At 50.0% G+C, this 143,125-nt stretch overlaps 1 protein-coding gene across 1 annotated transcript; it reads right to left on the reverse strand.

Annotated features, from left to right (window-relative positions):
* Positions 1-16,727: 16,727 nt before the first annotated feature.
* FAM222A (family with sequence similarity 222 member A) lies at positions 16,728-95,280 on the reverse strand. The gene is made up of 3 exons (XM_043978559.1): positions 95,149-95,280; positions 47,407-47,533; positions 16,728-19,618 (listed from the first exon to the last, which is right to left on the reverse strand). Exons 2-3 carry the CDS (start codon positions 47,486-47,488, stop codon positions 18,273-18,275), a joined length of 1,428 nt encoding a protein of 475 aa, XP_043834494.1. The 5' UTR covers positions 47,489-47,533; positions 95,149-95,280; the 3' UTR covers positions 16,728-18,272.
* Positions 95,281-143,125: the final 47,845 nt, after the last annotated feature.

Genomic DNA, 143,125 nt, shown 5'->3' on the forward strand with positions numbered 1-143,125 from the left:
ATCTTCCTTTTTCTAAGCCCAGTGTTCTATCCACGGTGCCACCTAGCTGCTCAAGTCTGTCTTTATGTGTCTAAATTTATTTGTGAATGTATATACCTGGGTTTGCAATATATATGTGTTTATGTGTATATCTCTATCTCTATCTGTCTCTCAATAGTGTGTATGGTTAGGTGGGAGGTGATTAACATCCATCCTGGGGCCTTGCCTGGGCTTCTCAGGAGTCTGATTCCTCCCTTTCCCACATGTGGGTGACTCCATCAACCCCCTCTTCAGATCCCACCTCCTAGGGCTCCCCAGGGCCATTTCTGATTGTTAAGGTTACCAAGTGGCTGAATCTTCTAGATTTTCTTGGGGTCTGCTCTTGGGGCCTTATTTTCCAATGTAGATCCCAGGGAAATGACTTTGGCTAGACCTGTGTCTAAAATCTCCCCAAGGCATAGATTGGGGGGGGGCGGAGGGAGGGTAGGTGGAGACTGTAAATGGTCCTATTATCCTAATTAGTATAGAAGAGTAACATCAGGCATTTCCTTGATGAGAACCTCATCATCAAAAGGGAAAAACTAAGCAGATGAAGAATGTCCATTGTTAAGATTATAGTGTGCATTTGGAAGGACAAACCACAGAACTTGTCTATCAATCTATGTATTGTGGACCAGTGATGGTGCAGATGGAGAATGAGCAATGGAAAGAAAAGGAAACTAGGCTGGATTGCTTTGGGGAAACTGTAGTGCTCCTAGTGACTCTTTGCTTCCTAAAGCCAAGGCCTATTTTTAAAAATTGAGTTTTTATTGTTATCCTTAGTTTTTATATCACCTTCATTTACAAGTATATCCTGCTTTACTCTTGCCTCTGTCCCTTGTAACAAAGAAAAACAATAATAGAAGACTTTGTGTGTGTGTGTGTGTGTGTGTGTGTGTGTGTGAGGCAGTTGGGGTTAAGTGATTTGCCCAAGGTCACACAGCTACTAAGTGTCAAGTGTCTGAGGCCGGATTTGAACTCAGGTCCTCCTGACTCCAGTACCAGTGCTTCATGCACTGTGCCACCTAGCTGCCCCAATAGAAGACTTTAATATGATGATATACATACTACCCAAACAGCATAGCTAAATTCCTGCAATAAGGAAGAAGGTTAAATTAGGTTCCTTGAGTTTTTCTTAGTCCTATGATCTTAAGACAAATAATAATAATATGAATTTAAAATAGATATGTCATACATTAAAGGCTTTTACAACAGGAAAAAAAACAACAAAGGAAAACAACAGGAAAAAGAAAAGCAGTCCAGCAAACCCCATAAACCAACAAACAACAAGCATTTATTAAGCACCTACTGTATACCAGGCACTATGATTAGTGCTTCCCATACAAAGAAAGGCAAACAATCTGTGCCCTCACACTCTAATGGGGAAGACAACATGTAAACAATTAGGTACAAGCAATAAATGGAAAGGATAAATTGGGGGTAGTCAACAGAAGGGAGGCACTCCATTTGGTGGTGGGGGGGGGCAGGAAAGATTGAATTGAGTCTTGAAGGGAGCCAGGAAGAAGAGTATTCCAGGCATGGACAGCCACTGAAGAGGCCTGGACCTTGTGTTAGGAACAATGAAGAGGCCGGTGTCCCTGGATTATAGATTACATGGAAGGGGGAGTAAAGGGTTTGGATTATGAGGGTCTTGGAAAGACTTTTGAAAGATATCTACAGATCCTGGTGATAATGTGGAGCCCATGTGGTTTTTGAATAGGCAGGTGACATGAGCTTTACAAAGATGACTTTGACGTTGAAAGGGGAGTGTTGGACTGAAGTGGGGAGAAGCTCGAGGGGCACAGATTAATCAAAGTCCAAAGGGATTACATTGCAAGGGACCACATGGGGGGTGATGGGGACCTAGCTATGTGAGGGGAGAGAAGGGGTCATCCGTGAGGGATGCCATGTAGAAACAAGACTTACCAACAGATTGGATGGGTATGGGAAGGGGAGAGAGGGGAGTCAAGGATGGCACCCAGTTTTCAAGCCTGTCTGACTAGGAAAATGGTGTGCCCTCAACAGGAATAGGGAAATTCAGAAGAGGATAAAGTTTTAGGGGAATTGTAATGGGTTCAGCTTTGGCCATGTTGAATTTGAGATGAACTGCCTTGGTAGAGGGAATTTACTTATCTGGAGCACCCTAAACTGATAAAACCTCAAATTTTTTTTTTTTTTTTTGCGGGGCAAAGGGGGTTAAGTGACTTGCCCAGGGTCACACAGCTAGTAAGTGTCAAGTGTCTGAGGCTGGATTTGAACTCAGGTACTCCTGAATCCAGGGCCGGTGCTTCATCCACTGCACCACCTAGCTGCCCCATAAACCACAAATTTTATAACAAAAAAAAACCCCTAAACCTGATGAGTTTGATACAGTAGACGCAAAAACCAGGAAAACCCAGGTTCCAGTACTGTCTTTGATGGGTCCTGGCCATGTGACCTTGGGCAAGTCACTTCTCATGACCTCTCTTGCCCCAGGCAACTCTTCAAGGCTTGAAGTATCAGAACCCTCACCATTATGTATTGATAGAGGGAGTTTTCTTTCTGGTAGTGCCCTCACACCAATGAAATCACAAATCTGCAACACCCCCTCCTCCAAACTTGCTAACTCAGTGCTAAACTTTACTATTTCTTTACTGATAAAGAATGAACAGCATTTTATTGTCGTTAAGAACATTGGCTTAGAGGTCTTGCTTCTAACATTTACTCTCTATGTCACCTTTGACAAATTACAACATTCTTGGGTCTCGTTTGTCAAATAAGTGTGAGTGTGTGTATGTGTGTGGAGGTTGGACCACATGATCTCTGAAGTCCCTTCCAGCTCTGGATCCTCTATCCTAGGGAAATGACCTTGGTGCCTCCTTTAAATTTCAGTAGCCATAGGGCAAAGCTCTATTCACCTAACCTTAGTTCCAGCTCTGTCAATAGATGTAAGCTGGTGTCTAACCACCAAGTGATTTGAGAAATGGGTGTTCAGGGTCTTTGGAGAGGACCTGAGCCTGACCTTTTTTGTGGGGGTGGGGAGAGAAGGCAGGTGGGGACCTGAAGAAATGGGGAGGAAAGACAGTTTCTTTAGAAGGAGGCTGACTCCCTCACCTGACACTTCTCCAGTTGAAGGGGGCAAACAGAGAGACTGGCAGCTTCCATTCACAGCTTCCCTGCTTTGATCATGCCCTTACCTTTATTTAAGCAGATTGTGTGTGTGTGTGTGTGTATTTAATAATGATAAAGCTGTCGTATGTCATATTTGACAGGAGGGCTTTTTCTCCCCCCTCTCCCCCAACTTTAAAGCACAAGAGGGGAGTAATTAGTGTTACCCAAGTCAAAAAACAAAAGGAGTACATCAGAAGAGACAGCCTTAAGAAACTCTCAGATCCTAATTGAACAATTGCCTCTTATGGCCGTGAATAACGCATTATTACCACTCCTGTTATTATTAGCTGTTATTATTGTTTTAGATGAATGCCTGAGATTTTTTTTATCAAAAGCAATTTTAAACCAAGCTGCTAATCTCCCCCAAATGCTTTCCCCCACATTCAGAGAGTCATAATGTCTCCTCTCCTCTAAAAAACCATTCTGTGCCTGTTGCCGAGATAATAAGTGGGATTCTAATCATTTCTGTTGTTCTGTTCTCCGGGTTAAATGCCTGAGGTCTTCTCTCCCCCTTTCATTTGATTCTTCTTCCTTGGATTATTATTATGATTATTTTTGACTTCCCGGTGTTGCAAATTGTACTCAATAGACAAAATCTGGCTTTTTTCCTCCCCCTTCTCCCCGCCTCCTTAAAAAAAAAATATATAGCCAAGTCTTTGGGGGCAAACTAGAAAAAAAAATCCTTTGTTCAAACAAGCTCTAAATCAGGGAAGACAAAGGAGGAATAGCAGAGCTGGAGGAGGAGAGGTGGGGTCTTGGGGTAGATGGAGAGCTGGGTTGCTCAGCTGGAAGCTGGTTGAGGAATCAGAAATAGACTCAAGGGTCAGAGATGGAAGGGACTTCAGTCCATGGAATGTCAGGGCTGGGAGGGGTCTTAGAACAGGGGATGGGGGGAAGGAGTGGGGCTAGAACAGGGGATATCAGGGCTGGGAGGGCCCTTAGAACAGGGGATGTCAGGGTTGGGAGGGGCCTTAGAACAGGAGATGTCAGGGCTGGGAGGGGCCTTAGAACAGGGAATGTCAGGGCTGAAAGAGATCTTAGGATATAAAATGCCAAAGGTAGAATCAACCTTAGAATGGAGGATGATAGGAGCAGCTAGGTGGCACAGTGGATAGAGCTCCAGCCCTGGATTCAGGAGGACCTGAGTTCAAATCCAGCCTCAGACACTTGACACTTACTAGCTGTGTGACTCTGGGCAAGTCACTTAACCCCAATAGACACACACACACACACACACACACACACACACAAGAATGGAGGATGATGTTAGTACTGGATAAAACCTTTCAGATTCTCTGGCCCAGGAGTTCTTAACCTTGTGTTATGGATCTCTTTGGCAGGGGTCCTTGGGTGCCAGTTTAAGAAGTCCTGATCTAGGCCAATTGATTTATTTCACAGATGAGGAAACCGGTCTGGAGAGAAGCCCCTTCCTTTCAGGCTGTTGGAGGAACAAGAAACCTTCTGACCTGGGGAGAAGGGAATCAGCACTTGGGCATAGGACAGCAGCCATGAGAGCCAGGCTCCTGCTGAGTGTCTAAGGACCGCAAGGTTTGATTGATACAGGGGCTACCCTTCTAGAATGAGAGGCACGGAAGAATAATCCTAGGTTCTAGAGATGGGACCTGAGAAGTTTTCTAATCTGCTCCTCATTTTGCAGAAAAGAAAAATTGGGCCCAGGGAAACTGTGTTGCTTAAGCTAGGGGTGGTAGAATAACGTAGTGGGTGGAGCCAAGAAGCCTTTGGTTGCCACTTTCTCCATCTCAGAGACCCTCGGTCCAGAGGCCCCTTAGCCTCATGCAAGGCTCTAGCCTGGGGCCTTAAAGGGCAGGTATAGATAGAGGCCCAGGAGCATTCCCAAGATTGACCACCAGATGTCGCCCTGCCCACACAAAGCTATTGTCCCACGACTTTAGAAATGATTATTTTGTCTGACCCCCTTCACCTTATGGATGGGGAAGCTGAGTTTCATATTTGTCCTCAATCACTCAAGTAGTTAGTGGGGCTTGATCCCGGGTCCTTTTGCTCCAAGTCCAGTGAAGGCCCCTTCATAGACATAAGGAGAACTCAGGGAAAGGGGAAGAACAGCAGGACCAAGCCTCAGTTTCTCTATCTGTTAAATGAGATTGGATTTGATGGTTTCTGAGGTCCCTGGACCTCTCTGGGCCTCCGTTTTCTTATCTGTAAAATGGGATAACTGGATTTGACATCCTCTAGATCTATGACTCACTGATATTTTTAAGGCTCCTCTCAATCCCGGATCCCATCATCTATCCCCAATTGATTGTGAATTCATTGAGGGCAGGGGGCTGTCTTCCTCCAGCCCACCCAGCCTCCTGCCCCCTAATCCTGTCCCTGTCCTGTCCCATGAACAGCAGATGGATAATGACCTAGCAGGCTGTGAGGGATCTCATCTCCCTGGAGAAATTCACAGGAGGCACAGGAGGTCAGATATGGGCAGCAGATCCTTCATGCACAGGAGTCCTGGCCTGGGAAACAGTGGAGCTGGGTTTGAATTCTGGCTCTGAGGCACTGTGATCCTGGGAGAGTCGAGCAGCCTTTGGAGGGCCTCAGCTTTAGCCTTCTGTTTTTCATACATGGTAAGCTAGAATGGGTCTTGGAGACCACCTGAACTTGGCCCTCCCCTTATTTAGCCTAAGGAAAACCGAGGTTTATAGGCAGATACCAGCTTCCCCAAGGTTGCACAGGTCGGTAGCGTGAGAGTAGGAGATGAGGTCCCCAGGTCCTAGGACTCTATTCCCAGGACATTTGTGACCTTGTCCATAAAATGAGGCTATCATAGGGTCATGGATTTAGGGCTAGAGAGAACTCAGAGATCATCTAGACTTGCAGGTGCAGGGATAGCTTTCAGAACCTGGGTGAGAAAAAAAAATGACATAATAACAATAGGTTTGCAAAGCTCCTTACGAGCTCATTTGATCCTCACAAGAACCCTGGGAGGTAGGTGGTATTATTGTGCCCATTTTACATATAGGGAAACTGAGGCAGGTGGGTACAGTTTCTGGGGTTAGAAGACCTGGGTTCCAGTCCTGGCTAGACTCCTTACTACCTGTGTTATCCTGGGCAAGTTACCCCGTCTCTGGGCTTCAGCAGGATGCATTAGGATCTCTGGAGCCAGAGGTTGAGTGTAGTTCTGGAGAGGATGCTCAGCTTGGCAGGGTCCCTTGGCAAGGCCAGCCTGTGGACTTCTGTCTCAGGGTAACCGCTTCCTACCCCTAACCTTGACTTCCACTCCAGATCCCTCATGTCCATGTAGAGTTACATGTAGAGTATACCTCTTGTTCCCCTCCGCTCCTCCATCAAACATACCTGAGGGCAGGGACTCCCTCCTTTTCATCTTTGTCTTCCTGGGGCCTGGCACAGTAGAATCACAGTATCAGATCTGGAGCAAGAAGGGACCTCAGAGGCCCTTTTTTACAGAGGAGGAAACTGAGGTCCAGGAAGGGGAAAAGACAAAATCACACAAGTGGTAAATAGTCGGAGAGGTGGGATTTGAACCCAGGCTCTCTGGACTCCAGATCCAGCATTCTTTTGACCACCATGGGGTGGGTAAGATCTCTTCCATAAACTACTTTCATTTTCCCTACTGTGGTGTCTTTCCCTCCAATCACACCTGGCAACCCAGAGCTCAATGTAAATGCTTGTCAACTGACTGACTCATCGACTTGGAACTGGATGAGACCTTAGAGAACAATTCTTCTGACTCTGCATTTTATAATAATAATAACAATAGCGTTTATATACTGCTTTCAAACTGCTTTACAGGTATCTCATTTGATTCTCACAACAACGTTGGGAGGGAGTGCTATTATTAACCCCATTTTACAGATGAGTAAACCAAGGTAGACAGATCAAGAAGTGACTTGCCCAGGGTCACACAGCTAAGTGTCTGAGCCTAAATTTGACTTTAGGTCATCCTGACTCTAGGTCCAGTGCTCTATCCAGAGGCCCAGAGTGGGAAAGGGAAAGACCTTGTCCCAAGTCCCAAAGCTAATAACCAGCAGAGCTAGTATTTAAACACAGGTGCTCTAGCTTCTGCTGCTACAAGGGGCAGCCTAGCTGAAGGGAAGATGGGGGTGGGGGTGGAGGTGGGGATGGGGCGCTCTCTCTTCTCTCAGCCCTTTCTCTACCTCCCCGACAGAAGCTGCGATCTAGCGGGGGGGGGGGGGAAGGACCTGTCACAAGGCGGGAGCGTCGGGAGAGGAGCGGAGAGGAGTAGCATTTATTTTTAGATAAATTTAAAGCCTAATTTGTGAGGCTAATATCAATCAAACTGAGCGATGGCGCGGCCTCCCAACCCCCTCTCCTCCCGGGTCTGACTCTCTCGCTCTAGCTCCTTTCTCCCAAGTCGCTTCTCCATAAGCAATTCCTCCCTCCCGGCTGGGCGCATCGCCGTGCCTCCCCCCTCACTCCCGCTGCACCACGCCTCCAGGCCGAGAGCGCTCTGCTCTCTTGTCTCTTCCTCGCCCGCCAGGCCGTACTATGGACAACCTCGGCATCATTATTCTAAAGCCAAAGGGCATTTGCTGGGCGTTCGAGACCGTTCTTTTGAAGGGCTCGGCCCCCGGGCCGCGTGTGCCCAAGTCCCTGGCCGCCTGGACCGCGGTCCGTTTTCTGAACCAAATTCCGGGTGTTCCGAGACTTACGAACCTGAGCCTGGGGCGGGGGGAAGGGGAGGAAGGAGGCAGAGGGACAGGGCCCGGAGGGCTGAGGCAGAGGGCTCTTCCTTCCCATTTGGCTGAGGTCAGGCCTTCGGGACCCTCATCTACCCTGGCTCCACCTGCCCACCCCCACCCCAACCCCCAATTCCACCAGGTGGAGAGAAAGGTAGAAGCAGCAGCACCACCCCCCAACCTCCGCCTCCCCTAATCTGGGCTGCGGTCCACTGAGAATCTCGGGCGTCCCTTAACCTCCGTGCCAACAATTTGGAAAGCAGAGACGCTCGAGGGCGCGTTTGGCAAAAAGGGCCACCCCTCCCCTTCCTCCCCACAGCCCCTCCCGTCCCACCCTCCCTGCATTGCACCGGTCCTCCCTTACACTAGGCGGGAAGGGAGGGAGTCCCCCCCCCCGCCCCTTCTCCAGCTCCCTCCCTGCTCTGGGGGCCCAGGGCAAGCGGGGTTCCACCTGAAATCTCGGTGCCCCGGAATTGGGGGTGTACTTCACTCCAGTCCCTGAATCCCGCAGCGGGGATGCTCGAGGGCAGAGGGCGGCGTACCCCAATTGAGGGCGGGCTGAATAGATGGCCTACGGAGGGCCAACACACGCCCTCCCTTCCTCTCTCTCTGGAGTCTCAGTTAAGCCAAGGTCCAGATTTCCCCACTTAAAGACCGCTGGGAGTCTCTATAAAACCGCATCACCCACCGGCTAAAAGGCTTTTGCAACACACACTGGGACCATTATCCCACGGAATGGGAATCTTGCTGCGCGGGGCTGGGCTGGGGCCTGAGATAGAGAAAGAAGCCATTAGCACGCGCCCCCTTCGCCCCGCCCCCCCAGCTGCAAAGGCTTTGGACCAGATTCAGCTTTGCTCTCTTCCCCAAACAAACAAACAAACAAACAAACCCAAACGGAAAAGTCCCAACAGGGACAGCACCCTCAATCTCTGTTTTGCTATAGAATCGGTGTCTGTTGGGGGGCAGATACTCCTCTTCCAAATGTTCCATCCACTCTCTGGGCAGGCTGAATCCTGATGGAAGGGCAGCCATGGTGGGGAAGGGGGCGATCAATGGACCCAACGATGGCAATATGACAATTCTTCAGTGGCCCCTTTTGTAACAAATAGGTGCCTTCACTCCTCAAAAAACACATAGAGATGTAGGTAGATACATGCAGACAAAGAAATACATGCAGGTTTGTGTGCTGACACACATACGTGAGGGGACCTGGAGGAAAAGGTGACAGGGTCGGTCATAGCTCTAAAGTGATAATCTAGTCTTAACCTCATTTTTACAGATCAGAAAACTGAGGCTTGAAGGCCTTAAGTTACCGTGAAATTGTCAATTTCGAATCCAAGTCCAGGTCTCCAGGGCAAACACAGGGCTCTGTCAATTACATTACTCAAGAAGTGATTCTAAGATTCTCATCCAGTCAAGTCCCTGGACTATAACTTAGGGCTTCTGGGGCCTCAGTCTGCTCATTCATCAGAGGGGGCCAAAAGGATTCCCAGAAGTCCTTAGTTACCTAGGATCAAAGGGACTGCCCTCCTTTCTTCCCCAACACTCCAAACCCTTACAGAGACCAGACCTCCAATGTTCCCAGACATGGGGTCATCGATTTTGAACTGCAAGGGACCTCAGAGGTCATGATCCAACCTCATGATATGGAGAAAGAAACTGAATTGAAAAGAGGCTAAATGGCTTGCCCAGGGTAATACAATGAGTAGGTGTCTGTGGATTAAACCCAGGTCAATCAATCAATAAGCATTTATTAAGTGCCTACTATGTGTCAGACACTGTGCTAAGCCCTGGGGATACAAAAAGAGGCAAAATTCAGTCCCTGCCCTCAAGGAGCTTACAATCTATGGATAAACAAGCTACATACAGGATCAATAGGAAGTAATTAACCAAGGGAAGGCACTGGAATTGAGGGGCTGGGGAAGGCTTCTGGAGGAAGGTGGGGTTTTAGGTGGGACTTAAAGGAAGCCAAGGAGGTCAGTAGCTAGTGTGGAAGGAGATCGTTCCAGGCATGGGGCAGCCAGAGAGAATGCCCAGAGCCAAGAGATGGAGAGTCTTGTTCACAGAACGGCCAGGAAGCCAGTATCACTGGATCAAAAAGTACATGGGGGGGGGGCAGCTAGGTGACACAGTGGATAGAGCACCGGCCCTGGATTCAGGAGGACCTGAGTTCAAATTCGGCCTCAGACACTTAACACTTACTAGCTGTGTGATCCTGGGCAAGTCACTTAACCCCAATTGCCTCACCCTCCCCCCAAAAAGTACATGGGGAGTAAAATGTAAGGAGACTGGAAAGGGGGGGGGTGTTAAAGGGTTTTGAATACTGAACAGAGCATTCTGTATTTGATCCTAGAGGCGATAGAGAGCCACTGGAGTTTATTGAGTAGGGGAGTGACATGCTCAGATCTGAGCTTTAGGAAAATCATTTTAGTGGTTGAATGGAAGATGGATTGGAATGGGGAAATACCTGAGGTGGGCAGCCTCTCCCTCCCTCCCCAGCAGCTATTGCAATAGTCCAGGACTGAAGTGAGGAGGGCCTGAACTGAGGGAGGGGGCAGTGTTAGAGGAGAGGAGGGACTCTTATGTGAGAGATCTTACAAAAGTACAATTGACAGGCCTTAGCCCCAACTTGGATCTGGGGAGGTAAGAGAGAGTCAGGAGTCCAGGATGGCTGCTAGATTGGGAGCCTGAGAGCATGGTGATGCCCTTGACAGTAATAGGGAAGGGGTATATGGGTGGGAGCAGAGGGTTTAGGAGGGAGGATGAGTTCCATTTTGGACATAACAAATTTAATATGTCTACTGGACGCCCAGTTCAAGATGATTCAAAGGCAGCTGGAGATGCGGGATTGGGGGTCAGCAGAGAGATTGGGACAGGAAAGGTAGAATCATCAGCATAGGGATGGTAATTAAATCCATGGGAGCTGATGAGATTGCCAAATTAATTCACATAGGAGAAGAGAAGACCCAGGACAGAGCCCTGAGGGACACCTACGGCAAGAGGGCATCATTTAGAGGAGGATCCAGCAAAGGAGACAGAGGAGGAGCCGTCAGAGAGGTAGGAGGCGAACCAGGACAGAGAGGGGTGTCTTGAAAACCTCCAGATGGGGCAGCTAGGTGGCGCAATGGATAGAGTACTGGCTCTGGAGTCAGGAGGCCCCGAGTTCAAATCCAGCCTCAGACAATTGACACTTACTAGCTGTGTGACCCTCGATAAGTCACTTAACCCCGATTACCTCACTACCACCCCCCAAAAGTAAAAGAAAACCCCAAGACAAGACAGTGTCCTGCAGAGGAGAGTGATCAGTGTCCAAGGCTGCAGAAAGGTCAAAGAGAATGAGATAGTCCTAACTCCACATCCCACTCTCTGAGTCCTGCCCTCCACTCATTTTCAGTCCTTCAGAAGGAAGGCTGGGTCCCATGGCTGGGACCCGGAAGGACATCGTATGATGATAGATTGAGAATTGGAAGAGACCTCTAGTCAATCAATCAATGAGCATTTATTAACTGCTCACTATATGTCAGGCAGCCCCTTCATTTTACAGTTGAAGAAAACAGGTCCAGACAGGTTAAAGGATTTGCCCAAGGACACAGAGGCGGGACTTGCTTTTTCTACTGAACCTCAGTGTCAGTCTGGCTCCCTCCATTCACCGACCCACGAAATGAGATCCTCTCTCCCGGCCCCATCTCTCCTCCCCGGCTCTGACACTCACTAGCGGTGTGATCTAGTCACTCAATCTCTGCTTCTCTATCTGTAAAATGGGGTTAATACCTCCAGTTCGCGCCTCACAGGGCTATTGTGAGACACAAATGAAAGAGGGCATTCTGAACGTCAGCTGGTATGCTCCTCAGCCATCGCTGTGGCCCATCAGCTGTCCCTACCCTCGGCATCTTCCCCACGCCCAGATTGTCTTGGATGTGAACATTCCAGGCTCTTTCCCAGCCTCTCCCGTGCCCCACCTCCCCGTTTCTCCCAAATGGCATTAACCTCGGTGAAATTTTTCTTTTGTCCTAATTTCTCTTTGTTGGTTTGATTGTCTGTCAGGCAGTAACCGAGTACGTAGACAGAGAGTTATTCTCACGGCAAGCAATAAATATTCCCGGAAACAGACCGCCTGCAGGTTTTGTTGTTAAGGGTGGGGTGGCTAGGAAGGGGTAGGGGGTGGGGAGAGAGGAAGACAAATGTGTCTGTTGGACTATTTGAAGAGAGAACTCTCCTTCCTGGGCCGGCATTGCCAACCAAGCTGCAACTAGCATGGGGGCAATTAGGGCTTTGCCTCAGGGTGCCGGCATCTTGGAGGGGTGCTTCCTCCTTGTGGGTAATTACAATAAAGGGGCAAACAGCCTCGGATTGATTTGTTTATCGTGGGGATAGTGGTATAGGTGAACGGAAGCCGATTTAGGAGCTCAATTGTTGGTTTATTTATAGCAATAATCGCTAACATTGCCACGATACAATGACCTCTGGGACCTCTTTCAGCTATGATTTCTAGCCATGATTCGTTGGTCTCACTGGAACCTTCGGACAAGTTCCGAGGGTGGTGCTAGATTATTCACCCCACTTTACAGGAGTGGAGAACGAAGCTCAAAGAGCTTGTGGGTCTTATCCAAGGTCACATAGTGAGTGAGTTAAATGTATCTGCCCCCGAGGAAGCCAAGAGCCCAGAGGGAGAATTTGAAGAGTGAAATAAATTACATCCAACCAATCAATCAATCCCCATTTTCCAAGAGTGGCTTTGCGAGATCCTTCAAAGAATCCCACCTCTGGTGTTCTGGCAGGAAGGGCCCTTTGAGATCACCGAGTCCAATCTCTCCATTTTATTTTTGAAAATATTTTATTGATGCTTTTTGCCTTTGCATCACAGACATCTCAACGCTCTCCACCTCCCTCGTTCCATTTTAGAGAGGAAGAAAGGAAGGCTCAGAAAGGGAAGAGGGGTCCAACAGTCCGTCACTAGAACCCAGGACTCTGACCTCCCACTCTCCTGCTTAAAAAAACAAAACAAAACAAAAATCCAGCTCTACCCCGAGTGCATCCTAAACATAAATACCCATCTCATTCCAGACCAACTACAGTGTGCAGTCATGAGGACATGGCCCAGAGGGGGATGAGTGGGAGAATCAGTGACCTCATTTCAAAGCCAAATATCAATTATTTTTGGATCCTCTCTATTCCCGTATTATCCTGTATTCTCCCCCTCCCTCCTCGTTCCCTTCAGGATCTTGGAGAAGATGAGAGTTCCCTGGGCAGTCAGATTGAGAGCCAACCAGGTCAGCACCAAGGTTAGCTCTGAGCAACCTGGAAGGAGCCAATTCAATTCCCTGAGGAGGCTTTCTTGGAATATCTTGGTTTTGTTTATATTAGTGAAGTGGACAGAGGAGAGATCTGCCATACAGATGGGAAACAAGGGAGAACAAAGAATTTGAGTGACTTGCCCAAGGTCACTGAGCAGAGTGATAGGACCAGAGACGGAGAGGGAAAAGGGACCTCAGAAGTCAACTAATCCAACCCCTGAGGAAACTGAGGTCTGTGGGGGCAGAGTGATTTACCTAAGGTCACACAAATAGTGAGGGACAGAGGTCCTGTGTGACTCGGGTGTCCAGCACTCTCCCACTGTGCCATGCTGCCTACCCCACACAGGGTTAAGAAAGTGCTTATTAAACCATATAATTCTGTAGAAATGTGCATTAAGAGAGAAGGCCCCCAAGAGTTGGTTATGCATTGATTCCATGCCCAATGCTAACTCCCTGTACCCCTATCCAGCTGTATTGGGGCTCTGAGCACCTGGTGAAATGATAGACAGGGTCAAAGATTTAAGGTTGGAAAACAGCTGAGATGTCATTGAGTTTAACCTCATTTTCAGAGAAGGAAATTGATGAGAGAGAGGAAAGGCCTTGTCCAGGGAGGCGGAGGGCTTCATGTGATACTAACCCATGCCCCCTCACCACTTTTCTGCCTTCAAAAGGGGATTTGACATAGGCTGCAGTCGGCCAGCATGGAAGGAATCCTCAGTTCTGACCTGAAAAGGGGGCGGTGAGACCCCAGGACCTTTGCCCAAAGAAAGGGCCCTTTGACCTGCGAGAGCTGCTGCCATCATGATCAGACCTGTCCTGAGAGGTCTGGACCCTGGTACTGGGCACCTGACAGGGTACTGGGCCCTTTCCCTGGCACACTATGGGCTGTCTAGCTCAGAGGACGATCCGTGGGGATCAGCTTGGATCCTCTGGAGGTGACCCAGCTCCAGGCTGGCTGGTTACGTGCAAAAGATGGTTTAGAAGGGATTCTCATTCAGGCAGGCTTCAGATGAGGTCCCTTCCCCTTGTCCTGCCTTTCCTTTCCCCCCCATATTCCCTCTCCCCAGAGCCACATTGGGAGGGGGAGACCATCCATCCATCACCTCTCTGAGAGCGGGGCTAAGTAGCTGCTCCTGCCATCCTCCTCCAGACAACGTTTGGTTAAGCCCCCGGCCTCACAATAGTGCACCATATGGCCGTGGCCCTGGGGAGCAGGCCAGGGCCCCTGTGGAATGTGAGGCCATTATCTTCCGCTCCCTCTGCCTGGCCTGGCAGCATTGTCAGGGCCCAGGGGGAGTGGGGGTAGCCTGGAATGGAGGGGAGGCTTATTTTGGATTAAGGGGCTGGAGACCAAGTGGGGGCAGCCAAGCGAGAGACAGACACAGGGACTGAGACAGAAAGGAGATAGAGAAGAGAGGTAGAGACAGAGAGAAGAAAGGAGAGGGGGAGAAAAGAAGAGAGAAAAGGGGGAGAGAAAGGAGAGGAAGAGAAGGAGAGAATGATAAACAGAGAAAGGGGGGAGACATGGGGAGAAAAGGGGGGTAGAGAGGGCACACATAGGGAGAGGAGGGGAAGAAAGAGAAAGAAGTGGGAGAATGAGAGAGAAAAAAGGGAGAGAAGGGGAAAGAATGAGAGATAGAGAAAGGGTGGAAACAGGGAGAGAAAGAGGGGAAAGAGGAAGAAGGGGGAGAATGAGACAGAGAGGAGCGAAGGAAGGGAGGTAGAGACAGAAGAAAGGAGAGAAGAGGAGAGGGAGACAAGGAAAGAAGCAGAGAGAAAAAGAAGGGGGAGAAGAAGAAAAGGAGAAAGGGAGATGGTGGAGAAAAAGGGGGAAAGAGAAAGGAGGTGAATGAAAGAGAGAACAGAGAGAAGAGACACAGAGAGGACAGAGAGAACAGAGACAGACAAGAGGGGAAGGAGAGAGAAACAGACAGACAGAGACAGACAGAGAGACAGAGAGACAGACACAGAGACAGAGAGAGACAGAGACACAGAGAGAAAGATTGATTGAGATTCAGAAGGGAGAGACATAGACACAGAGATGCTGAAACAGAGAAATGGGAGAGGGGGCTGGTAGACAAGGAGGACACTCCCTTCCTCTTCTTCCCTCAGCCTGGCAGGCGAAGCCTGGGGGGTCCCTGCTCCCTGGCCTTGTGGTTGGGGCCCACAGACCTCCATCTGTCTTTCCTCAGTCATGGGAGCTGGGGGCACTAGGTGCTTCTGGTGTCAGTGGCAGGGGAGGGGGGTATGATCTCCTAGGTCCCTTGCACTCTGGCTAGCTCACACCATGGCATTTGAAGACAAGCCCTGGACTCAGACCCGTCAGGTGCCCAGGATCTGGTGGAGGGGGGGGGGTGCTTCCCCTTTCCCAGTCCCTCAGAAGCAGCCTTGAAATTTCCCAAGGCCTTTGATTCCCCTGACTTGGAGAAATGCTCCAGAGGTGTCTCCCCCAGCCCCTGCCACTGAATCTTCTGGAAGAAAAGCCTGTCTCAGTTGCCCTTCTCCCAGCCCATGCCAGCAGGAGAACGGCTCCTTATGATTCGGGCCCCAGCCCTCCCCCCCCCCACCCCGGCTCCTCCAGTTTCCTGCCAAGGCAGCTCACAGTCCCAAACCCCTTGCTTTGCTGGGGCCCAGAGGCCTGGACCAAGTTATGGTGCCATGGACCCTTATGGGTACCCGTTACTAAAAAATCCTGTATCTGGCATACGGGGGCATCAGGACACTAGCACCTCCTGGTTTGCATTGTACAACGGGGACACACATGCACACCCAGCACCCCCTCCAGGAGCCAAAGATGAAAGCATGCTCACAAAGGGCCCCATGAGAAATCTAGTGGGGGAGGGAGGAAGCAGGGTTCCCCCTCCTACAAACAAATCTCCTTGACCATACCTAGACTACACTCTCCACAGCCAGATATTTTATTCAATCTTCCCAGCTAGAGCCATAACTAGGGCTGGGCAATTGGAGCATTGATGTAGGTTGCAAAAACTTAGAAGGTGCTGGTAGTACTTATACTCATTTAATGAGGAGAAACAACTGGGCTTAACCTTTAGTTAGCAATAATTGTGACAGGGACAGGCCCTCTAATTTCATTTGTACAGGGAACTCTGGTAAGAAGACTGCCTTGACTAATGATGGTCAGCATAGTTAGTGAGAATAATATTTAAAATAGGAAGCTATCCCTTGGGGGGGGGGGAGCATCTCCCTAGCCCAATTCTAATCTGTTTCCTTGCAAGTATTCACCTCTTCAGCCTCAGAAATGAGACCGGGCACTTGAACCAGCCAGCTTTCTCAGAGCCAGAATTGCCTTGACTGTTTCCAGACCTCCATCTTTGTTCCCTGGCTTCTTGTATGAGGTCTATCCCATCTGGCCGACTTACATTCCCCCAACCCAGCAGGACCCTGGGTCCCCAACCCTGGGGCCTGGGGAGGGGGAGGGGGAGCAGGGCAAGGTGAGGGTGGGACTAAGGTGGGCTCTGAGCAAAGCAGAGAACAAGTGGGGCTCAGGAGGCTCAACAGTCCTGATTGTACTTTTGGGGAGGTGGGGGAAGGAAAGAAAATCCAACATCAGAGATACATCCGCATTTTCTTTTTTTTCTCTCTTTTTAAAACAATATAGTGCAGACAGCACTTCTCACAGTAGAATATAATGGTCAATTTTAGTACAAAAAAACATTCTCAGAGATTTGTAAATGCACTTAGTGCTTGCACAGGCCTTGCAGAATGCTTTCTGTCTGAGCATGACAGAAGGGCAGGAGGGGAAGAAGAGCTTGGGGCCCCAGGGGAAGGGAGGCAAGGGAAGCAGACCTCCTAGGATTCTGGGCTTCTCACTCCACCAACAGACCTGGGGAATGGCTGGGGGCAGGGAAGGACTCAGGAAGGGTCCCAAGAAAATGTAAAATAAATACCCAAGGACCAGGATATAAAGCCACTAACTTAGTTGGTGGCTATGGCTGGGTGGGTAGTGGGGAGGGAATGACAGGCAGGGTGCTTTTTTTTTTCTTTTCTAATTCCAGAAAAAAAAATCTGAGGGTGAAAATAAAGGAGAAGGTTGGGGTGGGGGTGGGGACAATGGGTCCTGGGCTTTGAAAATCTAATGTTTCTCTAATTCCTACTAGGTATGGGAAGGAGGAGGAAGGCGAGTGGCCAGTGGGCAGAGGGGTCGGGGACCCTGCGAAGGTTCCAGTGACCCCTGAAGACTGCTCCGGATGGGGTGTGGGGGGGAGTGTCTCCCGTGGCCCCACTTGGGAGAAGCATATGAATACAGCGGCAGAGCTGGCTTGCCCAGGGACTGGGGGGATGAGGGGTAGGGACAGGGCAGTCGTGAAGCCTCCTCGGGTGGCCTTTATTTCTGCCAAGAGGGCTGCATCCAGAGGGGACCGCGGGGGAGGGAGTCAAGGTGGGTGGGTAGGGGATGGGATTCCACAGTCTGGCCCCGCCCCCGCCCTCAGTAGGAGCCCATGGGCTGTCCCCACCCCTATTTCCCACTGATCCCATCTAGGACTTGATGAAGCCCAATCCCCAGACTAATTGGGAAGGGCTGAAGAGGACCGGCCCCCGTCTTGGTAGCGGCCAACACAGAAGTGAGAGGGAGGGGTAACTAAGACGTGGTGTCATCCATGTTTTCCAAGTGGTTTCGTTTTCTTTCTCTAGACTGTCCCCATTTATTTTTATTTATTTATTTATTTTTTTGCAAAGCAGTGTGAGGGTAGGGGTTTCCCTGGGCAGCGGTGGCAGAGCCTGGGTGGGCGTGGCCCCCGCCCCCCGCCTCGTCTTCGGAGGCTCGGGTCAGCCCTCCCGCTGCCCCCTCTCCTCCAAGCAGCCCCCCACCCACACCGCCTGCCAGAGCCCGATGCCCGCGCTCCCCACTTGCGAATGCTCAGGACCCTGGTCCGTCCCTCCCGCCTGGCCGGAGCTTCTGTTCAAAGCCTCTCAGGATCTCCTAGCTGCCCTGGAGGAAGCTCTCTGGCCCATGGCCCCTCCCCGCCTGGGGGCTGAGGGGCACGGTAGGGCCCGAGGAGGTGTGGGCAGGGGCACCCAGTAGGCGCGTGGCCCCTTTCCCCTCGCTTTCCCTTGGCCTGCCTCCCGGTCTGTCCGTCCGGACCAGAGCCCCCGGCCCTTATCTGTACACGGGCAGGCGAATGTGGGCGTGTTGGTGGTCCAGGAGCCGGGGGACGGACACCGTCTCGTAGCCTTTGCCCAGCATCTGCTCCTTGATGCAGGGCGGGTGGATGTCATTGATGAGATACTCCAGGGACTGGAGGCTGCTGCTCAGGATGGAGGTATTGCAGACCGTCTTGCTGGGGAGCCCCGACAGCCCGTCGGCGGGGTGCACGGCCAGCTCGCGGGCTGCGGGGCCCAGCTCCGGCCCGGGGTTGTAACAGTCGCTGTTGGGGGTGACCAGGATGCTGTTCCAGGGAGGGGCAAAGTAGGGGCCCACGGAGAAGTTGCCGTGCATGCCCACGCAATTCAACGGGGAGGAGCTCACCTTGTCCGCGGCCGCCCCGCCCAGCAGGTAGGGACGGGCGGCGGCCGCTGCCCCCGCCCCGCCCCCACACACCTCGGGGGACTTGCTCACGGCCCCGCCCCCGCCGCTGCCGCCGCTGTACAAACGCAGCTGCTGCTGCTGCTTCTGCCAGATCAAATAGTCCAGGCCGGCCCCGCCGCCGTCCGGGTAACCAGCGGCCTTGAGGCCCCCCAGGGCCATGGCTGGCGTGGCCCCCACCACCAGCTCGGCCCCCTTGCGGCAGTCGGGCAGCATGGCGCTGGCGTAGGCCATGGTGGAGCCGGCCATGCCCGTGAAGCCGGCGGGGGTGGCGGCTGCAGGGCGTTTGGCTGGGCTGGGGTGAGTGACCGCTACCCCCTGGCAGGCCGGCTGGGAGCCCTGCGCCTGGCACTGCTGGTTGACCTGGTAGATGATACTCTGAATGGAGGGCAGGTTCGACGGTGGCAGTGCCAGCCCGCGCCCGGCCAGAGGGATGACCGAGGCGGCCACCGTGACGTTAGGGGGTGGGGCGGGCCCCTCCAGTGGCTTCTGCCCTCCGTGGTAGCCCAAGGGGACGGCGCTGGGCCCTAAAGTGCTCGACACGGGGTAGGGCGCGATGCCCACCTGCACCCCCGCGGGTGACAACTTCGTCCGCTTGCCCTCCACATTCTTGACCACACCTTTGCCTGAGGAGGCGGCGGCGGCGGCAGGGGCAGACACGGAGCCGGAGGAGGAGACGGCCGCTTTGACGATGGCCAGCAGACCTTGGTAGCCGCTGGCATGCAGCGGATAGGGGCTGTAGCGCTGGCCCGTCGTGTCGTACCCATTGACGGTGCGGCTAAGGTGTTTGTGCTGCGGGACGCGAATGTTGGTGGGGAAGATCTTGATGCTGAGGGGGCTGTTGGCCACCTTCTGGGCATAGGCGTCCAACTCGGCTGGGCTCGGGTACCGTGGCGAATGCATGGAGCTGACCGGCTCACCTAGGAGACAGAGACACACAGGCAAGCTTTAGCGCTCCCTCTGGGCTGGAACCTGCTGCCCCGGCTGCCCCGGGCCTGAGGGGCTCCCTCCTCTCCCCTAAGTCTCATCAGAAGCCCCGCCCCCTCCTCCAGGACAACGGATCTGCAGTGGCCCTAGGCACACTCGGGCCTTTTCTTCCGGGTATTAGCCAGCTGTTCTGCCCTTGCTCCCTCGGGGCTGACTGCCGCCCTTCCCTAAATCTTATCAGAAGCCCCTCCACCCCCCCAGGACATCTGATCTATCGTGCCCCTAAGTTCCCTGGGTCCTTTTCTCCTGGGTATTAACACCCGCAGCCCCAAACCCATGCTCTCTTCTGACCCCTCTAAACTCCTGTAACTGAGGCAGACGAACAGGCGCTTGCATTAACCATCTCCCACGGTGTCCCCCCCTTCTCTCAGGCCCCCAGATGGCCATCTTCACGACTTACATAACCTAAGGCCCTCTGGGCCTTGGCATTCACCTTGTCCTGCCCCCTGCCATGCCCTCCTGGGCAACTTTATTTTACCAGATGTCTGCCCCAATTAGAGTGGGAACCCCTTAAGAAGAGCTGGGACCCTTCCCTTTTCTCCATTTGTGTCCCTAGCCATCAGCACAGTGCTCGGGCAGAGGGAGCCCTTCACAAATGCCTTTCATGCATTCATTTGTTCACCCATTCACTCATTCACCCAGTCATCCATCCGCTCTCTCCCCAGAGCCAGGTAAAGGTGATCACAAATTATTCTTAATTAGAAGCAGCACAGGAGAAAGGGCCCTGGGTTCAAATAGGAGCTCTGCTAAATGAGGACTCCATAACCTCTTTGTAGGTCCCTCCTGGTTCTAACCTGTGATCCTTACACTAACAGGGGAAGGGGACATGCAGAGGGCATTTTACATATACATATACATACATATATACACATATACACAACACATAATATACATATGCAACGCACACACATGTGCATACACATCTACATGTACACACACATCTACATGTACACACATGTGTGTATGCATGTATGTATATATAAAAACCCAGGCAGAGAAGCTTGTGTTTGCAGTGGGGAACCTCTTAGACTGTGTGGCCAAGTCTTGTCTCCCCAGTCAGACTAGAAGGTCCCTGAGGGCAGGGGCAATGTTTTGTCTTTATAACTTCTCTTCCACAGCATGTGCGTGGCATTAGGTATACAGAGAGTGCTCAGTAAATACTTCCTCACCTGCCCGACTTACAACCCCTGGAAGCCCGCCCCCTCCCCATTAGACCCTAAGCTCTGTGAGCCCCTCCGGCTCCCAGAAGCTCCCATCCCACAGTTGTTTCCCCCACCCCCCACTCCCATCCCCATCAGAGGAGCAGAAGCACCAGGGCCTGGCTAATGAGGCCGGCTCCATCAAGAAGCATCCTCTGGAGTCAGCGTGTCACTGTGACTCCTTCCCAGGGATAGACTTGGAGTCTGGGGGGGCTGGCAGCCCCCGTGCCTCTTGGCTTCTCCCAAAGGCTCTGGGACCCCGCCTGGCCGCCCACTTGCCTTCTTCCCTCACCCTGTCTCTGCCGTTGACAGCAGGATGATCGCGGTGGCCATGCCTTATTTATGAACTGTCAGTAATGGGGTTGAAGAGTGTAATTTACATGACACATTAAATGTCCAAGCCGTTAGCCAAAACAAACAGCCGTCAACACAGGCAGGATGGCCCTGAGACCTTGCACACTCCTCTCTGGCCCTCCCCAGCCTCCCCACCCCGTCTGAGGCCCGGCTCAGCCGGTGCCCCCTGGAGTTAGAACCAAGAGCCTCCCTCAGGCTCAAGTGTCCTCACCTGGGAGATGGGGATCAAAATATTTGTACTGCCCAACTCCCGGGCTGGCAGTGACCCACATTGTGTCAAGGGCCTGTGATTCTTCAGGAAGTGAAGCCCTCTGGTTACCTGTGGTCTCGGAGAACCGCCCATGGCTCAGGGCACCTACACAACATGGCTGGGGTCCCAGGGCCAGGAGTAAGCATTTAGGTGGGGTCTGGATCCAGCCCGCCCACTCCCTCCCTCTGTCTCTGTCTTTCTGTCTCTGTTTCTTTTCTCTATCTGTCTCTCCCCATATATATTCACATACACACATATACACATTTATATGAATATGTATGTTCATATATATATTCATATACATATATATTCGTCTGTGTTTCTGTCAATAAGAATAGGGTCTAGACCTGTGATTTCACTGATTTAGGGTGCTTCCAAGTAAGGAAACTCCTTCCACTAAAGACGGTTGGCACCTTTCTTTGTGACTTGGGGCCTTAGGAGCCAAAAGCCCAGAGAGGTTAAGCCACTGTCTGGGGGCTGCACAGCCAGGAAGTATTCGAGGTATGCTTGAATCCCCATCCATTCCCATGATGCCTCTCTGTGAAGGTCAGGAGGGACCCTGGATTTAATTGGAGGTACAGGGGAACTCCCAGATGAAGAAACTCCCTCCACCAGGGCAGCCTGGCACCTTCCCAAAGTCTGAGACTTGCTTAGAAAATTGAGGGGTCAGTGGCTCATCCCATCCAAAGGACACATGTCATCAGAATTCTTTGCTCTGGTCCTCTGACCCTGCCCACAGGAGCATGGGACTACTCTATGGTCTGGGCTCTGCATCCAGTTGGTACTCAATAAATGGTGGTATCCAATGACTCTCTGGGCCCTGTCAGTCAGGCAGAGCTCAGGGCCCTCTGTTTTGGGGTCCCTTATCATCCCTTCCTCAGCCTGCACACCATCCCCTCCTCTAGAACAGATCTCCATCCCCCAGTGCAGGACTTAGGGCTCTGGGGCTGCACCTCTGTTCCTTCATTGGTCCCCCCCTGGCCCAAGGTGGCCCCAGGAATGCTGATGACTGGATCCCCAATTTCCTCCATCCCTCTCTCCTCTCAGCTAGCCCACGCAGACCTTTCCCCTAAGGCCAGGAGCCTTGACAGCAAACACCAAAGGGTACCAAGCAAGCAAGCAAAGGAATCGTTCCCTGATTTGGTCTCCATTTTCAGTGCAACTTGGCAAGTCTTTATTAAGCACCTAGTGTCTACCAGATACCGCCAGCCACTGAGGATGCAAAGACCCAAACCAAAGCACCCCTGGCCCATTCTATGGGCCCTTTGTCCTGGGCAGCAGCTGAAAGGGGCCCCAGCAGCCTTTTCATCCCTGCACCTGAATGGGAATATTCTCTACAACATCCCTGAGCAAGGGTCACCAGGCCTTTGCCTGGAGACCTGTGGTGACGGAAGACTCACTACCTCCCCGGGTGGCCCATTGCCTGTGTGGGAGGCCCTTCCTCCTCCCATGGAGCTGAGCTCTCTCTCTTCAGGCTCTACCCTCCCAGCTCCCGGTCTGCCCCGGGGGCCCAGCTCTTCTTCCAGCGGTCAATTCTCCTGCCTCCCCTAAGTCTTCTTGGGATTCTCCCGTCCCTTCAGCTGATGCTTGTTGGTCAGGCCTCGGTTCCTCTCCAATATTACCAAGGGTGGCTTGGGTTCTCTTCTGGACTGGCTTTGGAGGACTTCGGGGCATGCCATCCCAAGAAGTGCACCCTCCGTTCCTGGAACTATCTCTCTCCTCACCTCCCCCTGGCACAATTCCCAGGTCCTGCAAAGTACAGGCCAGGTGCCACTCCTCCTCCCTACAAAAACAATTCTGGTTTACTATTTTGTATAAAGAGGCAGCCTTGGGTCATGGACAGAAACTGGGCCTTGAAACCAGGAGTCCTGGGTTCAAATTCTGCCCATGATGCAGAGAAGGCACCAACCTTCTGGACAGGAGGAATTTCCTCACCTAGAAGTTCCTTACACCAGTGAAGTTACAGGTGTCATCCTGAGCCTTACATTCTACATGAGTCAAAGTGTATGTAGTGCAAAGAACGGGGCTCTGAGGATGGAAGACCTGGGGTCAGGTCCAGTCTCTCCACAGAGTGGCCCAGGGCCAGTCACTTCACTCCTTAATGCCCCTGCAAGTGTCTGAGACTGAGCTGCAGGATAAGTGGGGGATAGCATTGTTATGTGGAGAGAAAGAGAGAGACAGAGAGAGAGAGAGACAGACAGACAGACAGAGACAGAGAAACAGAGAGAGACAGAGAGAGACAGAGACAGAGAGAGACAGAGACAGAGAGAGACAGAGACAGAGAGACAGAGAGAGAGACAGAGAGAAAGAGACAGATAGAGAGATAGGGACAGAGAGGTTGGGAGGTTGCTTCCTTGATGAAATCACAGGCCTAGACTAAAAAAAGAACATTCTACGTGCTTTTCTGTGCACGTTTTGTTTTCCGTCAATAGAAGGTAAACATTCAGGGCAAGGACTGTTCTGTTAACAAGGCCAGGACACAGCAGAGTGGACAGAGGACCAGAGCCCGGAAAAATAAAAAAACCACCCTGCCTCTGCCTCAGTCTTCTCGTCTGTGAAATGGGTCAAATGACAGCCTCGACCTCCCAGAGTTGCTGTGAGGATCCAATGGGATGACGTGCATAGAGTATCTGCTAACCACCCCAGAGCCAGGCCCAGGCCCAGATCGGACACTCAGCAGTTGCTGGCTGGACTGAACTTCTGTGAGAGGATGGTAGAGAGTACATTTCTGGGCCTATTCCTTGGACTCCAGTTTGCCCCGTGCCTGGGTTCCACACCCCTGGGGAGTGCTCCCATTTTGGCCCTGGGGCCTCCTCCTCCAGGCTCTCAGTCCACGGGGAGGCAGCGATGGACCCTGGGCCTGTCCTGCCCAGGCCCGTGTGGCACCTGCCCAGGGTTCCCGGCCCTCCCTGGGCGAGCCCAGGAAAGGAGGTCATTGCTCAGGCCTGCCCCTGCTTCCCGAAGAAAGTTCTTCTTAAGTGGTCTCCAGTAAAGTCGGTGTGGAGAATGGAAATGCCACTTGGGCCAAGGGGGGAATCTTTCTCCGAGATTGGATTTAAACGACATTATACAAGCAATTTCATGGGTGCTTAGCGCGGCTCCGAGAGTCCCCGAAAAAGGAGGAAAGCTCTCCATTTCCCCGTCATAAATCAGCCGCAGCTATAATGAGCACAAAAATGTCACTTTTATGCAATTTTACAGATGAACAAAACTGGGGAAATTAACTGTAGTAACCCACTGTAGTCAGCAAAAGGAGCTGCAGCCAAAAAATCAGATGTGTATAGATTTCCATGCCCCTCCAACCCTCTCCCAAGCAAGTTCCTGCCATTCCGGAGTGAAAACTCATTTGTCCTTCCCATTATAGTTTCATTTGGAGTTTATCTTGAGTATCCAATGAGCCACCAGCTGTGAAAATGATTAAATCTACCAAATCTATCTAATAGATGGAATAAATTAGGTGTTTAAAACCTCATGGGGGGAAAATGGGGGAATGCCTGGCATCGAGGCATCCATAAAAGGGGGCCCCTTGGGTCCCCTGGGGCTTGGTCATGCCCCGGCACTTCCACTGGCTCTGAAGGCTGGCACGGGCTGCCCTCTTCTCCCTCCCAGACTTCTGAACATGGCCGGGGGCAGGTGGGCCGTCAGGGCAGAGGATTAGAGGGCAGACACTTCTGGGTTAACCCGGGGCACATCATTAATGCTGAAGTCTCCATTTAATTTTTTTCTATAAAATAAGGGCCTTGACCTCAGATCAGGGGTCAGCGGCCTTGTTTTTAAAAACAATCTGTTTTGATAATTGTATTTCAATGTCATTGGTCTCTCTTGTAACCTGTGCATTTTATTTTATACATTTACAGTAGGGTTTTTAAAGGGCTTCGATAGATTGAGCTAAAGGGGAAGTGGGGGGCTCTGTGACCCAGAGAAGGTTATGTTGGATGGAGGATCCCTGAGGTTCCTCTCAGGCCTGATCACTGGAGGTTAGGAAGGACAAAATCCTGACACCTGGCAGAGAAGTTGGGGTGCCTGGGTCTGGGCGCATCTGAAGCCCAATGGGGGGGGTCTTCCTCCTCCTCGCTGGCCCTAGGATCTGGGAGTGGGGAGGAGCCCCCTAAAGGGAGACTGAGGCCAGGGGAAGGTCACAGGGCACATGAGCAGCAGGGAGGGTCTAACTAGGCCCCTGCTCCCCTGACTCTCAGGCCTGTCCTCTGTCTGTGATGTTTCTCTGCATGTTTCTTTCTTTCTTTTTTTTTTTTTTTTAGCGAGGCAATTGGGGTTAAACGACTTGCCCAGGGGTCACACAGCTAGTAAGTGTTAAGTGTCTGAGGCCGGATTTGAACTCAGGTATTCCTGACTCCAGGGCCGGTGCTTTATCCACTGCGCCACCTAGCTGCCCCTCTCTGCATGTTTCTTGACCTCACCTGGGAGGGGTGGGCCTCTTCTGGGTGGGCCTGGGTGGGGGTTCTCTTGCCCACAGTGAGACAGACACAAAGATACCAATTATAATGAACCTTCTTAGAATTTCCCTGGAACAAAACCAAGGGTGGGGACAGAGAGTCAGAGTCCACCCCATTTGAGTCAGTCTGCAGGAGCAAACCTGAGTCTTGGGGGACCCTGAGGCACAAGTTACTTTATCTGTGTACATTTGCTTCTCTGTGGACAGGGGATTATTCCCTGAGGACAGCTTCAGTGCCTGGCAAGGTGCCTACAAATAGAAGGTGCTTAATAAGTGCTTATGGTGTTGGAGAGGACTGAAGATCCTGTTATCAGGCTGGGCCTGGGGACTCAACCGGTGATTTCACTGGTCTAGGGGACTCTCTGGGGAGGAAACTCCATCCACCGAATAACATCGGCCCCTTCGCTGCAACTGGGTCTTAGAGAAGTGTCTAGTAGTGCCTGGGAGGGAAATGATTTGTCCAAACAGTCTCTCAGGTCCCTATCTGGGCCTCAGTTTACTCATCTGTTCCTCTGGCCTCGGGGGTCCCTTCCTCTGAGGCTCTCTGGGCTTCAGCCTCTTCGTCTATAGAATGAGGGGCTTTTACAGATAGATTCTTGGGTCTCCGGAGCAGCCCGTTCCATTTTGGGGTCGCTCTTAACAGCAAAAAGCCAAAATTGAGGTCTTGGCAATTTCTCCCCAGCAGCTCCCGGTCAGTCTTGGGGGGCAGTTCCTGGGAGCTGATGTGACGTCCCCAGCCTGCCTCCCCCTACTTCCCAGCACCGTCTGCTATCTAGGCTCCTCCCTCCCCATCTCGTGCCCTGGCCCCTCCACCCTGAGCTCTGGAGGGGGGCCTGTCAACAGCTTGTTGACATCACGAGTGAGCACCCAGGTGGCAATGTAGTCCATTAGAGTCAGGTCCTGGGGAGAGAGAAAGAGGCCCATTGGTGGCTGGGACCTCTCCAAGTGGCTGCAGCCATGGAGACGTTAGCCAGGGCCCCCGACCTCGAAGACAGGCTCAGGAACCTGGGGTGGGGGAAGGCAGGGCAGAGGCAGCAGCTGTCTGACCAGCCCCACGGCTGCACCAGTGGCCTGTGGGGCCCAGGCTCACCCCGAGGCCCAGGCCGTCCTCTCCCCACCCCCAAGGCTGGGCTGCAGGGCCGCTGTAAGTCCTGGCTTTGGGGGCTAAATGCAATTGCACACACTCCATTCCAGTAAGTAATGATATGGAAAAAGACCTCAGATAAGCATTTCACACATACTTTATGAAGATGGGCAAACATTTCCACATGAGTGGGACGAGTCTCTCCTCCTCACCCCGCCCCCGCCTCGCTTCTCCTGCATTCCACCGACACCCAGAAAGAGCAGGCCCAGGCCAGCTCTGCAGATTAACTCACCCCCTCCCATCCCCCGAACTGGGGGAGGGGGCTTCCCTGGGCCCATTTCTCAGATCCCTGAGCTGGGAGGAATCCCTGACATCCGAGAATCTGAATCACAGAATCCCAGCCATGCCATTGCCCGAAGGAATACCCGGCAGGTGCCCATTTAGCCTCTGCTTGAACACCTCCCAAGGATGGGAAGCTCATTATCTCCAGCTTTGATGGTTAGGAAAGTTTCATCCCTGATATCCAGCACATATTTGCCTCCTCTAGTCCTAATTTCTACCCATTGCTCCCTCTCCCATCCTCCATTGGCCAAGAGGAACAAGAGTAACCTCTCTTCCAATAATGAAGCCATCTATCACGTCTCACCACAAACCACTCTCCCTGTCCCCGCCCCATCTTCTTTTCTCTCTTGCTCCTTCAATCGAGCCTTATAAGAGGATCCCCTTGTTTTACAGATGGGGAAACTGAGGCTGACTGGAGTGGTTAAGAAGCCTACCTAAGGTAGGATTTGAACTTGGCTCCAACCCCAAATCTGATTGTCTTTCTACGAAGCCAGTCTTGCTTTCACTCCTCCCATTTTACAGGTGAAGAAACTGTGGCATAGAGAGTTGCCATGGCTTGCCAGCATAGCTGAGATCAGAAACCAGGGCTGGTGACTCCAAATCAAGGTGAGGCTCCTTTCACTGTCCTTGTGGAAGAAACGGTTGTGGTGATTCGTCACAAGGAGGCACAGTCAGTAAGCAGCAGAGCTGAGAACTTAAACCGAGGAGTCTGTCTCCAAAAGCAGTCAACCAGCATTTATTAGGCACCTACTGTGTGCAGGCCACCAGACCGAGCGCTGGGGAGCCAGAGAAAGGCAAATCCAGCCCCTGCCGTCAAGGAGCTCACAGTCTAATGGGGGAGACGGGACAACCTGGGGGAAATCCTCTCCTCACACCCCACATCTCAGCCAAATACTCCTCCTTGCTCCTGCACGGGCACAGCCCCCATTTCCTCTCGCCATTCCTTTGCAGTGGCCGTGCTTCTCCTCCCCTCCTTCCCTCTGGGCATCCCTGGTTCATTTGGATACATTCTGTATACTTTTATACAGTCACATCATTCCCAGTAAAGGGTGAGCTTAGGGCAGGATGGTTTCACTGTTGTCTCTGTCTCCCCATTGGCCAGCATGAGACTCGGCACACAGTGAGCATGTGATGGATGCCTGTTCTTGGATGTTTCCAGCTCTCCTTCCCCCACTGCCTAGCAGGGGGCTCTGCATACAGTAGATGCTAGCAAATGCTCACTGAGCTGGGCTGAATCCATCCCCCAACAACTGTGCAGAAAGCTGTGCTCCAACATTCTCATTTTACAAAATCACAGAGCCAAGAGTCCTCGATGGGTGAGGCTCCATCCCCAGGCCTGCCGCCCACCCACGGGCACACCTGGACACACAGACATGTAAAAAAACACAGGATTCGGTGATTCCCACTGGCTCTAGGTCCATGAACAAATGCAAACTCAAAAGACAAAGAACACTGAGGCTGATCAGGGTGTAGACAGGCAAATACCTACCTCAGGGTGTAGACAGGCAGACACACACAAGTGTGTACAATACAAACCCAGGTACAACTCAAAGGTGCTGGATCCTGGGTCTGTGTAAGGCTCACTCACAGACACCCAAACACAAGGACACACACAGACATGTAAGTGGAGGACACAGGACACTGAGACTGAGACGCACTCGTGCAGACAAGTCGATCACGAGCCCTTGGGGTACCAGTACAAGGAAACAGTCCCTCAGGGAGCTTATCCTCTGATAGGGGAGACAAGATGCACCCAAATAAAGACAAAGATGTTCAATCCAAGGTAGTTTAGGAGGGAGGAAGGGAAGGCTGGAGCCCAACAGGGATACAGATAGCTCACAAATAGGTGTGTGTGTGTGTGTGTGTGTGTGCGCGTGCATGTATCCATGAGTCTTAGACTTACACCGATGAGCTCTCTCCTCTGTTCCCTTTCTGTTCTCGGCTCCATTAAGGCCTTGTAAGGGTAATTTAAAAGGCAGAATGGAAACGAGGTCAGCGGCCATTTCTGCCATTAAGTGAATGTTATGGGCTTTTTACAGGTGTCTTAAATAGACATTGTTATTAACGAGTATATTAAACCAATTAAAATCAGAGCCTCAGAGTGGGGCTTAATGTAGCTGGTGGGAGATGTGCGAGTCCCCCCACCCCCCTTCATATTCTTGGCTGTCTCTCAGGGGCTGATTTCCAGTTGGGGAGATTGGAGCTGCTGAGGGAATGGGGGCTGGGCCAGACCAGTCAGCGGTCACCCAGATGTCCTTGGGGCCTGGGGTCTGGTGTGGCCTAGAATGTGGGACCAAGAATCAGGAAAGCCTGGGCTCAGATCCTGCCCCACCTAATCACTAGCTCTGTGACCCCAGGGAAAGCTGTGGAACCTCTTCAGTCTCAGTTTCCTTATCTGTAAAATGGGGGTGCTGTGAGAAGCAAATCAGATGATGTAAAGTACACATAAACCTTGAACTTCTATAGAAATGTCTGGAAGGTTGGTGAGTCATGAAGGGGATTCTTTGGGACTCCTATAATGGAGGTCCCTTCTAGCTCTGAGTTGCTCCTGGGTTCCTTTTCCTTGTGTTAGCCCTTCAGGGATTTGAAGACAATAAAAATGATGATTTCTACAATGCTTTGAGGTTTGCAAAGTGCTTTTGACCCTCCCAGCCACCCAGTAAGGGAAGGGCCATTAGTATCCCCAATTTACAGATGAGGAAACTGAGGCAAACAGAGGTTAAATGCCTTGCCCAAAGTCACACAATGGGGTTAAGTGACTTGTCCAGGGTTACACAGCTAGTAAATGTTAAGTGCCTGAGGCCGGATTTGAATTCAGGTCCTCCTGAATCCAGGGCCAGTGCTCTATCCACTGCACCACCTAGCTGCCCCTGAGTCCATGTCTTTGTAATCAAAATCTGGAATTTTTTCAAGTCCATCAATAATCAAGCAGCATCTATTAAGCTCTTGCTGTGTGTGTCGGGCACTGTGCTAGGCACTGAGGATACCTACTTGTCCAGCTGTCTGCCTATTCTGTAGCTTATGGGGAGAAGGGGACTACACCAAGGATCCTTAGTTTCCTCCTCTACTAGGAGACAGAATCTCCCCGAGGCCTTAACCTGGCTCCAGATGGGTTAACTTGGGGCAGTAGGCAGGGTGTAGCAGGGTAGAGAAGAGGCCATGGAGAAGGGACTCCTGAACTCTTTCCCACCATATCTAGCAGCCTGTCCCAGAAACAGTTGGGGAGAAGGAGACAATCTCCACTCTGTCTTCCTGCTGAAGAGAGCTGTTGGCCTTGGGCCTGCAGCTATCTGCAAGGCATAAACAAAGAGCCTTAGAGAAATAAATAGCAGTAATCTGGGAGGCTGGACTATGGGAGCAACAGAAGGGCTGGTGGGCAAAAATGGCTAACTCAGAGAAGCTCCTCAGAGGAGGATCAGTAGGTCCCAATAGACCAGTCCATTCCCAGTGAACAAACTGAGCCTGCTGTAGTATAGAAAGCACAAGAGTCTTGGGGTCAAATCCTGCCTCTGACCCAGAGCAAATTACTCCATCTTTCTGGTCCTTAGCTCTCTTATCTGGTTAAAAATGAAACAATAGTAATCCTTGCACCTACCTCCCTTCTGAGGTATGCATGTGTGTGAGTGTGAGCAAGCCAGGATCCTGGCCAGGGAGATCTGGGGGTCTGTCCCATCTATGTAGCCAGAGATCATCTTTGAAAGCCTGGATGCACTAGAGAAAGCTGTTATCCTTGACATTATCCACCTGGAAACACCTTTTTTACTGACTCCTGGTGACTTAGCCTTGGAAGAGGCCATCCATTCAGCTCCCTCATCTTACAGAGACAGAAACTGAGGCCCAGAGATGGGAAAGGACTTGCCCAAGGTCACACAGAGGGGCTATGGCCTGAACTCAGTCAGGTCTCCTGACTCCAAATGCACTTCACGGCCCTTTGGATAATGCCCTCTCAGCACAGGGTTCAGGGGCAGGGGGATAGATCCCTAGGCCTCCTCCAGCCAGGGTCCTTGCTGGGAAGGGCAAGATGCAGATGATGGGGCTGGGAAGCAGGAGGCACATCTGCATTCTCCTTCATCCTGACACCACTACCCTTGGAGGTGGCAGCATCCTGAATACTCAATTAACATGACACTAATTAGCTGGTGACATGGGAGGAATGCCTAATGAAGCCACGGAGGGGGGAGCTGGGGGGGGGGGAGCTGGCCATCTATGCCACCGCTGGGGTGCTCTGGGCCCTGCAGAGCAGAGAGTGTGTGTGTGGGGGGGCTGGCTGTGGGATGCCCGAGGGCAGGGATTGGGGGGCTTCCTGGCTGGCCTAAGGGACTCTACCCACTGTGCCCACCGCCCTTAGGCCCAGTGGCCTGGATGGAGGGTGTTGTGTGCCTGGGGCCCGTGGGTCACCCACTTCCCTGGACCCAGGATGGGGGGGGGCAGGCTTCGTCCTCGAGATTCGCGAGGGAGGGGCCGGCTTCCTCTTAAGGGGCTAGTAGCCTCGGGGAGAGAAGGAGAAAGTCATTGAGCCCAGTCGGCTCCTCCCTTCCATCAACCCCCTCCCACCAGCTGCCGGGGCTGTGACGGCCGATCCCCTGTGTTGTCACATGTGAGAATGACAAGCTTGAACCCCCGGGGGGAAAATTACAGGGCTCCCAATTTCCTCCCAGCCCGTCTCTGCCGGCAGCCGCCAAGCAAACAGCCCCCCCTCCCCCTCCCGGCTCTATTAATGACTGCTTTCCACCCGCGGTAATTACCGCCCGGCTCCTGACGCCGCCGCCGCCTCCTGCCCGTCCGGGGCCCCAGGAGCCTCGGCAGCCGTCACTGGAGACAGCCGGCCCGGCCGGGCCGCTCCACTCTCTGGGACCCCGATCCCCTTCCTGTTTTGGGGCTTGCCCAATGAATCTGTTCAGGGGGAATCCTGCCTGGGGGAGGCCCCTAACTGGCCCCCACGGAGTCATCTTACACCTTTCGAGCTTAGCACCTAACATAGTAGTTCCTATGGGAGTGGTTGGGAGACCTGGGTTCAAATCCTAGCTCTGCTACTTAATCTCATGGGAGACCTTAGGCAGGTCAAGTTTCCCCTCTTGGGGTCTCAGTCTCCTCCTCCGTAAAAAACCAGGGGGTTGGACAAAATGATCTCTAAGGTCTCCTCCAGGTTTGACTCTATGATCCTGTAAATGAACGAGAAAGAATCCCTAGAGGAAGAATCAGCCCTGACCAGAGATTGGATCGTTCCCCAGCCGACTCCCACACGACTCCTTGGGTTGCTGCTCATTTCACTCCTCTTTCTTTCTGTCTTTGCCTTGAGTCTGTCACAGGGGCTCCGTGAGACCAGGAGAAACAGCCTGGCTACAAGACGTGTTGACATATTGACAGGTATGCATTCAAGCATGAATCGATGAGCAAGCAGTTATTAAGACTAAGAGCCAGGCAGGCTCCGTGGCTAGGCACCGGGGGCACAGATACAGAAATGAAGCAGTCTTTGCTCCTGCTTCAGTCGTAGCGGGGGGAGACAACATGGACACAGTGAAGCAAACCGGCCGGCACACACAAGCGGGCATGAACAGAACCAGAGTGGAAAGAAGTCTGGCCTCACAGTAGGGATGCTCCGAGGTTCTGGCTACAGTGAAGTCACTTATCCCCTGTGTGACCTTGGGCACATCTCAGTGATCCAGCATGGGAGATGAAGGGGTTGGTCTTGAGGGGATCTAAGGCCCCTACCAAATGTAGACCAGATATGATAGCACAGTGGGGAGAATGCTGACTCTGGTGTCAGAGGACCTGGGTTCAGATTCTACCATTCGGCCCTCCCAGCTCTGACATTCCCTGTTCTAAGCACATCTGCCCCCTCCCTATTCTAAGACTCCTCCAGGCTTTCACATTCTTTATAACTCTGTGTATGTAGGGGGCCCCACCCTGTCCATGGACCGTCTCTAGTGGGGGCATACCATATGATCAAGGCAGGGCAGGTAGGGCTGGGGCCACCATCAGTACAATTCTGATCTCTCACCCAAATCCCTGTGTACTTAGTTTGCCTATAACCTATATTTACTTAAGCCTCTGAACACATTAAATCCTACCCCAACCTCTCCAGTAGAACATAAGGCAGGCAATGAGGTGCAATGGAAGTGGCTGGAGTCTGGGCATCTGGGTTCAAATCCCACCTCAGACACTACTTTGTTAAGTCACCCAACTTTCTTAGGCATTAGTTTCTTCCCCGTAAAAACGAATGGGGTCTGGGGCAGCTAGGTGGCGCAGTGGATAGAGCACTGGCCCTGGAGTCAGGAAGACCTGAGTTCAAATCCAGCCTCAGACACTTAACATTTACTAGCTGTGTGACCCTGGGCAAGTCACTTAACCCCAATTGCCTCACCCCCCCAAAAAAAACAAAAACAAAAAAACGAATGGGGTCGGGGCAGCTAGGTGACACAGTGGATAGAGCACTGCCCCTGGATTCAGGAGTACCTGAGTTCAAATCTGGCCTCAGACACTTAACATTTACTAGCTATGTGATCCTGGGCAAGTCACTTAATCCCAATTGCCTCACTAAAAAAAAAAAAAAGAATGGGGTCCTATGGAGACGGCCTCCCAGGTCCCTTCCAACCCTTTAGCTATGATTTAGATGTGACTAGGTTCCCTGTCTTTGATCCCCTAATTTTTAGCCCGTTGACTGATCTCTTTCCCCCAGCAGGCCAAGGCCCACGCCTAGTGACAGTCCCGGTAATAGAAGGTTGTATCTCTAGGGCTCTTTGCTTTCCACAAAGTGTTTCCCTCCTCAAAGCTCCTGGAGTTTGCTTCCTTCCTGATTCCCAGCTTTGGATCTCTCTCAGTCTGGGTCTCTGTTCTCTGCCTCTCTCCCTATTCTCTCCCGCTCCAGAAAGTCTTCTGGGCTCTCTTAATGTCTGTCCTCCCCCAAGCTCTCCTGGCCACTTTGGTCTTCTCATCTCCCTCCCTCTGTCTGCCCCTCTCTGCTCCATCCCCCCATCTCTACCTGCCCATCATTCTTCATTTCTACCTGTCTGTCTTGTTCTCTGCCTCCATCCCTATGTCCCTCAACATCTCTCTTGCTTGTCTCCATCCATCCGTGTCTGACCCCTTCGTCCTCTGTCTGTCCTCCCCCTGTTATCTCCATTCCTCTATCCCTGTCGTCTGCCTTTCTTTTCTTTCTTTTTTTTTTCCCCATCCATCTGCGCCTTCCTGTCTCTTTCTCCCCTAGGTCTCTCTGAGTCCAGCTATCTCTCTATCTCTGCCTCCTCTTCTCCAGCTGTCTCTCTCTGGCCGGTCCGGTCCCATCTGTTGCCCTTCCCCTCTCTCCTTCCCCCTCCCCCACCTTCATTGAACGTTCGGAGGAGGACAAGCCAGGAGCCCTGGGCCTGACCGCTTCCATTTCTCAGGCTGCCCTCAATAACAGCTAAATAATTGAATCTGCTCAGCAGTCAAAGATTTGTTTGAATTTTATTGGAATTGTAAATTGTTTTGTTTCTTCCGTATTTTATTAGCCGAAATGGAAGGGGCGTCGCCTGTGGCAATAACCCTCTGGCTTTCTCTAGTAGACTGACCGGCAGGAGTGGGAGTGCCTTAGAAAGGATGGGGAGGAGATCTGGGGGGGGCGGGTAGCTGGAGCCCCCCCTCACCCCCACTCTTTATTTAAGCAAGCTGGTTGCCAAGTTCAGCTTTGGGCTGGGCCAAGTGCAGGCTGGCAGCAAACCTCTGCTCCGGTGGGAGGAAAAGAGGGTTTACCACGTTCCCACCCAGCCTAGTCAACTGCCCTTGGACAGGGTTGTCCTTGAAATTCCTGAGATCACTGAATTCTTGAGCTACAAGGGCCCTCAGTCAGCAGGGCTCCCACTGCATGATGTATTGGACTCAAAGTTCTGAGTTCAGAATCTGTCTCAGATAATGAGGTCGGTTAACCTCTGTGTGACTCAGTTTCCTCATCTGTAAAATAAGGGATGTGCCATCAGAAGTGTCTTGGAGCTCTATGCTCCTATGATTAGAAAGCATCTAATCCAAGGGCACTTCACTTGGCTGTATGTCACTGTCCCCTCAGACCATCTGGTGAGGTCTACAGCCCCCTTCCCAGGATCCTGTTTCTAAGTGAATAAAATAAAATTAACAGGATTACAATGAAAACCTATTATATTGTAATATAATATAATCTAGATACTTAAAAAAAACGTTTATGGATCCCAGGCTGAGAACCTCTGATCTAATTCTTGCTGTTCATTTTCCATATGGAGAAACTGAGGCTCATAGACTGGAGGGATGTGCCCATGGGTCCACAGTGACTTGGGGGCAGACCTGACCCCTAGGATGAGGCTTCCCTCCCTCTCCTCCCCAATACCACCACCCACTCACTGCTATTCCAAGGATGTGGTTCCCAGAAGTTACCGCCATTCCCTCCGGGCTCCCCTTCCTTTGGCCCAAGAATCCTAAGAGTTACTGGAAAAACTGTAGGCTGTCTGAGCAAGAAGGGACCCCAGAGGCCACTGAGCCCAATGCCCTCACTTTACTGAGGAGCAAACTGAGGGCCCAGCAAAGGGAAGGGACAAGGAGTGACCGTCAGAGGCAGGATTGGGACCCGGGTTGTCCGATTCCTATAAATCCAGAGCCAGGGTAAGCAGCCTTTTCCTGAAGGCCTCTGGGAGTAAAAGAACTCACTGGGGCCTGAGGCAGCAGCCCTCCCGATATCAAGTCCCAAACTGCCCCACGGCAATTCCCCCCCCCCCCCAGTGTCTGGTTGTGCCTTCTGGGCCCAAGCAAAACAAAGCAGGCCAGTGAGTCCAACTGGGCCCTAAACGAGGATCCAACCGAAGGCATCCAGGCTGGGAGGGGGGAATCAAAGCCTCCCTGGCCCTCCTGAAGTCCTTCCACCCTAGACCTACCCCCAATCTTACCTCTGCCCCAGGCCTCCTTGGAGTGACCCTCCATCCCCTCCTCCCCTTCCCTCCCATCCTCTTCCTTCTCCACCCCCCCCCCCCATTCTGTTCCTCAGCAGGCACTGGCCAAACATCTGCTCCCACAGGGGCCCTGTGCTAGGCACCCAGAAGCAATCGATCCCTCTCCAGGGAGCTTTGCGCTGGTTCTCTCTCTCCCTCTCCCTCCCTCCCTCTCTCTCCCCCTCTCCCTCCCTCCCTCTCTCTCCCCCTCCCTCCCTCCTTTCCTCTCCCTCTCCCCCCTCCCTCCTTCTCTCTCTCTGTAGAGAGGGGCCCGATAATCCCTGCCCTGCCTCCCCTACAGGATCAAATGAGATAATCTCCTGGAATGGCCTTTGTTACCTGCAAAGCGCTCCAGAAATGTCAGGTATTATTATTGCTATTACCTGAAGACAGGGGAGGCTCAGTCACAGACAATACAATCAGAGGGCTGGGACAGGCCCAGGAATGACTAGGAGAAAGGGGGCTACCTGGGGGAGTCTTAGGCCTGGCCCCAGCCCGTTCCCCTTCTCCCTGCTGGGAGTCTGGCCCCTATCGGATTCCAGCTCTCTAATGTCATAATAGTTGGGTCATGATGGCTCAAATTTATAAAGTACTCTAAGGTTTGCAAACGTTGCCACACTGGCTCCTCACCTGGGAGGTAGGGAGGAGGTACCTCCCACCTGGAAAATAGGAACTATTTGTTATCTCCATTTTACAGATGAGGAAATCGAGGCTCAGGTGAACTCAGGTCTTCCTGACGCCAAGCGCAGTGCTCTATCCACTTGTGTGATCTTGGCCATCTTACTTCCTCTTTCTGGGCCTTAGTTTACCCACATGTAAAATGAGTGGGCTGGCCTCATCTGTTAAATGAGAGCTCTCTTCTAGCACTTAAATCGCCAAATAACCTGGGAGGTCCTTATGTCAGTCACAGCAGCCTCCGGAAGGAGCACAGAACAAAATGGGCATCTTTCCATGTGCCAAAACGCACCCCTCCACCTACTGCCCCTGGACAGCACCCTTGAACATACGAGACTCACCCAAAGGGCACAGGCCCAGCTCTGGCAGACAACGTGTCCTGTGTCCTGGGCCACTGCCCTGCCCCCAGTACAGTCAGAGTGTTCTCAGGGAGAGCTTGGGAGTCTTTCCCTCCCATCCACTGGGCCAGGAGTCAAGGCCTGATTTCGCTGGCCCCTCCTTCCTGAAAGGAGCCTCTGTCCAGTTCACAAATCGAGACTAAGGGAGACGCGAGGTGAGCTTCAATCACTGTGGCCCATGTCTACTCCTGCAGGGATCTGGTTTTATTCACTGCCCCTGTGGTCCGGAAACTAATTGGCCCTTGAAGGACTTACCAACAACAGCTACAATAGCAGCAGCAGCTGACATTACTATAACATTTTAAGGTTTGCAAAGCACTTTACCAGTGTTATTTAATTCTCACAACATCCCTGGGAGGGAGGTGTTATTATTATCATCCCCACTTTACAAATGTGGAAACTGAGGTTGAAGGAGGTTAAGTGACTTGTCAAGGGTCACACAGCTAGTGTCTGAGGCAGAATTTGGACTCTGGTCTTCCTGAATCCAAGCCACCTAGCTGCCCCAAACTTAATCAGTGGTTCTTAAAATGGGGTCTATAAGCTTTTTTAAAACATATTTTGATAATCATATTTCAATTTCCTTGTCTTTCTTTGCAATCCTAGGCATTTTATTTTATGCATTTAAAGGCTTTATTCTAAGGAGAAGTCCCTAGGCTTCACCAGACACTGCCCAAGGGGTTCAGGACCTGAACAAGGTGAAGAACTCTGGGACTATGTAAGTAAATTCTACTGAACATTCAAAGAATAATTAATTCCAATAGTATATAAACTATTTGAAATAAGAGATCAAGAAGGAGTGCTACCAAATTTTTTTATGACACAAATGTGGTTTTGATGGCAAAATCAGCAAAAGCAAAAACTAAGAAAGAAATCGAAAGACCAATTTCCTTAATGAATATTGATGCAAAAAATTTAAATAAAATACCAGCAAGGAAATTACCGCATTATATCACAAAGATCATATACTATGAACAGGTAGGATTTATACCAGGAATTCAGGACTAGTTTAATATTAGGAAAAAGCTATCAACATAATTGACCATATCAATAACAAAACCAGCAAAAATTATATGATTATCTCAATAGATGCAGAAAAAGTTTTTGACAAAATACAATATTCATTCTTATTAAAAACACAAGAAAGTTTAGGAATAAATGGAGCTTAAAATGACAAGTAGTATCTATTTAAAACCAAAAGCAAGCATTATCTGTAATGGAGATAAACTAGAAGCCTTCCCAATAAGATCAGGGGTGAAACGAGGATTTCCATTATCACCACTATTATTCAGTACTGTTCTAGAAATGCTAGGTATAGTAATAAAAGAAGAAAAAAGAAATTGAAGGAATTAGAATAGGCAATGAGGAAATAAATCCATCATTCTTGGCAGGTGATATGATGATATGCTTAGAGAATCCACTAAAAACCTAGTTGAAACAATTAACAACTTTAGCAAAATTGTAGGATATAACAAATACACAGAAATCACCAGCGTATATTACCAATAAAACCCAACAGGAAGAGATAAAAAGAGAAATCCCATTTAAAATAACTGCAGACAATATAAAATACCTAGTAGTCTACCTGCTAAGACAACCCAGGAACTATATGAACACAATTATTGTATTATAATTATAATACAATACATAAAGACAGATCTGGGGGCAGCTAGGTGGCGAAGTGGATAGAGCACCAGCCCTGGATTCAGGAGGACCTGAGTTCAAATCCAGCCTCAGACACTTGACACTAGATGTGTGACCCTGGGCAAATCACTTAACCCTAACTGCCTCACAAAAAAAAAAAAAAAGACAGATCTGAACAACTGGAGAAAAAATAATTGCTCATGGGTAGGCTGAGTGAATATAGTAAAAATAACAGTTCTACCTAAATTAATTTACTTATTCATTGCCACACCAATCAAATTACCAACGAATTATTTTATAGATGTATAAAAAATAATAACAAAAATCATCTGGAAGAAGAAATGATCAAAATTATTAAGAGAATCGATGAAAAAATGTGAAGGAAAGTGGCTTAGTTGTACCAGATTTCAAACTCTATTACAAAATGGTAATCTTTGAAACAATATGGAATTGGCTAAGAAATAAAGTACTGGATCAGCAAGAATTCACTATGTGACAAAGATTTCTGGGAAAACTAGAAAGCAATTTGGCAGAAACTAGGTATAGACCAACCTCTTACACCATGTAACAAAATAAGGTCAAGATGGATAAGTGATTTAGACATAAAAGGTGATATCACAAGTAAATTAGGGGAGCTTGGGAAAATTTACCTGTCAGATCTATGGATAAGAGAAGAATTTATGACCAAATAAAAGATAGAAAGGATCACAGGAAGTATAAAGGACAATTTTGATAACATGAAATTAAAGAGGTTTTGAACAAATAAAACCAATGCAGCCAAAATTAAAAGGAAATCAGGAAACTGGGGTAGTGGAGTGGATTTATAGAAAATTTTTTTCTGATAAAGACCACATTTCTCAAATATATGGGAGAGTCAAATTTACAAAAATAAGAGCTATTCTCCAACTTATAAATGGTCAAAGGATATGAACAAGCAGTTTCCAGAAGAAACCAAAGCTGTCTATAGTTATGTGTAAAAAAAAAAAGACTCTAAATCACTATTTAATTAGAGAAAGTAGAGAAAGGCAAATTAAAACAAGTGAGGTACCACCTCACACCTATAAGATTGGCTAATTTGACAGAAAAGGAAAATGATAAATGTTGAAGGGGATATAGGGAAACTGAGACACTAATGTACTGTTGGTGGAGCTGGGAATTGATTCAACCATTCTGGAGAGCGATTTGGAACTATGCACAAAAGGCCATAAAACTGTGCATACCCTTTGATCTAGCAATACCACTACTAGGTCTGAATACCAAAGAGAGCAAAGAAAAGGGAAAAGGACTTATTTGTACAAAAATATGTATAGATGCTCTTTTGTGGTGGCAAAGAATTGGAAATTGAGGGGATGCCCATTAATTGGGGAGTGGCTGAACAAGCTGTGATTATAGGATTGTGATGGAATACTATTGTGCTATAAGAAATGATGAGGGGGATGATTTCAGAAAAAAACCTGGGAAGACTTACATGAACTGATGCAAAATGAAGAGAGCAGAACCAGGAGAACATTGTACACAGTAACAGCAACATTGTAACAATGATGAATGACTTAGCTACTTTGATTAAGACAAGGATTGTGACAATTCTGAAGAACTCATGTTCAAAAAATGCTATCCACCTACAGAGAAGTGTAATTTTTTCACTTTTTCTTGTTTTTTAATTTTGGCAACATGGCTAATATGGAAATCAGTTTTGCACGATTTAGTGCATATGATTGATGTCTGCCTTCTCAAAGAGTAGGACAGGGAGAGAATATGGAACTCAAAATTTTAAAAACAAGAATGTTAAAAATAAGTAAATTAGGGGCAGCTAGGTGGCGCAGTGGATAGAGCACTGGCCCTGGAGTCAGGAGTACCTGAGTTCAAATCTGGCCTCAGACACTTAACACACACTTACTAGCTGTGTGACCCTGGGCAAGTCACTTAACCCCAATTGCCTCACTAAAAACAAAAAACAAAAAACAACAAAAAAAATAAGTAAATTAATAACAAAAACAACTAAATGAAACCCTGGTCCAGGTGGCCTCTAAGGTTATTCCCAGTTTTCAGTCAGTGATCCCATGATTCTAATCTAGTGTGGCCCCACGTGTCTCTTGAGAAAAGGAGCTAAATGGCCTTGTGTGCATGGGCAGCCCAGCATCAGAGGTCAGGAGCTAGTCTTTCCTGGAAGCAAGGGCACCTCTGGTTGCTCTGCCTTGGCTTCCCCAAGGAGATGTCAGCTCAGAGGCAGAGGCAGGACCAGGAAGGTTCATCTTTCATGATATCCACCTTGCAGACTCCCCTGGCCCAGGTTGTGGAGTTGGGCGGGGGGAGTAAATTCTGGCCTTGGCCTTGGGAACTGATGGGTGTGAGGACCAGGCAGTATTGGTGGGGAGCCCCCTCTCTGCCATGTCTGGGCTGGGTGGACAATGTGTTCCCATCACCGGGATTCTCTGAGTGTCTTCAGTAAGAAGGTGTCTTAGCTGTATGACCTCAAAGGTCCCTCTTAACTCTAAGCCAGAGGATCCCATGACTTGGCTGACCTAGTCCTGAGGCTCCAGAGTAAACTGCTCTCCCTGCTACTAGCAAGAGACTGAATGGCAGAAATGATGACAGGGCCCTGGACTTGTCAGAAGGCCTGGGTTCGAATCTTACCCCTGATGTTTGCTAGCTATGGTGCCTTCCCTAGGCAAGTCACTTAACAAATGTCCTGGTTTCCTATGTCAAATAAGGGGAGTGGACTCAGTAGATTTCTAAGGCCTCTGTCGGCTATAAGTCTATGATCCTTGGAGCTCAGGCCGCTGGGACTCCCATCTGCCTTCTCAGTTTGCTCCAGAGGCTCCGCCGAGGAGGGGTCACCACCCACCTCTTCAGCTGAGCATTTGGGGCGGCCCTCAGGGTCAGACGGACCCCATAGAGGTCCCTGCTTTGGATGGGGCATGACTTGGTGTGGTGCCCAAAGACATGGCTTCTTAAACTTTTTCTACCTACAACTGAGACATTTTTAAGCAACCCTGAGTATCGAGGTAAATAAAACAGGTATATATAACCTTTTTTTTGTTTGTTTGTTTTTTTGCAGGGCAATGAGGGTTAAGTGACTTGCCCAGGGTCACACAGCTAATAAGTGTCAAGTGTCTGAGGCCAGATTTGAACTCAGGTACTCCCGAATCCAGGGCTGGTGCTTTACCACTGCGCCATCTAGCTGCCCCTATAGATAACCTTTTAGTGCTGCCAAGTTTTTCATGACCTACACATCGAGTTATGTGACCCCATATGAGGTTGTGACACACAGTTTAAGAAGCTTTGCTCTAAGACCCCAGGCAAAGATGTCCCAACTCTCTGGCCTGGCCGGAAAGCAGGCCATCAGGGCAGAGCTAATCCTGGCGCCCTTCTGGGGAGTCGGGGGGCTTAGCCTTCTAAACTAGAGCGCCAGCTCTCCCCAGCTCTTCAAGCCGTCCTTATTTTTAGCTGCAGATGACTCAAAGTTTATATATCAATAGCATTACAATAAATTCAAATATTTATTAATGAAAAAGCCCCACACAGCTGAAATAAACAGGACTGTGTCCCAGGAAGGCTCAGCTGTCCCGGAGCTGGAGTCTGGCAGAGAGGGAGGGGGCCAAGAGAGCGAATCCCTGTGGGGATGGGCTGGGAGTGGACAGTGTGGGGGAAGGGCACAGCCAGCCCTACCACTGGCTCCTGCCTGGGTTTGAGCTGGCCTGGGTCTCACTCCTGTTGAAAAGGGAGGTGACCTTTACCTTCACCTGTCTTGGAGAATGAGGACTGAGGACAGGCCACCCGGCAGCTCTCCCAAGAGGAAGAGGATGGGGGGCAGAGGGTGGGAACCCCGCATCTGGACATGGAGGGCCTTCTCTACCCCCATCCCCAGGCTGTGTTCTTACATCAATGTCACTTCCTTAGGACTCCAGCCCCCTCCTCCCCAGCCCCAGGCTGGGGTCCAAGGTCAGACCTTGGACAAGCGATTTCCCCTCTCTGGGTCTCCATCTCCTCCTTGGCAAAGTGGGGGTAGGGATTGAACTAGATACCTGCCCATAAGGGCCCCTCCCGGCTCCTCGATCCGCTGCTCCGAGGCTCTCCTTGGCTGCCAACCTGCTTTCCGCCTGCTCAGGGATACAAGAGCTACCTGAGGAAGACCAGGCCAAGGTCAGGGTGACCCCAGGAAAGAGGGGGTGGGGCTAGCAGGAACTAGTCCACCCAAGGCAAGGACTGGGAATGGGAACTGGTACCTGGATCCTTAAATGCCCGCAGCCTTTGGACAGGGAAGTGAGTCATGCCACCTTTTTTGGTCAGATTCACCCCCGAATTAATCAAAGGTCTGGCAGGCTAACAGGATTGAACAGCCATGCTGGCTGGGCTGGACCTGGCATCGACCTGCCCAAGAGCTTGGGACAGGCTGTCGAAACATTGTTACAAATGAGACACAGGTGCCAGGACCGTGGAGAGGACGCCTGGGCTACCCTGCGGCCAACCAGGTCAAGAGAGGCTCTTTTGGGGTGGGGGCATCGAGGTGGGAGGGGGGAGCTTGGCAGTGCCACCCATTCCATCTGCCCAGCTCTGCCCTCTTCCCCCTCTTAACCCCTCAAGGCTCAGAGGCGAGTGCAGAGAGGACCCACCACACCCCTGGAGCCTTCAAGGTCCCTTTGAAGCCCTAACCATGATCCCAGGTCACTTCCCCTCCTGCAATTCAAAATGCAGGGGCTGGACTAGAACCCCCAGGTTCCTCCCAGTGCTAGATCAGAGCTGGAAGGAACCTCAAAAGTCATCCAATCTTGTCCCCCTCATTTTTTACAGAAAGGGAAACTGAGGCCCAGAGGGGGAGGTGACTGAGTGGAAGGGCGCAAGGCAGAGAAGAAATCTGGGCTGAGGCCTTCTGGCTCATCTTTCCACCAATAATGCCTCTGCTGAGAGGGGGGCCAGGCCATGAGGCCCTCGCCCCCCACCCTGTCCCAGAGCCTCTAGGCCTGGCTCCTGCAGGGGACTCAATGGAGCAGGGACAGAGCTCTGAGCTGAGTGATGCCAGGCCCTGGCTATGGACTTGGGGCTTAGGGGCAGGAGGCTGTTCCTGCCTGTGCCCCCTGTGGGGGCAATGGGGGGTCAGCCTGTGGTGAATGGGGTGGGGGGGCAGGGTGCTGTTCCTTCCTGTGCCCTGCTGTGGGGGGAGGAGGAGTCAGCCTGGACTGGGGGAGGGGAGCTGACCTTTCTGGACTCATTAGCCGGAGCCAGGCCTGCCTGTCTTGGTCACCAGCTGAGCTGGGGCGCTTGTGGGAAGGCCCCAGGCCCCCTGTTTAATTTGCTTATCTCTCGGCCCTTCCTCCCTCCTCTCTTTTCCTGGTCTCTTTAATTACCTGGTAAGTCAATGTCACTTTCAATAAGTCTAGAAGAATCCAAGGAGCCCAGAGCTCTGAGCCCAGCCTGGGAGGGGAGGGAGAGGGGCTAGCCAGGGTGGGGCACTGGCTGCTGCTTCTTGGAAGGCAAAGGAAGCCTTCTAGGCCTGGCTGACCCCAGCTCCTGCCCCCTGCCCCCCAATCCCCTTACCCTCGCCAAGCTGGATCCCTCATTCTTCTCATGGGAGCACGTTAGGGGCTCATCCCCAGAGACACCTCGGGCTGGCTCTGAACCCTGAAGTATCCTCCTCTATAAAATGGACCAGGCCACGGAGGGGCTTTTTGTCAGCCTGGATCCTGTGACCATCAGTCTGTTGAAGCCTGGGGCCCCCTTCTCAGAAGGACGGAATTAAATGTGTCAAATAAAACGCAGGGGGTTACGAAGGGAACCAAAGGGTCATAAAGATGTGATGTTTTTCACCATCAAAGTTCACGGAACCCTGTGAACTCTAGGTTAAGAACTTCTGATCTAGAACAAAGCTGCTACTTCTTCTTCTTCTTGGTGGTTGTTGTAGGGGCAATGAGGGTTAAGTGACTTGCCCAGGGTCACACAGCTAGTGTCAAGTGTCTGAGGCCATATTTGAACTCAGGTCCTCCTGAATCCAGGGCTGGTGCTTTATCCACTGTGCCACCTAGCTGCTCCCTAGAACAAAGCCTCTTAAACTGTGGGTCACGACCCCATATGGGATCCTGTAACTGAATGTGGAGGTTGTGAAAAATTTGGCAACAGTAAAAGGTAATGTATACTTATTTCATATACTTCTCTACCCGGGGTCCTGTAAAAATGTCTCAGTTTTTCACTGAGGGGTAGAGAGTGGAAAAAGTTTAAGAAGCTCTGATCTAAAGAATGTCTTTAGGCCCCTTCTGGCCCTGACATCCCCTGCTCTAAGACCCCTCCCAGCCCTGACATTCTGGGTTCTCAGGCCCCTCCCAATTCTTATTTTATCCTTGCCCCATCTCACGAAAAGTGACCATATGCCTTTCCAAGGCTCTGCCTGATCAAGCGACTCCACCCCATCCCGCCTCCTCCAATAGACTGTCCCCTGTCATCCCTCCTCTCACTTACTTCAGTCTCTCCATACTCGTTCTCTGCTGCACACAGATATGCCACATCCCTTCCATCTTTCCATCCCCAATAACTATCATTCTGTATGTCTCTTCTGCCCTTTGTAGCTGAACTCTGAAAAGGCTGTTACAGGCCTGCTCTTTTCTCAATCTCTTCTTCTTCTTCTTCTTCTTTTTTTTTTAGTGAGGCAATTGGGGTTAAGTGACTTGCTCAGGGTCACACAGCTAGTAAGTGTTAAGTGTCTGAGGCCGAATTTGAACTCAGGTACTCCTGACTCCAGGGCTGGTGCTCTATCCACTGTGCCACCTAGCTGCCCCTTCTCAATCTCTTCTTAACCCTTTACACTCGGGCTTCTGGCCCCATCATTCCACCAGCAGCACCGCTCTCTCCAGAGTGACCACTGATCTCTTAGCAGCCAAACCCAGTGGCCTTTGCTCAAACCTCATTCTCCTTGACCTCACTGTAGCCTTGGATGCTGTTGATCGTTCTCTTCTCTGTAGGCTTTCAGGACATCTCTCTCTGTCTCTGTGTGTCTGTCTCTGCCTCTCTCTGTTGCTCTCTCTGTCTGTGTCTGTCTGTCTGTTTCTGTCTCTCTCTCTCCTGGTTATCTTCTCACCTCTCTGATCACTCCTCTGTCTCCTTTGCTGGATCCTCCTTCAGGTTAGGCCCTCTATCCATTGGTGTCCATCCCTCAGGGCTCTGTCCTGGGTCCTCCCTCTTCTCCCTCTATATGACTTCCCTTAATGATCTCATCAGCTCCCATGGATTTAATGACCATCTGTCTCTATGCTCATGACTCAAATCCATCTTTCCTGCCCCAGTCTCTCTGCTGACCTCCAATTTCACATCTCCAACTGCCTTTCAGGGATCTCGAAGTTGATGCTCAGTAGATAGAACTGGCTCTCTTTCCCCCCAAACCCTCCCTCCCTCCCACCTTCCCCATGACTGTGGAGGACACCACTACCCTCCCAGCCAAGGCAGTGTTCTGACTTTCCATGATTGCTTTGTACGGTGGGGGAGGTGAAGCCGAACGGAGCCTCCTGCTCATCCAGCCTCTGTGCGAAGAGTTCAGCTGACGGGACCCTCGCTGCCTCAATAAACCACCCCTCCCATTCCTAGGGGCTCTGTTAAGGCATTCTTCCTCCTTTCTTGGGGTTCATGCTGGAGTCCAGATGGGAGCAAAGATCTCACAGTTAGAAGGGACCTAGAAATGAGGGGGCCCGGGCCTGTCCAGTCAGGGAAGGTGCTATTATCTCCATTGTACAGATAGAACAACTGAGGGTTAGCGTCAGATCCACCAGGAAATGGGCTATATCTGACTATCCAGGGGAGAAACAATAGAAGCTAAGATTAAGAGATGAAAGTGACCTTCGATATTATCTAGCCAGAGTTCTTCACTTTTACAGTGTCCTTGACCCCTTCAGTGGTCATGGGAAGTCCAGAGAGCCCTTCTCAGAATCATCTTTTTCAATGCATGAGATAAAATACAGAGGGTTACGAAAGAAATCGATTATATATATATATATATTTTTGTTGTTGTTGTTGTTGTTTGTTTGTTTGTTTGTTTGGTTTTGGCAGGGCAATGGGGGTTAAGTGACTTGCCCAGGGTCACACAGCTAGTAAGTGTCAAGTGTCTGAGGCCGGATTTGAACTCAGGTCCTCCTGAATCCAGGGCCAGTGCTCTATCCACTGTGCCACCTAGCTGCCCCTCTAACCTTACTTTATGAAGGATGGAAAGTGAGTTGCTCCAAATCACACAGAGCAGAGAGAATGGCAGGCAGGAGAAGCAGACTCCCAGGCCCCCAGGCCCGAGTTCTCTCCCCCTGGAGGGGGCCTGGTCAGAAGGCAGGGACACCGTTTCCCCCAAATTCGGTCAGGTGTCCATTGGTCTGAGGACCCTGTGCTTAACCTCCTCCCCCCCTCCCTCTGCATCGCTGACACTCACACTTTCGGAGCTCCAGGGTCTTGTTGGGACAGGGGAGGTGCTGAGGGGGCGGGTTCTGGGTCCGCTGCAGACAGGCCAACATGGTGGAGGTGGAGGTGGGGCCCAAGGCTCACGGTGCTCTGTCACCCTGAAAGGCAAAAGAAGAACTGGTCACTGGAGGGCTGCGGGGGCTCCAGGAGTCAGGCCAGGGGAGTGAGGACAGGCATCTCTCCTTCAGATCTCCCTCAGAGATCTCTGAGGCCAACCCCCCCATTTTACAGGTGAGAAGACTGAGCCCCCAGAGGTGAGGCGACTTGCCCAGGGTCGCACAGGTATAGTAAGAGCAGGCCTAGTATTTGGGCCTTTGTCTTCTGACACTCAATCCAGCAGTTTTATTTTATTTTTAAAATAACGATGCTCTTAAGTCTTCCCCTATCCCTGCCAAAAAGAGAACCATCTCTTGTAACAAGTAAGTATGACTGGGGCAGCTAAGTGGTGCAGTGGATAAAGCACTGGCCTTGGATTCAGGAGGACCTGAGCTCAAATCTGGCCTCAGACACTTGACACTTAGTAGCTGTGTGACCCTGGGCAAGTCACTTAATCCTCATTGCCCTGCCCCCCCCAATAAAAAAAAACACAAATAAGTATGATTAAATAAAATATAGCACTACATCGGCCATGGCTGGTGACACACACCTCATTTCACACCAGAGTCCATCAGGGAGGGAGGCCTTTGGACTCAAGAGGGCCTGAGTTCAAATGCTGCCTCACATGTGGGCTTGGTACCAAGCCCTTCTACCTCCCTCATCTGCTAAAAAGGAGGGGATGAGACTAGGAGGTCTTTGAGGCTTTTTTCAGCTTGACATCTCACTTTGAGGACCACCCTCTGCAGTCATGAGCCAGCCTCCCCCTCCCCTGCCCTGCTATCTGTCAGATGGGGAAGCCGAGGCAAGGGAGGGCACGCTATGCTGTGAACATGAGATAGAATGGAAAGACTGGAGCCACCTGACTCCCAGATGCCAGATCAGCCTCCCCAAAGCATCAGGCTCCATCGCGAGGCCCTTTCAGCAAAGGCTTATGTAGAATCTTTCTGCTATAAATGCTTCCTAGCTCACAAAACTGATTCCCCAAATCAGCTCTTTCAGCTTCCTCAATTTTCAAATGAAGAAACTGAGGCTGTGATACATGGGCATCCATATCATGAGGAAGGAAGAGATGCTGTCAGGTCCAACGCCACCCCCTCCCTCTTCCTTGGTCAACTCCTACCGACCCCACCCTGTCTCAACTCTCCTTAATTGGGTCTGCAAAGTGCTTTGCACCCATTAGCTCTCTGGGGCCCCCAAGGACAACCCTGGACGGGAGGAACTTTAGGTCCTACAGTGACTATGGGGCAACAAACACAGCCTCTGAGGAAGGGAAACCCAGGCTTGAGTCCCCCTCCCCTGCCCAGCCCTGTTAAAGTCTTCCCTCTGTTAACTATCTCTGATGTGGCTCTCCTGTCTATATCTTGTTTGTGCATCACTGTATATGGGTAGCTCTCTCTCTCTCTTTCCTCTCCTCTCCCTCTCTGTCTCTCTATGTGTGTGTGTATACACATACCACATTGTATATTTTATAATATATGTGCATCTGTCTGTCTATCTAACATCTATCTATCCATCTACCTATCTATCTATCTTAGTGTGTGTATGTATATACACATACCACATTATATATTGTATATATGCATCTATCTATCTAGACACACATATCTCCTGTCTCCCTCATAGAATTTGGGGCTCTGAGAGTCAGGGACTGTGTTCTCCCCTTCCTTGACCTCTCTAGCCCTTAGCAGGTACCCAGCACATAGTAGGTCCTCTGTAAATGCTTGTTGACTGACCCTCTAAAGGCAAATGGCTGGAGAGTCTGGACTTCTGAGTCTGTCTCTCTATCTCTTAAAATGGGGCTGACAACAGCAGGGTCTTATAGGTGGAGTTAGGAGCTGAGAAGGTGACACTTGCACAAGTCTATGGTTTTGCAAACCCCAGAGGGCTATAAATTCAAGTCGTGTTGGTTCCTATTGTCTCCATCTGATAGATGAGGAAGGTGAGGTGCCGGGGGTCACAGAGCTACTGTCAAAGGCAGGATTCGAATCCAGGTCCTTTCTGGGTACAAGGGCAGGGTTCTTTCCACAACATCTCTTGGGCCAGGTTGCCCCTACTCTTTCCTCCCCCTCCCCCCCCACCCCCAACTCCTCCATTCTCTCAAGGTGGTGTCCTGCTTCCTCTCCCGGATCACCCTGCCCGAGGGATGCTGGTGGGAGGGGAGGGGCAAAGTGAAGAAGACCCTCCAAGTTTCCCCCATGTGCAGGAATGGGTTACTGGGAAAACATGACAATGATGGGGTGTGTGTGCAGGAAAGAGAGGGGGGCAGAGAGACAGAGAAAGAAGAGAGAGGAGGAAGAAAAGGAGACAGAGAGAGGAGGGAGGGGGGGTCGAGTGGCAGGGAAAATGAGGGAGAGACAGAGAGTCCATGTGTGCCCCAAAGTCAGCAGCATGGCCAGGGCCCAAGGCAGCTGTGATGATGGTCCATACACCCCCAGCCATTCCCCCTCCCCCCTTCTGGAGGGATCTCTGGGACCTCCCAGGGAAGGAAGAGACCTGTGGAAGTCTGGCGCCTTCGATGGCCCAAGGAGGATGTGGCTTTTTACCACAATGGCGACACCTCCCCCGTGGCCCTACCCCCCCACCAATTCATTGGGCCTGAAGTCAGAGTCTGGGTCTGAGGCCCCTCTGTTGCCCACATGACCACTACAACCTAACCCCTTCCCCATTACAATAGCTGGTGTTTATACCCTTTAAGGTCTGCAGAGCCCTTTACCTGTTAGATCATCTGATCCTTACAAAAGCCCTGGGAGGTCGGTGCTATTACTATCACACCCATTTTACAATTGAGAAACTGAAGCAGCAGTTAAGTAACTTGCCTGGCTAGGGTCTGGGGCACGATTTGAACTCAGGTTTTCCTGACTCTAGGCCCAGCGCTCTATCTACCTTAGCACCCAGCCTCCATCCTTCCTTCTTCCTGTTTCCTCCTCCGTTATTTCCATTTCCTTCACTTTCTCTTCCTTTCCTCCTCTTCCTCGTCTCTTTTTCCATCTCCCCCTTCCCCCCTCCACTGAGGAGCATGGGATCTGGAGTCAGAGGTCCTGAGTTCAAATCCCGACTTTGCCATGTATTGTCTGGGTGACCTTGGATAAGACGGTTCCCCTGCAGGCCTCCAGCTGAGCGAGGGGATTGGCCTAGAGCAGTGGGGTCAACCTCAGTTGGAAGAAGGGACCACCAAACTCATCAGCTTCCTTTAAAAACAGAACATGATGTCTGTTGCCTTGTGTTTTTATTTATTTTGTGAAGTATTTCCCAATTACATTTCCGTCTGGGTTGGGACCGTCCTGTGGCAAGTGCTGGACACCTCTGGCCCAGAGGACCTTGGGCTGCTTCTGGCTCTCGGGGACCTCTCTGCTCTACTCTCTCCCCCAAGGTCATTCTGTTCCTATCTGGCCATCCCATCTCCTCTGGGAGGCAGAGGATGAGTCCCTCTTCCTTTCTCTGGAGGGGGGCGGGGTCCTCTGCCAGACTGGACATAACTTTTGGCCTTGATTTTGGTGAGGGCCGACCACCTCCAAACTAGCCAAACTTGGTAGGGTGATTGGCAGGTTATCTTATCTGCTTCCTACGAGGCAGACAGGATAAAATGACTTGTCCAAGGTGATACAGCTAGTACCCATCTGAGGCTGGATTTGAACTCAGGCCCTCCTGACTCCAGGCCCAGCGCTCCATGCACTATGGCGCCACCTAGCTGCCTGAGAGTGAGGAGAGATGCGTGATGAATAGATATTATATTGACATGGATGCGAGAAATATGGGTATGAGAGAAGGATTGCATGTCTCTGGGCTTAGCGCTGGAGGTCCTGGGTTTGAATCTCAGTTCAGCCGAAAGATGTTTGTGTGACCTTGGGGAGATCCCCTTCACTTCCCTGGGCCTAGGTTTTCTCATCTGTTAAAATGAGGGTGTGGGGCCAGATGGCTCCGGATCACAGGGCCTTCATTTAGAGCAAGAAGGGACTTTATTTTATCTATCTATCTATCTATCTATCTATCTATCTATCTATCTATCTATCTATCTATCTATCTATCTATCTATCTATCTATCTATCGGGGCAATGAGGGTTAAGTGACTTGCCCAGGGTCACACAGCTAGTAAGTGTCAAGTGTCTGAGCCTGGATTTGAACTCAGGTCCTCCTGAATCCAGGGCCAGTGCTTTATCCACTGCACCACCACCGAGCTGCCCCCAAGAAAGGACTTTAGAAGGGACCTTTTCAAATGAGGGAACTGAGGCCAGAGAGTGTGAGCCAAGTCAAGAGGCATGCACAGGGTACTTCAATGGGCTCATTCTAATACAGCTGGGACTCCCCAACCTTCCTCCCGACTCTCAGGTTCTGCCTTCCATGGCCCTGGCTCACAGACATCAGCGCTGGAAGTCTTCCCAAAGGTGGGCTGGCTGAGGGAGTCCCGGGCCACCTGACGGGCGAGTATCCACTTGCTCAGCTGATCCTGGTCTAGTCCGGAGAACAAGCTGGGGGTTGGGCAACCTGAGTTCTGGCCTGGGCTGTGCCGCTAATTAGACATGGGTGATGGCAGGCAAGTTGCAGCCTCTCCGGGCCTCAGTGTCTTCATCTGTAAAGGGGGGCTAATAACACCCTAAGCTACATCACAAGCTTATTGCAAGGGTCAAATAAGGGAACAGGTGGGAAAGTGCTTTGAAGACCCACGGACCCTCTACACACAAGATGTTATTACGAATGTTAACAAGAACAACACTCAACACAAGATGAGTCTTGTTTAACCCAAACACAGCTCTGGAATAAAGTGATTCTGATCTCTCTAATAGACAGAGAGGGAAAAAGGAGGACTTGCAACCAGCCTGGAGGACCCGAGATTTAGGATGGAGGGTATTCTCACCTATTCACTCTTTCATTCTTTCATTGGGCACCTATTAAACGGGTTCAGGAAGAGATGGGTTCGAATCCTGCCTTGCTACCTGTTTGACTGAACTTCCAAAGGCCTCACTTTTCCTCATCTGTAAAATGAGATTAGGTCTGATACTCCCCACGGTCCCTTACCAGTCTGTGGCTCTGACTGGCAGGGAGCGTGGTCTAGTGGAAGGCCTGAATTCAAATTTGGGCTTTGCCATTTACTACCTGGCTGAGCTTGTGCAAGTCTCTTCCCCATCCTGTGACTCAGTTTCCCCATCCATAAGATGAGGGAGTGAACGAAGTGACGTCTGATGTCCCCTTTCAGCTCTAAGTCTTATGTTGTCATGACAAGTAAGAGGCCTGGCCATGCCAGTTCAGCAAACACTAGAGGTATTGCGGATGGCCAAATTGTAACTAAGGTGGGATGCCTGGAGCTTTGCCCCAGGGCAAGGGTATTATTCCCTTTGCACTGCTACCTGGAGACAGCTTGACCTGTTCCTGTGCATTTGTAGGGGGTGGGGAAGGGGTTGGGGAAAGTCATCAGAGGGCCCTGGCCTCTTCCTTCACCTGAATCCCTCACTCAGACCCCCTCTCCCAGGGCTTGAGCCATCACCCACCCCCACCCCTGCCTTTTTCAGAATTAACTGACTCTCCCCTAGGTGGGTGCTGGGATTCCTAGCCACGGCTTCGTGTGGTGAGTTCTGAAAGCTCCCCCACCCCAATCACAGGCTTCAACCAGCCTCCCCCTTCCCCACCCAAAGCCCCAACCCCTTCCTTGTGATTGAGGGAAATGGAAAACTCGCTATTCCCAACAGCAGAGCTCCGTAAACACAGTCCTAGTTTTGGCTAAAAAGAATGGGGAGTGGGAGATGGGGGGGCAGGGAGGAGGGGGGAAGAAAGGAAAGTTATTTAATACTAAACAGGTGTCTGCAGCCCAGAATCGGGCGGCTCTCTGCTAATAATGAAGTATTCATGAGGAAAAGCCTTTTTTCCCCCACGACTTCCTTAAGATACTAATTTCACAACAAGCTCCTTGTTACGAGGCAATTATTGCAATCTTGTATTTCCCGAGCCCGAGACGAGCTGAGACGGACGGGCTGGGGCCTCCATCTGTCCTAGCCCCGCGCTCACTCGCCGGCAATGAAAGACAATCACAGAACTACCTTTCATTATTCCTCTTTTACTTTCAGCAAAGGTGCCGTGAAAGAAATGATTTCCTCTGAAAGGGACTTTTATTCAGTTTCAAAACCAATTTTCTCCTATTACTGTCTCAAAAAAAAAAAAAAAAGGAGGGAGGGGGAGGGGGGAGGGGCTGTTTTTATTCCCCACATTACAGGCTGTGTTAATGCAGCTCGGGCTGGCAATAAAAGCCACAGTATCCATTTTCCGGCTTTGATTTCTGGTAATTTTAAAATATGCCATTACAATCAGGCAGAAATTATACAGTTTAAAAAAAGGAATGAAGCGCTGCTTAGTGAAAGGATGAATGCACTTGACTGGTGGGAACGGGGAGTCTGTCCTCGAGGGACTCGGGAGGGTAACCGAGCTTCAGTTTGAGAGAGCCCCCCCCCATACATCCATGCAGCCCTGATCTACTAGAGCCCCCCCCCTCCCTAAACACGCATACTGAGACACCCAACCAGGAGGCAGGAGAGAATGGGGGCTCAGAGCCCACATTTGCTAGCTGAGCTGTCCCAGCCAAGTCCCAGCCTCTATGAGCCTCAGTTTTCTCATAAATAAAATGGGGTGGAGCAGCTAGGTGGCACAGTGGATAAAGCACTGGCCCTGGAGTCAGGAGGACCTGAGTTCAAATCTGGCCTCAGTTGACACTTACTAGCTGTGTGACCCTGGGAAAGTCACTTGACCCTCATTGCCCTGCCATCCCCCCCCCCAAATAAATAAATAAATAAACAAACCAAACAAATAAATAAATAGAATGGGAACCCCTCACTCCAACAATAAGCATTTATTAGGATAATAACAAATGATGAAAACAGATGACAACGATGACTAAGGTCTGGAGTGATTACCTCAGCAGACTATTGTGAGGCTCAAGTGACAAGCAGGCTGATTTCATTTTTTTCCTTTGAATTCCCAGTGCCTCACACAGGGCCTCGACACAGAGAACATGCTTAATCTAGGCTTGCCAACGTGCTTCGCAAAATATAAAGGACTCTAAACACCAACTATTTTTTTTTTTACCAGGCCAATGATTTCATTGGCATCAGCAACTTCCTAACTCCCTTTGACAAAGCACACAGGCACTTTCTCCACAGCTGAGAGGTGCAGGGAATCGACTGGGTCTGGGAGAGGCTTAAGTGACCTGACCTGGGTCATAGCTCTTAGCACGAGTGGGCACTCGAGAGAAACGTTTGTTACTTGACTCAATCCACCATCCTGTGCTGCTGTTATTTTTGTGAGTACAAGGCCTCTCACCTATCTGCACACGTACAAACACACACCCATCTACCACCCACAAACATGTACACACTAGCTGGTCCCAGACCAGAGAGTCAGGAGGAAACTGGGCTCAGGCCTGCCGATGACAACCTGACAGCTGCTAACTTCGTGACCCTGGACAAGATCGCTCTGAACCTCAGTTCTCTCCCCTGTACGGTAGGGATAATCACAGTCTCCAGCTCAGAGAGGAGACACAAGGCATACTTGAAGGGCTTTAATAAACCTGAAGCCTTGATGTGAGTGTTGGCTCTGATTATCATTACTATTGATAATCAGAGCTTCTCCCACATACATGCATACAGGACACAACACACATATGTATGCAGTACACACACATACATACACAGAGAAGCACACATATACAACATACATACATGCATGCATATACATGCACTCACAGCTGGGAAGCAGGTGAGGAGAGAGGCTCGGACTGATTTACCTAAGATCTCACAAGGAGCAGAAACAGGATTCAGTCCCAAGATCTTGGACTCCAATATAAGCTTCTCTAGCACCCTAGCTTACTGTGTGACCTTGGGCAAGTCACTTTTCAGGTCTGGGCCTCAGTTTCCTCAAATGTAAAACAGCAAGAGGACCCCAAAGTTCCCCTCTATTCCTGCTTTTCCATGATTCCTGGCTGCCCACCTGTTGGGCTGAGCACTGACCAGGAGGAACAGACCACAGGCAGACCTCCCCGCCTGGAGTCTTTTTTTTTTTTTTGGTGGGGCAATGAGGGTTAAGTGACTTGCCCAGGGTCACACAGCTAGTAAGTGTCATCCTGGAGTCTTTAGAGACAGCACTGAGTCAACCTGTCTGACCACTCCTGAACTAGCATGCCACAGTGGCCAGAGCCCTGGACTAGGGAGGTAGGAAGCCCTGGCTTTGAGTCCCTGTACAATCCCCGGGGCAAATTGCTTAACCTCCATAAGTCTCAGTTTTCTTATCTGTGAAATGGGTATACTGTGGGTACCTCCCTCTCATAGGGTTACCGTGAGGATCAAATGAGATTGGCTTTTATGTATCTGTACACAGATGAATATACGTACAGACATGTAAACATACATACATATGTGTGTATGGGTATCTATTACCTTCTGTAACTTTTGAAGTTCCATCTAAATGTCAGGTACCATTAATACTTATTATCACTGTAGAGACACGAAGCAGGCTGGGATCTGCATAGAGACGCAGGACCAGTGTTCCCCATTATAGAGAGATCCATAGAACCACAAAACATCTGGGCTGGGGGGGGGGGGCTCAGGACAGGGGATGTCAGAGCTGGGAGGGGCTTTAGAACAGGGAATGTCAGGGCTCTGAGGGGCCTTAGAGAGATTGTCAAAGCTGGGAGGGGCCTGAGATCAGAGAATGTCAGGGCTGGGAGGGGCCTTAGAGATGATCTAGTCTACCCCTCCCACTTATGCTCAAGATAAAGAAGCTGAGGCCCACAGAGGGCCCCAAACTTGCCCCCAATTGCCCAGTAGCCAGATACTCTGGATTTTTGCACCCTTAGAGCCATCCCCTTGGCTTCTGGCTCCTGACACTTAGATCCCAGTGCGGGGTCAGAGTCCTGCCCTCTCTCCACCAGACCTGAGCAGCTGCAGGGGATCTTCCTCCCCTGGTTGGCCTTTGGTGAATGCTGCTCTGCCAAGCCCTTGGCATCAGCGGATGGCCCCGGCCTCAGGCAGGCTTAGTTAGCTCCATCTGCATGGGCACTAATTCCAATCAGCGGGATCCGATTTAGCTCAAGCTGTTCCGGCTCTTTCCCTGAAGCCAAAAGGATGCTCAGCAGTTTTGCAGACCCATCCTGGGGAGGCGGGAGTCAGTCTCTTTTCCTCTGAAAGTCCCAGTAGCTGGGGCTCCTCCCTCTGGTCTGCCCCTGCCTCTACCATCCACAAGAACCCTTTCTTTACACTCCTGACCAGTTCCCTGACTTGGCTCCCGGCTCTTGGCTTAGCCTGGCTCCAGAGCACAGCCCAGAGACTTCAGCAGTGGGCCCCTGCCTCCCAAGGCCTCAGCTTCATAGGTTTTAAGTGGAGGTAACAACATTCACATCAATTCAATGTCACAGGCCCGTGGGGAAGAAGCCATTTTATCAAGTGCTATAGAAAGATGGGCTCTTGTTAACTCTGATCTCCCTCACCTTCCCTACCTCTAAGAAGGCCAGCAGCAGCTGAGGGGGCTGGGGCCTTGGGGGGAGGTCTGTGAGAGGGGCTTTAGAAGATGGGATGGCGCTGAACATGGATGGCCTAAAAGGAAAGGCTTGCCTTCTCAGTGGGGGGTGGGGACGGAGGAAGGAAGAGAATTTGGAACTCAAATTTTTAAAAATTAGTGTCAAAATTGTTTTTACATGTAATTGGGAAAAAAATAAATTTTTAAAAAAGAATACAGGATGGTCCTATCAATGCTGAGAGGGGCCTTAGAACAGAGAATGCCAGAGCTGGGAGGAGCCTTAGAACAGGGGATGTCAGGGTTGGGAGGGGCCTTAGAACAGGGGATGTCAGGACTGGGAGGGGCTTTAGAGATCCTCTGGTCCAGGGGTTCTTAACCTGGGGTCCAGGAGTTTGAAAACTCTATTTCAGATTAAGTCGTTTCAAACCTTAGGAATTGTATACCTCTTATTTTGCTCATTCAGAAGTGTGATCCAGAGGTTTTCATCCCCACCCACAGAAGGTTCAGATCCCTGCTCTTATTTCTCCAGAGGAGACCAAGGGTCACAGAGGAGAAATGACCTCATATGGCCACCACTTCTTCTCCGGTCCTATCACGTAAACCCCGGGGGGGGGGCACAAGGGTCTACACCAGCCCCTAGCAGTTGCCCGGATCACTCCCCCATCCTCAGAGAAAAGACAAGCATGAGACTAGTGGCCTATGGGAGATTTTATCTGTATGGGTGAGGGGAAGAAAGGAATAATAGTGGTGGGCTGGCCCCCCAGATGGCTGCTTACCCCCCAGCTCTCTTCGTGCATGGGGAACAGTAGGCCCTTAGTAGATGCCTGTGGGATGTTGAACGAATGAACGAACGAACGAATGAATAAATGAATGTGCACCTGTCAGGAAGATTTGCCAAGAGCCCTGGGCTTTCAATCAACAGCCACATCCTGGAGCCCTTTATTTCCTTGGAGCTGAATGGTCAGTCTCTGATCTGTAGTGCCTAGTCCAGTGTCTGGCATACAGCAGACATCTGATAAATGCTTGGGGAATGACTCAATAAATAAGTGAGTGGATGGATGATGGATCCTGGCTCCTAGGAACAAACCCACCAGGACTGAGTAGAATGGAAACTCTTTGAGGACAGACACTGTTTTTCATCATCTCTGTATCTCCATCAGTTGGTACAAGGCTCAGCACAAGGAAGTGCTTGCTGACTAGATCTGAGCTCTCTGAAAGCAGGCTTGCTCTTGGTGAGGTGGTTTTTTTGTTGTTGTTGTTTTTTTTTGGTGAGGCAATTGGGGTTAAGTGACTTGCCCAGGGTCACACAGCTAGTAAGTGTCAAGTGTCTGAGGCCGGATTTGAACTCAGGTCCTCCTGAATCCAGGGCTGATGCTCTATCCACTGTACCACCTAGCTGCCCCTTTGGTGAGGTTTGGAATCCTCAGCCACCAGCAGTTACTAAGGTTTTGCCAGGTTCAAGGCCCTGCGCTAAGGGTGAGGGCTATAAACACACAAGGGAGCTGATCCTTGTCCTCAAGAAGCTTACATTCCGATGTTCTGTCCATACTCATATCTATACACACAAGGGTATACAGTCTATACATAAGGCAGTGTCAGGGGAGCTCCCAGGAAAGTCTTCAGGAAGGAGAGTGTTTTTGAACTGAGAGAGAGAGAGAGAGAGAGTGAGAGATACACACATACAGAGACAGACAGAGCCAGAGACAGACAGAGACAAAGAGACAGAGACCGAGACAGAGAGAGAGAGACAGAAATAGAGAGACAGAGACAGTGAGAGAGACAGACAGAGAGACAGAAACAGAGACAGAGACAAAGACACAGAGACAGAGACACAAAGAGGGACACAGAGAAGAGAGACAGGGAGGAGAGGGAGAGACAGAGACAGAGACAGAGACAGAGAGAGACACACATACAGAGGAACAGAGAGACAGAGGCAGACAGAGACAAAGAGACAGAGAGAGAGACAGAGGCAGAAATGGAGAGAAGAGAGGGAGAGACAGAGACAGAGACACAAAGAGGGACACTGAGAAGAGAGACAGAGAGGAGAGAGAAAAGAGAGGGCCCAAGACAACCCCTTGGAGGTGAGTGGACATAACATGGGTGATGATGAATCAACAAAGGAGGATGGAGTGGAGAGGTCAGACACAGCTGTGAGGCAAATGAGGAGTGAGTGGAGCCTGGAAATGCAGGAGGAGAGAGTTGTTCGTCCTTCATTTTCAAAGAGGACCACTGACATCACAGAACTAGATGTTAAGTGAGGCAGCGCTGGGCAAAGTCATCAGCCTCACTCTCTCCTCCAGACTCAGTGGTGGGTGTCAAAGGCTACAGAGAGCAAGGCCCTCTCTGTATAAGGTGTGTATGTGGGGTGGCTAAGGGAGCTTGGTCCCCCATCCCCAAGCTGAGGGAAGCCTGTCCAGGGCAGCAGCAGGGCTAGCTCCTGGCCATTGGAGCCATGGGCCCGTATGAGCCCTTTCTTGCACAGAGCTCATCCTCTCTCCAAGTGGCCTTTCAGAACACAAGGAGATGACCCCCTTGCAGGAAGAGGCCCATGGAGGGGGCTTCTCAGAAGGGCTTCCCAGGCTTTGGTACCTCTGTTGGTATTTTGCCCATCATTGGGCAGGTGGATGGGATGGACTGACTGGCCCCCCTGGATGGATGGGACAATGGGGACCCAAGAGGTCAAAGTCAAGTGATTTCCCAAAGATGGGCAGCTTCTCGATTTGGAGCTATCTTGTCCAACCACCTCATTATACAGAAAAAGAAACTGAGGCTCAGGAAGCGACTTGGGGTCACAGATGTAGAGCCCGGAGGGTCTTCAGAGAACCCCATCGCCCAACCCTTCCATCGAATGGGTGAGGAGAAATGGTTTGGGACGATCAGGGCACACGCTCAGAGCTGGGAGGGGTCATCTAGTTCAACCCCCTCATTTTACTGGGGAGGAAACCGGGCTCTACAGGTGAGGGGACAAGGGGCTGAGGCAGCATGGGAACCCAAATACAGCTCCTCCTCTCGCCCAAGGTCACCAGGCTAGTTAAACAATGAACCTGGGCCTGGACCTGAGGTTTATCGGCCTGCCGAGGCGGCCCCTCCCCTACCCCACCCCAACTCTGTCTGGGAAGCCGTCAGAGCCTCTCCCCACAAGGCCGGGGAGGGCTCCCATCGTCGTTTGCCCCCTCCTTCATCCCAGGGGAGAGGATTGCCCCGGGAAGCTGCTGCTAATTTTGTAACCATATCTCCAAATCGGACTATTTATAAGCCCAAGGTCTTTGTGACTTTAATAAAAAAAAAGGGGGGGGGGAGATGTCTAAAGCCTCGGTGATAGAATGCGGTGGCACCTTCCCTGACATCAGGGGCCGATAAGGCCCCTTATCTGAGGGCTGCGCCTCGGGAAGGCCTCCTCTACCAGATAACTCCTCCGCAGCTGTCGATGGGTCCTTTCAGAGCCTGGGATTTAGATAAAGGAAAATGTGACAGGAGGGGGAAAGAGAGAGAGAAAAGAAGGAACTTTCAAAGTCTGAGAATGAATTGAGTTTACCCCGCTTGCCTGGAGAGAACAATGAATAAAAGATGGATGGTGGAAGCCTGCAGCCTGTATTTTTTATTAAAAGACTGGGGGGGGAAATCTGTGGGTTAGCCCCAGCCTCCATTTGTCATCTTCCCCTGCCCCCTGGTCAGCTCTAAGGCTGTGGGGAGGGGGGCCCCTGGAGAGTGGGGGCCCCCATCAAACACAGATCTGGCTAGAGACCAGCTTCCTGCCCTGGGGTTAATCTGATCCCGATGGGGAGGGGAGCAAGCAAAAAAAAAAAAAAACAAACCAGCAACCAAGAAGAGAAACAGAAGCTTCTCTCCCAAGCTTAAACCCATTCTCATTCTTTCCAGCACCTGCTGGCCTTGGCCAAGTGTGTGTGTGTGTGTGTGTGTGTGTGTGTGTGTGTGTGTCTCTGATTCAGGGGTTTGGGGAGGGGAGAAAGATGAGAAGGGGGGGGAAGGAGAGGGAGCAGATCAGGAGATCATCCCAGGAGAGTAGGCCTTCATGGTTGGAGAACAGGGATAATCTTAACTGTGTGACCTTGGACAAACAACTGCCCCTCTAAGGTTTAAGTTTTGTCCCATAAAATGAAGAAGGAAGGGGGTGGGACTGGCTGATTTTGTCAGATGCTTATGGCCCAGTCTCCCGGTGCTGGGAGGCCTCCGAGATCTCTCCCAATTCTAACCCTAGGAGCCTATAAATAAAGGGTCAATCCCCCTGCTTTCCAAAAAGGATATACCCAAGTCATGCCAGACAGATGAGAAATGATGAGTATTCATAGAAACTTCTTTATCAGGCAGCAAGCAAACACCGGCCAAATGCCTACAAAAAGCAAGGCTCCATGCAAATGGTGGCTGACCAGTTCTGTCTCTCTCTGTTTCTCTGTCTCTGTCTCTCTCCCTCTTTCTGTCTCTGTCTCTCTCTTTCTCCCTTGTCTGTCTCTCTATCTCTGTCTCTCCTTCTCCCTCTTTCTCTGTCTCTCCTCCCTCTCTCTATGCCTCTCTGTCTCTATCTCTCTTTCTTTTTCCCTCTCTCTGTCACTGTCTCTCTCTCTCTCTCTGTCTCTAATTAATAAGCATTTATTAAGTGCCTATCATGTGTCAGGCACCATGAATACAAATACAAAGAATGAGATTATCTTAACTCCCTAAAATCAGGTATAGGGAGAGTATTCCCTGCCGCCCCCCCCATTAGAATACAAGCTGATGCACAGTATCCCAGAGCCCAGCACAGAACCTAGCACACAGTAGGTGCTTCACAAATGCTGGATTGAAATACACAGCAAATATATACACACTGAATTCAAGGTAGTTTGGGGAGAGTGGCAAGCCCTGGAAGCTGGAGGACCCAGGAAAGGCTTCCTGTAAATGTGAGGCTTATACTGAGTGTTAAGAGATTTGAAGGTGCAAGAAAGCCGTCTGTTCCAACCCCCTCATTTTTACAGATGAAGAAACTAAAAGATATGAGACCCAGAATAATAAAAATAGATCATTATCAGTTAATTCCCTCCACAGCATTATAGACCCCGGTGCTAGAAGGCCTGCAGATAAATATGTCTGACCCTCTCATTCTTCAGATGAGGAAACTGAGGCCCTATAAGGTGTCAAGTCAACAAACATTTATTAAGGACCTACTATGTGCCGGGTACCGGGGATACAAAGGATGGCCCCTGCCCTCCAGATCCTCACAGTCTAATGGGGGAAACAACATGAAAACAATGATGTAATACATGATCTACACAAGGAAACTGGAGATAATTGACAGGGGGGAGAAAAAGGAATGAGGGGACAGGCTTCTGGTGGGATCTTAGCTGACTGTGAGGGGAGCCAGGAGAGAGAGGCGAGGTGGGAGGGAGCTCCGGGTATGGGGACAGTGGGTGGAAATGGCTGGCATTGAGGGGGATGGAGGCCAAGCCAGTGCCATGGGCTGAAGGCCCTTGAGATGCCTAAGGTAGAACAGATAATAAGCATGAAGAGTTGAGATTGGAACCCAGGGATTGAGCTCCTTCCTCTACAATAAACGGTGTTGCTTTCCTCAATTACATACTAAGGCCTTCCCATGTGCTGGGCGCTTCAACCAACAGTGAGGACACAGCTTTAAAAATGATGGCGTCCCTGCCCCCAAGGAGCTTACGAACAAACATCACCCTAAAGTTGCTGGAGCGGGTGGTTGTCTCAGAATTGTACTGGGACAGATCAGGGACTGCTTTGTTCTGTGCCTGCATGTTCTAGAGGCAGCTGGGTGGTGCAGCCAATACAGCCCTGGTTCTAGATCAAGAGGACCTAGGTACCGACCCTACATCAGATCCCAGCTGGGCCTTTAAAATGGGGAGAATAATAGCATCTACCCCCAATCCCACACCCAGGGCTGTTGGGAGGATCCCATTGGATGTCCACAATGTGCTCGGCCCACACCAGACACTCTTAACCAAAACTGTCAACTTGGAAAAGATCTAACCTCAGTCTCTTCCTGCTGTAACATGGCCCCATTCCCCCCGCCCTTTTTTGGGGGGGGAAATGGGGTTAACTGACTTACCCAGGGTCACACAGCTGGTAAGTGTCAAGTGTCTGAGGCCGGATTTGAACTCAGATCCTCCTGAATCCAGGGCTGGTGCTTTAGCCACTGCACCACCTAGCTGCCCCCCATTCCCTTTTTCTTATCCCGAATGAATAACTATATAACTATACACACAAACACACACACATTTCTCAAATCATTTTGCCCTTTTTACAGATGAGGAAATCGAGGCAGACAGAGGTAAAATGACAGCTAGCCAGGGTCCGAGGCTGGATTTGAACTCAGAACAGAGCTATCTATTCACCAAGACACCACAGCACCTCTGAAGGATCCGTGAAACATTCATGAGATGCTGGGGCAAAGTGGTGACACCAGGCCAGCCAGGCTGCCCTGCATAGTAGGTTCCCTCTCTTCCCTCCCCAAATCTAGAGGGCAAGTGAGTCAATTAGCAGAGGTGGCTGCCTGTGGCAGAATGAGTTAATACAGAACAGGAAAGGTCACTCCTTGGTAAATTATGAGAAAGCATAAAATCCAACCTGGAGCCCAAGTTGGGCAGACACCTTGCCAAGGGGCTCCCATAAAAACCAAGGGCTGGACCAGCCCGCCCTTCCCTCCCTCCCTGGCTGGAGGCAGCAGCTTCTGCTCTCCCTCCCTCTCTCCCTCCCCGCCCCCTCCTTCTCCCTCTCCCTGCTCCCTTCCCCCTTCCCCGTTCTGAGCCCCAGGCCTTTCAGGGCACCCTGTTAATAATTAAATGTTAATCTAAAAAGCAATTTGAGCTGCGGGGCTCCGCAGATCTGCTTAGAGATTACATTAGCATAGAAGCAGCAGGGGCAATGTTCCTTAACCCCTCTCTCCTGATCTTTAAAGTCCACCAATCTCCCAGTGGCACCCATGCTGCTGGTCCTGATGAAAATCGGAGTCTGGTTGCCAGGGCGCAGGAGTGCCATGAGAGGGAAAAGGGATGGTTTTCCAGCTCCGGACGCGCACAGCCTCTGGAGGGTGGCCCCAGCGCTGTGTCCAAGGGCACAGGGGAGGGGGTGGCCTTGACCAAACATTCCTTGTCACCCCTCCCCCTCCCATCTCCTAACCCCACCCAGATCATTACAGAGTTAGACCCAGAAGGCAACTCTAAAGTCTGAGGCAGGAAGGGCAAGGGTCAGGGGGCTGAGAACTTGGGTTCTGCTCCTTAGTACCCGTGAGCCTTTGGGTGAGTCACAGAAGGAGCCCATGGGAGCTCGCAATCACAGCAGCTCAGCCTCTGAGCAAGACTCCTGAAGGCTGGTCACCCAGGCAGCCCCATTCCACTTGTGGCCAGCTCCGGGTGGGAGCCACCTTCGGCCTCTACCCCGGAGGGTCACAGGAGGGTAACAGATTCAGAGCCAGTAGGCACCTCGGAGGTCACTGAGTCCAATCCACAGATTTTACCAATGAGGAAACTGAGGCCCACAGACACACAGGTGGTAACTGCCAAAGGTCAAATTTGAAACCTAGCTTGTCTACAAAAAATGCAGGACCTCAGAGAGGGTGGGAAGAGACTGGAAAACAGCACAGGCCAGGGCTGGGAGAGCCAGGCTCAGGTGGCCCAGTCTCCTGGTTGGAGATTCTGCCCTTCCTTATAGTCTTCTCTCACCCAAGGACGCAGAAGCAGAGGGGCCCTGGGTGACCCCCACTCAGAGCTGCCCCCTCCAGCCTCCCTCCAGCACCCAGAGGGATCTCCCTCCCTGACCCCCTCACCCTTCCTCACTCACGAGATGGGCAGGGAGGCCCCAGGCCAGGCTGTGCTGGCCTGAGATCTCAATTAACCAGGGACCTGGCTGGCGCTTCTGGCTCTTCCTTTGTCCTCCCCTGGCTCCTTCCACTGTTTAATTACAGAGCCCATAAGAAGCTCCAGGAGCCGCCTCCTTCCCAAGCCCAGGGGACTGACTTTGAAAACTCTTTTGAAGTCAACTTGACTTACCAAGTCAAAGGGAAGGCCCTGCTGTTGGGGGAAGGAGGAGGAGGGAGGGAGGGAAGGCTGTGGTGCAGATCTCTCCCCCTGTGGTCTCCCTTCCCCAGAGAACCCTTTCAGCCGGCTACCTCCAGGCCCCTGCCCTGCCAGCTCCCCAAGGCTGACTCATAAAGGTTAATGTGGGCAATGATTCCCTCCCTAAGTCCTGGTGAGATCGGCTGGGGTGGGGGGGGGAAAGGTGGAGGGGTGGGGTGGGGGGGCCTCCTCCCCTGGGGTGATCCTGAGGTGCCCACCCTTGGTGAAGCAGAGCTTACCCACCCCCCATCCTCCAGCACACTTTATGCCAACAGCAGGTAAACTGATGGGCAGCTTTAATCCGTCCCAAGTCGCGGGGAGGCAGGCTGAAGAACCTTGGATTTCTAATTCTGCAAAGGTCATTCAGTCCAGCTCTCTGCCTATTGGCAGGAACCACAAGATCTCTGGTAATGCTCAGATGGCTGCAGAAATAAATTCCCGGCTTGTTCTGGCTGCCCACCGGAGGTCACAAAGCCAGGGTGTAAGAAGCAGGTGTCCTGGCCCTGGGAGGACCCTGCCCAGCCAGCCACTTCCTCCTGGGCTACTCCCCAACCCTTTCCCACGCATGGCTGGCCCATAACCCCCTGCGGGCACTTCTCAGTTTCTAGGTGGCATGGGACAAAGGCTCACCACTAAATGGAGAGGAAGGAGGGACTAAAACCTAGAATCACAGCTCAAGGGGCCTCAGAGGCAGTCCTTGGGGGCATCTGGGGTACCCCCAACTAGTACCTCAACCGGGGCTCCCGCCACAACATCCCCAACCAGTGGGCATCGAGCTGCTGCTTGAAGCCTTCCAGGGACAGGGAGCTCATCCCTGCCCCAGGCAACCTGTTACACACCAGGAAAGCTAAGATGCTGACCAGGGGTTTCTTCACTTCCAGCCCAAACTGCAGCTTTGACCCATAGTTCTTGGTTCTGTCCTTTAAGGCCCAGCGGGCCAAACCCTTCCCTCCAGACAACAGTCCTTAGGATCCCTGGGAGTACAGACTTAGCTCTGGAAGGGACCTGGGGGACAATGAGTCCAGCTCCATCATTTTACACAGTGGAGGAGTATAATTTGCTTATGAGAAAACAGAGGCCCAGGAAGTAGGTTACAGGTCCCACGCAAACAGCATTAGGCAGAATTTGAACTCAGGTCCTCTACCCTCAGGGACATTGTCTTAAAGACAGCTATAGTTTTTATGCTCAAGGTCATAGAGGTCCTGAGAGGCAGAGGGGGATCTGAACTCAGTTCCCATTACTCCAAGTCCCACACTCTCCATCCCCTTCCCCCCACCCCACCCCGCCATATTTAAGGAAGATTTCCTACTTTGTGGCCTTGGGTGAGACCCTTCCCCTCACAAGGCCTCAGTTTCCTCAACTGTAAACAAAAATGGCTTATCTTTAGTGAAATCAATAAAGTGTACATTTGTGAAGCATCCTTGTGGGCAAACATCAGGCCTCTGAACTGCAAAATTATCTTACACAGATGTTTCCATGCTCACTGACATTATCTCAAGTTTTCCTCAGAGCAGCTCCTTCAGGTAGGCAAGTGGAAAGATTATAATTCCCACTTTACAGGTGAGAAACCTGAGGCCCAGGTTGCTGACATCACCTAAATGGTAAGTGGCACAGCTGGGACTTTAACAGAGGTCTCCTCTGAGCTGGGGGGAGGGGCTGAGACCCCTCTGATATTAGAAGGCCCCACCAGGCTCTGAGAGTCTGTGTTCTCTGTTCTGGTCCCCCATCCTGGGTTCTAAGGCCTCTCCTGAACAGCATGGGGGATTTGGCTGGATTGCTGGGGGTGTGGGGCCAGGAGGCAGAAGGAGCAATGACCACCCCTGCTATGTGGCATAGCCTGTTCTCAGGGAGACGCTTGGGTGTGCACACGTGTAACATAAAATATGGATATGCATACAATGTACCGCCCGCCTTCTGGGAGTCTGAGCAGGGACCCAGAGGATGGGATGCCTTTAAAATCAGCCCTGAACAGAAAAAAAAAACGTTAGTGACTGCACAAAGAGAAAATTGAATCAGAGACAGGTCTAAATTGCCTAGTGACGGTTACAAATGATCTGATGTGGAAAATAAGGGATCAGATGTGTACATAACAATGGGGTTGCCACCCCCCTCCCCAAGCGCCCAACAAAGAAACAGCCCCAAGCAGCTGGAAGGCCTAGGAGGCTCCCCACATCAGGTGATTGTGTGTGCATGGGGGGGTTGTAGGCTCTGGAAACACCAGGGGCTTGGGGGCTCGGCCCTCCCGGAGGACCAAGAAAATCTTCAGGCAGGCAACGTGACAACTGCATATAGGCCCTGGGTCAGATACTGTGGATATAGACATTCACACCAGGGAATTTCCAGGTAACGAAAGTGTTAGGACTTCAGTTCCTTTAATAGAATTTGGACAGTCATCAGTAAGATAAATGCTGGGGCTTGGAGTGGGATGGGGGGGGGAAGGGGAGAAGCTGTGTAATTATGATATTATTCCAAATATAGGCCATGTTGCTTAAAATGAAATCTTTTTGAAAGGAAAAAAATGTAAAGGCATACTATGAAAAAAGCCTAACAGGGGTTAGGAGGCACACTCAGGTTTTCGGCAAGCCAGATTTGGAGGAAAATGTACCACCTATATGTAGAACAATACGGTCTACCAGTGTTCTAAATTGGCCAAGAGCCAGTCGGCATTTCTGGGATGTTGAGTGGAATTTGATTATAATGGATTAACAGCAGCGATATGGGGGAGATTTACCTGTATAGCAAAGCAGAAGACTTGGTTCATCCTTGACCTGGGGGAGAGCAGAGGAGATGAGACCCACATGCAAAGTGTAAGGGGTGAGGAGAAGATGGGCTAGGGATTACAATACCCCAAACCCAACCTTTGACAAACAAGCTGCTGTTGACTGGGAGAAACAGGGAAAGGCTAAGGGACAATACTAGAGATGGAGCAGCTTTAGGGCCCTTCTGGAGGTCCCCCAGCTCCCCTTCCTTGTTTTCTTCCCCCATTAGAATGCAAATGCATTGTCCCTAGCTAGTGCTAAACTCCTAGTGAGCACCTAATAAATGCCTCATCTATCCTGGAAAGATTTACAAAGAAGTGCTTCACCAGAACACCGGTGGGGGCTCACACCTACTTCCAAAGAAACAAAGATCCCCTCCCATCTCCACTGCAAGACAGCATCAGACCCTCCTCAGACAAACTTTGTAATACCCAGAGACAGTTCTGCACCCTGCCTGTCTTGTCCCTACTCTGCCATGACATGGGCAGACTGAAACAAAATCCCAACCTGGTAACTAAACTCACCAATGACAGCATTTATTAAGTGCTTCTATCTCAGGCCCATGTTCAGTACTGGGGGCATGTGCCTTGGCTCTCAAAGAGTGCCCATGCCAATGGGGGACAACATGTGAATATCGGGTCCCTACAAGAGTTATATGAGGAGGAAGTGACCTGAGACGGGCAGCTATCAGCCCTGGAGGACTGACTGGGAAAGGCTTCCTGCAGAAGGGGGATTTGGGGCTGGGTCTTAGAGAATGTCCTTAGATTGAGGTGGAGGTAGTGGGAGAGTGAGGACAAGTTGCTTCTAGGCAAGGGAGCCATCCAGTTCAAAGGGATGGTGACAGGATATGGAGGGTGGCTTTGGCCCTTCCTCTCCCCCTTTCTGGGCCTGTTTTCTTGTCTAGAAAATGAAGGGGTTGAACTGGGTCATTCCCTCCACCTCTTGGTCTATGAGAGGACGGAGCCCAGGGCCCCTGGGACTGAAGGCTGCCCACTGAACACCCCCCCAAATCCTGCCCCCAGCCCGGCACAGCTGCCACTGGGGCTCCTGGGGGACCAGTGTCTGAAGTGACCCTGAAAGCCCAGACTCTGAGATGATCCTCAAGGCTCTGGAAGGAGAGGACCCTTTGCTGCCCAAGGGAGGCTGGGCTCTGTGAGGCAGCTGTGTTGGGAGGATTATGGGGCGACCAACAATGTGGGGACTGAAGGGGTGGACAGAGGGCCAAGCCAGCCGGGTTGTCTAGATGATGTACCCCAAACCTCATCTCAGCATCCCAGTCTGGGGTCCTGAAGCTGCTGCTGCGTTTGGTGGGGAGGGAGGTCTGGCAATGGGGCTCTGAGGATGTGAGTGTAAGGATGGCCAGCTCGGAGTCCCCGCCTGGCCACTTGGCCTCTGTAGATATGAGCCTAAAAAAGTGGCCCAGCGTGGCTCCAAAGTCGCCACGGGGAAATGCACAACTGCCTCCTTCCTGTGCAGAGTAGGGGAATAGGGGTATGGAACATTACCCATATTGTCAGACTCTACTCATGTGTCACCTAGTTTCGCCAAACTTATTTTGGTCTTTCTTTCGAAATTCTTTTTTAGGAGGTGGGGCTCTCTGGGCAGAGACTCTGGGACGGATATATTTGGGAACGAAGGTGACACAAAAGTAAAAAATAGCACTAAGGTATTTTTGAAAGACTCACTGGGCCTAGCTGGAGGTAGCAAGGACCCTGCAGCCAAATCATCCATGTTCCTAAGAGGGATTAGAACTAGGGAAGGAAGATTTAGGTTCTATAATGATACGCCTACTGGTTAGCCATAGAACACCAGAACCAGGAAGGGTCTTAGAACAGGGGATATCAGAGCTGGGAGGGCCCTTAGAACAGGGAATGTCAGGCCTGGGAGGGGCCTTAGAACAGGGGATGTCAAGCCTGGGAGGGCCCTTAGAACAGGGAATGTCAGGCCTGGGAGGGGCCTTAGAACAGGCGATGTCAGAACAGAAAATGACCTTGGAGTAAAGAACACAAAATGCCAAAGTTTGGAAGGACCTTAGAATACCAGCTAGAACAATGGCTACAGTGTATATGGTGCCTCGAGGTTGGCAGAGTGCTTGACAAACGTTCTCTCATTTGGTGCTCCCAACAGGAAGGTGCTGTTGTCCTCTCAATTTTGCAGGTGAGGAAATGGAAGCAGAAGTTAGGTGACTTGCCCAGGGTCACACAGCTAGTAAGTATCTGAGCCCAAATGTGAGCCCAAGTCTTCCTGATTCTGAGCCCAGAGCTCTGTCTACAGCAGATTGCTTTGTTTACAATTCCATAAGGGAGGTTGTGCAAATATTCTTCATCCAGTTTTACAGATAAGGACACTGTGGCCCTGAAATATTTATTAGTCTTGCCCATTGTCAAGATCTGAACCCAGGTCTCTTGACACCAAGCTCTGCCATCTTTCCCCAGTGCCTGTCAAAGACAGCTGCAAAGAGCCTTCAACTGTGGAACGCAGAACATCAGAGCTAGAAGGGACTTCAGGGAGCTTGGCCAGCTTGTACTTAAACAGGGATTCCCCAGACAACATCCCCAACCAGTAGGCCTTGATATTGGCATGTGAGGTGAGAAAGTCCTCTCTCCTGAGTTACCTCAATCCCTCCTGAGCATCTCTAAGTGTTCTAGGCCTCTCCCAGCTCTGACAGCCCCTGTTCTAAGGTCTTTCCTAACTCTCACATCCCTGTTCTAGGGCCCTTCCCAACTCTGACATTCTCTATTCTAAGGTACCTCCCAACTTTGACATCCCTGTTCTAAGGCCCCTCCCAGCTCTGACATCCCCTGTTCTAAGGCCCCTCCCAGCTCTGCTATCCTCTGTTCTTTGGGCCCGCTGGTCCTGGGGGCAAACAGAAGGAGGTCATTATTTCTCAAGCAGGCCAAGCTGGGGGAAGAGGGGCAGGCCGGGACTCAGCACGTGGAATGCTGGTGAAGTCAGGACCAAAGGGTATGGGAGCACGTGCGTATGTGTGTGTGTGTTACCACAGCAGCTCTATGCAAACATGTTAATTTGTTTTCATTTTTTTTTTCCCTTCCAGGATAATTGGGTGAGTTTGAAGTCTCTGCGAAGCTGCTGATTATAGTTATTTGGGTGGTGCGCACTCCTCGCTGAATTCCTTCCTTGGCGGCTCTGCTGGTGGAGATGGTTGGGGGCTGTAATTAGAAGTGCAGGAATAGCTTCCAGGGGCCCCTGCAGGCCCCACAGGGTGGGGGGTGGGCACCAGCCAGGCCTCAGGCCCATAGGAATGGCCTGGCCAGAGAAAACAGTCCTTGACCTCCCTCCTCTGGCTCCTCCCAGGGCCAGGTCTCAGCTTTAAACTGTGAACTGAGACAGATCCCAGGAGCATAGTGGGCCCTGGAGCCATTTAGTCTACCCTCTTCATTCCTCCACATAGGGGAAACTGAGGCCAGGGGACTTGGCAGCTGGACCAACATCTTCTGATCACAAATCCAATGTCCTGTACTCTGCATGCCTCTGTCTCCCACATCAATGGGGACTCCTCAGCTCCAGGGCCATGGGGAGAAGGGGTGTGTGTATGAAGGCCTAAGGAAGGACCTCTCTCTTGAGGCAGAGGCTCCCTGGGAGTCGGGGGAAGAGCATTTTAGAATTCCTTCTCGGGGCAGCTAGGGGATAGAGCACCGGCCCTGGAGTCAGGAACTCTTACACGTGGGACAAAGGGGATGGGCAGGTGACAGCTCACTGGGGCTGACAACCTGGAGTAAGAATGTTCAATTCTTGGGGACATATATTAAGAGGGACGTGGGGGCAGCTAGGTGGCGCAGTGGATAAAGCACCAGTCCTGGATTCAGGAGGACCTGAGTTCAAATCTAGCCTCAGACACTTAACACTTACTAGCTGTGTGACCCTGGGCAAGTCACTTAACCCCAATTGCTTCACTAAAAAAAATAATAATAATTAGAATTCCTTCTCAGCTCAACTGATATTCACAGACTCATGGAAAGTCAGAGCAGAAAAAGGGATTCATAGAACACAGAATTGTCAGGGCTGGGAGGGGCCTTCAAATCCATGTATTCTAACCCCCTTAGTTTGTAAAAGCCACTCCCGAGACCCAAGAAATGGAGTGATTTGCTTGAGGTAACTATGGAAAGTAGGATTCACACCCAGAACCTCTGCTTCCCAATTCCAGCTCTTTCTCTCTTAGGCAGGGCGGTTCTCACCTTTATTCCCGGCTTCCAGAAGAAGAGCCGATTGCCCTGTATCTAAAGAGGGTCCCATGCTGTGACAGTGGCCATCATCGTCCCGCCCCCAGCCCTGGGCTCCTTTTGTTTGGTCTCCCTAGGGCTTCAGGCCAGCTTTCTTCTCTGAGAAGAGAAGTGCCAAGCTTCTGACAGGTCCCCAGTGCCCCTGGAGCGGCATTGAGAAGAGGGATGATTCCGGAGGAGAAAGGAGAAGCTCAGGATGTGGGCTTGGGGCACTGGGGCCCACCTAGGAGTTACTGTCATGGAGAAGGAAGGGCAGAGGGTCTGGGGAGGCTACGGAGGATCTGGAGAAGGCTGCTAAAGGTTAGGAGGAAGATAGGGATTTGCCCATCACATTCTGGGCCTAGCTTCAGGTGGAAAGAAGAAGGGTCTCAGCTGTGAGGACCGGGGGTCTGAAGGGTCATCTGGGGCAGTGAAGTGAGACCTTTCCCTCAACGTTGTCTGGTGAATGAATCTGGCTCCCTGCAGTAAACCAGGGCAGCAGCTGGCATAAGTCACCCCCTGCTCCCAGCCCCTTCCTTAATAACACGATGCCACCGAGGACCACCGGACAGGATGTTGTGGAGCCTGCCACCCCTCCCCTAGGCATGTTTGCGGCAGGCCTATCTAGCCCTGCCCAGCCGGGCAGGGTCTTCCTCCCCTCCCCTCCCTCGGGATAAAGGAAGTCTCTGTTCTCCCCTAAGCTGGGCCCACTTGTCACTGGGGTGGGATGCGGCCTGCCGGGGTCAGCCGGCCTCCCCTGCTCCCCTCCGCCCAGCTCGAGATGAGCAAATACAAAAGCCCCCGTGTCTCCCAACCTCCCTCCTCCCCACACTTGGCCTGTTGTCGTGGCCTCAGGAGACCCCGTTCTTTTCACAGTGTGGGGGAGGGCTGGGTAATCAAAGCGGGGAGGAGGGTGGGCAGCTGCTCCTGTCCCTGCCTGCCAGCCGGCTGGGCCGGCCCACTGCCCTGCCCTTCCAAGAGATGCCTGGAGCTGGGGCACAGTGTGGCACCAATTCTCTCCTCCCTCACCTGCCCCTTCCCTAGGGGGTTGGGGGGCTGGCCTGGGGATTAAATCCCTCACATTCTTCCTGTGATGTTTTCAGAAGTACAAGGCACAAGCCTCAAAACACCACTTGTATAGGTAGGTAACAGACATAGAGAACATATATCATGCGCGCACACACGAGTGCATGCACACACACACACACACACACACACACACACACACACACACACATCTAATAGCCAAGATACAGATACAGAAATGATCTCACTGCATCTTCACAGCCATCGTGGAAGTTAGGTGCTATTAATTCTTATTTTACAGATGAGGAAACTGAGGCTGAGATGCAGTGAAATGACTTGCCCAGGGTTACCAGAGGTAGTGTCTGAGGTGAGATTTGAACCCAGGACTCCAAGTCCGATTTCCCCTCTCTGATATTTTCCTCTTGGCCCAGAGTCACTGAGAGCTCCCTACTCCAGCCACAGCCTCCTTCCTGAGGTGCAGGACGCCGGCCAAGCCCCTGGTTGGGCATCAGGAGAAGGGCCGAGCCGGCTCCGACCAGGCAGAACCAAGCGACTCTGGGCCGGTGGGGGACGTCACAGATATCCTGCCACTGAAGACAAAGCAGCTTCTTAGAGAGGGATGAATGCACAGGCTTCTGGGAAGCAGCTGAGCCGAGGTCTCGGCAGGCCAGGGCAAAGAGAAGAGGATCCTGGGATAGCAGATGTCGGCAATTAGCAAAATACTTTCTACCTCCTAGTCACTTGTCTAATAGACGCTAACTGAGTGACAGATTTGGAGTTCAAACGAACCTTGGAGGCTGTGGAATCCAAGCACGGGCAGCTGGTGGCCAAGTGGATAGAGTGCTGGGCCTGGAGTCAGGAAGCCCTGGGTTCAAATCCAGCCACAGACGCTTCCTAGCTGTATGACCCTGAGCAAGTCACAGGGTGCTTGCCTCAGTTTCCCCAACTGTAAAATGGAGATAATATTAGCACCTACCTGCTAGGGTTGTTGTGAGGGTCAAATAAGAGAATATTTGATTTTTTAAAAAAATTTAATGTAATTTTTAAAATGTATTTTTTTGAGATAATATTTGTAAAAAAAACACTTAGCCTGGTGCCCAGAATACAATAACTGTTCTATAAACGCAGATTCCCTCCCCTTCCCCTCATTTCACAGATAAAGACTTGGCAGCCCCAGAGGTCAAGCCATCGTCCCAGGGTTATTTAGTTGGTGATTAATTAGCAGAACTGAAACTCGGACCCAGGTCATAGGGGCTAGAGCTGGAAGAGACCTTAGAAGACATCTAGTCCAATCTCCTCGCATTACAGATGAGGAAACTGAGGCACAGAGAGATGAAGCGATCTAGGATTACAGGCTCTAGAACCGGAGAGAACCTTGGAGCTCACTGAATCCAACCCTTTGAATGTACAGGTGAGGGAAAAGTCTGAGATAGGCGGGGCCTGGTAGGAAGGAGCAGGGGGAGGATTGGAACCCAGTGCTCAGGACTCCAGCTCCTTCACTCCTTCCCAAGAAGCCAGCCTCCCGCGACACCCTCTACACTAGCGCTTCCCGATCTTCTCTCCATTTGTAGATGCCGACAAATTAATCCAACGCGTGCCTACCAGGCTGGGGTGACAAAATAAACATTCAGCAGTCCCTGCCCTCAGGAAGTTTTCGTTAAGTGTGTCCTGCCCATCCCCCAAGAAGCTCTCACTTTGGGTCCTTGTATTCCTTAGATGTCCTGGGACCCAAAGAAACGGGCATTTAATTACTAGTTTGGGGGGGCACTTTCCCCTTTTTTGCAGAGGGGGTGGGGGGGACCATGGGCATGGAATACAGCACGAAGTTAGGGGCCCAAGGGCAGACTTTTGTGGGGTAAGACTTTGGGGGCTTGTTTTGCTAAACTCCCCCCCTTTCATTCTTTGTTTTAAAGGATGGTTCTTTCGGAAGAGGAGGGGAGAGGAGGAAGAAGAAGAGAAGGAGGAGGGGGAAGAGGGGAAAGAGGGGGAGAAGGGGGAGGAGGAGGAGGGGGAAGAGCTTTATTGGGAAATGTAGGTGGGTTTTTTTTAAGTTATTAATAAAAATTTATTTTTAAAAAAGGGAGAGGATGAAAAATCTGCCCTTGGAGGTTAGTCCCCCACCCGCCCTGATCTATCAGCTGCTGACCTTGTTGGTAGCAGCCCACATGACCAAAGCTTAGGTTCTCTATGAGACTTCTCGGATTCTTAAAAGGGACTTTAGAATCATATAGCAGATTATGTTTGAAAGATACATTCTTATTTATATGTTTTTATGTTTTGTTTTTATATCACCTACATTTCTGGCTGTATAGCTCTCCCCAAGCCTTCCCAGAATAGCATCCCTCCTAATAAAATGTGAAAAATGTTCAAAAAGCTACACAAACTTAAGAAATATATTTTCTAAGGTTTTCATCTCACATATAGCACCCCACCCATGGTGAACCTCTTCTGAAAAGGGGGTGGGGAGAAAAGGCCACCTTCTAATAGCTTTACTTTGGGGCTATACAGATTATGAAAGCTTAAAGAGAGCACAGAACAGGGGTTGTCAGAGCTGGGAGGACCCTTAGAACAGGGGATGTCAGGGCTGGGAGGGGCCTCAGAACAGGGATTATCGGAGCCAACAAGGAACTACCCAGTGGAAAGAGACATTAGAGATCATAGGTGGCTAAGTGGACAGAGCGCTAGGCCTGGAGCCAAATAGAACTTCAGATACTAGCTGTGGTGACCTTGGACTTAACCTCAATTTACCTCAGTTTCCTTATCTGTGAAATGGGGGGGGCGGGTAATAGCACCTATTTCCTGGGGTTGATGTGAGGATCAATAAGATAACGTAAAGCACTTAGCACAGTGCCTGCCACATAGTAAGTACTGTGTAAACTTTTTTGGGGGGGAAAAACCTTCCTAATTTTACAAACTTGGCACCTGAGTCCCAGCCAGGAGAAACCTAGCAGAGCTAGGATTCCAACCCAGGTCCAACTCTGACTCTCCATTCGATGCTTCTGCCCTCCTCCTCGATTCAGGAGGCTCAGAATCGGGGCTTAGACATCATGCAGCTAGTTCACAGGTGCCCAGACTCCCAGAGTGCAGTGGTGCTTCCCATAACAGCATCATTGAGCCAGCCCAGCCCGGGCTGCCAAACCTGCGTGTCTCAGCTAGGGAGAATTCTCTCTAACCTAGAGTTTGGACATCTCGGGCACAGATGGGAAACCCAATAGTTCCTCCCAATTGTGTGTGTGTGTGTGTGTGTGTGTGTGTAACCTGAATTCACTTTGCTTTGTCAGCTTAGACCTGGCTTTAACACATTCTCAAGACTATAGAGGTGCAAAGTGTTTCTAATGACACTTGAGTCTATTCCCCGTGCCTCAGTTTCCTCTTCTGTCAAGTGATGGGGCTGGCTCTGAATGCCTCCTAACCCCCCCCCCCCCCCCCCCGCCCAGGGCTTCCACGTGTGCGGTCCTAGGGTCATTTAGCTCACTTAGTCATTTAGGTCTCTGCCGTGCTGTAAGAGGCAGAGGCCGGAGCCGGGACTTCTTCCTTCCTTTCCTTCCCTTTCTCCTTCCCCATCGGCGGATCGGGGCCTCAGTGCAGCGGCCCATCCTCACTGGACGACCGTGGTCAGCGGCCCCAGGCCGAGGGCCGGGCTTTGCGAAGGGCGCCGGGGCTGGTTCTAGCCAGAGAGGGGCTCCGGAATCAGCTGCTGGGCGGGGGGCTGCGCTCTCCCCGCCTGCTCGAGGGGGCCAGATGAGCAGCTGAATGCAGAGTAATTAAAGTGAGCACAGAATAATAGAGGAGCTCAGGAGAATGTGGAGTTTTTCCTTTATGTTTATGGCAATTGTGCGAAAGTGTACAACACGGAGAGGCAACAGCTGACAAATGAGATGAAACAGACATGATTTCCAGTTGGCTTTTTCCTGGATCTGATTGGCATTAATTGTAAGCGTTTGCAAAGCAGCCTGACACTCGCTTCAAGCGCGCGTGCCTTTCTAATGGTTTTAATGATTACAACGGAACCTGACGATCCCCCTCCGCTCTTCCTGCACCCCGGGCTTCGGCCACAGCCACGAGGTACCACCCCGCGCCCAGCCCGCCTCCTGCCCGCCTCCCGGGGGGGCTGCCCCGCCCCCCAGCGGCCCCCCAGAGCGCGCGATGGCCGTCTGGACAAGGCGCTCTCCTCTGACAAGCCCTGTACACGACAGGATTTGGAGTCAGGAAGAGCTGGGTTCAAATGCCGCTTCTGGCGTGACCTTGGGCAGTTAACATGTCTCTCCACTCCTATAATGAAGGGGTCGAGACGACCTCAAAGTCCCTTCCACCCCCAGGCCTCTGATCCGGATTCTAGACACACAGCTGGAAAGGGAACACGCAGATCAATGCCAACCACGCCAACCTCTGTGAAAAACAGCTTCCAGGAGGTTTAGCCAGTTAGGGATCCCACGTGTAGAAGTGACAGAGTCTAGATTTGAACCCAGCTCATAGGGTCATAGATTTAGAGCCAGAAAGGGACCTCTCAGAGGTCATCTCTTCCAATCTTCTCATTTTACAAATGAGGAAACAGGCCCTGAGAGAACTTACTCGTCCAAGGTCACCCAGGCAGCAAGGAAGGAAGGAAGGAAGGAAAGAAGGAAGGAAGGAAGGAAGGAAGGAAGGAAGGAAGGAAGGAAGGAAGGAAGGAAGGAAGGAAGGAAGGAAGGAAGGAAGGAAGGAAGGAAGGAAGGAAGGAAGGAAGGAAGGAAGTGTTCTCTTCTGAGGTCAAGGATTCCCTGTTCCTTGTTTAACAAGCCAAGCCTGCTTTGGGAGGGCACAGACAAGGAAACAGAGGGCCAGGGAGACTATGGTCCACAGAGTTAGGGGCAGAGCGGGAATACAGACCAAGGGGAAGGGATTCTGGTGTCCTAGGAGGAGCAGGACCTGGGTTTGAATCCCACAGCGGTGCTGCTCAACAGCTTTGTGGCCTTGGCCACATCACCGTCTGTTCTTGTAGAAAATGAGATGTCGGGGCTACTAGGTGGTACAGTGGATAAAGCACTGGCCTTGGATTCAGGAGGACCTGAGTTCAAATCCAGTCTCAGACACTTGACACTTCCTAGCTGTGTGACCCTGGGTAAGTCACTTAACCCTCATTGCCCTGCAAAAGAGAGAGAGAGAGAGAGAGAGAGAGAGAGAGGAAAAAGAAAAAAAAAGAAAAAGAAAATGAGATGTCTATAAGGCAGCTACTGAGGATGGCCACAGGACCTGGAGTCAGGAAGACCTGAGTTCCAGTATTGCCTCAGACAGTATGTGGCCCTGTGATCCTGGGCAGTCACTTGACTTGTCCAAGGGTCAGTTTCCTCCCATGGGATATGCGGATGATGCAGCCCTGTATAACAGAGTTGTTGGGATAACTTGTGTGCAGCACTTTGCAAACTCTACTCTAGAAGTGCTAGTTATTTTTATTATCTAAGGTCTGTTCCAGCTCTAACTCCACCAACACGAGCCTGACGAGGGGAACCCAGCCTGCCCGCCCTGCCCGCTGGGCCCTGGGAGCTCGGCGTTGGCAGGACTGGTTCACCTCGGGCCAGGGCACTGGGGCCCTTGGCTCTAGGAGCTTGGCACCGCACGGGGAAAACCTTGGCTGTCTTTCCTTTCAAAGCCGAACTGGGTTTTTTTCTTGGGGTGGGGAGGGAAGGGGGAGATTGGGATTTTTTTTTTTTTTTGCATATGGTAGCACAGATGGAGGCACGATCTATAAAAACTGTTTGCAATTAAATTCCCACTTTGCATGACTTGATTTGTCAGTTATCTGGAATTAGATCTCACGGCTCGGGCGCTGACAAGCAGAAGAACAGAAAACGGGAGGGAGTTTGGGGGCACGAGGAGCCCTAGTGGGAGGGGGGCATCTGGGTAAAGGCCCAGTGGGCCAAGAGCCAGTCCCTGGCCCGAGAGGAGAAGGTTCCCTCCCCCTTGCCAAGAGTCTCTGTGTGGCGATGGAGCTGGGGCCGGGCTGGGCATCCCTGGCCGAGCCGGGCCATCATCTCAGCTGCCATCCGTCAGGGTGATTTGGCCTGCGGTGGGGGCCCTGCCAGAGGCCTGACAGGGTAATGAGCAAGTCCTCGGGGAGCTAATCACTCACCTCCCCGTCAGCCCCAGCGGCAGGCAGCGCAGGCCAAGGAACTGGGAAGGCGAGAGGGGAAGTGAGAACATAACTAGCCTGGCACGGAGGACCCATGGGGTATTGTGGATGGGAGGGAAAGGGGCCTGAGGGATCGGGATGGGCGGGGGAAGGCTGGTGGGGGCACTCCTTCCTCATGCCTGGAGGGACCAGTGCAGGGGGCGGGGCTGCCTTGGGCATTACTTTCACCTTCTCCCCACCAACACACCTAGGGGTCAGAGCCTAAGGCTGTATTCTACAGGCGGGGAGACCAAGACCAGAAACAAAATAACCCCAAAGGACTGAGGCCACGAGGATTTTACCTTCCAAGGTAAAAGACTTTACCTTCCCAATCAATCCCTAGGTCAGAGGAGCCCTCAGATTCCATGGGAGACATGGGAGGGGGAAGGAAACTCCAATTGCAACACTTATGGTCCAGATCTAGAATCGAGACACGCACAACTCCCCCATTTTATGGATGAAGCCATCGAGTCCCCCCCAAGGGATGTCTCACCCAGGCACCAAGCCTTGATCTGAAAGCCCCACTCCACAGTGGCCAGAGGCCTTCTTTACTTACTTAGAGTCAGTGTGGTGCAGGGACCCAAGACTCAGGGTGCTGGGTTCTTATCCTTTTTCAGACCCTGGCAGATAAATCTCAGAAACAGAATTCGAGATAGAAGGGCCCTTTCAGGTCATCAGATTCCATCCACAGATGAGGAAAATGAGGCCCTCTGGCATTTTTACCAGCCAGGAGCGCTCTCCCCTCCTCATCTCTGCCAGCTAATGTCTCACCTTCTACAGGAAGCCCTCCCTGACTGCACCCCACCTTCATGCCTTGCTTCTGCGGATCATCTCCAATGCATCCTGCCTGTCAGCGGCTTGTTTGTATGAAGCTGTTTCCCGGCTGTCTCCCCCATTAAACTGTGAAGTCCTTGAAGACAGTGGCTGTTCTTTGCTTTACTTAGTATCCACAACACCTATAACAATGCTTGGCACATAGTATCAGTTCAATAAATTGTTGACTGGGTCAGCTTTTCCCCAGTAGAGTGGAAACTCTTTGAGGGCAGACATTGATACCCCAGTACCTTGGCCTATTGACTTGCATGCAGGAGGTTCCCAGGTGACTTTGCCCCAGGACGCCCAGCTGGGCAGTTCTAGCACCCCCACCCCACCCCAGCCACCTCACTCCTTCTGATCCTCCCCCTACCTAGGAAGGGGGTGAGGGTGGGTAGGGGCCCTCTGCCTTAGAATCATCTAAGCCTTCATTGTTTGGGTTAATAAATGTATCATTTGGCTTCAGAAAATTCTTAGATCACTAATAATTATTCCCCGATGAAAAGAAATAAAGACCTGATACCCAGCTCGTTCCCCCTAAGTCTGTAAAGCAAAGTCATAAAAATAGCTTGTTATCTCACCTATTGAGGCTCCGACTGTATGTTCCTGCTAATTGGGTATAACATCCTTGTCTTGTTCTCTCTGAAGCTGAATCGGGAAAGTACCACTGCTGGGAACTAATTATATCTCTGGACTGCAGACTACCGCTTGTCTTTGCCTTTATTGAGTTAAAAAATGGTCACTAACCTTAATCATTCATATCCCCTAAGCACCCGGGCTGCAGGAAACCAACTGAGCCTTTCCTGGTGGAGAAAATGGAAGGCCGGGCTCGAGGGGGTCAGGGGAGGCCCAAGGATGGCTGGAGATGGCCCCTGGCTGGGGGGAGGGGAGGATGGGCCAGGGTCCTCGGCACCTACTCCATGGTGGGCAGAGGGAAGAGATTCAGTGGGTACCAGTCCCTTTTCTTGCCTTCTGTCTCATAGCTGCCCCATCCAGGCAATTGGTCCCCCTTCCAAGCTGACACCTGCTCTCCCACCTGGCTTGGTCAATCAATGCTTCCAGGCAGGGTGGCACAGTGGATGGCGTGCTGGCTCTAAGGTAAGAGGTCCCACCTCTGACACTTGTGACCTGTATGACCTTGGTCATCCTTGTTCCCCTCCTGAGCCTCAACCTCCTCTTCCATAAAAAAAAAAAAAAAAAAGCTGTATTGCATGGCCTCTGAGCCGCTCCCCTCCCCCAACTCCTTCTTCAACTAGTCACCCCACCGACTCATCTGTCATCTTATACAGGAAAGAGCTGTGGGCCTCTGGAGGGTGAGGTTTCCACATCCTACTTCTGACACCTAACTAGCTGTGTGGAGACCGGCAAGTCGCCCCACCTCTCTGTGCCTCAGTTTCCCCATCTCAGATAACAGGACTGCCACAAGGCTTCAATGACACAATTTATGTAACATGTTTCAGAAGCCTTAAAGTGCTTGCTTGTGCTCACTCTCGCTCTCTCTGTCTCTGTCTCTCCTCTCTCCTTTTTTCTCTTTCCTCTCTCCTCTCTTCTCTCTTTTCTCTTCTCTCTCTTTCCTCTCTCCTCTCTTCTCTCTCCTCTCTTCTCTCTTCTCTCTCCTCTCTCTTTCCTCTCTCCTCTCTCTTCTCTCTTTCCTCTCTCCTCTCTTCTCTCTTTTCTCTTCTCTCTCTTTCCTCTCTCCTCTCTCTCTCTTTCTCTGCCTCCCCCCCACATTCTTGTTAGTAGGATAGAGGCTGCACCCCTCTATCCATATCATACCTCATCCAGTGGCTGGAATGGCCTAGAGTTCAGGAAGAAAGGGCACTGACCTGGGAGCCCAGAGATAGGAACTCTATTCAGGGCTCTGACCTTCTCAGGGCCCCAGTTTCTCTTTCTGTTGAGTTTTATTAGGGTAATCGATTGGAAAAGAGCGGCTGACACTTTTCCAATTTCCCCATTTTGCAGATGGGGAAACAAGGCCTTGATTAAAGGAAGGATTAGAGATACCTCTTGACATCAGCATCACGGGTTCTCAAGTCCGCTCAGAGCCTGTGGAAATACTATCTCCTGCTCTTGTCCCAGGTCTGTCACAAACCTTGAGCTCAAATTCTAGCTGCTCACTTCTCCAAAGAGATGCAAGCTATCCGGGGTTCAAATCCCGTCTCGGGCACTTACCAGTGGCATGACACCTTGAGGGCAGCGATTGCATTTGCCTTTGTACCCTGTGAGCCTGGCACACAGAAAGCGATTGATAAGTGCTTGTTTATGCCCGATTGACCATGGTTTTGCCCCGTCATCACCTCTCTGGTCCACTCCAGAGCCAGTCGGACATACAGAGTAGGTGTTAAAAACGACGGTGTTATCCAACCATTCTGGAGAGCAATTTGGAATTATGCCCAAAGGGCGATAAAGCTGTGCATACCCTTTGACCCAGCAATCCCACTTTTAGGTCTTTTGCCCAAAGAAATCATGGAAGGGGGAAAGGGACCCACATGTACAAAAATATTTATAGCTGCTCTTTACGTGGTAGCAAGGAATTGGAAGTTGAGGGGGTGCCCATCAATTGGGGAATGGCTGGACAAGTTGTGGTATATGAATACAATGGAATACTATTGTGCTGTAAGAAATGATGAGCAGGAAGAGTTCAGAGAAACCTGGAGGGTCTTACGTGAGCTGATGATGAGTGAGATGAGCAGAACCAGAAGAACATTGTACACAGTATCATCAACATTGAGTGTTGACCTACTGTGATGGACTATATTCTTCTCACCAATGCAATGGTACAGAAGAGTTCCAGGGAACTCATGATAGAAGAGGATCTCCAAATCCAAGAAAAAAAAAGAAAGAAAGAACTGTGGAGTATAGATGCTGATTGAACCATATTATTTCTTTTGTTTTGGGTGCTGTTGTTTTTTTTTTCTATTTTGAGGTTTTGCATCACTGCTCTGATTCTTTCTCTTGTAACAGGATTAATGCAGAAATAGGATTAATGTTATTATGTGTATATATATGTGTGTGTATATATATATCTATATGTATATGTATAGATATATATAGATATAACCTATATCAGATTACCTGCTGTCTAGGGGAGGGGGGGAGGGAGGGGAGGGAAGGAGGGAGAAAAATCTGAAATTGTAAAGCATGTATAAACAAAAGTTGAGAACTATCTTTACATGTAACGGAAAAAATAAAATATCTCAAAAAAAAAAAAAACTAAAAAAAAAAAAATGAAAAAAACAAAAACAAAAACAACAAAAAAACGACGGTGTTGCCTGAACTGATGCACGGGAGACGAGGCGTCCCTGGCCTGTTTGGGTTGGGGGAGCTGTTAGGACAGTGGGTACTCTTCAGCTGTATCATCAACAGCGCTGGACGTCATGATTTTTCTAGGCTGGCCTGGGAAGCTGGCCACCATCCTAGGGAACAGTTTGAATGGGAAAACACATGGGTTCTGGGTTCCACTACAGAGTGGGCACTGTTGGGCCCTCTCTTCTTCACAGCAATAAGTTATTCAATCAACAAGCACTTACTGAACACCTACAATGTGCCGAGCACTGAGGATGTAGACAGAGAACAAAGCAGCCCCTGCCCTCAGGGAGCTTATCCATTCAGTCAACACACATGAATTAAATGGCTAAAGAACAAGGCAGCCTGATAAGGAGCCAAGACAGCAGGGGGATGGCTAGAGTACACACAATTACATAAGGGTCTGCTCAGGGAGGTCACGGGGACAGGAGAGCCGATGAGCCAGTACAGGGCGGGAGGAGGGCCCTTCTCCTAAAAACCAGACACACCCCAAAGGGAGGCAGTGACGGGACCCCCAGCCAGGGGTCTTCCAACGATTCCTGGATGGTCCTGTCAGAGAGGATTCCTGTTCGAGTGTGAGTTGGAAGAGCCGCCCTCTGTGGGCCTTCAGACAAGGAGAGTTGGGGAATCTGATCGAGGCTCTAGAGGAGAGAAGACAGTTGGGCTCATCAAAATGCTGGGAAAGCAGGAGACGGAGCCGGGGGAGGGGCCAGGGACACCTCAGCGGGGCTCCGGACTGAATGACAGTGTGGAGTGATCTCCTAAAGATCCAGAATCTGTCCCAGGCAGACAGACTTCCTTCTGAGATCATAAGCACACCCAGGACGACTCTCTGCGCCTCTCTTCCTCCCTCCTTCCCTTCCTCCTCCTCTCTGTCTGTCTGTCTCTGTCCTCTCTTCCTCTCTCTCTCTCTCTCTTCCTCTCTCTCTCTCTGTTCTGTTCTCTTTCTCTTTCTCCCTCTCTTTCTCTCTCTCTCTCTCTCTCTCTCTCTCTCTCTCTCTCTCTGTCCTCTCTTCCTCTCTTCCTCTCTCCTCTCCCCCTATCTCCCCCTCCCCTTTCTGTCCCTGTCCTCTCTCTTCTCAAGAGCCCAGTTTTAATAACAGTCTCAAACAAAGCAAACATCCGACACTGCCTTGGGTGGTTTGTGGTTGAAAGTCACTTGCCTGTCCAGGACCAGGCCTTATAATAGTTTCTATAACCTGCAGAGCATCGAGTGGGCACACGTAGAAAATCCTCAATCCATCCAACAGTTATTCCCTGAGTTCTTGGCAGCACCATGGAGCATCGGAGCTCGAACCTCTCAGTTTTACAGGAAGGGCACCAGGGGCCCAGAGAGGGGACCGATGACTAATTCACAACATGCGGATGTACAACAGGGGACAAAGAAATGAAGATATGTCCTTTCCCAGGATGGGGAAGCTGGTAGGAGACTCACTACATCCAGGGCACAATCTGATGAGAGGCTCGGGGGATGTCCAAGCTCTGTGGGGAATGGGAGGAAGAAGAGCTTGCTCACAGGACAGAAGGGAAGAGGAAAAGGAGAGGGGCAGGCAGCTTTGGGACCTGTTTGGGGAGTGGTGAGACCACTCTGACCAGAGTGCCAGGTGAAGGGGCCGGCTTTAAAGTCAGAGGACTTGAGTTCGAATCCCTGTTGTTCCTGCTTACCAACTGGGCAGCCTGGGATAAGGGCCTAACTCCATGTTGGGCATGTGGTAGGTGCTTTAAAAATGCTTGTAGACTAACTGAAGCCCCAGCAAAAGGAAGGGTGGTGGAGACAAGAGGGTCCCTCCCAGCTCCAGGAGGAGGGAGAAATGACTCCTCAATAAAGTTGGAGGTGTTTTTGGCATGGTGGTAGGGCTGGTCCTGGGAGGAACAGGAAAGACCCCTGATGGGGAAGGGGGGGGCTCCTGAGTTGTTTGGAAGGAAGCTGGGGAGTTTTTAAGGTATAAGGAGGAGGGGGAGGGGGTCAGCCTGTGCAGAGGTGATAGAAGCAGGGAGGAGGGAACCTTGGAGGAAAGAGCCGCACCGCTGGGCTGGACTGGGGTGGAGGAAATGCTTATGGAGGAGCAATAGGGCTAGGAAGGGAAGCAGAAGCTGGTTGTAGGCTTTCCATTCTAAGGACAGTAGGGAGCCACTGATAAGTAAGATAAAAGGAAGGGACCCATGGGGCAGCTAGGTGGTGCAGTGGATAGAGCACTGGCCCTGGAGTCAGGAGGACCTGAGTTCAAATCCGGCCTCAGACACTTAACACTTACAGGCTGTGTGATCCTGGGCAAGTCACTTAACCCTAATTGCCTCACCAAAAAAACAAAACAAAAATAAATAAAAGGAAGGGACCCAGAGGATTCAAACGGCTGGGGCCTGAGGAAGGGAAAAGAGAAGAGGAAGAAGGACCAGCCTACCTTAGGGAAGGACTAAAGGAGGGGACTTCCTGGGCCCCCAGGCTGGGTCCACATCCTCTGCCCAACGGGCAGGTGGGACAGAGGCCTGGGGCCTCCTTTTTAACACTGGGGAGGGAGCTCTCCTGGGAGAGTGGGTTTGGAGGGAGGAGGTGGCTGGAGCTGGACATGTGACCCTCCAACCTCAGCTGTCCTTCATGATCTGAGGAGCAGCCTCCTCTAGAAGGAGGCAGAACATGGGCTGTTCTCTGCCCTCTCTGCTCTGCTCACCCTGTTTCCATCAGGGCTCAGCCACAAGGAGGAGACCCTGCAGGGAGGGGGGCGGGGTGTCAGCAGAGGCCCTTAGAGCCGAAAGGGCCCAGGAAAATCCTCCCACCAAACCCGCTCACTTTGCCGATGAGGAAGGTGAGACTCAGAAGGGGCAGAGCTGAGCCTGGGCCCCACACAGCGCTCCTTCCTGATGGCGCACCCTCCCCCCCAGGATTGCCAAGGTCCCACATGGGCAAGAAGTGGAAGGGAAGAGAATTGCTCCCCATGGCTCCCGGCGTGGGCCCAGACGCAGGCTCTGACTCTCATGAGCTGCTTCAGGATTCTGGGCCCAGCACTTAGCCTTCTCTGAACCTCAGTCTCCCTCATCTGTCAACTAACAGGGACATTCTTTCTACATGGTTTTTGTTAAAAAAAACTCATCCTCTGTGAACCTAGAAATGGAAGTGTATGTGTGTGTGTATGTATGTGCAGTATGTGTCTATGCAGACACATATGTATATGCACACAGTGTACATGTATATATACAATGTATATTGTGTCTCTGTGCTCATACACACAAGTGTATGCACACATAGTATGTGCATGTGTGTATACATGCACATGTTTGTATGTATGTGTATATGTATATATGTGTGTGCATGTTTGTGTTATGGGCCTAGCTAGCATACCCCAGAAGTTCTCTGGGGTACATCAAAGAACCTTCTCCTAGAGAAACTAAACCAAAGGACAGACACACCTAACCAGTCTCCCCCACCCCTCAGGGAGATGGGATTGGGTGTGGCTGCTTGCTGCCTTAGTGGCGTGAAGAGCAGAGATGGCTTGAGAGATGTAGAGCTGCCCCTCACCCAACTTCCCCCATCGGGGGATTGTCCTCCCCCCATAGGGGAACTTTCCACAGTCAGACGATCACCTCATTGAACCCCCATCAGACCCCTATAAAACTATCTGCCCGTCTCCTGCTTGAGGAGATAGGTATCTCAGAGCCACACCTCTGTGCCATGCCTTCTCCCCATGAGAAGAAGTCCAAGGATTTCTCTCTTGATTTCCTTTCCCTAAAGAGGAATTCCTAAGAATCCCTACCCCAAACCCCAACCCAAATCCTTACCCCTATCCCAAACCCCTATGCTCAAACCCCCACCTATTTCCCCCATAACATTTGTATATGTGTGGGTTTATGTAGAAATATATATATATAATATAAATATGTGTTTATAATATGTGATATACATGTGGCACACATCCATCCGTCCGTCTGTCCATCCATTCATCCATCCATCCCTCCCTCCCCTTGTAGCCTGGCGCTGTGTTGAGTTGGGAAACCCTGGTTAAAACAGCACTTTACGAACATGAGCTCCGACGGCCCAGGGGCCCAGGAGGGGCTCATCAGTCCCTTCCTTGTCCACAGATTAAGGACACAGCTCCTGAGAGCACAAGCTACTTGGCCAAGATCCCGAAGCAAGTCAGTGGCAGGGCTGGGATGAGAGCAGAGGTCCGCTAGGGTACAAGAACACCTTAGCATGCAGGGTTCTGGGGCCGCCCCCAGTCCTAGCTTCAACCAATCATTGAGCTTCTATTCTCGCCTCCCGGGTGCCATAAAGATGCCACTAAAAACCCGAGCCCGTCCCTACCCACAAGGAGCCTCCACTCTCCCAAGAGGACACGACAGGTCTCCAGGATAGGTACAAAAATAACAGTCATTAGAACGTGCAGCGAGGGTAGGGCAGAGCAGAGACAGCCTGCTCCAAGGCCAGCCAGGCTGGGGGTGAAGCGGTGATGAGCAATCGGACCCTCGGCATGGGCTGCAGCTCGCCCGCCTGTCCAGGGCTCCAGAGGCCGAACAAAGAAGTTCGCACTTTATCCTCCGGCCTCCTCCTCCCTGCAGCTGTCCAAATGCTCAGCCCTCGCTGGCCACATCACTCCCCTGCTCACTGACACTGCACCGGTTTCCTTCCTCTTGGTCCCAGGATCAAATACAGACGTGGCCATTTGTCATTTAAAGCCCTTTCTCACTCCCCCCCCCCCCACGCTTCCTTTGAAGCCTCGATTCACACTCCAGCAATCGTCCGATGTTTCCGTCCGCCTCCACCTCTTTGCCTTCCTCCCTCCTCACCTCGCCCTCTCCAAACACTAGAGCTTCCTTCCAGGCTCGGCCCGAGCCTCACGTGCCTCCTCCCTACAGGTGGGTGGCCTTTCCCCAGCTGCTGCTCCTTCAACACCTGCCTCTCTCTGCACCCCCCTCCCCCAGTTTTCTTTTGTTTATTTTATATATATTGTGTTCGCTTGTATGTACACAGCTAGTTAGGTCAATAATCCAGAGCAGGAAGGCAGCCGAGTTGGGGTGTGTGTGCGTGTGTGTGTGAAATGCCCCCATTTTACAGATGAGGACAGAGGCCCGGGAAGGTGACAAGAAGGGACCTTGAAGGCCATCGAATCCACCCCCTCGTTTTGAGACCCATGGAGGATTAATGACTTGCCCAAGGTCGGGTAGGTGGTAAGCCTAGTCATCAATCCCAGAGGCGATGGGGAGCCACAGATACTTCTTGAGCATGGGAATGGCTGTTCTCCTTCCTCAGTCTATGTGTGGGTGCTAATGGCTGCCCAGCACAGCAGGGAGACCAGGGGGAATGCGGCAGGATGTACCCAGGTCAGGTAGAGGGTTGCTGCCTGCCCGTAGTCCAGTGATCCCAGCCGCACACACAAATTCCGCCCTCCCCCCAACCCCCACCCTACGTAAACTAAAACAGCCATTAGGCAGATTTCAAAAGATGTCAGTAGCTTATAATTATACAAGACATCCTTCTGAGATAAAAGTGATTACCCTGGAAGCAAATCACTTAGCAACCAATCAGGGGCCCAGAGAGCAGAGCGGTGACCAGCCATCCATTCTCGCCTCATCCCTTTTTCCCTTGCATCCAAATACAAACACAGATAAAGGGGCGCACAATAGCTCTTGACACGCAAATAGGTTAACACAATAAAGCCAGCTTTAGCCGGCTCACTCGAGGGAGAAAAGCAATTCTCTGGCAGGCAGGAGGTAATAAAACAGGGCTTTTGTGTGGCTGGCTCCCTCCCTCAGCCCAGCCAGCTCGGCTGCATTAGCTGATAGGAATCACAGTTTGATTGAATTACCTTTCATGAATATTAGCTTTTTTGAGGAATGCAAAGACAGAGGGAACAGGAAGCTGCTGGCTTACCATTTTCATCCAGACCTTTCTCCCAGAGGCCCCCCCCCCCAACCCAGAGGGCTGGGCCTTTCTGGGAGATAGAGCCCCGTGGGGATGAAGATCAGGGACCAGCAAACAGCAGCATGCAAATAGACGTGTGCTCACAGGCATGTGATCACACTGAGGAAATGGGCTTGGGGAGGAAGGGGTGCCGGTGCCCTGTGAACACTTCTGGAGGCTGGGGGTGGGAAGAGTGTCTTGGTGTGTGACGGGGCCCTCAGCTTCCTTATCTGGAAAATGAGAGGGCTCGTTTATTCACCCTCATCCATTCCTCAAACAGTTATTACACCAGATTCCAGGTACTGTGCCAAGTCCTCGGAGGAACAAGGACAAAAAAGTTGAACCTGTCCCTGCCTTTGAGGCTCGTATGTGTCACAGGGAACGCACATATAGATGGACACAGGATGATTTCCATTTTCTATTCTCAGGTCCCTCCTGGCTGTGATATTCCACATTCTAAGGTCCCTTTGGGTTCTAAAACTCCATTCAATTAAACTTTCATTCGAATGTCTATTGATTCTTTGTTCTAAGCCCTCCAGTTTGCACCTGTCTTAGATGTGCATCTGAGCACAATACCCTGAAGGCCTGTCACCCAAGGGACCAGAATTGCACCCAACTGGCACTGAATGTACAAGTAAACAGCAAGCCGGAACCGTCGGGGCAGACGTTGGGAGAGCTTTCCCCTTGGCCCTCGCCAGACACCTGGTCCCCAGGAGACTTGAAGTCTGGCCAAGAGTCCACATCAGCTCTCTCGGGATCTCACTGACCCCTGCCCAGGGGGCCGGCCACCCACACCCTGGGGAGGAGCAGGGTGCCCCGACTTGGCTCGGTCCTCAGTGCCATCGCCCCTTTAGCAGGGGAGCTCTGGGTGAAATACAGCATGGGCAGGGATCAGGAGCCAAGATCCAGCTGCCAACAAAGCCCCTTTACCAGTTCCTGGGGCTAGTGGCCAAACAGCAGCGCCATGCTCCCTTCTAAGAAGGAAGATGGGAAGGGGCCACTCCTCTCATTTCTGCCAAAGCCTGGCCCTCAGAACATCCGAGACCATGTGCAAGCCCCCCAGCCCCCAAATCCACAACAACCCAGAACAATGGGAAGCAACATTCAGACCTGGGTCCTAAGCTCAAGTGCAGGGGTCTTTCCACTACACCAGCAGAAAAGGTAAAAACCCTTTCTTCCCGTCTCAAAAAAGAGAATTAGTGGCAATCTCTTTGGGGATCAGGGGGGAGCTAGGATGGTCCCCATGGTCCTTCCCTCAGGATTCCCTGGGGAAGGGCTTCACAAGGCCCTGAAAAGATGTCCTGGCTAAGGACTCTGGGAAGGCAGGAGTCACAGTGACCATGTCAGTGATGGTGCTGGTTCCCTGCCTCCTCCATTCACTTCTCCTGTCCATGACTGTGGACACTTCATGTGCCTATGACCTTCCTGACCTCAGTGTCCTAATGTGTAACATGACCGGATTGAAGTAGATGGCTTCTGGGGCTCCTTTCATCTTGAAATCTATGATCCTATGATGACCTTGGCCAGGGGTGAAGAGGGGAGAGGGGTATGGATGATGTGAAAACATAGGGTTTAATACTAGATGAATCATCCAGCCCAAACCCTTCGTTTTACAGATGAGCAAACTGAGGCCCAGGGAGATGAAGGACCCACAGCCACTAAGTTTCTGGGCAGGGATTTGGACCCAGCACCTCTAAAGCTTCCAGTGGGGTGATTTCTCCATTACATCAGGGCTGCCTTTGTGGGCCTAGGAGCGATGACACCTTGTGCTCCCTACCTCACAGGCTTGGCAAGAGGATCCAACGAGATAATGTATGTAAAGCGCTCTCTTATTACATTAGGGGCTGGGGGGGTGCCTGGTGGGCAGGGGTATTCTTTCCACCACTCCCCCTTTCCTGGCACAGTTCTCCGAGTAACAAGAGAGCTGCAGAAACAGAAGGGAATGCCTGAAACCACCAGCTTTTCTCCCCTCCGACTTGGCTGGTGAAAATGTAAATATGCAACAGAGAGACTCCAACTGCTTTGCTCCTGTTTTTACATCTCTCTGAGCAGCTCTGGGGGCTGCCTGCCTGCCTGCCTGGCGGATGCCGGTAAGTTTGTTTCAAAACTCAGAAAAGCTGCCAGGAAGAAGGGGAATCCAAACAGTGGCCGGGGAGGGGGGAAGCTGCTCCTCCTGGGGACCGAGAAAGCTGGCCAGCCTCGCTTTCCGGGGGCCCGGGGAGCTCTGGCGGCCCCTTGGAGGGCAGCTCCCACCCGCTTCGGCTGGAAGATGCGAGCTAGCTCCCAGCCAGAGGGGAGAGAAGCTGCATGGTATTTATTGACCCGTTAAACTAGGAGGAGATCATTATGCTGGGGGAAAAAATGCAAAGTTCTTAGAGACCAGGGCTGGGTTATTTATTTTCCTGTTCATCTCGATTCTTTCCCCTTTCCTAATGCTGTTCCACAGATTTCTTATCTTTTCCTAGAAATGTGAAGCCTGCAGTTTCATGGAGCTTGGGGGCGGGGGTGATTACTAGAGGAGGGGAGCTAGCTCAGGGCTGTGCTCTGAAGGCCGGCTGGGGGGAAGGGGTCGCTGAGGCCGGGGTCAGGGTGCAAACTGCATACACTCATTGCCCTCTGAAGGAAACCTTCCCCTCAAAGATCTCAGCCCCTTTCCAGCAGACGTGCTGTTTGTACAGACCTATCTAGTGGGGGTCATTGAGCCCCATGGGCCATCCTCTTCCTAAATGGGCTGCACTGTGCTCAGGAAAATCCCCTTTTAAAGTCAAATGTGGCTCCGGGAGCTGTCAGCATATTCAGGGGAAGAAGAGACACGTGGGCCTGGCCACTGATTTCTGACTTGAAGCAAGCATCTCGTCAGGGTTCTTGGAGGAACTGACCGACAAAGGGGGTGCCTTTGGGTCCCCTCTTTCCCTTCCCCCAGTCTGGATCCAAGGTAAACTGCCCCGCCTCTGCTTAGGTATCCCTGGGTGGACGACTGGTTGAACCTGCCTTCATTAAAAATTCAAGTCCCCAGTCTCCTAGCCTGGAGAAAGACCCAAGGGCAGAGGTTCCGGAAGTTGTTATTGTGGCTGCCAAGCCCAAAGCTTGGGGTCTCCCCGCTGAGAGTACAGCTCCTTGAGGGCAGGGATGGATGGAGTTTATGCCTTTCTTTGTATCTCTAGAACTTAGCAGAACACTACAGTAGGTGCTTAATAAATGCTTGTTGATTGACCCTATATAACAAAGAGCTTTGGTTACACTCCCACTTGAAGATAACCTGGCAAAGTAGGTACAAGGGGAATTAGCCCTCATTTTACATATGAGGAAACTGAGGCACAAAGAGGCAGCGCTTCTTCTTTAACATCTATTAGTCTTATTCCCCAAACTGGCCAGATATTATTGTGGATGGGCTGAGCACGTAGGTCCTGACTTTGCTGTGGATTCTGCCTATTATCTCCCCCCCCCCAAGCCCTAACTAACAAATCTTCAATCATAGAACCTGAAGGATCCTTACAAATCCTAGCCTCTGAAACTCCTTCCAGGACTAGACCAAGGAGCCCTCCTCAGGTTCAATGGAGCCTGAAGCATAGAGATGACAGGTAGCTTAAGTATTTGAGGCAGAATTCAAGCCCAGGTTTCTTCGGAATCTCCAGACCCTGGAATTCAGAGCCGGCTCTGCTTCTTGCTACCTGTTTGACCTCGGGTTAGAATCCCTTCCTGTGCTTCTCCATTCTCATGGGTAAGGCAGGCAGGGAGGAGTCCATGGTCTCCAATCCCCCCATCAGCTCTAAATCCAGATGCCTGGCAAGAAACCACTTTAAGGGGCAACTAGGTGGCGCAGTGGATAGAGCACCGGCCCTGGAGTCAGGAGGACCTGAGTTCAAATTCGGCCTCAGACACTTAACACTTACTAGCTGTGTGACCCTGGGCAAGTCACTTAACCCCAATTGCCTCATTAAAAAAAAAAAAAGAAACCACTTTAAAGGGGAAGAATTTGTGCTATTAGTCTCTGTTCCCTTATGCCTACACCCAGAACTTGGCCTCAGTCTGACAAGCACCCACCACCCTAGAGAGGTTTTTTTCCTAGCCCTTTAGGCTGCCTTCATTTATAAAGAGTGGGTGAGTGCTGTGGTGGAAAGAGCATTGGCCTGGGCTCTAATCTTGATTCTGCCACCAACTAGCTTGTGTGACCTTGGGGGAGTCATTTCCCCATCCTTGGGCTTGAGGGAGGGGGCGTCTAGTGTGGCAAGAAATGACCTCTAAGGATCCTTCCAGATTTGCTATTCTAAGATGAAAGGTTCCCCGACCCGCAGCACCCCATCCATGGAAGAATAAATCACGTCCAGAACAAGGCAGAGACCCCAGCCCGACATTATTTAGGGATGCTATACTGGGGTGAAGTCCACTCTGGCAGAAGGCCACATCACTCATTGCCCTGTGAGGAAATCCAGGCTGATCCCCTTTGCCCGCCCTCCCTCCTCCCGCAAAGCCCTAAGCTTAACGTGCCGGGGTGGGGGCTGAGCCCAGATCAGCTAAGAGACTGGGGCGCCTGCCCCTTTCCCTGCCAAAGCTCTCGGCAGATTTAGGTCAGCTCAGCCTGCTGAGCCCCTATGCAGTCCTCCCAGGCACGGAAGAAGCCGCCGGAAGGTCAGGGGATGCTCCTTCTCTTTCTCTCCCATCCCCGGTGTCCAGCCAAAGCTCAGCCTTCTAGCCTGCCTCCCTGCCCCCTCGAGGTCGGATCTGTCAAGCTGTGTAGCCCAGGCAACACTCTGTGACGTCACAACCGCCGCCTGTGACGTCACACCGCAGCGGAAACCTTAGGAACCTGTATACAATTAGACAAGTCTAGCCCTGTCAGGAGCACCAACTTTAATTAAAGACAAAACAAAACACCCCTCCCCCCCAAAAGCGCGCTGGGGGGTGGTGGGGTAGAAACGGGATAGTAGAAGCGATGGAGCCTGAGACGCTGGGGGTGGTGCATATAGCCACCTCTCCCCCCCTCCCCCCCTTTGGGGCTCCTCCCCCTTCTTCCCCCACCAGATGTCAACCACCTAGCCCAGCGCTGCACCTGTGCTGCCTCCCACCTGCATTCCCTCTCTCCCCACGCCCCATTCCGGTTTCACAAGAGCCAGAGCCCCAGCTCAACATCAGCATGGATACTGGGGGGGAGGGGTCGAGGAAGGGAGGGAAGGGGGCTGTATCGCCGGCTTGGACCCCCACCCCGACACACATACTTTGGAAGAGCTGGTGTCTTATCCTTCAAGGTTCCAGGATTTCCTTGGACCGGGGACCTTTGTTTGATGGCTAGGGGTGGGGAGGGGGGTGCTGGGAAATGCAGCCTCAGCACCTCTCTCACACACACAGACTCCCCTAGTTCTCTCGGCTCTAACGGCCCTTGTCATTCATTTCCTTTTTTAGGTGCGTCGGGCCCCAAGTCCGGGCGTGAGTGTAATTATCTCTCCTCCCCCTCCCCTTGGGACAGGGACAGTGGAGGGGTCGCTTGGTGGAGGTGGGGGGCAGGCCGGCCGGCAGGGTCACAACCTCTTGCATCCAGCTACAACTGAGGTCCCCCTCCATTACCAGGTGTGTGTGGGGGGGATAGATCTCTTCCCTGTCCCGGGAAGTTCCCCAGACTGAAGGCAGGAGCAGGGGAGACAAGTGACTCTCCTCTGGCTGGGTCAGGGCCCAGAGCTTACCCCCAGGTTTGTGTCACACACCCCTCCTCAATACTCTCATACCCAAGGCTGTCAGCACCCAGAGAGTAGGTTCTCTCTTTTACCACCCCCCCACTCCCCCATCCCCGTCTTCCCATCAAGGAGGCTCAGAAAAAGGGGGGCGCCCCACCTGGCTAGCCGGTTCCCGTTGGTCCCTGCACCGGCCCCTCCCTCCCTCCATCTCCCCGGATTTACCGTGTCTGCCCGAGCGGTCGTTGCTGGATGGAGCCGGGCTCAGCAGGGACAAGCCGCTGTCCGGGGCTGAGCCATGAGCCGCGGGCGGCTGCACGAGGCAATCCGGGCGGAGGCTTCGGGGCAGCGGCCGCCACGTCGGAAGCTGCCGGCCGCGGGGCACCGAGCGCACGCACGCCTAGGGCCGGCCGGCCGCGGGGCTTCGGCTTAGCGGGGGGTGTGCTGGCCTGGGGCTGGGGCGGGGGCCGGGGCGCCCGTCCTGCTGCCGCCGCCGCTGCTGCTGCTGCGGGCCGGCCGGCTGCGGGCTCCTGGCTGCATCCCGGCCCGGCCGGCCGGCAGAGGGGCCGCCGCTCTGCCCCCTTCTTCCTCGGGCTCTGCCTGGCCCCGGGCCCAGTCCAGCCGGCGGGGCGGACTTAGTTAGCTCCGCGCCTCCGGGCGGCCGCCGGGGGCTCCCGTCTCCGACGCGGCGCGGCCGGGCCGGCTCATCGGCGCGGCCCCGGCGCCCGGCTCTTTGTTGCTTCCTCCCGGGCCCCGCGGGGGCCGCTGCAGCAGGGCCCGCTCGGGTCTGAGGCTGCTCCGGCAGGCACGCGGGGGGCGCGCGGGCGATGGCCGCGGTGGCGGCGGCGGCGGCTCCGGTTCAGCCGGCGCCCCTCCTCTCTCTCCCTCTGGGCCCCGGAGGATGCGGGTGGGGGAGGGGAGGGACGGAGGGAGGAGCAGGCGAGCGGTGGCTCGGAGGCTGCCGGGGGGCTGGGGTCCCCGCGAGCGCTGCTCCCCGGCTTCCCCTTCTCCTGCTGGTCCTGCTGTTCCTGCTGCTCCTTCGCTCCTCGCTCCGCGCAGCGGCAGAAGCAGCGGCGTGCACCGGGCTCTCACGAGCCCATGGCCCCGGGCGGCGCGCGAGGCTCCCGGCGGCGGGCTCCGCAGCCTCGCACCGCGGGCTCCACGACCCTCGCGGGCGGTCGAGGACCGGTTCCTCCCGGCCCGACCGGGCCCGGCTCCGGCGGAGAAGCAGCGAGGGAGTGAGCCAGCCGGCCGGCCGGCCCGCCCACCCTTCCCCCAGTCTCCGACCGAGCCGCCGCGGCACTAGCAGCCGGCCGGCCTCCGCTCCGCAGCTCCGCTCCCGCCCGACTGACAAGCGCGAGCCCCAGCCGCGGTCGCCGAGGCTCGCCCCCCACCCTCCCCCTCGGGGACAGCCAATCGGCTGCGGCCGAGAGGCGGTTACCAGGGTGACGCGCCGCCGCGTCCAGGGAGGGGCGGGGCCAGGGGCCGCCACGCGTTCTTTTCGCGGCAAAATTCAAAGGCCAGTAGGGCGGCTCTCCAGCCCCGACCTCCACACCTCAAGCAAGCCGACGCCACGAGGACTACCACTCCCAAGGTGCACTGCGGCCACGCCGGGTCGAGAATGACCAGCACTACGGAGTGAGGCGTCCTGGTACTTGTATTCCCTCTCTTTGGGGCATTTTTACCAACCCTCAGAGGATGCCCAGGATCCTACAGCTAGGGCTCAGTGGGTTCTCCGGTGCCACCAGCTCTGCAGTAGCAGCCTGGATGGCCACTATCTCCTGGGTTCTAGTTCCGCTGCTCTGTAAATAGCTGGCTGTAAATTGCCTTCCATTCGTACGATAGACTGAACGGGGCAGGGGGAATTTGGTGAATCTCAGGGCGGTGCAAACCTTTTTTTTTTATAAATAAAATGTGTTTTATAAATAAATGTGAGTAGCTGTAATGCCGTTGTTAACTGAAACGAAACGCATGGTGGAAAAGCTGTGAGTACAAAGACCTTATTCTTGCCACTGGGGCTTGGGGAGATTCTTCCCTCTCGCTGATGGACAAGGAGCAGCTGGGAAACTGACTCAGTCCTCTTCAAGGCCCAGATGTCACCTTGAAGTCCTGCAGCTGAGAGCTCTCCACACACATGATCTCATCCCTTTCACCTCTCTGATGTAATCCTGTCCTATTCTCCTTATAACAAGGATGATCCTCGTCTCACCCCCAACAGTAAAACTTACTTATACTGGGATCATTCCCTCAGACCACTTCCCCCAATAATAATGTTGATAATCATGTAGATTAAGTTTAATAAATGAACAGCCCATGGGTAGTATGGGCCACATATATTTATGTATTTAATATTTTTATATAATTATGTTTATATATACTTCTGTATCTATATACCCATGCCACCCATGAGCTGTATATATATATATATATACACACACACACACATATATACATGTATGTATGTATACAGACATTATATTTGATCTGAGATCTGACCTACCTAGATAGGAGGAGGGCAATCCATGCTGGCATTGCAAATAGATTAGGTGAAGGATGGGCTGGCAGAACCCAACACCGAAGTAGGCCATTTCTCCTAATTCCAAGAAGGGTATTGACCTAGAATTATGTCTTTCTATCATTTTCAAATATCTCTAGGAATATGAGTCTGAGTTCAGAATGCTTCCCCAATTGCTCTAAGGAGATGGTAGCCCTTAGCTTTTTGGCCAGTTTAGCCCATTTCTACCAAACACCAGTCACACAAAAGATCATACAAGGTAGCTAGTAAACCTCTTTATCAAAGAAAGAAGCAAATAGAAATCAGAGAATCTGTAACAATTATAATATTCGAGAGAATACACAAGAGTATATGAACTCTTCAGCTGGAAGCAAGATGAGATCTCAGCTCAAACTAGGGGAATGATTTCATCAAGGGACTGTTTGCTCAGCAGTCTCGAGGACTCTAGGCACTGGAGGTCAAGGGGACATAACTGTGACTGTCTTTCCCTACACATTTTAAATGCCTCCAGGCCACCATTTAAAGGTCTGTCTCCTCTCTCTTTGACCAACCTTACTCGACGACCTCTCAAAGTATTTGTCCCACAAACTGAAGTCAAGTCCCCTCCCTACTCCCCTTGTGCTATATAAGCAGCTCAGTATTCCCTCAACCAATCAGGAGTCATGTCACAAATACACAGTAGAGGTCAAGAAAATATACTTCAGGAAAGCCCTAGGCTTTGTCAGAAGCAGAGATAAATAATACTAAAATGATAGAAGGAACTGTGATTTCTTCAGCTTGAGGAATTCCAAGTGTGGAAATTCATTGAAGGAGATAGGAACTAGTCTACAGTTTAGTCAGATCTAGGATTATATAGATTGTTTGAGGGAAGGGACCCATCTAATCCATTGGTTCCCTTGTTTGGCAGATGAAGAGATATGAGACCTAGAATGATTAGATGAATTGCCCAAGATCACACAGGTAGTAAATAAGTACTAGCAAATTCTTAGGTCAGACAACCCAGCTAGTAAGTGTCAAAAAGAAAATTAGAGTCTTTGTGACAGTGGATAAAAGTGCTGGATTTGGAGTTACAAAGATCTTAGTTCAAACCCTGCCTCTGATATTTAATTCTACTCCATACTTCACATCTTCTGTTGATATTTGCCCACTGACCATGGGCAAATCAACTCTTAGAGTTCCTCAGTTTCCTCATTCATAAAATGGCGATAATAATCCCAGTCACTGGGACCCAAGTCAACAAATGTATGAAAAACACACAAACTTTCAAGCATCTTAACATTATTCACTACACTGAGCTGCAAAGATGGTTGATATTTCTATAGGATCTTAGAGTAATAAAGGGTTTTACAGACATGATCTCATCAGTTTATCCTTGCAACACCCCAGCAAGAAAGGGTTGTATCGGTACTGTGAATCTTATATGAAAGATGAGTAAAACTGAGCTTAGAAAAGGAAAGTGATTGGCCCAAGATCTCTTTCTGCCCAAGCCTTTTCTGATCTACTCTGAGTTTGGCTGGAGGGAGTTATCTGCATTTCTCACCTGGCTCCCCTCCCCTCTTTACCCCCTAGTGATTAGTGTGATATACATTTCCCTGATATGGTGGATGGCTCAGGCGCTGTCCATGGTTTCAAAACAGAGCTAAGCTTTTTGACCCTTTTAGGAGTCCAAAGAGTCCCTCTGGTCTCTTTAGTACTTGTGCTTTAACTAACTGAGCTCAGGGGCCCATAGATTACAGCCCAGGAAGTAGGCTAAGAGCAAAGACGATTCTTTCCACTTTAAAGATATGAGACAAGAGGCCCAGAAAGGCTAGATGAGGCTATGGGTCACACAGCAAATCAACAGTAAAGCTGGGGTGAAAATTATTGATTCACTTTCTTACCACTAGCTCTCACAGCCTCTGTGGAGGTCCCAGTCTTTGATACTGGAGACACTGATTTTGTCTTCATTTTCAGGTCTTTCCTTGAAAGATTCACCTCACAGGGTTCTTATGAGGATCAAATTAGATAACATATGTAAAATGCTTTGCAAGACTTAGCTTTTGAATGGTAGCTATTATTTATTGAGAGCTGAAACTTTCCACTCATGGTCTATCAATGGGGCTAGGAACAAGGGTGTAATGGTAAATATTTAATAATTAGCTCTCCAAAGAAATATGGAATTGCACATTTTAATCGGCGTTAATAACATCATCTCTACTTTCTTAAGTCTAGACAATCAGCAAAACAATACAGTAGATTTTCAAGGGGTGAATGTTTACACTGAAGATTTCACAATCAGCTCCTGTTGGAGCTGGTTCCAGCACATCCCTAGGTAGGAGAGGGATGTAGGAATGAATAAGGAAGGTCTGACTGTGGGAGGGTTTGGAGAAGCTGGAGGAGAAAGTAGCAAGATGAGGGAGGAGGTAAAGAATGAAAGAAAATGGACAGAATTGGGACTTGGGGTAGGTGAGGCAAGCAATCGCTTAGACACAGGCTAGGTATTTGTGTTTAATGCAACTTCTTAGAAATGCACATTTTAAGTGCCAGAAAATTCTACTCTCCGTGACCTTAAGGTATTTATTTCGGGATGTCAACCTACATATGACTCAAAGACTTGAAGTCTTTGATGGATGGTGAACAAGGAGTGATGGAAATTGCAAATCTTGACTCCCTGGGTTACGTAGATGCCTTGTCCTGACCCTGAAACTGAGATTTGGGCAGGGCACTGGTTTTCAGGCCTGAGGGTGACAGGACCATAGATCATAGAATGTCAGAATTAAAGGAAAGGGATCTTAGAGATCAGAGGATTTAGAGCTTGAAGGGGCTTTCTAGACCAGCTAGTCCAAACCCATTTATAGATAGGGAAACTGTGGCTCAGGGAGAAGTGACTTGCCACTGAACTTAGTCATTTGAAGGACAGAGCTGAGAGCCCATGTTACCAGAGTCCCAGGTCAGAGCCTCTTCTACGGCATCAAGTCTGAATAATAATGCTTCTTTGCATTTTTTATAGATCTGCTCTCAAAATGTTTGCCTGTCTACTATTTCCTTAATTGGCCTAACAGGGTAAGTACAGCAGGGGTTAGTGTGCAGTGACAAAGAAAGCCCTGGAGCCAGGGGTCTGCAGGTGTCCTAGTTCTAATTCTTACCAACTGGATGATCTTGAGCAAATCACAAAACCTTTTGGAGGTCCTGTGTCAGACAGTTTCACTGAGCATTTATTAGGCACTAACTATATGCTTGAGATAGACAAGAAAATTATTCCTGCCCTTAAGGAGCTCACATGCCAAAAAATAAATATACAGGAAGAATATACCAGAGAGAAGTCACTTGTGGGGGGGAGGTGGTCAGGGAAAGATGTCCTGTGGAGGAAGGTGGGGTCTGAATCGAGTCTTGAAGGAGGCCAGGTAAGTGAGAAAGCAAAGTGAGGGGGGAAGAGCATTCCAGGCATGGGGGACAGCCAATGAAAAGGCAAGGAATTGGGGGATGCAGTGTAATATGTGAAGGACAGCAAATAGGGTAGTGGAGTAAAGTGTTAAGTGTTAAGAAGTAAGAAGACTAGAGTGTTAAGGAGATGCTAAGCTGTGAAGGGCTTTAAATGCCAAATAAAGGATTTCATATTTGGTCCTGGGGGTAATAGGGAGCCACTGAAGTTTAATAAGTAGGGTGGTGATGAAGCCAAACCTTTAGGGAACTCACCTTGGAAGGTAAGTGGAGGATGGATTGGAAAGTTATTGCCATAGTTCAGGAAGAAGGCAATGAGGACCTGAAGTGGGGTGATGGCTATATGAGTGGGGAGGAGGGGTATATACAAGAGATGTTGTGAAAGATGAGGCAGAAACAAGACTTGACAACAGATTAGAAATATGGGGCGAGTGTAAGAGATGAATGGAGATTGTGAGCCTCTGGGTGACTATGAGGATGGCAGTGCTCTCAATAGTAATAGGGATATTTGGAAGAGGGGAAGGTTTGGAGGAGGGGAGATAGTAAGTTCCATTTTGAACACATTGAGTTTGAGATGCCTATGGGACATCATCAGACACTGGGCATCATTAGTCCAATAGGAAGTTGAAGATCCAAGAGTGGAGGTCAGGAGAGAGGTTAGGGCTGGATAGGTAGATTTGAGAAGCAGTAGCATAGAGATGATAATTGAACCCATGGGAACTGGCTTCTCTGGATTCCTTCAAGTCTCTGTAAGAAGCCTTTCCCAATCCCCTTTAATGCTGGGGCCTTCCCTCTGTTAATTGTGCCCAATTTCTTCTGTACATATCTTGTTTGTACATTCTGTCTGCCCCATTAGATGGCTCCTTGAAGGCAGGGGATGTGTTTCTACCTTAAAAAAAATAAACTCCAGCATTTAGTATGGTGCCTCAAATGTAGTAGGCTATTAATTGCTGACTTGAATTCCTCCACAGAGAGAGTTTGCAGGGAAATGAGAAAAGAGGAGAGTCCGGGACACTGGGGGTGTTGGCTTAAGTGCTTCTGAGAGCCTATTGTTCCATTTTCAATGTGAGCACTTACACCTTGGAAACTGGCAAACACTATAATACATCAGGGCTTGATTTATTGTTCTGTTGATTGTATGGAATTAAGAAAGTGGTGGAGAAAATATCGATAAGGCAGATTAAAAATTTTTAAGTGTGTCGTCGGTATTTTTTTTCTCAGAGAGCTGGTAGTTAAATATTTAACAGCACACTCCTGGGACCCTGTAGTTAGTGGCTTTGATCTGGATGAAGATCCATCAAAGGAGTCTGAGAAGGAGTGGTCAGGCAGGTGGGAAGAGAACCAGGAGAGAGCAGTGTTACTAAAACCTAGAGGGGAGAGAAGATTTAGGAGAAGGAGGTAATCCACACTATTGGAAACTTCAGAGAATTCATGGATAAGGACTGAGAAAAGGTCACTAGATTTGGCAATGCCATGTTGGATTTTTTTTTTTTTTTGCTGTTGTTACAGACCTGGAGTTTCACGCAGGTAGGGAACTCCTCAAGAGGAAGCCCTTCCCACCCCCAATCAAACAGAACTGCAACCGTCTGCGCCTTAGAGAACTACCTAGAGCCCCAAGAAATTGTGAGTCGCCCAAGGTTGTTCTCACAACCAGCAGGTTCAGAAGTCAGACTTGAACTCAGGTCTTCCTGACTTGAGTCTGGCTGCCTATACACACACAGCATGTCCAATGTTCTGGGCACTGTGCCTGGTATTGGGGTGGAGAAAAACACACAAAAAAAAATGCTATGGTCTCTACTCTCAAGGAGCTTACATTCCATCTCTTTTTAAGGGAAGAGGGTCACCTGGCTAGGATGGTTGAAGGGAAGGTCTAGCATAAAGAACATTGATTGGTCAGGATCCTAAGATCTTAGGGGTCCATTCTCTAGAATTCTCAGACAGAGCTAGGAGGAACCTTAGAGGCCTTGTTGTCCAACCCTCCTCCTTATTCTACAGAGGGGGAAACTGAGGCCTGGGAGATTAAATGCCTTGCTCCATCCCCCAGGCAGAATTAGAATTTGAACCCAGATCTTCTGACTCCAGACGCAGCACCCTTTCCGTTGGACCTCACTGCTTCCCAGGCTTCACTGGTTCCGGGATCTGTGTGTGGTCTGTTTTGCTATGGTGTGGTTTGTTTCCTCCATGATCCCTCAATAACTTTAGGGAGACAGTCTTGGGGGGAGGGGTCCTGCAGCTGAAAAATCCATCTACCTGGTGCTAAGCCTCCCATATAGGACACATCTGCATTTATTTAGGGCAGAGACTGCCCTTGTTTCAGGTCAGTGCGGAGATGGTTGAGTCTCCCCTCCCGGGGAAAGTGCTGAGCTGAGATTCCCTAGAACCTTTTAGTTTCTCTCTCTTTCTTTCCTTGCTCTATTTCCCCCCATGCAGCCCCTTGGGGGATATTTACCTGGAAACAGGATCTGTCTCTGCCTCAGGAGCTCAGCTCCTCCAGCTGCCTCCTCTCCTCCCCTCCCCTCCAGCCTCTGCATGTGACATCACAAGTGGTTGCTGTGGAGATGAGTGTGATGTGGAACGTGGGGGATTCTGACAGGTGGGGAGTCAGCAGCAGCAGGTGAGCATGTGACCTGAGCCCAGGCAGGGGCGGGGAGGGAGGGCAGGCACTCTAGCTACCCAGATGGTCCTGGCAGAAGGGAAATGAAGGGAATCTGGAAAGAGAGAGATGGTGTCTAGAGAGGTCACTGGCCAGCTTTCCCCAAAGAACCCTGGGAAACCTACAACTGGGCTGATCTGGGATTTCTGGGCAGGTCAGTGATTCAGGTCCTACTAAGGGCATGGAATCCTAGACAGAATGTTTGATCTGCAAGGGTTCTTAGAAGATAGAATGTCAAATCTGGGGGCTTGGGGGGGGGTGCTCAGAACAGAAAATGTCAGAGCTAAAGAAGACCATAGAATTCAGAATGTCAGAACTGGGAGGGGCCTTAGATTCTCAAAGCATGGAGTTTCCGAACTGCAGTGAACTTGAGAACCCACAATGGTCAGACCTGGAAGGATCTTAAAATAGAGAATGTCAGCACTGAACAGGTCCTAAGGACAGGGAAATTAAAGCTGCAAAGGACCTTTGGGCGAAGAAAGTCAGAGGTAGAAAGGGTCTGATCAGAGAAATTTCTGACCTGGCAGGAACAAGATTATCTGAGCTGGGAGGACGATCATTCGTCTTTCTGGGATCCTAATGGAAACGGAGGAGGAAGAAATATCACCACAATTATAATGCTACTTTAGCTTTCCCCCTCCCCGGGTGGGTCGAATATCAGAAATCATTGATTGAGGACCATTTAATCAATTCCTGTGTTGGGTAGGAGAGAGAACACTCTAATGCACACCATTGGGGACCACATGTACAGAGAGAGATTCTACCCACAGGGAACAGGCAAGCACTATGCGGTGGGCATCTGGCCCTTCCTACTCCAGGGTTGGGACTGGGCTGCCTTTTATCTTCGCATTTCCATGGCAGAGCAGAGGAATCTGCACCCAGTGGGTGATGATAGCTAAACCTTTGTTGAACTAGGTTGAATCTGCACAGAGACACACCCATATGCAAATCCACACAAAGATGCAAAGACACACACACACACACACACACACACACACACACACACACGGTCAGCACAGATCCTTGAGGTCACTGCAAGAGAGAGGAAGCAGGTCACTGGCTGATCCCGAGGCCAAAGGCTACTCTGGTTTCCTACCAATGTCTTCCTTCCTCTCTCTCTCTCTCTCTCTCTCTCTCTCTCTCTCTCTCTCTCTCTCTCTCTCTCTCTCTCTCTCTCTCTCTCTCTCTCTCTCTCTCCTTTCCCCGCTCCACCCCGCCCCCCCCCATCTCCTGTGTCTGCCCCAGGCTCTAAACTAGCCGGCTGCTCTATCTCCCCAGCCTATAACTCAGCATTAGGAGGGAGACGTGTCAAGATGGATTTGCTACGGTTGGTCGGGGGAAACTTCCAGCCCAGGAGGAAAGGAGCCATCCTGTTTGCTCAGGATTCGAGGGCAAGGAGATCCAAGTGGGGGTGGGGTAGGGGTGGTCTCAGAATGGTACGGTGGCACTTTGAAAGAAGGTGGGGAGCCAGGTGACCTGGGTTCAATCCCTCTGCCTTAGTGACCTTGGACAAGTCAACCTCTCTGGGTCTCGGCTTCCTCTTCTGTAAAATGAGGAGGTTGGAATCAGTGACCTCTGAGGTCTTTTCCAGCTTTAAAGCCACACTCAGAGAATCATTAAAGGTTGGAGCCCCAAAACACCCTGTTCTAGCAGTTTGGGCCTGGAAGCATCCTTGGCCAAGTTATTTCACTTTCTTGTGCCTTGGTTTCCTTATCTGCAAAAACGAGGGGGTTATGGGGGAAGCTAGGTGGTGCAGTAGATAAATCACCAGCTCTGGATTCAGGAGGACCTGAGTTCAAATCCGGCCTCAGACACTTGACACTAGCTGTGTGACCCTGGGCAAGTCACTTAACCGTCATTGCCCCTCAAAAAATGAGGGGGTTGGATTGAATGGTCTCTGAGGTCCCTTCTAGCCCTAGATTTTTGATTTTAATATCCCTGATGGAGTGAGGGGGAGAGAAAATTTCTTGGAGGGCTGAGGGTTGGGAATGGGACAGAGGGTGAGGTTCCTCACGCCTTTGAACAAGCTCAGGCTCACACCCCGACCTTGCGTTGAGCCCAGAGGGCAATCAGGCATTTGGCTGGGGTCCTGGAGGGGGTCAGGGGGCTGGGAGGGAGTCGGGAAAAGAACTCAGATCTGCCCTCCTCCCACTGCTCACTTCATTAGGAATTTTGAGGCCAAGCACCAGTCCAGCGCCTTCCAGTAGTGGCCCCAGGAGGTCTCAGAACTTCAGCAAGTTCTGGGGCACTCAGTGCCTGCATCCTACCCTGCCCTCCGGCTTACATCCTGCCCCCCATTGAAAGCCAAGAGACTATTTTTCCCCTGCCCTCCTTGCCACAATCTAGGCCAGAGATGAGAAGACATTTCCCATTGGTGAGCAGCACTTAGATTTTTCAGAGATAATTTAATCAGGGCTATTAATAAGCAGCAAAGAAAGAGCTCTTTATATTCCTCGGGAAACACACACACACACCCCATAACATCATTATTCACCAAGGGAAGCCCCCACCTGTGCTACCTTGAAATGCTCCTGGGGCCTTTGAGGGGGGAAGGAAAAGAAGAGAACTGAGGAGGAGGAGGGGGGAACCAAAGTAGAGCTGGTGAGGGAGGGCACAAAGGGAAATGGGAAGGAATGAGAATGGGAAAATTGATCCTAGCCTCACCCCGCCCCCGAGAGAGAGAGAGAGAGAGAGAGAGAGAGAGAGAGAGAGAGAGAGAGAGAGAGAGAGGGGGGGGGGGAGAGGGGGAGAGGGGGAGAGGGGGAGAGGGGGAGAGGGGAAGAGGGAGGTCCTAGAATCAGAACCCCTAGAGATCAACACCTTTGATCTGTAGCTAGGGGAAACTGAGGCCCTCATTTTGAAGACCATGGAAGACTCCCCTCATCCACCATCTCCTCTACTCAAACCCCAAGCTCAGTGCACACAGGCAGAGCGTTATACTGAAAGGAGAACCCCCTCAGGAGCAGGAGGACCTGGGTTTGAATCCTGTCTCTGCTTGTATGACCACAGGAAGGTCACTTTCCTTCAGGGACTCAGAAACCCAGGGCCCAAATCCCATCCCTAAAAATTATTTACTTGTGTGATATTGGACAAATCCCTTCGTTTTCCTGGGCCTCAGTTTCCTTATCTGTAAAATGAGCCGATCACTAAGATCCCCCCCTTTTTTTTTTTGCAGGGCAATGAGGGTTAAGTGACTTGCCCAAGGTCACACAGCTAGCAAGTGTCAAGTGTCTGAGGCCAGATTTGAACTCAGGTCCTCCTGAATCCAGGGCCAGTGTTTTATCCGCTGTGCCACTTCGCTGCCCTCACACTAAGATCCCTTCTAACTCGAGGTCTCTGATGCTGCTGTGATTCCTCTAGCTCCCAATTTATGATTCTGGACTGTATCCAGACACCTCATTTACAGTCCTGCCTGAAGGCAGGGGGATGTCCCCCATGCCCCCTGACTGCTTTCTTTCCTGAGATCCTCTTTGTTATTATTTTTACAGCAGGGCCCAGCAAGCCAGAGCTCCAAGAAGTCGGGGGCTTTGCTGGGATTAAGGTGGATGGAAAGACAGACAGCCCCCCCCCCCCAATCCCCTCCCCCAGATTGGCTGCCCCAGGTCTTCCTTTATAAGAAAAGTTATTGACTTATCAAGGTTAGAGTACATTCAGCCAGGGATAGAGCCACACTCAGGCTTGTCATTGGAAGGGCTGTTTTCATGGCAACAGGGCCCCCCTCCCACACATTAAATGGTTCAGTTGTGCAAAGTTCAGGCATTACATAAACAGAGAGTTAACAAACAACAGCAGAAATCAATGGCTGCCCAAGCATGGCCCAGAGAGATAGCATTGATTGGCCCCTGCCATCGATAGGCTGGATCATAGCTTCCTGCCTCCCTTCCCATCCCACCTCGACACCAGCTGCCACTCAGACCGAAAACACCCTCAAACAGAGGATGCCCCAGTGGAAGGTTGGGGTCATCAGCCCGGGCTGGGGCTCGGCCACTGCCCCAGAACACACCTCCCTTATGAGGAGGCTGGTATCTTCCAGGAGGGACCCTAGAAATTGATTTGTGTTTCAAACCTTGGTCACAATAGATAGAGCAGTTCAGGTAGGTGTCCTTTCAGTGGCATCTCCCCCTCCTCCAATTCCTGCTTCTCTTATACATATAAGTTTTTTTCTTTAGGGAAGGGTGAGCTAATAAGTCAAGATTAGTATCTAAAAGAATTAGACCTCAGTCTGGGCTTCTATAGCCCAGAGGCAGGAGAATGATTGAGATGGGCAGGAGCCAGGGGTATGGATGAGATAGATTGGAAGCAGGGGTATGGACGAAATGGACTGGAAGCAAAGGAACATACATAAGAGATGACTCCAGGCTAGGCAAGCCAGCCCAGCTGAATCAGCAAGGCACCCTGAGGGACAGACAGGAAGCAGCATGTGACTAGCAAGTCGAGCCATCCCCACCACCACCATCATGACCTCTTCTGAACTCTGAGACAGTTCAGAACCCTGAGTCTGGAGAATAGCAGAGACACTCCTCCCCATTCCCCTGCAGCCTGTTCCTTTGAGAAGCCCAAGGAACCTGCTGTCAAAACTACCACAAAGGGGCAGCTAGGTGGTGCAGTGAATAGAGCACCTGTCCTGGATTCAGGAGGATCTGAGTTCAAATTTGGCCTCAGACACTTAACACTTAATAGCTGTGTGACCCTGGGTAAGTCACTTAACCCCAATTTCCTCACCAACCAACCAACAAACAAAAAACTACCACAAAGAGAATCTTAGGAAAGAAAGCAGCCAGGGGTCATGGGGGACATCCCCCTGCATTCAAGTAGGATATAAATAAGGTGTCTAGATATAGCCCAGAATCATTGATTTAGAGCTGGAAAGAATACAATAGAGTTAGAAGGGATCTCAAAGGGCATCTTTTTACAGTTGATGAAACTGAGGCACAGGGAGCTTAAGGGATTTCCCTAATATCATGCAAGTCAGCCCAGCCCCTGAAGCTGTCACCGCCTTCCCACAGAGCACTCCTCATGGAGATGTGACCTGGTGATTGTCTCTGCAATTATTTCAGTAGCCACAGATACTGAGGACCGGTAAGGAGAGGCTTCATCACCCACCAAAGTCCTTGGCACTATCAAAGGGTGCAACATCAGCAACAGATAGGGTCCTATCAGTGAAAATGATATGAAAGAAGATGCGTAGCCATCTGCTTTGCAGCTGTACCTTCCCAGCCATGGGATACCTTTTCTATCTGATGGGAGGCTGAAGGTTATCACATAGGTGATCTCGCCCTCCATGCCCCGTTAGCTCATGAGCTTCCTGAGATTAGGGACTGTCTTCCTTTTCTATTCGGATCCCCAAACTTTAGCACATGGGAAGTGTTTAGTAAATACATTTGAAATTAATTAATAAATAAACAAATTAATAAATTCAATAATGAATGAATGAAGAAATGCCTTCATCCCTTCATTCCTTCATTCATACTGGCTTTGAGGGGCAGCTAGGTGGTGCAGTGGATAAAGCACCAGCCCTGGATTCAGGAGGACCTGAGTTCAAATCCGGCCTCAGACACTTGACACTTACTAGTTGTGTGACCCTGGGAAAGTCACTTAACTCTCATTGCCCCACAAAAACCCCAAACCAAAAACCATACTGGCTTTGAGATCTCTGAGATCCACCCAGGCCTTCCTCTGGAATAGACTCATAGAATCATGGGGTGTAGAAAGCATCATTTCACAGATGAAGAAAGAAAGTCCTGGAAAGGGGATAATCTTGCTCACCCAAGGTCAAACAGGAAGTAGCAGGACTGTGATTCATCTCCCAGTTTTTAGAAACTAAATCCATGGTGGTGGTTGTTGTTGTTATTTTTTTATTACCACACACTACTTCTATCCTATGCCCCTCTGCCCAGCCTGCTACCTCCTCCCCCACCAGAATGGCCCCAAATCCTTAGGGCTAAAATTGAATTCACCTCTAGAAGAATGGAACACCTATCCATGTATCTGACCATCCAGGTCCTGGAGGAGAGGACTCCTGTTTCTCCCAGAGACACCCCCTCTGCCCCAGGAGCACCCTCTCCCCAAGCAGAAGTGAGATGGCCTCGAGTGGTAGGCAGCATTGGGGCTGCTAGGAGATGGTTGGCCCCTGGTAGAGTTGGGATTGCCAATTTGGGGTTGATGGGTTCAGCTATCATGCTCCCTCTGAGTTTTCCTTTCTCTTTCTGAAGCTACACAATCTCCGTTCTTTTTCAACCAACCTTCATATGACATTCTTTTTTTTTTCGATATGACATATTCTTAAGGCCCTTCACCTTCTTGAAAACACTTGAGCTTCTTGATGTCTTCTCTGAATTATGATATTCACAACTAAGGATTGATTATACTCTGAAAGAGGGTAGAGTACAGTGTGCCCTAGGTAATCTCAACTCCACATTCTTGGAAACTATACCTCTCTTAACACAACCAAGGGTCACCTTAGACTTTTTTTTGATTGCCACATAACACTGCTGCCTGATGTTGAGCTTGCCATCCACTAAGACCCACAGTTCATTTTCAGAGCAATTAAAGACTGATTTTGCCTCGCTTATCTTGTACTTGGGAAGTTAACTTTTTGTACCCAAGTGAAAAGTCCTTACATTTATCTCCAGTGAAGTTTTAATCAGTGTATTTGTTCTCGGGAAGTTGATTTTTTGTACTCAAGTGATAGGCTTTACATTTATCTCCCCTGAATTCCGTTGGTGTACTTGTATTTGGGAGGTTGACTTTTTGTACCCAAGTGAAAGTCTTTACATTTATCTCCACTGAATTTAATCTTGTTTGTTTCAACTGTGCTTAGCACAGTGCCTGGCACATAGTAGGTGCTCAATAAATGTTTCCTGACTGACTGACCTATGGTCTAATCTGTCAAGATCCTTTTGGATGCTGGCTCTATCTAGCTATTTCACTCAAGTTTCTCTCCTTTTCAAGTTTTATGAGTATGCTAACCCTAAGCCTTTATTTAAGTTGTTAACAAAATAGTTATGCAGCACTGGGAAAAGAAGAAAACCCCAGGGTAGCTATTGGAGACCTCCTTCCATCTTTTTTTTTTTTTTTTTTTTTTTTTGCAGGGCAATGAGGGTTAAGTGACTTGCCCAGGGTCACATAGCTAGTAAGTGTCAAGTGTCTGAGGCCAGATTTGAACTCAGGTCCTCCTAAATCCAGGGCTGGTGCTTTATCCACTATGCCACGTAGCTGCCCCCGACATCCTTCCATTTTGACAGGAAGCCTTTAAGAACTGTTGTTTGAGTCCAGCCATCCAACCACTTCTGAATTCATCCAGGTATATTATTGTCTTATCTATATTACTCCAACTTTTCCTCAAGCAGAGAATGAGATACTACATCAGAAGCTTTGCTAAAATCTAGGTAAACTATAACTACAACATTCTCATCAACTAGTCTAGTAATCCTGTCAAAGAAGAAAATGAGGTTAGTCTGGCACATGTGTTCTAGAGGAAGACATGTTGGCTGTCTGTGATCAGCATCAGCACTTCCCTTTCTCCATGTTTGCCAGCCATTCCTTTAATGATCTGTCTTAGAATTTTCCCCCCAGAAGTTTTGCTATATTTTGCAGGCCCTGTTCACTTTCCCTTTTTTTGAAAACTGGGGCAATATCCTATTCTCATTTGTCATGGGTTAGTGATGGAACCGGGACTTGAACCCAGGACTCCCGACTTCCAGCTCAGGGATCCTCCCTTTGTTCTACTCAGCTTTCTAGGAAAAGCAGGACTCTTAAAAAATGAAATGCTAGCTTCTGGGACAGGAGGAGCAGCTAACCTCAGCACACCTCTCTACGATTTATTTTCCCAGTTTAAATATTTATTTACGTACCCCATTTAATCAGGAGATAGTTAGTAATTAGCGGCAGATTTGTGTCTCCTGCCTTCCTTATTATTTATTTTAGCAACCTGGGGACAGCTTCCCTGTTCAGAGCCTGTGCCCGCCCTGGATTTCAATCAGCTAGGTCCATGGAAGAGCAGTCCCTGGGGACCCCCAGGCAGAGACACCCCCCTTGGTATGATAAATGATTCCCCCAGAAAGCAGAATGGTGCTGACCAGCTGCTGTGTCTGGAGCTCACTGAGCCTCAGTACGTGTGTGTTTGGGGGTGGGTGGGAAGGATGGAAGCTGAGCTGTGGGGGATGGGGACCACATTCTTAGGATTCTTAGACTACAGAGTTCTAAAATTCCATCATGCAGAATTCCAGGATTATAGAATTCTATGAGGCATATTGTTCTAGAATTCTGGGGTGGATGGAGCCCTGAGGACGCCTTTTATTAGCTATGTGACCGCGGACTAGTCATTTAACGTCTCTGACCTTTGGTTTGTTCATCCGCAAAATGGGGATATAGTCACACTACCTGTCTTGCAGAGGCTTTGTAAGGGAAACATCCTTGACATAGAGTTAGAGGCATGGAGGTGACAGAGTGGGAAAGAGTGCTGGATTAGGTGTCAGGAAGAGCCGAGTTCAAATACTGTCTTAGACTCTTCCTAGCTACCTGACCCTTGGAAAGTAGCTACTCCTCCTTCAGCCTCGGTGACTTCATCTGTAAAATGGGATTACCGGTGCCCGTTTTTCAGGGTTGTTGTGAGGATGCCAAATGCTTCGCAGACCTCAAAGCTTCTATTATTATTGCCATTGACATAATATTTACCTAACCACAGAAAGGTCCTTTAATAATGGAAAATCTCCACCTTAACAGATCCAGTTCCTTCCTTGGGTAATGCCCTCTATTATCTCCTCGTCCTTATAAGCAGGACTCAATCTTCTTCTCCCACCCCGACCCTCTTAGAACTCTTTGGCCACTCCTATTTGCTGGAGTCTCATAGCCCCCTCCCACCAAATCTTGTACTTGAGATGTCAAATGTTCGAACCCAGCCAGGACTGAGGCATTAGACGTCCTGACCAGATTTCGTCCTGTGCACCTCATCTCTACTCTATAGGAGCTGTGTCGTCCCATGCAGTCATGACCTTGTGAGCCTCAGTTTCTTTATCTGTAAAATGGGTGTAACAATCCCTGCCCCGCTCACCTGATATACAGGAAGATTCAGGACAGGAAGGCAATAGTACCTGATGTAGTATCCATAGTTGGGAAATGGAAGAAGCACTCACGCCCTCCCACTCCTATTAAACCTCTCTGTGAGATCCACGGGAAGTTGAAGAGCTAAGATTACTTAGAGAGGGAGACAGGTCCCCATGGTTCCTCTGCTCAAAAAGCTCTTGTGACTTCCCAAAACCATGAGAATAAACTAAACTCTCTTTGGGGGTGGGGCATTTGAAGCACTTTCCAAGTGCTCCCAAGAGAGAGGGTTCTCTCTCTCTCTCTCTCTCCCTCTCTCCCTCCCCTCCCCCCTTCTCGGCTGATTACGTGTTACTTCTTCCAATGTTACCTCATAGTCACATTGGCGGCACTTTCCCTCACCACACTCAACAACTCATTTCCCACCTCCAGGACTTTGCACAGACTTTTCTCTATGGTGACAAGTGTCTGTCTCCTCATCCCTGCCTTTTGCAACCCCTGTCCCTTCAAAGCTCAGCTCGGGTGCTGCTTTCCTGGTTCCCCATCATGTTTTTGTTTGTGTGTTTGTTTTGGTTTTTGCGGGGCAATGGGGGTTAAGTGACTTGCCCAAGGTCACACAGGTAGTAAGTGTCAAGTGTCTAAGGCCGAATTTGAATTCAGGTACTCCTGACTCCAGAGCTGGTGCTTTATCCACTGCGCCACCTAGCTGCCCCCGGGTTTTTGTGTTTTTTGTTTGTTTTTTGCGGGCATCATGTTACTCTCTGTCCACCCGCCCCCCAACCATCCTGCTCCCTGCCCCTTATATTTATCGTGAATAGATTTTGTATTTACTTATCTGACCACTTCGTTCCGTATCCTCGGAGATCCAGACACACTGGCCTCCCCTGATTTTCCTGCCACAGGACACCTCATCTCCTAACAACTGTCGCATTCTCTAGCTCTCCCCCACACCTCCCCACCTCTGTCTAAGTTCTCACCTTCTTCGAGAAGCCACTGCTGGTGCTCCTCCACACTACGGCCTTCCCTCTGAGACTACCCGCAACTCTTCCAGTCTCTATCTTGTTTGTCTCTTCCATTAGACTAGGAGTTCTTTAAATACAGGGACTGTTTTCTGTTTCCTCGCGTCCCCCGCATTTAGTGCAGTGCTTGATGTACTGAGACCACTTAATAAATGTTAAATTTGTAAACGGTTTCTGTCTATACGGGTACAGCCAAGAAGTCAGGGAACAGATGGAATGACAGAGAGAGGGGTGGGAGGAGGAAGAGGAAGGCAGTGAGTACCATGGGGCCCTGGGGCTGAGGGAGCCCACATGGCTGGCCTGGCCCCTTGGCTGTGTGTTCGGGATGGTCAGATTGTCTCTGAGAAAGTAGCACGCTTCCCCAGGGCTGCCTGCCAATTAGGCCCAGCCTTAACGAAGTGACTGAACCCCATTTTCACTTTCTTTTTTGGGCTGCAGTCATCAGCCCCCAGGGACCCTTCCTTCCAGGTTACAGTCTTTAATGAGGTCAGGGTAGAAACGAGGCTCTGGGGGATGGGCAAAGGTAAGGCTGTTATTCAGGGCAGGGGCACCTGTCAGTATCTCTGAGCATCAGCTCTACCCCAAATGGAGGGAAAAGAGTGGAATTAGAGAACGTCTGAGGTGGAAGGGAATTGGGGGATTATCTGGTCCAATAAATGTTTGTTAAATTGAACTGAATCCTTTGATTTCATAAGGCAGGGCCTCAAGGGAACTTACAATACAGAATGTTAGCCTTGGAAGAGACCTTCCATGTTATCTCATCGGACCTCCTCATTGCACAGATGAGGAAACTGAGGCTCAAAGAAAGGAGATTTATGAAAAGTCATAAAGAGACCTGGTAGTGGCAGATCCAGGAGTAAGCCCTGACATCCCCTGTTATTCCCTGTTCTAAGATCCCTCCCAGCTCTGACATCCCCTGTTCTAAGGCCTTTCTCAGCTCTGACAGTCCCTGTTCTAGGGCCCCTCCCAGCCCTGACATGGGACATTCCATGACAAGCCTCAGGCGCACTCTCTGGTCCTCCCGAGTCCCATTCTGGCCTCCACCATAGCTGGGACACAGGAAGAGCCTGTCCTCTACTAAGCCTCCTCCCAGTGGGGCCTGAGGGGAGCCAGACCACTCCTCCCCCGGATGCAGAGGGGCCAGCTGAGCCCCTGCTTCCTTCCCTTCCCTAAAGACATCACACTTTGGGTGACTTATTGTTTAACTTTACAAGCCCCTCTGCTTTTATGAGGGTTATTTATAAAACTCCCGGCTTTGATCTGGGTCATAAAAAACAAACATCGTCTGTCTTTAAATGTCAGCCGGGATTAGGACGAGCTTTGAAGTCACCTCCAGGCCAGGGAGCTGATCGGGTCTGCTAGTTAGCCTCATGGAAAGTACCCCAGACATTCTGGTCCTGAGGAGGAATGCGGGGAGAGTGGGGGGAAGAAGCCCTGGTCAAACTTGGGGTTGGCTTCTCTCAGTGCCTGGGGGAGTACATGTTTTGGGGGGAAGGGGGAATGACCTGACTGTTGGATTCATTGGGGAGCCTCAGGACCCTCAGTCTCCAATACCCCCTTCATATCTCTACCAAGTTAGTTTCTCCAGAGCACTAATCTAGTGATCTCACTGGTATCCAGATGTTTTGAACATCTGTCTCATTTTGTTAATATAGCATCATGTGGGGGGATGAGGTGATTCCCCCCCTCACCCTCAGTGGGGTAGGGAAGGGAAGAGGGGAATTTGTTCTGTGGGGGGGTTGGGTTTTGGTTTGTTGGTTTTGTTTTTGTTTTGTTTTTTGGTGGGAGGGGGCAGATTATATATTGCCCTACAAAAGACATCAGTAGGTAGGTGGCATTAATTCTTGAATCACTTCCCTTGAGGGGGCCCTTTGGATCCTCTACACTGCCTTCTGGGGCAGCTCAACCATGCTAAAAGGGATTAGAGTCAGCTCAGAAGGAGGAATCTCCCCACCTCATAATGTCCATCCGAGTGTCTGTCTCTGTTTTTTCATAGCTGAGTCTGTTTGTCTGACTTCGTGATCTCTGTGTGCCTCTGTGTGTGTGCGCGCACGCGTGTGTGTCTGGCTTATGTCTGTAGGAGTTTGAGCATGTCTCTGTGACTGCATCTGTTTGTATTCCTGTGCTGGTTGTGGATCTGAGTGTCCCTGTGTATATATATTTCTCGGGGTGGCTGAGTACATCTATTTGTGTTAGAGTTGCTTGGGGAATTAACCTTCCCTCTGAGATTCTCTCCCATTTACACCAAATATTTTATATGCACATAGTTATTTGCATGTTGTTTCTCCAATTCTCCAATTAGAACGTAGCCTCCTTGGGGGCAGGGATGAGTTTTTGTCTTTCTCCGTAGTCCGGGGCTCAGTACAGTACCTGGCCAGAGTAAGTTTCTCACACAATTGACTGACTCGAACGATTTAGTTGAATAATCACCATCCCTCCTAAAACACGGCGCCCAGAACATCCTAGTCCTGGCTGGGTCTGGTTAGGATAGAAGGCAGGAGGACATGCCTTGCTTAGCTCAATGGACCCTCAGGCTTAACTCAGCCCTCCTGCCCTACTGTTTCCTCATCTGTGAGATGAGGAGGTCGGACTAGATGTCCGATGGGATCTCCTCAAGCTCTAGGTTTTGTGATCTTATGACACAGGTAGAAGGGCACCTGGGTTCTAGTGCCCCCTTGGTTACCTGGCAACTCTGCCACCTTCCCTCCCAACTCCGTGTTTCTCAGAATCCCCTTCTATAAAATGTAAGGGGGGGTGCAGCTAGGTGGCACAGTAGATAAAGGACCGGCCCTGGATTCAGAAGGACCTGAGTTCAAATCCGGATTCAGACATTTTACACTAGATGTGTGGCCCTGGGCAAGTCACTTAACCCTCATTGCCCTGCAAAAAACAAACAAAATAAAAATCCCACATTACTTGTGTGATCTTGGACAGTTTACTTTAAAAAAAAAAATGTAAGGAAGAGGAAACAGTTGTCAGCCAGCATCTATTAACCACCTACCGTGTACCAGAGACTGTGCTATGGGTTGGCCATACAATAAAGGCAACGCCTCAATGAATATATGATAAAATGGGGGAGACAACAAGCAAATGGCCACGTATAGATTAGACATAAACAGGGGTAACCGGCTGTAATCTTAAGAGGGAAGACACTGGCATGGAGGGGGCAGGAGAAAGGCTTTTTGTAGGAGGAGGCACTAGGCTCAGTCGGGAAACAGGCGGGGATGTTAAAAGCCAGAGGTGAGAATGGAAGGCATTCCAGGAATCAGTCAGTCAGCATGTGTTTATTAAATATTCTCTAGTAGTTAGTAGTGGTAAGAGTAGTAGTAGTAATAGTAGGAGTAGTGATAATGGTGGTAGTAGCAGTAGTTAGTTGTGATAGCAAAAGCAGTAGTAATGATGTCGGTAGTGGTAGTAGTTAAAGTAATGATAGTAGTAGTAATAATAATAGTAGTGGTGGCAGCAGTAGTTAGTAGTGGTAATAGCAGTAGTGGTGGTGGTAATAGTGGTAATGGTGTGATAGTAGTAGTGTTAATAGTAGGTAGTAGTAATAGCAGTAATGTTGGTAGTAGTAATAGTAGTAGTATTGGGGCTAGTAGTTATAGTAGTGGTAGTAGTGGTGGTAGTGGTAGTAGTAGTAGCAGCAGCAGCAGCAGCAGTAGCAGCAGTAACAATAGCAGCAGCAGTAGTTAGTAGTGGTAGTAGTAATTGAAGTAGTGGTGGTAGTAATACTACTAGTAGTCATAGTAGTGATAGTGGTGGTGGTAGTGGTAGTAGTAGTAGTAGCCGAAGTAGTAGTAGTAGTAGCTGAAGTAGTAGTAGTAGTAGCCAAAGTAGTAGTAGTAGTAGTAGTAGTAGTAGTAGTAGCTGCAGCAGTAGTAGCAGCAGCAGCAGTAACAATAGCAGCAGCAGTAGTTAGTAGTGGTAGTAGTAATAGAAGTAGTGGTGGTAGTAGTACTACTAGTAGTCATAGTAGTGGTAGTAGTAGTAGTAGCCGAAGTAGTAGTAATAGTAGTAGTATTAGTAGCTGCAGTAGTAGTAGCAGCAGCAGTAGTTAGTAGTGGTAGTAGTAATAGAAGTATTGGTGGTAGTAGTACTACTAGTAGTCATAGTAGTGGTGGTAGTGGTAGTAGTAGTAGCCGAAGTAGTAGTAGTAGTAGCAGCAGTAGTAGCAGCAGCAGTAGTTAGTAGTGGTAGCAGTAATAGAAGTAGTGGTGGTAGTAATAGAAGTAGTGGTGGTAGTAGTACTACTAGTAGCCATAGTAGTGGTAGTAGTGGTGGTAGTGGTAGTAGTAGTAGTAGCAGTAGTAGTAGCAGCAGCAGCAGTAAAAATAGCAGCAGCAGTAGTTAGAAGCGGTAGTAGTAATAGAAGTAGTGGTGGTGGTAGTAGGAGCAGCAGCTAGCATTTCTATAGTGCTTTATGGTTTGCAAAGCCTTTCACAAACATTATCTCACTTGATACTCAAAATAACCCCAGGAGGTTGGTGCTATTATCTTCCTGGAGCTTCTATCCTACACAGGGAGAACAAAACGGACAGAGAGTCCAGTCCCAAGGACATTTGGGAGTAGAGAAGGCACTTTCCTCCCACTGAGACAGTGGTGAATCTCAGTGATCTAGACTGGTCCTATAGGTCAGGGGACATGGGGAGAGGGGAGCAGGGGCTTCACAGAAGGAGAGCCTTAAGCTGGACCTTTGTGAAGGGTGGAGGGCAGGTGTAGATGTGGGAAGAGTATAGAAGGTCATAGATTTAGAGTGGAAAGAGGTCTTAGATATCATTGGGTTGACACCCCCCCCCTTATTCTATAGATGAAAGAACTGAGGCCTGCATGACTTGCCCAAGGCTGCTCAGGCACGGAGCAGCAGAACCAGGACCTGGTCCCCAGCCCACTCCCCTCCCACTCCAAATGCAGAACGTTTTCCTTCATGAAACAGGTGATGCGCATTGAATGCTAGATTTGGGCTCCTCTCCCTCCTCCCCTTCCTTTCCCACCCCCAGTTTGCCCTCTCTATTATTGCCCCCCCATCCCACCCTGCTGAGCTCTCCTGGGGTCCATCCTTTCTATCCTTTTTAGGTGGAAAAACTATGTTGGCAGATGAAAAATCAGGAGCACAGGTCAGAAAAGGCTAAGCTTCTGAGCGGAGGAAGCTGAGAGTGTTCCTGGGGAAAGGTCCGCTTGGTTTCCCTCCTTCCCACCCTCTCCCACTTCCCCTCCCTGGCTCCTTTCTCCTTTGGCTAGGGCCCCTCTGGTGAGGTGGCTGATTACAGTTATTACCTCTGGCCCTAATTTCCAGTCACTTTCATCTTGCCTTTCAAAAACAACTAGAGAGGAAGACAAATTTTCTCTGTGGCCCCTTTTAGGGCTCAAAGGGGAAGTTTTCAGGGTGTGTGTGTGTGTGTGTGTGAGAAAGAGAGAGAGAGAGAGAGAGAGAGAGAGAGAAATTGTGTGAGTGTTTTGTGTGTGACTCTGATACAGGTGTGTGTGTCCTTGCCTCTATTGTAGTTATAAAATTGTATATACTTAACCATTACTGGACGTTGTCTTCATAGGATTGTGTGTGTCCCTGTGTCTGGCATTGTGCTTATAAGCTGTTTGTATACACTTGTCTCTGTGGGTTATTCCCATAGAATTGTATCTGTGTCACTGTATTGTTTTTCTGGAGCTCTGCATATGTGTGTGTGGAGTTGGGGGTGGGGGGAGCTGTCTTTCTGGGTTGTCCTTGTAGAGCTGTGTGTGCGTGTACCTACATCTACGCACGGTATTTATAGAGCAGTGTGAGTGCACCTGTCTCCCTGAGTTGCCCTTGTCGGGTTGTGTGGATGTGTGGGTGCGCTGGCACTGGTTCTCAGGACAGAACCTCACAGGTTAGCACCGGGCAGCTCTTCCCATGATCATTGCTTGGGACCAACAGGGACAAGTGGGTGTCCCTCAGAAACATCCAGCCCCCCGCCCCATCTACTAAATTGAAAAGAACTGCACAGTCACCTCTGCATGCTGGGGGAAGGGAGGGCAATGAGGAGTGGGAAGAGGTAGAGAGGAAATCAGCCTAAGAGCTTGCCTCCCAGGGAGCCCTGGATGGATAAATGGATTGGAGAAGGGAGGAGGAGGGGGGGGTGCATTAATTACAGTTGCTTCTATGGGCACTGCTGGTGCATTGACTGCCAAAGGGATGGGGATGTGGGCAATTCTCTGAACCATGTTGATCAGGAAGCACTCAGCCTGCGGCGGCAGGGAGCCCATGAAATGGGCTCATTGAAGCTATTACCCAGCCAGGTCCCTGGAGAGCAAAGAGAGAAGCCCATGGGCCCCACTATTCCTGCCAGTTGAGGACACAAAGCAGAGAATCAGCCCTGGTCGACTGAGGCAGAATGACTGTAGTGTGGAGCCAGCTTTCTCCTCATTGAAACCATACTTAATCCAGTCCCATCTCCATTCATTCATTCTTTCATCCATCCATCCATCCAATCATTCACACAGCAAACATTTTATACATTTTAAAGTAAAATTAATTTTATCAATGAACAAAAATCTGTTTTCTTTCCCTCCCTCCCCCACCATTGAAAAGAAAAACCAAACTCTTATAACAATATAGAATTGAGCAAAATGAATTCCCATATGTCCAAATAATGTGTGTATATGTATCTATGTATATAATGTGCGTTTATGCACATATGTATATATGTGTACATATCCATATAGCTTGTCATTGTGTTAATCAAAGTTCTTAAGTCTTTCAAAGTGCAACAAGCATTTATTTATGATAAACTGAGAAGCACTCTGCTCTGTACTGGGGAGAGATACAAAGTTTAGACAATACCCAAGCTGCCCTCAATGGGTTTATAGTCTAAATGGGGCATCAAACAACATAGCTTAGGAGCACAATAGAATAAAAGGTGAAGGGAACAAGCTTTTATTAAGGACCTAATGTGTGCTAAGCATTTTCAGATATTATCTCATTTTTCTACACAGCAACCCTATGAGCTAGGTGCTACTGTTATGATAGAACAGAGGGAGTCTTGGGAACTAGGAAGACGTGAGTTGGAAATCCTACCTTGGATACTTCCTAGCTGCAAGACCCTGAACAAGTCATTTTCATTCCTCTGAGCCTCAAAAGAGAGGTGATAATAATAGCTATATCCCACGATGACCCCTCACCGGGTGGTTGAGAGGATTCAATGAGATGATGAGTGTAGCACGATTTCTGCCCTGACCTCATGCTTTTATCGCATAGTTCATACATCCTGGGTACTATGACCACCAAGGAGGATGGTAATGCTTTCCTCAAGAAGCCCCCAACCCATGCATACCTTTAGTGTGAGGGTTCTTGAGAGATCTTAGAAAATACTCCCTGGGTGTTATTTCTCTAGCGTGTAGATAGATGCTTTTTCACCTCAGCTTTATTCTGTGGTGCCCAGGTGGGGCTTTCTATTTCAGAACCAGAGCTAGTTCATGCTTGCAGGTCACTGGTGTCTCAGGGAGGCAGTGGCTATAGCCAGGAGGCTGACAACAGTACAGTGGAGATGCCTTGTGTGTATGAGTTGTGCTAGATGGGCAATGAGATTCCTTCTAACTCTAGAGGTCTCTGATTCTGCAAGATCCAGACCTTTCTTATCCTCTTTGACTCAGATACTGAGAGTGGGCACCGATGATCTTATTGACTTCTTTGGCTGAAGTTAGAGAAACCTGAGTCGACATGCCTCTCTTGGAGCTCCCTCTGAGGCTGTTTTGGGACAAGATCTTCTTCTAGGTGGGGTTGAGAGCCAAAAGGTGCTGGCCTCCTGGGAAGAGGGCCCAGCCTAGAGTCTGGACATATTATCTGGGAAGCTAGGTGGTCCAGTGGGTAGAGTATTGGACTTAGAGTCGGAAAGACCTGAGTTTGAATGCTCTTTAAGACACTTACTAGCTGTGTGACCCTGGGCAAGTTGTTTAATCTCAGTCAGTCTCAGTTTCCTCATCCATAAAATAGGGATAATAATAGTGCCTACTTCACAGGGTTGTTGTGAGAATCAGCTAAGATAATATTTATAAAGAGTTTTATTATTTTTTAAAAAATGTTTTGTGGGGGGGGGGGCAATGAGGGTTTTAAGTGACTTACCAAAGGTCACACAGCTAGTGTCAAGTGTCTGAAGTCATATTTGAACTCAGGTCCTCCTGAATCCAGGTTCAGTGCTTTATCCACTGCGCCACCTAGCTACCCTATAAAGAGTTTTATAAACCTTAATGATATCTTTCACCTTTCCTCCAAGCTCTGATATTCTAGATTCCAAGATTCCTCTTGATTATGACACTCCTTGTTCTAAGGGCCTTCCCAGCTCTGATGTTCTCTGTTCTAAGGTTCCAGCACCCCCCCCCAAGCCCTGACATTCCCTGTTCTTAGGCCCCTTCCAGCCCTTTCTTTCTCTGATCTAAGGTCTCTCCCAGCTATGCCTTTCTCTATTCTATGCTCTGATATTCCTTTAGCTCTAACAACTTGAGTTCTATATTCCCAGTTCCTCTTCAGTCTGAAAACTTTGCTACATAAACCCTGTATACTATTAGATGAACCCCCCACCCCCACCCCCACCCCAGAGGGCAGGATATCTATCATTCCCTTGTGTCCCCAGAACCCATCATAATGCCTTAGATGTAGCAGGTGTGATTAAGCTGGTGCCTAATCATGAGAATTGCCTTCTTCCCTCCCCAGTCGATTTCGGCGGCCCTCTGTCCCCAGCCCATCCTGGCCCCAGTGAACAAACGCTGGATGGGACCATGAGTAGAATGTTGGTGATTGCATCGGTCCCAGAGACACCCTTCTCTCCTCCCCTCCCCCCACCACGAGCTCTGTTCTTCTTCTCGGCCCCCTTAATTCCCCCTGATAGCCAATGTACAGGTTCAGCAGGGCGTGAGATGTTAACACAGCCCTGCCTCGGAACTGCACAGGCATACCCATTTGTCAGAGTACTGCTGTGCACCAATTAGCGGGAGCCAGCCTGATTAGTCATCTTCTCACTGCAGATTTGGGGGAATTAATCAGGCCCGGGTGAGCAGGGAGGAGGAGAGGAGAGCAGGGAGCTAGCCTGGAGCTCCCCATTTAGTGTCCCCTCTCCACCAGGTCCCCAGCTCTGCTCCAAGACAGGAGGGCTCAGGAGAAGGTGTATATTGGGCGGGTCCCCTCCCCTCTCAGCAAAGGCCTGGGAAGGATGCTCCTAGGAAGAGAGAGAGGTCCAGGACAAGACAGTGGCTTCCTGTTACCCAGAAGGTAAAATACAAACTCCCTTGATTGGCATTAAGGAACATCTACAATCTGATTTTCACCTCGATTTTTTACCTTTCTCCTTTTCAGCCATCTCCTAGCCATCCAGGACTCGGCAATTCCCCTGTTTTGTCCTGTCATCTTTCACCAAGTGTGTCTTCCAGAAGACCGACTTACATCCAGCTTACTTAACTGGCATCCAGAGGTCCTTCATAATCTTGGCTCTTTTACAGGAACAACTCTTTCCTGTTCCCTCTAACTAGCGTGGATCTGTCTGGAGAACTCCACAGCCTCTGTGGGGTCAGGAAGAATCTCAGAGCAGTTTCCTCAGAGCCTAACACAAAGTGCCTAATAAACCTCACTTTCCTCTTCAGTAAAATAAGCATAATAATAGAATATACCTGACAGGGTTGTTGTGAGGATCACATGGAATAATATCTATAGAGTATTTTGCAAACATCAAAGTCCTATATAAATATTAGCTACTATTATTATTAACAAAATGCCAACAGTAATAACAAAATCTTGTTTGAGTTTGGCCTGTAATTTTCCAGTTCACTGTGATGTACTGTTGTTTATCCCGATCTATCACTTCAGGAGGCCTCCCTGGCCTTAACTTCCCCATTTGTAAAATATAAAATGAAGAGATTGGATGAGGAGATTGGATGAGTTGACCTCTGAAGTCCCTTCCAACTGTAGATCTATAATCCAATAATTGTCTCACACACAAACACACACACACACACACACACCCCCCAAACACATACACCCTCATCTCTTTTTCTTTTCCTGGAGAATCTTGGCCAATCTTGGGCCAAGTCCATGAAGATATGACCAAGAAGGCATATGACTCACTCAACTTGATAGAGGGAAATCTCAAGAAAATTCATTTCTTTCCTCTTGCTACCAGTGGGAGGCATCTGGATAGAGCCGCTCTTGCCTATGGACAAAAGTGACTGAAGGATTGGGTCTGGAGTCTGACTGGAGTCCAGGAGATGGAAGACAAAAGGATGGACGTTATGAACATGGGTCTTGGCCTCTTGGGGATCCGCTCAGCCTGCTGTGGGGAGGTTGTTCCCCCTGCTGTTGGGAGAAAAGCTTCTTTAGTCATTCTTATCTTCAATGATACCATGGAGAGCTAGTCACAGAATATTGGGGCTAGAAAGAACCTTAGACACCCCAGAGCTTCTCACTTTCATTTTATATGTGGGAAACTGAGTCCCAGAGAGCAGATGGATAACCAGGATGGTCAAGAGGCTTGTCTTCTAGTAGAGTGGGGATAATCATTTATTGGGAATGCTGGAGAGGGGATTCTATCACAGGCCTTTCCCAACCCAGGATTCTGGAATTCTGTGGTCCGGGGCATTCAGGGGAGACTCATTGAGGAGACAGGAGTTGGGTTGGGCCTGGAAAGATATGCTTAGGGGATTAGGGAGAGCCCTGGAGACCGAGGTCCTAGGCTGAGATAAGAAAATTCAAGAATGTGAACAGGGAGAGGTTGGCGGAAATCCTCTAAATTTAAGGCAAGGCTCTTTATTCTAGGATTTAGATTTAAAAAAAAATTTTTTTTTAGTGAAGCAATTGGGGTCAAGTGACTTGCCCAGGGTCACACAGCTAGTAAGTGTAAAGTATCTGAGGCTGGATCTGAACCCAGGTACTCCTGACTCCAGGGCCAGTGCTCTATCCACTGCGCCACCTAGCTGCCCCAGGATTTAGATTTTTAATGAAATTATCATTCTCTTTTCCCACACAAGATTCCTCCTCCCTGGGCAACTCTGATTATTGAAATGAAAGCTTTGATTTAATAATGATAGGTGACCTTTCTCTAGTGCTTTGCACCTCTAGTTCATTTGAGATTCACAACAGTGCTGGAAGGTAGATACTGTTCTTATGCCCATTTTGCAGACCAGGGAACAGAGTCTCAGAGAAGTGAAAGAACTTGTCCGAGAACAAAAGCTATGAAGTGTCAGAAGCTGAATTTGAACTCAGGTCTTCCTGACTCCCAAGCTTAACATTTTATCTATTGTGTTCTTCCTCCCAATGGTTGAGATTTAATATTGGATCACATGGTCAGACAGGTAGTGTTGGAGAGATTTGAACCTGGGTCTTTCCTGATTCCAATTCCACCCTTCTTTGTACCAATCTGCCCTGTGGGTCCCCTGTTTTTATTTGAAACATTGTCCCCGTCCCCTTTCCAGCCCCTTTTAGTGAAGCTGAGCCCATTCTTCAAGGCCCAACTTGGAAAGGACTTCTGGGTCCCTTGGCTTCTATTTCCCCAGCCTTCTCAGAATCTGCTGCTGTGTGACAGGCAGGATTCGAATTCGAGTCTCGACTCCAAGTCTATGACTTTTCCATTAATGCTACCCAGAGATCTCTTTTAGTAATAAACCTATTATTCAAGAGCCTCCAATTTCTGATGGTCTCTTAGCAACCACTCTCCATTGCCCCGCTCACATCCCGTATTGTATTAAATGGGTTTGTTTTAATGTTATACACCTCTCCCTCCTGTTATGCTGTATGTTCTGGGAAGACAGAGACGGTGTCATTTTTTCATCTTTGCATATAGAAGATGCTTAATAAATGCCTGTCAGATTGACTTACATTATGGGATCCTATGGGCTCTTAGAGGTTGTCAAATCCAACGATGTGCTTCCTCCCTCCCATTTTTCAGATGGGAAGACTGAGGCCCAGAGAGGCTTAATGATCTGATGAGAGACGGAGTCTGGAATCAGAGACCTTGGGTCTGACTTCTGGCTCAGCTACTTGCTTCCCACGTGACCATGACCACTGAATGGGCATGAAGGGTGGGTAGGAGGTGAGTAATGGCATTCCGTTATCTCAGCTCTCGGATGTTATTTTCAGAAGGGTTTTACCTGATGCCAGGTTTCTGCCTTCTCCTCTTGTTGATGTCACTTTAATTCTTCCCCCCTCATCCTTGTCTTAAGGTCGTTTGGGGGTAAATAGCTACTTGGCCATTTTGACAATCCAGAACCTTCCTTTTGTGACTTTTGGCAAGTCAATAAGAATTTATTGTTTACCACGTGCCAGGGACTGGGAATACAAATGCAAGCAGAGAGATCGTCTCTGCCCTCGGGGAGTTTACTGGCTAGAGGGGGAAGACAATACATAAAAGGGAGCAGAAAATGGGGGAAATTACCAGTGGATCTGGAAGAGAAAGTCCTTTTCTTTCTCTGCCAACCTTTCGCTATGATAGAACCCTCTCTCCACTGGAGAAAGGTAGAGATGGGTCAAGTGAAGCCTGAAGAGGAACGAAGACACAGTGGCCTTGGGTGTCCTCCTTAAAATGGAGAAACCAGAGGGAGAGGCCACGGGTCAGAGGGGGCTTCCAGTGTGAGAAGTAGTCCAGGGATGGAGTGAGCTTCCAGGGTGGAGGGGTTACTATGGTATGGGAGAGTAAGTCCTTTGGAGAGTTAGGAGAGGAAGGAAACTGAGTGATCTGCCCTGTTTTCTCACCTGCAAAATGAGGATACCAGTGCAGAGCTGAAAGGGACATGGGAGGCTGTCTAGTATAATCCTTTCAATATGCAGATGAGGAAATTGACTGAGTAAGTGACTTACCCAGGGTCAAACATAAAGTCAGCATCAGAGGTGGCATTCGAACCCAGGCCCTGGCACTCCAAGTCCAGCATTCCTAAGGTCCATTCTAGCCCCTAAGTCTATGATTCTTTAGCAAGCAAAAGGAACTGTTGTCCTTTGGGAAGAGTCCTGGACCTGGAGTCACTTCTAAGTGGGTTTAATCTCACCTCTGATACTTATCAGCAGTGGCACTGTGGGCAAATCACTGAACCACTCTGGGACTCATTTTCCACACCTATCAAAAGGAAATGATGTTATCTCCGCTACCTCTCTTAAAGGGTTCCAATAGGTAAAGCTTTCTGCAAACATTAAAGTGTTGTGTCACTATCAACGTCATGGGCAGAAAGGTGTGGAAGGAGGGGGCTGAGTGGTACCAGTCTCTTGGACAGAGGGACAGGGTTCCTAGGGCCAAAGCAGCCTTGCCTTGCCTGCACCAGCTTTCCTTTGTGGTCTTCAAAGGTCCCAGGGCTTAGTGATCTCTAATTTCTCTCTGATGAAGCAGCTGTGTCTGAACAGGGTGTGAGCAAAATGAACTCCAGTGGTGGGGGTTCCAGTGACTCAGGATGAAACATGACCAGATCAACAAGGATTTGTTTATTCTTCAAGAAGGCTCCTTATCGCTCTGCCTCCACCCCATGAGCATCCGGAAAGCCTAATCTGCTTAGTTCTTTCTTTTTTTTTTTTGGTGAGGCAACTGGGGTTAAGTGACTTGCCCAGGGTCACACAGCTAGTAAGTGTCAAGTGTCTGAGGCCGGATTTGAACTCAGGTCATCCTGATTCCAGGGCAGGTGCTCTATCCACTGCGTCACCTAGCTGCCCCTCAGAAAACATAACTGATAATAAACATTTATTTACTAAGTGTCTACTATGTTCCATGCACTAAATGAAGTGCTGGGGGTACAAAGAGGGGCAAGAGACAGTCCCTGCCTTCAAGAAGCTTACAATCTAATGGGAAAAAAATCAAAGAACCCCCTCCTCCCAAAGGGAGGGGCAAATGAGAGAGGGATGAGGTACCTAGACGAGCTCTGGCAGGACGGGGCATCCCTGCCAATCTACCACCTGAGAAAGCCCCACCTCCTCAGTGATTGGTTGATACTGGATGATGTTGACACAGTCAGGAAGAGACAATACAGAAAAGAGGTTGGGACTGGGAACTGGGAGTCAGGAGATATCCACTTCACATGCGCAAGGTGGGAGAGGTATGGTAAGACTGTCATTGTATTGAAAAAGAGAGGGGCAGCTAGGTGGCGCAGTGGATAGAGCACCGGCCCTAGAGTCAGGAGTACCTGAGTTCAAATCCGACCTCAGACACTTAACACTTACTAGCTGTGTGATCCTGGGCAAGTCACTTAACCCCAATTGCCTCACTAAAAAAAAAAAAGAAAAGAAAAGAAAAAGAGCTGGGGGTCTTAGTGAACTGCAAGCTCTGTTGGAGTCAGCAGTGTGAGATGGGAGAGCCATGGCTTTCAGGAACTAGGAGGTGACAGTATTGTGTTCACTTCTGGATGCCACGGTTTAAGGAGACCATTGATCATTTGGAGAATAACCAGTGTTCTCTTGTTATGGACGTGGAGACTGAAAGCTAGAGAAGTAGGAGACCTCCTCATGGTCACGCAGCTAGAAAGTGATGGAGGGTGGATGGTAGGATGGTCTAACTTAACTTAATTTTCTTGTTAGTCCTTGGAACCACAGAGACTTGTGTTCTATGTCATTCAGCACAGTGACCTGACCTGCTGGGACAGAGTCTGAGGCCAGATCAAGAAATACCCAACTGAAATCTACTGTGGGAAGACCACTGAATGAGTATTTGGAATCAGGGTTCAAATCCTAGTTCTGTCACTTACTATCTCTGTGACCTTGGGCCTCAGTTTCCCCATCTGTAAAAGAAATGATTCAGATCTAGTAGCCTTTAAGGGTCCTCCCAGCTCTCAGTCTATGACCCTCTGATTTCACTGCCTGGCCGTAGGTCCCCAAAGACACTGTGAGCTTTGGGAGCACTGGGGTGGCAATCAATCTCTCCCTCTCCCTTGCTGCCGACATGCTATCCTGCCCCAAGATGAGATCATGGGGGCCAACTTCTCAAGCTTGAAAGCCCCTTGGGAGATGCCAGTGGCCATCCCCAACCTCAAGCTCGGAGGAGGGGGTCCCTGTTTGTAAATTAGCAAGGCTCGGCAGCCGTAGAGTCTCCCGTTATGAAGATAGAGTTATTCCTTAATATCATGTGGCTGCTGTGACAGTTTGTTAATACCATTTACAGCGTGCTGTAATTACATCAAACACAGGCTTTGGCGGCCAAGCCTTCCTGGCCGCTGGTGACACTCTGGAATGTTAGCCAGGCTGAGCTCAAAGGAGCCTGGTGCAGTGTGACCGGCCCCTTCCCCTTGGGAGAACAGGGGGGTCTTCTAGGACACAAACAGGGTGGGCAGGAAACCATCCGAAGTGAAGGTGATTGTCCCTCCCTCTGCTCCCAGCATCCAACCCCTCCACCCTGCCCAAACCCAAGGCCAACTCAATAGCCTCTAAAGTCTAAGTTCTCAATCTATGCTCCCAGGATTTCCAAGACATTCATGAGATCACAGGTTTAGAGTTAGAAGGGTCCTTAGACATCACCTCGTGTAATAATAACCCTTCCCATTTACAGAGTGATTTCAGAGTCACAAAGTGCTTTGTATGATAATCTCATTTGATTTTCCCACCAGCTCTGTAAGGGAGGTGCTATCATTATCATTCTTCCCATTTTAGAGATGAAGAAACGGAGGCACAGAGAAGTGACATGGACAAATCTCAACATCTCTGTGCTGTCCGGTGGATGGGCATTCTTTGCTTTCTACACAGCTTGGGGGATGGGGAGAAAGAAGTGAAGGGAGAACAGGCTGGACGCTTTGCCAAGCTGGAACTAATGTGGGGCAGCTGGGGCTTTGTTCCGGCTTTGATGTTTTGAAGGACATTTTCTCCCTCTGGCAGAATGCTCAGCTACCCTACTTTCCCCCCCTGAACTTCCTGGATCTGTCATCGAGACCCCCCCCCCAACCTGTCTCCATTACTCTCCTTTCTCAGGCTTATCTTCTTCAATAGGATAAACTGCCCCCCCCCGCCCCGTTCCCCTATATTTGCCTGTTCTGAAGACCTGTGTCATTGGCAGTGGAAAGGAGAATCAGATACCAGGTTTCACTGCGTGCTCCTCCATCCCTGTCCCAGCCCCATAATTTTAGCCCTCCCCTTCTGATATGTCCTCTGAAGCCCCCTTGTATCATTAACAAACAACCTCTTCATTCTGAATGTCTTTCTTTTCATCTTTTTGTGGTCATTGAAACCTGCTTCCCTCTTGAAGACGTCCTATCTCCTTGCCCTCTCTCCAAGACTGGCTGCTCCTTCTCTCACCCAGGACCCCCTCCTGACAGCCAGGGCCAGGAGGAGGATTTGACTTATTCCTTGTTCCTGGTGGCATTCACAGACCTTTTCTTTGCCACCATTGTCCAGCAAATGCTTTTAGAGTTTGCTTCATCCAGTCAAGATTCTTGTTTCCATCATCCATGGACCTCCAACTCACTCTCCCTCTTCTCTAGAAAGTCCAGTACCTGGCTCAAAGCCCCCACAAACCCTGCCCCCTTCACACACCTCTGGCCTTACAATTTCTGAACCTTTTCAACTCCTTAGACCTCTCATTCCAATCCACCTTAGCCAGGCATGGGAGTGGTCAGACTTTAGACATAACATTCCTCCCCCCCAGTCAGAAATACACAGCAGACTAAGCTCCTCAGAGGGCAGGAGCTGGTTCCAATGCTGTCTTTGTAGTGGGGGTCCTAGCACCTAGTAAATGACTAATAAAGATGTGTTGAATTGAACTGATTCAAATTGATCATACTCCAAACCCACCTCCAGGCTCAACTAAATTTGTCTCAAGGACTGAAATTCCTATTTCTAGCCCTGCCACAATGTGGATTTTTTTTATCTGAGTGCCATCCAGGGGAGTGCTCCAGAGCTGAGCAATGACCTTGACAGGCAAGGCTACCAAAGGGTGAAGAGAAGACGGTAGTTCAATCCTAATAAGCGTTGATTAAACACTTACTCTGGGCTGGGCATCGCAGGACTAAAAAGACAAGAATGAAACAGCCTTTTGAGAGCTTACACTCTGTTATGAATACACACATAAACACACACATACACACAATTAAATACAAGGTAATTTGAATATATCGAGAGATGACACAGATAGACGTAGAGACAGAGATAGAAGGAGGGAGGCAGAGGGGAGCCAGAGAAAGAAAGATAGTGGGAGGGAGAGAGAGGGGGGAAAGAGGCAAGAGATACAGACATAGGAGGAGGTGGTGGTAGGGAGAGAGAGTGAGGGGGGGAGGGAGAAAAGGGGAGGGAAGGAGAGAGAGAAAGAGAGAGAAAAGCGGGGAAGAGAGAAGGGGAAAGAAGAGATTCAGAGACAGGATGAGGAAAGAGGGAAGAAGAGGGGGAGAGATAGCAAGAGAAAGAGGGGGGAAAGAGAAAGGGGAGAGAGAGAGAGAGAGAGAGAGAGAGAGAGAGAGAGAGAGAGAACACAATGTAAAATATAATACAGTAGAAAAAGGATATAGTATCTGGAGCCAGAGGTCTTGAGTTCTAATCCAGCACTTTCACTTACTAGCTGTGTAACTTTGATCAAGCTCCTTCCCTTCTTGGGGCCTCAGTTTCCTTTTATGTAAAATAGGGAGGTTGGTTATGAGAATGTCTAAGATTACCTCCAGCCCTAAATCTAGGATCCTATGATCCTGGGCCAGATGTCATGACAAACCTCCTAATAGTTACAGCTATACAACAAAAAGTTCAACAGTCTGCTTCAGGAGATAGTCATTTCTTTATCAGTGGAGGTCTTCAGCTGAGACTGGACAGTCATCGGTCAGAGATGCTGTAGAGGCTATTCTTGCAGAGGTATGGGTTGCACTATGTGACCACCGAAGACCCTTCCAAGTTTGAGAGTCTATGGTTCTCGAAAATAGCATTGGGAGAATTTGCTTCACTAGCTTCCCTATTGTTTCCTTAGCTAGCTCCAACTCCCATCTTACTCTCCTTAACACATTGTGTTTTCCCACTAGAATGTAAGCTCCTGGAGGGCAGGGATTGATATGATTTTATTTTTGTATTCCCACTGTCTAGCACAATGCCTGACACATAGAAGGCACTTAATAAATGCTTGTTGATTGAATGCTTGACCACAGCAACATTGGCCTCCTTGATGAATTCTCTGACCATAGCCGCCTCTCTTTTTACTGGAACATCATCTCTCTTGCCCTTTCCTTCACAGGCAGCCAGTAGGTATCAGAAGCAGGGTTGGAATCTAGGTGCACCTGCCTTGGAAGCCACATCTCCACCCACCCTACCTTGCTGCTTTTCCTAGAAGGCTTTTTAATAAATGTTTGTTGAATGAACGAATAGAATCGGGCTGAATCTCACTTTATAAAAGTTGTTCCACCTTGACATTTGGTCTCCTTGTTTTCAAGCTACCAGAGTATAAAATTCCCTCTCTGCAGAGTCTCATTTCCTATGCCTAAAAGTCCAACAGAGACCCAAACCTAGGGAAAATCCACCCCCCCCCTGCCCCCCCCCCCCGGGAGTCCGTTTCTGAGCCATTAGCCCCCAACCAGCTCAGTGATGCTGGCTAGATTCTTCCCGGCAGCCCATCTCCCCGCTCTCATCTGATCAAGAGTCGGGTGACATTTGGCAAAAGTTGCTGATGAGGGATTGAATGATTAATCGTCATGACAACCAGCCTGGGTAATGACAGGGATGAGATTGCGCCGGAGCCGTGCACAAAGCGGGGCCCTGAGTGCCGGGGTGGTAAATTACTAGGCATGTCACTGTTTGGGCTTTTGGTGAAAGCGGCCATGCGTTCCTAATGAGAGGTTAACTGTGTCCCCGAAGTAATTACAACCGATTGAAGAGGTAGTCGGTAATTAGAGGATTAACTGTAATGAGGCTCACCTGCACCGGTTGCCATGGCAACGGATGGGCTCTCTTTTTTTGTATGTGTGTTTTTTATGGGGAGGCAGCAGGACCCAACCCCTCCCCAAGAAAGGAGGGAAGACCCCCTCTGGTCAGGGATGCTCGGGTTTTGACCAAGTTGGATAAACTTCAGAATGGACTAGCGACCGACACCCTACAGGACCTGAGGATGCCCCCAACCTTGGCTGTTGGAAGTGGGAAGAGCAGAGGACGCTTGAGTTTTGATCCTGGCTCTGCCTTAGATGAGCACCTGCTTTTCTCTGGGCCTCAGTTTCCTCCTCTGTAAAATGAAGGTTTGGGCTAAATGGTGAATGCTCTAATGGGCCTCAGGAAAATGAAGGGATTAGACTAAACAGATAAAGCTTTTGTTAAAGTGCAGGCACTGTGCTAAGTGCTGGGGCCAGAGATATATGCGAGCCAAACAGCCCTCATGAAGCTCACATTCTGATGGGAGAAGATGACATGTAGAAGGGAGCAGGTTAATAGGACAGCATGAAATGAACTAGATGAAGATTCCCTCTGGGCCTCAGTTTCCTAAAAATGACCGATTTGGGCTTGATGGTAAAGCTTTCAGCCTCTGTATCCTCATCTGAAAAATGAATCCCATGTTGGATTAGATCTCCAAAAATTCTCTTCTAACTCTAAAATGATGATCATTGGATGGTGAGCACCCTAGGCCTCAGTTTCCCCATCTGTAAAATGAAGGGGCTGAACTAGATGCCCTCCAAGGTCTCTTTCATATGATCCCCTAATCCAAGATGCTGATCCGCTGGGCAGAGCGCCTAGGGATCAAGACTTCCAGCCATTGGTTAGGTCCCTTGTGACATCGTTGGGGGAGTTGGGAGCAGAGCTAGAGTTTGGTCCCTTTGCCCCAAGGAAAACAGCCAATGAGCCTTCCCCAAGAGACCAAGCAAAGGTCCCTTGCAGGCTACTGGGGAAAGGGCATTCTTGATAATCCTGGAAGAGGGGGGCAGACTGAGAAGCTGCTAGTAAAATTGTATAAAACTTCCCAGTACACTGTCTTTGATTATTCCATCCATAAATGATAAGCACCATTCATTTCCAAGCCCTCATTACGAATTTATGGCCCTGTTTAATGTGCTCGCTAACCGACATCCCCCGTTAGCATGGAAATATCGAGCCAGTTTTTTCTGGAATAGCTGAGGAGGGCTGACCCAGCTTCCTGCAGCTGCTGAGCTGGCCTGGCCTGGCCTGGGAGCTTCATGGGATCTGAGAGCTGGAATCGCTGCAAGGACCCTCGAGGTCATTGAGTTCAGTTCTCTTATTTTACAGCCGAGGAAACTGAGGTTTGGGGAAGTGATTCACAGGACTGTAGACCTGGAACTGGAAGGGATTGTAGGGATTACCAGTCCAACCTCCTCTTCAAGAGGCCCAGGAGTCAAATGGCTTGTACCAAGTCACTCAGCTGGTCCAAGATGCGATTCCAGCCCAGGAATTTATAGTTCTGTCTTCTACTTCACACTGCCTCTAAAAGTAAGACTTTACTGCTTCCTTCAATTAGATTTCAGATGAGGAAAGAGATTCCCAAAGATGTGAAAAAGACTTAGCAGTAGTTCAGTTGTGTCCAACTCTTCATGACACCATTTGGGGTTTTCTTGGCAGAGAGATACTGGAGTGATTTGCCATTTCCTTCTCCAGTTCATTTTACAGATGAGGAAATCAAGGCAAACAGGGTGAAGTGACTTTCCCAGGGTCACACAGGTAGTAAGTTGTCTGAGACTGTATTTGAACTCAGGTCTTCCTGACCCCAGGCCTGGTGTTTAATCCACTGCACCACCTAGCTGCCCATGAAAGAGACTAGGGCTACACTAATAACAACACTTCATCTTTAGATAGTGCTTATGGCCCGTGATGAATTTTATTTTATTTTATTTTATTTTATTTTATTTTATTTTATTTTATTTTATTTTATTTTATTTTATTTTATTTTATTTTTTGAGGCAATTGGGGTTAAGTGACTTGCCCAGGGTCACACAGCTAGTTAAGTGTTAAGTGTCAGAGGCCGGATTTGAACTCAGGTCCTCCTGACTCCAGGACCAGTGCTCTATCCACTGCACCACCTAGCTGCCCTATGTGATGAATTTTATACTAATTTTCCTATTTGATCTTTATAATAGCCCCATGAGGTAGGTGCAATTATCATACCCATTTCATAAATGGGAGAAACAGTGGCTTAGAGGACTTAACTAACTTTCTCAAGGTAACAGCCAATAAACTCAGGATCAGGATTCAAACTCAGGTCCTCTACCTCCAAGCCCAGTGTTCTTTTTCTACTGACTCATGTGTTCCTGATGGCCGGAGACAGCCGGGTGGTCCAGTGGATAGAGCCCTGAGCCTAGAGTCAGAAAGACTCATACTCACATCTGACCTGAGGACACTTACTATGTGACCCTGAGTAAGTGACTTAACTTCTGCTGCCTGTGTCCTCGACTGTAAAATGGGAATAATAGGGGGATGGCTAGGTGGCGCAGTAGATAGAGTACTGGCCTTGGAGTCAGGAGTACCTGAGTTCAAATGTGGCCTCAGACACTTGACACTTACTAGCTGTGTGACCCTGGGCAAGTCACTTAACCCCCATTGCCCCGCAAAAAAAAAAAATGGGAATAATAGTAGTAACCACCTCCCCAGCCTTGTTGTGAGGTTCAAATGAAATCATATTTGTAAAGCTCTTAACACAGTGCCCAATACATCAACAACAATGAAAAAACATTTATTAAGCACCTCCTGTGCACCAGGCACTGTGCTAAGTAAGACACATAGTGAGTCGGGCTGGATAGGTGGTGCAGTGGATAGGGCACCGTCCCTGGAGTCAGGAGGACCTGAGTTCAAATCTGACCTCAGACACTTGACACTTACTAGCTGTGTGACCCTGGGCAAGTCACTTAACCCCAATTGCCTCACAAAAAGAAAAGACACATAGTAAGTCGTTAATAAGTGCTAGTTTCTTTCCTTCTTTCCTTGCTTGCTTGCTTGCTTCCTTCCTAGAGGGCCCTGAGTCACAGGTGTGTGCTAAAAGTATAAAAACACAGAATTAGGGCTTTAAAAGGACCTTGAACATGATTTGATCCAATTCCTCTCCTTTCATAGAGAAACACTCAGATTCAGAGAGGGAAAGTGACCTTTCCCAAGGTCGCAGGAAAATAGTGTCAGAACAGACATCAAAAACCCAGTTTCCTCACAGCCAAGTCAGGGATCCTCTGCCTGGGGGTGGGGCAGGGTTCTACCCCCAGGGTTGACTCTCAGCTCAGGGACTTGATAGCTTCCCAGGAGGACTCTCCGTGAGGGGTGGACACCTCCGTTTTGAAAATTCATTTCCATACCCAGTCCCCCTTTCTTCTCCACCTGCTGCTTTCTATCACAAGCTCATCTCAGAATCTCTGTGGTACTGTGTCTCATCTCAGGCAGGAGCTGACTTGCTTTGGGGATCCCCAAAGTCTTCTATCTCAGCTTGCCAGTCAGTCTGGTCAAGAAATAGTTATTAAGCAGTTACTATGAGCCAGGGTACTATGTTAGGCACTGAAGACACAAAGAAAGACAAAAGACAGTCCCTGTTCACAGGAGTTCACAGTCTAATAGGGGAGTCCAAAAAAGCATTTTGTATCCTATCTTAGCAGTAATACAGGGCCACGGGAGGTGATGAGGGTCTATACTAGGGTAAGGCAGTCCAGATGAGAGAAGAGGGCATATTCAAGAGATGCTGCAGAGGTGAAATTGATGAGAGATTCTATAGAGGTGAAACTGATGAGAGATGCTGCAGAGGTGAAATTGGTGAGAGATGCTGTAGAGGTGAAACTGATGAGAGATGCTATAGAGGTGAAACTGATGAAAGATGCTGCAGAGGTGAAATTGGTGAGAGATGCTGTAGAGATGAAATTGACAGTCATTGGCACCATATTGGATCTGGGGGGTGAGAGTGAGGAGTCCAGGATGACTTCTAGGTTGTGAGCCTGAGGGATTGGGGAGGATAGTGGTCCCCTTGAACCTGTAGGTGAACAAGAATCTCTTTTACAACATCCCAAAGAAGTAATCATTTACTTCTTTTTTTGTTTGTTTTTCCAGGGCAATGAGGGTTAAGTGACTTGCCCAGGGTCACACAGCTAGTTAAGTGTCAAGTGTCTGAGGCTGGATTTGAACTCAGGTCCTCCTGAATCCAAGGCCAGTGATTTATCCACTGTACCACCTACCTGCCCCAATCATTCACTTCTTCGGGACAACCTCAATAGAAGAGGAAATTTATTACTTCCCAAGAAAGCCATTTCTACTTTTGGGCAGCTCAAATGATTATATCTTAAATTATACCTCAAAAGTTCTGTAAAGCATTTTACAAATATTATCTCATTTTATCCTTGACCCCCCCCACACACACACACCACTGAACATCTTCAAATACAGCTCAGCATCAGCCTCTACTTCCCTATCTCTTTATGGACTTCCTGCCTCAATCTTCCACTGACCCCATGGGTTGATGTCATGGTTCTGATTTGGACAAGGAGTCATTTACCCAGGGCTAAGGGCCAAGTTGAATCTGAGATCTCAGCCATCTCATTAGTTTTTCTATTTCTCCCCAACAATCACTAGGCATTGGGCCCAGTAGTAATTAATGTCCTCCTCCTTCCCACTGGCCTTTATATCACATTGAGTGACCTGGGTGGAAGGAGCCTGGGGCCTTGGGGAAAGCAAATGAGTTAGCCTGAAAAGGAGAAGACCATAGGGAAACTCACAGGTCATAGAATGTTAGAGCATGAAGGACTGGAAAATCATTGTTTTTTGTTTGTTTGTTTGTTTGTTTGGTGAGGCAATTGGGGTTAAGTGACTTGCCCAGGGTCACACAGCCAGTAAATGTTAAGTGTCTGAGGCCGGATTTGAACTCAGGTCCTCCTGACTCCAGGGCCAGTGCTCTATCCACTGCACCACCTAGCTGCCCCCCAACTTGTAGGACATTGGAAAGACCTTAGAACAGGGAATTTCAGGGCTGGAGGGGCCTTAGAACAGGGGATGTCAGAGTTGGGAGGGGCCTTAGAACAGGGGATGTCAGAGCTGGGAGGGGCCTTAGATATTATTCGGTCTAACTCTTCATGTTAACAGAGAATGAAAGAGAGAGGGCCAATGATTCTTCTGAGGTAACATGTGCCCTGACCATGTCCACAGCAGAGCCAGGCCCCTGAGTCTCTTGGCTCACTGTCTTTGGCAGTACCTTTTCTATAGCCTGCTGCCTCTCTATCCACCTGCCCTTAACGCCTTGGTGAGCTGGAGGGCTCCTGGGTAGTACAGGCTGGTACTAAAGAGACGCCACTGGGTCAGTTAAAGTGAGAGGCACTCTCCCTCCCTGTCCCCCCTTCCAAAACATGCACAAGCATACAGGCACGTGCACACACACATGTGAGTGCACAGGATCTGGGTCTTGGGGAGTGAAGTATCAAGAAAGTCTTGAAGGTGACTGTTGGAGCCGAAAGGGACCTTAGAGGTCTTTGGAGGCAGTGTGCTGGTTAATAGGGAGGTAGACCCAGATTCCAAACCCATCTATAGCTATGTGAGTCTGAGCCAATTGTTTAACTTCTCTCAGTCTCTGTTTCCCTCTTGGAATGTAGCCAGGTTATCATTGTCTCTTCTTTGTGGGGACTCTGAGTCCTAGAATTCCTCTCTCACAGAAAGAAGGTGAGACCTCATTGGAAATAAGATTGCTTTGAACCAAAGATAGATAGAGAGGGCAGGGGAGTGGAACCGTTCTGGGTGGGCGACTGCAACGAACAAGAAGGACCAGGAAGTGGTGATGTCTGTGTTCAGGTGTATGGGAGTGGGGTCCTTTCCACCACCATTTGCCTTTGAGATTTGGGACTTCCTGGTCACTGGGGATGGGGTAGGGAGGGAGGTGGGGAAGAGGGGAAGAGGGGGGCCGTGGGAAGTGGTCTTATGTGGCTAGGATAGGACTGAGGTTTGGGGATTGGGACTGGCTGGGCTGTAGGAGCCATAAGCTGCTGTGACCCATGACTCTATCTGCTGGTCAACAAGACAAGAAGAGGATGAGTTAAAACCAAGATTAATATTCCTTCGACCCTTAGGCCCCCAGAGGGGAGTCAGCTCCTGGAAGAGAGATGGGATTGGAATGGCTCGCCCATCTGCTTCTGAAAAACCTCATCAGTTGGCAACTAATGGTGCAGTGGTTGGAGCACTGGGCCTGGAATCAAGAAGACCTGAGTTCAACCTTGGGCAGGTCACTTAGTCTCAGTTTACCTCAGTTTCCTTAACTGCAAAATGGGGATAATAATAGAACTTATCTCCTAGGGCTATGACAATCAAGTAAGATAATATCTGCAAAGCGTTTAGCCCAGTGCCTGGCACATAGTAGGTGCTATTTTATGTTAATGATGATGATGTGAGATGAAACAGCAGACAGGTCTCTCCCATGGTGTTGTTTATAGATCCTGACTCTAAGGCAGAGGTCCAATATACTCAATCTCTGCTCTTAATCCTTTCCATTCCCCATGGGTGGTATGGATGCAGTGGAATTTCCCCTTGGCACCCCAAAGATCGGGGAGGGTAAGCAGGAGGAGTTTTAGGAGATGTTTGGAGGCAGAGGGCTCTGTGAGATTTTCTTTTCATTTGTTATATGTTCAGTCGAAAATATATGTGGCCACAGAATGTTAAGTACCTGTGTCCTATGGAAGTGTGTATGGGGCTGGGGATGGGGAGAGGGCTCTAGAGTTATAGATTCCCATGTTTTTTATTTTTTAAGCAATACTCCTCATCATTCCGTGGTTAATTTTTTTCTTCAGGGAAATGAGGGTTAAGTGACTTACTTGCCCAGGGTCACACAGCTAGTAAGTGTCGAGTGTCTGAGGTCGGATTTGAACTCAGGTCCTCCTGAATCCAGGGCTGGTGCTTTATCCACTACGGTGCCACCTAGCTGCCCCCTCATGATTAAATTTTGAGCCCAGAGAGCATCTAACCTTCATGGAAGCCTGTGAGATGCTGTCTTTCTGTAGGCTCACAGGAGGCAGCACACAAGCTTGTTTCTGTTATTTGGCCATTGCCCAAATTCCCCTTGTGCCTTTGGGGGTGCTCACAGGATTACATGTAGTCTGCAGGAATTACAGGTAAAATGGAAATAACACTGGTAACACTCACACTTTACAGGATTGTTGTGAAGAAAACATGAATCAGAATTTAAAACATCCTGTTTAATACACACCTCCCTTGACAGATGGGGAAACTGAGGTACAGATTGGGGAGTGAGTTGCTTGTGGACACAGAGCTTACTCTGATCCACATCCCAAAAGGATAGTCCTGATGAGAGGGGATAAGAATCATTCACACAGAGATGATATGAGTGGATGAGGTTAGGAAGTGAGACAGTACCATAGGTGGTTCCCAGGTCTCTGTCCTGGGCTCTCTGTCCTCGATGACATGACATGATATTCTCTCTCTATTAGAGGCAGCTGATGTTGAAGTGGATAGAGCACTGAGCCTGGAGTCAGGAAGGACAGCTCAGTGGCAGAATGGATAGAGCACTGGCCATGAAGTTGGGAGGACCTGAGTTCAAATCTCACCTCAGACACTAGCTGTGTGGTCCTGGGCAAGTCCCTTACCCCAATTGCCTCAAACATCTGGGGCAATCTCCAGATGTCCTGATGTATATCTTGCCACTGGACCCAGATGGCTCTGGAGGACAGAGTGAGGTTGGTGACCTTGCACATCCTTCCCTCACTTAAATCCAATTCAGTGCAAGTCATGATATCACCCTGATGTCATGGTCTCCCTTGAGATAATAGCACTCACCTCCCAGGATTGCTTTAAGTGACAAATGAGGTAATAATTGTAGAGCATTTTGCACACTGCCTGGTGTATACTGAGTCTGTCTAATGTTAGAACAAGGCTCTTGACAAAGACACAAGATGAAACAGTGCCTGCCCTCAAGGAGTTTATCATCTGCTAAAGGAATGCAATATGTATCTGCCTCTGTATGTTCTATTAAGGGCATGCAGAATACATCGAAAGCTATAGAAAGGAACTTCAAGAGGGAGAGAGGCCTGATAACTGGGGGGTCAGGGCAGGCAGCCTCCTGGTGGAGGTGGTATCTGAGTAATCCTTCCTAATCTGGGAAGATCAGGGAATGCTTCCTAGAGAAGGTGTCACCTAAGACAGGCTTTGAAGGATGTGCAGGATTTATCAGCAGAAGAGGGAGAAGTGTGTAGTGTGTGTGTGTGTGTGTGTGTGTGTGTGTGTGTGTGTGTGTGTGTGTGTGTGTGTTCCAGCCAGCTCAAAGATATACCCAAACCTGGAAGGGGTTGGGAAGCTCAATCCTGGGGAGAGCTGAGAGAGAGGGCAGGGGAAGAGCCCAAAGGTTAGTCGCCCTGGATAGGGTAAGGGGGGGAGTTTCATCTCCAGAGGTTTTTAGGCAGTGAGGACCCCTCTGTCCAAGGCCAGTGATAGCTATGGCATGACAATAACTTCTGGGCTCTCCTCTGTTCTCTTTCCCTTAAGAGAAGGTAAACTCATCAAGGGCAGAAATTTTCATTTGTGCCTTTGTGCCACCAGTGCCCAACACAATGCATAGCACACAGTAGGTGCTTATTAAAGGCTTGTCACGTGATTGACTCTCTTTCCTACATGTGAGGTTGTGAGACTGGAAGCCAACAGTCACAGGGCTCCGACAAACTTGAATAGCATCAAAGACGATAATTTCCTTCTCCTTTACTCATAGGATAATAGACTGAGAGCTAGAAGGGACCTTAGATGTCACTGAGTCCAACCCCTTTGTTTCACAGATGGGAAACTGAGGCCAGTGGGATCTGCCCAGGGTCACATGTGGAGAAATTATCTGAGTTGGCTGTAATCCCGGATCTCCCCAACTCCGTGCCCCCTTCCCAACATTAGCCACCACCTCCCTGGCTGGTAGGAAGAGATCCTGTGGGTGGGTACCACTATCCCATGTGATCACAAGCTTCCCCAGTAAGCTGGGATGAGCGGTAATGACCTTGAGTCTCTGTGATGGAGCAGAGGAAAGGTGAGGAAATTGGCTCTCAATGGAGATGTCTCTGCCCCTCCCCCAGAGGACCATGGGCGATGGGCAATCCCCTCAGGAGCCCCCTGGAGTCCTGCTGGTGGCCAGACTGAGCTCTCCTCAGCTCCAGCTTCCCCTCCCTCCATCCTCACTGCCCCAGTCAAGAACTTCAGAGCCCCCAGACATTAATAAAAGATCAGCAAATTCCAAATGGAAATAGGGCAATCAGACCCTGAAAACTCAGACATTCATCACCGGGATACAAATTATGCTGCTAGGTCCTGTTGTAATTAACATAGTTTAGCACAATGCATCAAGCCCCCTGCCCTCATCCTGCCGGGCTTGCTCTGTCCCTTTTGTCCTCTGCTGGGCCAGTCAGTGTGGATCCTCCCCCCAACCCCCTAACCTTCTCCCAGCCAAGTTTTCCTGGAGCCTTGTTCTGGGTTGGGGGGGGACGGGAACAGAATTGGGCTCTGCAGGGAGACAGACATCACAGGTCATAAGATGCCAGAAGTGAAAGGGGCCACAGGCCATCTGGCCCCAACCCTTAATTTTACAGAAGAGGAAACTGAGGCATAGAGAGAGGAAATAACTTGCTCAAAGCCATACAGAGAGGCTGGACCAAGAGCTTTGGGTGGCAGGCAAGGTGATGAAGTGGAGGGAGCCCCGAGTATGATCATTAGGTTTGGAATCAGAGGAACTGGGTCCTTCCCACTGACCAGCCATGTGGTCCTCGGATTTCTCCTCTGTCTGAGGAGGGGATAGTATAAAAAGCTCAAAAGACATAATTTCTGGGGAATCAATCATTTTATTAATCATGCCAGCATATATTTAATAAAACACTCAAATGCCAAAGAACCCTCATGGAACCCACTCAACGCTTATATGCCCTTGGAAAAATGTGTTCCTGAGGGTGGCAATTGACTCTGATTGGTTAAAAAATAATGAGAGAGCATGAATATTATAATGAAATGCTAGAGAATGTGACATTGATCACATCATTTACTTTGAAATCACCCCCAGACTTGGGCAAGCTAGACCAGGGCTTCTTAAACTTTTTCTACTTGATATCCCTTTTCGCCTAAGAAATTTTTGCATGACCCCAGGTCTATGGGTATATCAAATAGTTATATATAACCTTTTACTGTTGCCCAATTTTTTGCAACTCCCCACATTCAGTTCCCCAACCCTATATGGGGTCACAACCCACAGTTTAAGAAACTAGGATTTAGACAAAGGATTCACCCCTTGCCCAAACCTTCCTGAGTAGAACACGATGGGCCAGAATTCACCTTAGATTAAATTCTTTGTAAGGTTTTCTAGTTGGGTGAGGCAGCAACTCCACCTAGATAAGGTAGTCTAGGCAAGGTAAGTCTAGGCACCTAGATAAGGTAGTCTAGGCAAGGCCAGGAGTCTCCCCAATAATTTGTTATTCTCAATGTTTTCATTTTTATTTATTTATTTTTGTGTGTGGCAATGAGGGTTAAGTGACTTGCCTAGGGTCACACAGCCGGTAAGTGTCAAGTGTCTGAGGCCGGATTTGAACTCAGGTCCTCCAGGGGGGTGGCTAGGTGGCACAGTGGATAAAGCACCGGCCCTGGATTCAGGAGTTCCTGAGTTCAAATCTGGTCTCAGACACTTGACACTTACTGGCTGTGTGACCCAGGGCAAGTCACTTAACCCCCATTGCCCCACAAAACAAACAAACAAC

The sequence above is a fragment of the Dromiciops gliroides genome, chromosome 1 (genome assembly GCF_019393635.1).
Source record: "Dromiciops gliroides isolate mDroGli1 chromosome 1, mDroGli1.pri, whole genome shotgun sequence".
NCBI classification, from domain to species: domain Eukaryota; kingdom Metazoa; phylum Chordata; class Mammalia; order Microbiotheria; family Microbiotheriidae; genus Dromiciops; species Dromiciops gliroides.

Excerpts from the sequence above, each read along its gene's own strand:
- FAM222A (XM_043978559.1), bottom strand. The coding sequence starts at position 47,488 with ATGTTGGCCTGTCTGCAGCGGACCCAGAACCCGCCCCCTCAGCACCTC. Across the intron at positions 19,619-47,406 it reads GACCCTGGAGCTCCGAAAGT|GTGAGCCGGTCAGCTCCATG; the intron begins GTGAGTGTCAGC and ends TCTGTCTCCTAG.